The sequence below is a fragment of the Ranitomeya imitator genome, chromosome 3 (assembly GCF_032444005.1).
Source record: "Ranitomeya imitator isolate aRanImi1 chromosome 3, aRanImi1.pri, whole genome shotgun sequence".
In the NCBI taxonomy this organism is placed as follows: Eukaryota; Metazoa; Chordata; class Amphibia; order Anura; family Dendrobatidae; genus Ranitomeya; species Ranitomeya imitator.
Genome location: NC_091284.1, coordinates 192,226,069 through 192,370,247, shown reverse-complemented (window position 1 = coordinate 192,370,247; position 144,179 = coordinate 192,226,069).

The window sequence follows — 144,179 nt, the reverse complement described above, 5'->3', positions numbered from 1 at the left end:
GTCGGCTGAGTCCAATCCTGGATGGCCTGAACCTTAACCGGATCCATCTCGATAGTAGAAGGGGAAAAGATGAACCCCAAAAATGAAACTTTCTGCACACCGAAGAGACACTTTGATCCCTTCACGAACAAGGAATTAGCACGCAGTACCTGGAAAACCATTCTGACTTGCTTCACATGAGACTCCCAATCATCTGAGAAGATCAAAATGTCATCCAAGTAAACAATCAAGAATTTATCCAGATACTCACGGAAAATGTCATGCATAAAAGACTGAAAAACAGATGGAGCATTGGCAAGTCCGAACGGCATCACCAGATACTCAAAATGACCCTCGGGCGTATTAAATGCCGTTTTCCATTCATCTCCCTGCCTGATTCTCACCAGATTATACGCACCACGAAGATCAATCTTAGTAAACCAACTAGCCCCCTTAATCCGAGCAAACAAGTCAGAAATCAATGGCAAGGGATACTGAAACTTAACAGTGATCTTATTAAGAAGGCGGTAATCAATACACGGTCTTAGCGAACCATCCTTCTTGGCTACAAAAAAGAACCCTGCTCCCAATGGTGACGACGATGGGCGAATATGTCCCTTCTCCAGGGACTCCTTCACATAACTGCGCATAGCGGTGTGTTCAGGTACGGACAAATTAAATAAACGACCCTTAGGGAATTTACTACCAGGAATCAAATCGATAGCACAATCACAATTCCTATGCGGAGGTAGGGCATCAGACTTGGACTCTTCAAATACATCCTGAAAGTCCGACAAGAACTCTGGGATTGGCAGAAGGAATGGATGACGAAATAGACAAAAATGGAACATCACCATGTACTCCCTGACAACCCCAGCTGGTTACCGACATAGAGTTCCAATCCAATACTGGATTATGGGTTTGTAGCCATGGCAACCCCAACACGACCACATCATGCAAATTATGCAGTACCAGAAAGCGAATAACTTCCTGATGTGCAGGAGCCATGCACATGGTCAGCTGGGCCCAGTACTGAGGCTTATTCTTGGCCAAAGGTGTAGCATCAATTCCTCTCAACGGAATAGGACACCGCAAAGGCTCCAAGAAAAATCCACAACGTTTAGCATAATCCAAATCCATCAGATTCAGGGCAGCGCCTGAATCCACAAACGCCATGACAGAATACGATGACAAAGAGCACATTAAGGTAATGGACAAAAGGAATTTGGACTGTACAGTACCAATAACGGCAGAGCTATCGAACCGCCTAGTGCGTTTAGGACAATTAGAAATAGCATGAGTAGAATCACCACAATAGAAACACAGTCTGTTCAGACGTCTGTGCTCTTGCCGTTCTACTTTAGTCATAGTCCTGTCGCACTGCATAGGCTCAGGTTTACTCTCAGACAATACCGCCAGATGGTGCACAGATTTACGCTCGCGCAAGCGACGACCGATCTGAATGGCCAAGGACATAGACTCATTCAAACCAGCAGGCATAGGAAATCCCACCATTACATCCTTAAGAGCTTCAGAGAGACCCTTTCTGAACAAAGCCGCTAGTGCAGATTCATTCCACAGAGTGAGTACTGACCACTTCCTAAATTTCTGACAATATACTTCTACATCATCCTGACCCTGGCATAAAGCCAGCAGATTTTTCTCAGCCTGATCCACTGAATTAGGCTCATCGTAAAGCAATCCCAGCGCCTGGAAAAATGCATCAACATTACTCAATGCAGAATCTCCTGGTGCAAGAGAAAACGCCCAGTCCTGTGGGTCGCCGCGCAAAAAAGAAATAATAATCAAAACCTGTTGAATAGGATTACCAGAAGAATGAGGATTCAAGGCCAAAAATAGCTTACAATTATTTCTGAAGCTCAGGAACTTAGTTCTGTCACCAAAAAACAAATCAGGAATCGGAATTCTTGGTTCTAGCATCGATTTCTGATCAATAGTATCTTGAATCTTTTGTACATTTACAACGAGATTATCCATTGAGGAGCACAGAGCCTGAATATCCATGTCCACAGCTGTGTCCTGAAGCACTCTAATGTCTAGGGGAAAAAAAAGACTGAAGACAGAGCTAAGAAAAAAAAATGATGTCAGGATTTCTTTTTTCCCTCTATTGGGAATCATTGGTGTGGCTCCTTGTACTGTTATGGCCGGCAATCAGGCAACACAGCGTGCAGTAATCGGCGCACATACAGAGATCTGGCAATAACCAAAAACAATAGGACGAGCTCTGAGACGTGGAATCTCTGTAGACTGCTGTACCTGATCTATCGTCACACAACTATAAGCAGCAGTGGATTGCGCCTATCACTACCTATGCAACTCGGCACTGCCTGAGGAGCTGACTAGCCTGAAGATAGAAATACAAGCCTGACTTACCTCAGAGAAATACCCCAAAGGAATAGGCAGCCCCCCACATATAATGACTGTTAGCAAGATGAAAAGACAAACGTAGGAATGAAATAGATTCAGCAAAGTGAGGCCCGATATTCTAGACAGAGCGAGGATAGCAAAGAGAACTATGCAGTCTACAAAAAACCCTAAAACGAAAACCACGCAAAGGGGCAAAAAGACCCACCGTGCCGAACTAACAGCACGGCGGTGCACCCCTTTGCTTCTCAGAGCTTCCAGCAAAAGTTAATAGCAAGCTGGACAGAAAAAACAGAAAACAAACTAGAAGCACTTATCTAGCAGAGCAGCAGGCCCAAGGAAAGATGCAGTAGCTCAGATCCAACACTGGAACATTGACAAGGAGCAAGGAAGACAGACTCAGGTGGAGCTAAATAGCAAGGCAGCCAACGAGCTCACCAAAACACCTGAGGGAGGAAGCCCAGAGACTGCAATACCACTTGTGACCACAGAAGTGAACTCAGCCACAGAATTCACAACAGGAACTCTCAGCTTAATATTTTTCGAGGACAACCAAACCCAATCACCCACACACAGGTGGATAAGAAATAACCCAGAAACGGAATCTCTTTGACCGCGAACATGCATTTCTCAAGTTTGGCAAACAGTATATTTCCATGAGTACCTGAAGGACCTGCCGTACATGATCCTGATGAGACTCGAGGTCAGGGGAATAAATTAAGATGTCATCAAGATACACCACCACAAACCTACCTATTAAGTGACTAAGTATATCATTGACAAAGTGTTGAAACACAGCAGGAGCATTACTTAACCTAAAAGGCATAACCAAGTTCTTGTAATGTCCCTCTGGAGTATTAAACGCCGTCTTCCATTCATCCCCCTCCTTCATCCGAATGAGATTATATGCCCCCCTGAGGTCTAATTTGGAGAACCATTTAGCCCCCACAATTTGGTTAAAGAGGTCCGGAATAAGAGGGAGCGGAAAACAATCCCGGACCGTAATCTGATTTAATTCACAGAAGTCTAAGCATGGGCGTAAACCCCCGTCCTTCTTAACAAAAAAGAACCCGGCAGTAATGGGTGATGATGAGGGTCTGATATGACCCTTGGCCAGACTCTCCGTGATATAGTCCTTCATGGCCTGTCTCTCTGGGGCTGAGATTTTGTATCGCCCACTCTTAGGCAGTTTAGCACCAGGAATGAGACGTATGGCGCAATCATAAGGTCGGTGTGGAGGTAGCTCTCGACTCCCCTCCTCAGAGAATACATCCTCAAAATCTGAGATGAACTCTGGCAAAACCTGAGAACTCAATCAGGCCAGCCGAGTACCCAGGCAATGTTCCTGACAAAACTCACTCCATCTAGTAATCTCCCGAGTCTGCCAGTCTAACACTGGGTTGTGTAACGTGAGCCATGGTAAGCTGAGAACTACAGGCGACGGCAAACCCCCAACACATAACAATCTAATGACTCAGAGTGTAACGCCCCTATTTGTAGGCTCACCCCACGGACCATCTGAGTGAAAGTCCCCTGGCTCAAAGGTGCAGAATCAATGGCAATTATAGGTATGGGTCTAGACAACTCTTGAGTCTTAAGCCCATGTAAAACACCAAAAAAGGACACATTCAAGAAAAAACACCAAAAAACAGGCAAAGATGCTTACCTGTCTAAATAGGCCTCAATACAAATGCACAAGCAGGGTGCAGCGGACCCAAACAAAATAGCAAGTGCACAGGTGCAATACCTAATGAAACAGCCAGCCTTCAATAAGGGTTTGGCCATGTGGTACACCAATGCACTAAGATAAAATACTCTGTATGTGGCGTGTTCACACAAGGAATACAAAGCGTCTGGCTACAGCCTATTAATGACACCATATGGCGGGCTGCCCAGTGCTAAAATGCATCCCGTGCGAACAGAGGCCACAGTGCACAGAACAATTTGGGCCCAGCTGCACCCTGCAAAAAATATACGTGCAAAAAAACATATAAATATATGTAAGGTATCGGTTGATATTAGGGCCATAATATGGAAGCTGGCAACCCACGCCAAGGGTCCTTACGTATTGCCAGTCCTACTCTAACATGAAAAACACCAAAAAAGGACACATTCAAGAAAAAACACCAAAAAACAGGCAAAGATGCTTACCTGTCTAAATAGGCCTCAATACAAATGTACAAGCAGGGTGCAGCGGACCCAAACAAAATAGCAAGTGCACAGGTGCAATACCTAATGAAACAGCCAGCCTTCAATAAGGGTTTGGCCGTGTGGTACACCAATGCACTAAGATAAAATACTCTGTATGTGACGTGTTCACACAAGGAATACAGAGCATCTGGCTACAGCCTATTAATGACGCCATATGGCGGGCTGCCCAGTGCTAAAATGCATCCCGTGCGAACAGAGGCCACAGTGTACAGAACAATTTGGGCCCCGCTGCACCCTGCAAAAAATATACGTGCAAAAAAACATATAAATATATGTAAGGTATCGGTTGATATTAGGGCCATAATATGGAAGCTGGCAACCCACGCCAAGGGTCCTTACGTATTGCCAGTCCTACTCTAACATGAAAAACACCAAAAAAGGACACATTCAAGAAAAAACACCAAAAAACAGGCAAAGATGCTTACCTGTCTAAATAGGCCTCAATACAAATGCACAAGCAGGGTGCAGCGGACCCAAACAAAATAGCGAGTGCACAGGTGCAATACCTAATGAAACAGCCAGCCTTCAATAAGGGTTTGGCCGTGTGGTACACCAATGCACTAAGATAAAATACTCTGTATGTGGCGTGTTCACACAAGGAATACAAAGCGTCTGGCTACAGCCTGTTAATGACACCATATGGCGGGCTGCCCAGTGCTAAAATGCATCCCGTGCTTTTCTTAAGCCCATGTGCCTGAACAAACCCAGCATCAATTAAATTATACCCTGCCTCAGAGTCCAGAAAGGCACAGATACTGAACCTATTTTCACCAAGACGAATCTCGGCTGGTAGGAAAAATTGAGGTTTACCTAAAGAGGAAATTCGTACACCCAAGTTGCCAACCTCCCCGCTACCCGGGCTCAATAGTTTTCCGGCGGTTGTCTTCTAGAAGGACACACATTCACATAATGACCCCTCCTGCCACAAAAAAAACATGCACCTTCCTTACGCCATACTACTGCAGCCCCCTTAGAACGGGAAGTGCCACCCAACTGCATAGGTTCTCCTAGAGACTCAGATTCTGGTGGGTCCAAATCTGAATTACCCTTGGATAGCAGCGATTCATTATGTCTCTGGCACAGGCGGCGGTCCACATGGATCGCAAGAGACATAGCTGCCTCCAGTGTGGTTGGTGTCTCCTGTAGGGCGAAGGCATCTTTTATTTTATCAGATAGGCCCTGATAAAATTGACTACGGAGTGCAGGGTCATTCCACAATGTGTCAGTAGCCCATCTCTGAAACTCAGTGCGGTACTCCTCTACTGGCCGATCTCCCTGTGTAAGATGGCGTATTATGGACGAAGTCAGGATCATCATACACCTGACCTAAGGCTCGAAAAAACTCCTCCACAGTCCGTGACGGCAAAGCGTCAGCGGGAAGTGAAAATGCCCAGGCCTGAGGGTCACCTTATAGGAACGATACTATAATTCCAACCCTCTGCTCCTCTGAACCTGAAGTGTGAGGACGCAACCTAAAATACAATTTACAGGCCTCCCTGAATGTAACAAATTTGTCACGCCCCCCTGAGAACCTGTCAGGTAACGCAATCTTCGGCTCCAGCAAAGCTTGTGAAGGTGTAGCAACACCTGCAGTGGCCACTGGAGTGCCCTACACAACCGCCGAGCGGAGGTCAGCCACCTCTAGACTGAGTTGCTGCATTTGTCCAGCTAAAGCAGTAATGGGGTCCATATTGGACCAAGAAAAATTTTTAAGGTCAGTGATACTGTCATGCCGTAGGCAGCGTTAAAGGGGCAGGATGGCGTACTGGGACCCGCACCTGTCCCTACCACTTTAATGGGGCCCTGGCTTTCCCTTATATCGGTGGTACCTATGATGGTTAGGAGGCCCGAGCTGCCAGCATATCCCTGTCTCCTGTGCAGGCCCTATCAGTGGCCCCCTCTCCCCCCAAAGGAAGTGGACTGCACCAGTGTAATAATACAACAAATAACAGGGTATACAGACAAGGTAACAAAAAGTCTCAAACTCACCAAATGCTCATGCAACCACAGAGGAAACACAGAGAAGGGAAGAGAAGGAATAAACTAGGAAGGAAAACAGGTTAAACATGCAACCAAAACCGCAGACACCAATCTCTGTAAATAAACCTCCAACACCAACACTACGCTCCTTCAACCTCCAAGCCAGGCAGTAGAACTGATCACTGACAATAGCTGAAGTCAGGACTGGGTCTATATAGAGGATCAGATTACAAAATCCACTTCAGCTGAGAGAGACGCACCTCTCAGCAACTCAGCAATAAGGTTAACTCCTGCACTGCTGGCACAAAGCAGCCAGGTCAGAATATAGGTGAGGAGCTTCTGTTCACTGTGTGTGAACGAGGCCCAGAGCGCTGCGGTTCTCTGGAACCTCTCTGTCGCGGTAGCCCCGTGACAACACCTTTTCTTCATCTACCATTTAACACCCCTAGCTGGCCATGTGGTGTGTGACACATAAGCAGACCCATCTTGTTTAATTTATGAAGGAGGGACAGAGCCTTTTTTTACTGGTGCCCCATTAGGCCTTGGAACCCACATACTGGATGGTCCCAGGAAAATCCACTTCACAATATGTGATTAACTGCCTCAGAGGCCTGTGGCCCATATACAAATCCTACTTGATCCTAGCGTATAATTTTTGGTAATTTTTTTTTAGTCTATTGGCAATAGTTTTTGAGTATATTTTGATGTCCGAATTTAGTAGTGATATGGGCCGGTAAGTTTTTACTAATGTTTAATCACCTTTTTTTGGTATGACTATTTTACTTGCTTCTACCATTTCTTTTGGATTATTTCCTTCAATTAAAAAGGTGTTGTATACTCTAGTTATAAGGGGGGGGGTTGTTTGTTTCTGTATACTATATAATATTCATTACTGAACCCATCTGGGCTTGGAGCCTTATTGTTTTTTAGTTTACCTATAATTTCTTCTATTTCAGGTTCTGTAAATGGTTTGTTTAGATTATCTAGTTGTTCACAATCTAACTGAAGGTTCTTTAAATAGTTGTTTATGCTTTTTGCTGTTAGTTGAGTTGTTTGTTTGTCATTTTCTAGATTACATAATGCATTATAGTATTCTGCAAATGCTTTTGATATATCTGTTGAGTGTTCTTGTCTTTCTCTTTTATAATTTTGAATTAGTGCAATGCTTGATTTGGCTTTTTGCTCTTTGATTCTCCTTGTCATGAGTTTTGTTGGTTTATTATTAGAAAAATAGTGATTAATTTTTCATATTCCTGATACATGTATCGTATTTGTCTGATAAATGAGCTTTAAGTTATTTTCTTAACATTATGATTTTTTTTTGTGAAGGTCTGTTGAAGGGATAGTAAGTTCTTGATGGACTTTTAATGCGTTTTTTATTTGTTTTGCAATTTCCACAATTTTTTCCCTTTTTTTTTCTCTGCTATCTTGATGAGATCTGAATTAATATCTCTCTCATACTGGCCTTACAGGTACTTCAGATTGTATGTGGTGATAAATTATTTGATGGATTTTCTTTAAAATAATTTTCAAATGCCTCTTCAATTTCCTTTTTATACTGAGGGTGTTGAATTTCATAATTATTGCATTTCCATATTCTAGAATTTTTAATAGCGTTTCTCGATTCGATCTCAAATTTCAGTGGGGCGTGATCCAACCAAGTGATTGCACCAATTTCTACAGATTGGTATTAAGAGGTCAATCCTTGAAAAGCGTTTATGCCTACTAGAATAAAATGTATACTATTCGGACGTTGATCTTAAACACCTAAAGGTGTCATAAAGGTATTTTTTGTGTAGCCATTTATTTAAATTAGATTTTGAGATTCTTATTGTCGAAGATGAGTCTATACTCTCATCTGGAACTCCATTGAAATCTCAAATTATTAATATTTCCTGTTTGGATTTCTTTCAATTTTCCTATTACTTTGTTTAAGAATGTAGTCTGACCTTTGGTGCATAAATATTGGTTATAGTGTACAATGTATTGTCAATTGTACACACCAAAATTATGAACCTGCTTTCATTATCAATTATTTGGTCTATGATTTGAAAATGTATAGTATTTTTTGTAATCATCATGACTCCTGCTTTTTTTTTAGTTGTTACATGTTACAATTACATTTCCCAGGGAATGCATTTGTATTGGTGGAAAGCAATGCTAAGGTTGAAAAATGCATCAAAAATCCTACGTGTGAACATAGCCAAAGTGGTGGAGGTACATTTTGGGGGGTCTTTATTTTGCCTTACATACAAATTATTATCCTAGAAAGGATGTCCCTTAACATATTTCCCAGGAAAATCCATTTTGTTTTTGTATGTTTTAGTGTGCGCTTGTAAGAGTGGCGTCACTCTGACAACATTGGTCACAGCTGTGACCTAGGAGTCAAAAATGCTTCCAGGAGTCTTCCGCTATGATGATACCATGTCATTTGAGCACTGTTCTCATCAATTTCTGACATTTTTACACCCTAAAAGGACCCCCGGGGGATCGCGGCAAAAATGCTCCAGTTTCCCATAGACTTAAATTAGGCTTGTTGCTCGGGTCGAGTACCCGAGTATTCCAATTTGCTTGACCCGAGCATCTGAGCATTTTAGTGCTAGCCATCACTATTCACCACAAGGTTGGGCTTGTGAGACCTCAAATGAATATAAATCCTAAAGATTGGGATTTATGATTCATTCATTATGGGGGAGCAGACTGTTCCTCCGACTTTAAAGTAAGTGGCATAGCTCAGCTCCCTGATAGTACCTTGCTTTTCTTGATTGGTGTGACTGCAGGGATCACAGGTGTCTGGAGAGGTGGGCTCAGACATCTAAGTGCATCTATTCCCCTGTGTTGCAGCATTCTCTTTGAGTGTGGGTGCTTTGATGTCCTATCTTCTCCTTTTTTCAGGCAGCTCTTATTAGGTGTTGGTAGCACTGGAATCAGGTCTTGGACAAGACCCTGGACAGGGCTTTCAGCCTTCCCTTTGTCCTGTAGGTCTCTCATGCCATAATGCACTTTACTCTCAGACAGAGGAAGTTTGCTGTAGGATGCAACTTTCTTGGGGGAATCTCTTTCTCCTTTGGGGTCTTTGGGGCCCATAGGCTGCATCTTTGTAGGCCAAGAGGGTTTATGAACATGGATGACCACTCATTTTCTTCAATAGTCTGCTTTGAAGAAGCTTTTTTAGCTTTTTCTCTGGGAGCTCAGTCTTACTGCTGCTGCATTGACTGAGTACAGACCATGCCCCCATATTCCTCCCTTTTGAGCTGTAGCTGGATACATGTTTTGCTTATACTAATTTTTGTACCTGAGAAACAGCCCAAAGACACTTCCGTGCACCACACCCTTTGAAGATCCTTGCACTGGTGAGCTGATGTGAACTTTTTTCTTTGCTTCTGTTTATGCTCAAATCAACTTGAGCTTAAGTGAATTCACCTCAAATTTTACGAAAGTTTGGATTCTTTTGAATATGATTTCTTGTGATTCACTTAATGTAAATTTAGTATTAGTGTCCACAATATGGTATCTATCTCTCCTAAGCTCCCCTATATGTTTTAAGAATATAGAATTTAGGACATGGTCATGTTGTCATAAAAGTATAAAAGTTCTCACATTAGCAAACAGTTAATGTTGTCGTGTGTGGCGTATGGTGTATTATTGCCCAAACTAATGAATAATTTGCAAGCAATGCACTTACCACAATGCTACATACTCTTGGACTTCTTGAGTTTTTGAAGTCCAAGAGTATGTAGCTCACCAGACATACTCTTGGACTTCAGTCTGTTCAATATATAAAGACAAGATTAAAGAATCTGTTCTAGAGAATAAATTTGGCTACTTCACCACATTCTCCAAATAAATTTTACATACAGTAAATAAATTCATGAACATTTCAATCCTGGAAAGGAGAGTGAAAGAAAATGCTGAAAAGTATGAAGAAGCTTGCTGGGCCATGCAAATGCAAAACAAGAGCATGCTCATTGATGATTCACTAGTTTAGCAAGTCATGCTGCCCTAGTTTACGTTGTATTTTAATAAACCAACAGAAGATTAACCAAAGCAACTTTGCTGTGTCTATCTCTGAGAGCAGCTGAAAGAGCCAATCTGTCCACAATGCATATGGCAGACAGTTATGTCAGCAGCAGGCAAAAAACACATCTCAACTTTGTACTGCCTAGACATTACAAACTCCATTGTGGGGGAAGCAGGAAAGTTAAGGTCTGAATGGATCCAGCTAACAATTATGTAAAACCACACACGCAGTTGATGTAGATGGCAAAAAAACATAATCAGACCGGGTAATGTACAGTAGTAATGAGTGCACAGAGGATTATATTGTATTCAAAAGATAGAATACATTACATGTCAATGCTGGCTGGGCATAGTTATGCTTACTGAACTTCAGCTGAGAGAGACTGCAGTATGCATGATCAACCAGGAGCACTGGAGCCACAGCAGAACAGTTTCAATTGCACCTGGAGGGTAAATTGAACCTGGAGAGGCATCCTTTGGGTGATGAATGATGTGTGCACAACAGGATAGATTTAAGAATAAGTTGTATTGGAACAAATTAATAAATATATGTTTATGTTCTACCAGATTGTGATTTTGGGAACAACTCTTTAATTATTAACTGTCAGCCAGTAGAAGTTGATTTGACTTGTCTTAACCCTCCGTCACATACAACTGATCTGACAGGCGCTTCTCTTTTACTTTCATTTCTCCTTCCTCACCAGATTGTGAGGAAACCCCCTTCCTCCAGGTAGTCTCCTGTCTCTTGAAGGTCTGTGAAACCTGATATCACAGTTGGATTTCAGAGCTTCAGGGGAGAGGAGATAGCTGCACAGATCTCTCAGGCTCATTGTATGTGAATACGTCACATTCAGTAAGGTTGGTATTTTATGTTTTTATTCATCACAATAGTTTATTTAGCTTGTTTTATGAATGTATAGCACAAAATGTGAGGATATTTCATAGAAATAAGGGAGATTTTATAAAAGAAAGTGTGCTGCTCAGGCATATACAGTAGTTCCCTAACATATTCCTTCTCTTGCTTCAGATTATCTGCTGAAATTGAGAGGAAAATGTACAATTTATCCAAACAACTTGATGTTGAGGAAGTAACAAACATGCTGTTAGATGATAGAGACCTCACACTGAATGAGGATTTAGGAGAGGAAAGTGAGATTGATTCTCATGATGAGGTGGAAGAATGTGTCCTGGATTCTGAAACAGAGCAAGATGGTGACAGTGGTGAGGATGAAGAAGTTGGATCATATTATATTGGAAAAGATAAAAATACTAAATGGAACAAGAAGCCATTCCAGAAAAAACGTAGGGAACCTTTAAACATTATTACTCACCTTCCTGCAGTAATAGGAACTGCACGTAATGCAAAAACTGCAGTTGAATGCTGGAACAGTATATTTACAGATGACGTTCTGGACTCTATTGTCACATATACCAACCAATATATAGACATTATAAAGGACAAGTACATCTGCAACAGAACCATCAAGCCCACAGATGAAATAGAACTGCGTGCTTTTTTTGGATTACTGTACCTTGCAGGAGCTTATAGGGCAAATAGACAAAGTTTGGAGGAACTTTGGGGTAAAGATGGGGATGGAGTTGAAAAATTTAGCCTTGTTATGTCCATAAACAGATTCAAGATTCTAATTCGTTGCCTTCGGTTTGACGACAGAACTACCTGAACCGAACGCAAAACACATGACCGACTTGCTCCAATTCGTGATATATTTCAAAGATTTGTTGTAAACTGTAAACAAAGTTATTACCCTGGAGAGAATCTCACTAATGATGAAATGCTCCCTGGTTTTCGTGGTAGATGTGCCTTTCGTCAATATATTCCATCAAAGCCAAACAAATATGGAATAAAAATTTATGCCCTTGTTGATGCCAGTAAGACCTACACTTACAACCTGGAAGTTTATGCAAGAAAACAACCAGAAGGTCCTTACTGTGTGAGCAACAAACCCATTGATGTTGTAAAAAGACTGGCTGAACCCTTATTTGGATCGGGTCGCAATATTAGAGCTGACAATTGGTTTACAAGTTGTGATCTGATTGATTATCTGAAAATTCAGAAGCTGTCATATGTGGGAACTGTAAGAAAAAACAAAAGGGAATTGCCGCCACAGTTTGTAAGTGTGAAAGAGAGACAACAGTACAGCAGTATGTTTGCATTCCATAATGGAAAGGCTTTAGTTTCCTATGTACCACATGCCAAAAAAATCGTACTTCTTCTATCAACACTTCATGATGATGCTGTCATCGATCCTGGGACTGGGGCAGAAAAAAACCCGGAGATAATTACGTTTTACAATGCCACCAAAGGGGGTGTGGATACAGCAGATCAGATGTGCTCCACTTTCAACGTCAGCAGAAACATCAAACGCTGGCCAATGGTCATATTTTTTGCTATGTTGAATTTGGGTGGTATAAATTCACAAGTAATTTATCTTGAAAACAAGCTTGAACCACTCCATAGACGATTGTATCTGAAAAAATTGGCCCATGAACTAGTACTTGGAGAGCTACGCAGGAGAAGCATGAAAACAATCGGTATCCCCTCTCGCCTTCAAGTTCAGCTCAAAAGGTTCCGCCCAGAAGATGATGGTGAAAAGTCACCATCTGCACCACCTCACAAAAGAAGGAGATGCACCACCTGCCAAACGGAAAGCGGAACCAGAAGGCTTTCAAATTATGAATGTCTCAAATGTCATAAAGCAATTTGCCTGACACATGCAAAAATGGTGTGTAATTCTTGCTATTTGCTCTTCAAGTGTGACTTTTCTGGGGAAACCTCAGCATCTACTTCTGACTGAATATGTTTTTAATAGTACTTAAGGTACCTTAAAATTAAGTTTGTGTTCAAAAATTTTCTTTGTACATTTTTTTGAGAGAGTCGAACTGGGGACTATTTGGCGGGAGTTTTGAAAAGTTTGTATTTCATAGTTATTAGTTTTATGTTAAGTAAATGGTTTTTTTTTGCAACTGATTATGTGTAGTCTCTTTTATTACATCCCTATGAAGGTCACTGATCCCTTTTAGAGCACTGAAATTGCAAACATTAGATATTATAGGTATTTTTCCAGCAGGCGCCTATCAGGCACATTGTATGTGAACTCGTTAGTCCGAATATTGTATGTGACGGCGGGTTAAGGTACCTTCACACATAACGATATCGTTAACGATATCGTTGCTTTTTGTGACGTAGCAACGATATCGTTAAGGAAACCGTTATGTGTGACAGCGACCAACGATCAGGCCCCTGCTGGGAGATCGTTGGTCGCTGAACAAAGTCCAGAACTTTATTTCGTCGCTGGATCTCCCGTGGACATCGCTGGATCGGCGTGTGTGACACCGATCCAGCGATGTCTTCACTGGTAACCAGGGTAAACATCGGGTAACTAAGCGCAGGGCCACGCCTCTGCACTCCTCCTGCACTGGCTGTGAGCGTCGGTCAGCCGGAAAGCAGAGCGGTGACGTCACCGCTCTGCTTTCCGGCCGCTGTGCTCACAGCCAGTACAGGAGGAGTGCAGAGAAGCAGAGCGCCGGGAACAGACAGCGGTAGGTAAGTATGTAGTGTTTGTTTTTTTTTACTTTTACGCTGGTAACCAGGGTAAACATCGGGTTACTAAGCGCGGCCCTGCGCTTAGTAACCCGATGTTTACCCTGGTTACCCGGGGACCTCGGGATCGTTGGTCGCTGGAGAGCTGTCTGTGTGACAGCTCTCCAGCGACCAAACAGCGACGCTGCAGCGATCCGGATCGTTGTCGGCATCGCTGCAGCGTCGCTTAATGTGAAGGGGCCTTTAGACTCGAGACACTATCTGTCCAGGGTATTATATGCTGTAGTTGCAAATTACAGAATTTCATTTACTAATATTATGACTAGTGATGAGCGAATATGCTCGTTACTTGAGATTTCCCGAGCACGCTCAGGTGTCTTCCGAGTATTTTTTAGTGCTCAGAGTTTTAGTTTTTATTGCCGCAGCTGAATGATTTACATCTGTTAGCCAGCATAAGTACATGTGGGGGTTGCCTGGTTGCTAGGGAATTTCCACATGTACTTATGCTGTAAATCCTTCAGCTGCGGCAATAAAAACTAAAACTTTGAGCACTAAAAAATACTCCGAGTACACCCGAGCGTGCTCGGGAAATCTCGAGTAACAAGTATATTCGCTCATCACTAATTATGACATGAAATATATGCTTGTAGTTCAAAATAAATCATCAAACTAAGAAGAAAGCTGGTGTTACAGTTCTTTACGGATATTATAATAAGAGCAGTACATGACTTGTATATAGTGTGCAGCCTCGTTCCAGCCTTTTAAACATCATTCAGTGTTTAAGCATTGTCATAATTATCAGAAATCCAACGGGCTGTTATGTTTTCCATTTCGCTGTCACAAGGGATAAGGTTTGGCAAGATCTTTTCAGACTGTTGACTTCCTTATTTCCATTAGGGAAACTCAGGGGAATGGTAATATATGGTTCATGCCAACCACAAAAGTTAAAGATTCTAGTTTTGTAGGTCATGGGAGCTCACTCTCGGATTTGACTTCTGTTACAGTGACAATCTCAGCACTATAGGTATCTTTACAAGAAAAGTTGTAGGACTTTTTTAGTATATTTACAGTTTGTACAGAAAGTTTTCAGATCCCTTTAAATTTTTCACTCTGTTTCATTTTTAATAAATTTGCAAAAATTACTACATTTCTGTTTTTTTTTCAGGCAAGATGGGGTGCAGGGTGTACATTAATGAGAAAAAAATGAACTTTTTTGAATTTACCAAATGGCTGCAATGAAACAAAGAGTGAAAAATTTAAAGGGGTTTGAATAATTTCCCTACCTACTGTACAAATTCTGCAGCTCTCAAAGCTCTGCTGCATGGCAACATTGTCTGTCTGTGAGGTAGAAGCTGAAGATGTGTTTGTTATAACCACCCACAGCTCTGCAGTGAGATTAGTAGAGCAGAAAACGGCCATTACACATCACACTAACTCACCTTTTATTTAAAATAGGCTCTAAAATCAGAATCTAATGCAAATCAGTGTCCAGCCGATAGCCCAAAATAGCTCATTTGCATTAAAAAAATGTGCATTTCTCTGAAACAAAACATCAGATGGCAGATATAAAGGAACCATTTTATTCAGCTTCCTATGACCTACGTTCCTATATAAATGGCTTACGAGTGTTGACCCCACTGACAGATTACCTGCCAGTTATGCTGTTTTTCTCTGCTCTGGTCTAATCTACAGTTATCTTCTATGGTTCAGTCTGATGCATTCTTGGCATCTTCAAATCCTCCGTGCTTAACCAATCATCAAAACGTCATGATGTGGGAATGCAATGATAAACATTGCTCTGGCATCATGTCCGTGCATGAGACCTGGTCACTGGAGTGGAGAGGGGCTGAACAGCTCGACGGGTGAGGGCTGGAACAAGCTGAATATCATTATTATTATTATAATTTTTTTACCTATTTTTATTATGCTCTTGGGTCTGGAAACACTTTAGAGCATGATAAGTCATATTTGATTCACCGCAAATAAATATACAAATTGAATTTCCAGGCCACATTTTAGCAGTTTCATTCATTTTTCAGTAGAAACTATGGCTCATTTATAGAAAGTATACCTGCAAGGAAATATAGTCAGAGTAAATTTTTAAATAATTATTCTTCGTAGTGACTTCCTTCCAGTTTTAGTCTGCACTCTTTTACCTGCATGAGGACCAGTGTATCTACAATGAAGGCATAATAAACTAGCCTGGACATGTTAGAGCTTCTGTTCTAGGCTTTATTCACAGAGGACATAGCATTCTGCGGCCAGCTGCAAAGACTATATTCAGTATTTATTAAAAAGTATTGCAACATCTTAAAGAAACCATCAGTTTATGTAGTAATGGGAAAATGCTTCCTGGTTGGCTGATCTCCCTGCAGTCACTATAATGAATCCCTTTAAACTTAATGACTGGATATTTTTTAGATAATTCCACTCATACTAATAGCTTTATATGAAACAACTATTATAGAAATGAGTTTTGCAAACAAAATACCAAGAATTATATCTCCAAGAGTGAAATTGTGTTTCCTACGAACGAATTTGCTATTGCATATGAGGAAAAGACGTATAATTATTATTATGATCTTTATTGCTATTATTGATTAATATATTTGTTCTTCCCAGAATTCCATTACCACAAACAAGTACCCACATAGTAATTACGACACGTCAGGACCTTGAAAATAATAATAAAACTGAAACGTTCTGATTCAGCCCCGGACAGACCAGATCACTGCGTATTTCTGAGCAAAGGACATGTTTGCAGTGTGTAGGTCACAGCAAATACAAGGATCTCACCTTCTCTAGACAATGCTTTACTGCACGTTTTTGGAAAATAATTACAATTTACAATTTTAACCTTTACGAAATGTCATACAGCTTTGCAGCTCAATACGCTCCAAAGATATGTGTAGGCATCTTTATTTTCTAGCTGAATTGCCCTATGTGAAGACACGGAGCACTGTGACTTTCTCGATTACTTGCTGCACATTTTGATCTCCTTCAGTACGCTAGAGAACACTATTAATAATTTATTGCTATATTTTTGATAAATTACTTACTGTGCTAAGTATCTCAGTACAAGACCCGCCATACTATTTACAGCTTCAACATTATGGGACTCGGTTTCTAGTTTTGCACCCACAGGTTGAAACTTGATTATGATATAATTCTTTATAATGTGTTCTTTATAACCTGGCAATGTACAGTATGTACAGACCAGCAAATTGTGAGACAGACTTGATATATTTCCCACCTGCTTTTTTGAGTGTAATCAGAGTAAATTATTGCATTTTATGCTTAGAGAACTTCCATGGCTCTCACCTTGCTTAACTATCCACGGTACTCATATAGGTAATTTGCTAGTGTTGCATTACCTTTAGAGATGAGCAGATCTTTGGAAATTTGAACTAACTTTGCGGAAATTTCCCCAAAAATTTGCTCAACAGTAAACACATTTGCGCAAATCTTAATACCATAAGCTTGAAATTGCTTGGAAAATTTAGGAAAATTTACGTGGGAGGAGAAGAGAGCAAGAGAACCACGCCAACCATAATAGTTTACACTCTGCAGGGAAAGGAGAGAGGGCCCTGAACACCATAATATCTTACACTCTACAGGATAGAGAGGGAGGGCCCTGCTGAACATAAAAGCTTACACACTACATGAGAAAGAAAGAAAGAAAGAAAGAAAGAAAGAAAGAAAGAAAGAAAGAAAGAAAGAAAGAAAGAAAGAAAGAAAGAAAAAGAAAGAAAAAGAAAGAGAGGACCCTAGGATCATAAGCGCTTACACGTTTCAGGAGAGAGAGAGGAACTTGATGACTATAAAAGCTTACACTCTACAGGAGAAGAAAGAAGGGAACCTGCTGACCATATGAGCTTACACTTTGCAGGTGCACAGTGTCCATTTTAGATCATGATCAGATATCCGAGTCAAACATCGGAATAATGTCAGTTTTAGGCTAAATACCCTGTTTGAGAACTAACTTTGACATCTGAATCTGACATCTGACTTAGACAACTGACTTTGTCATCTGGTTCTGTCATTTGACTTTGACAACCAACTCTAATATGTGAGTTTGACATCTGACTTTGACAATTGACTATCATATGTGACTTTAACATCTGACTCTGACATCTTTCATTGATATCTGACTAATAAAAAGAGTCCAGTGTCTGCTACTAGGACTTGGACCTAAAATTGTATGTCTAGAAGTCAGTATGCTTATCAATGTGCTATCCACTCTGTGAATGAAACATGGGCATTCTATTTGGTTATGTAATTTATAGTGCAAACATGTGTCTGAAACTCATTGTGACTTTCACAAAGACCTCCTCCAAGTCAAACTCAAATCATGTTTGACTCTTACTTCACACATCAGATTGAAAATCAGAAATACTTATGGCTGACGATATTACTGAATGTTTAAAGCTTCAACCTTACATAGTTGAGCCTCTGGGTTCAAATCCCTCAAACAGAAAAACATTCTTTTTTACTTTTCAAAAATATGCTGACTTGCACACAAACTACAGTAGTGTTTTACTTTTAATATCTGACATTTTGATTGTAATCCTGGGACAATCCATGCGAAATCATATAGCCAAAAGAATTTGGGTGGGTGGAGTCACTAATTTACTATACATTGTAAGATGGCCGCCCGACAAGTCCCTGAGGGGAGATATGTGTCATTGCGACAATTAGCTGTGGTGATGTGAGCTCAGAGGTATGCTCCAGCACCTACATTCCTGAGAGAGTTATTTGGCCATTCAAGGGCTGGGTTTTAAGAGCGGTCAGAAGAGATGGGTGTGAATGACCTCTCACATATCCCAACCCAGGGGCATGTTTTGGCAGATAAAATGGAGGCCGAGTCTCTCATTCAGTGCCTGTGGCAGGAGGTGTGAATATCTCCAGTCTGTGTCCTCTAGCCATGTCCTTAGGGCACACATATATGCACTCCCGCCCTCTTAAAGGGCCAGAGCATGCACTTGCTATTTCCTCCCCAGCCAATAGCTGTGGGTCATTATGTATATATTGCTTCCTCCCCAGTTCGGAGGTGCCTGAGCAGCCTTCCTGTTTCACAGTCTAAGTTGTGTAAGGTTGCATACCAGTCCCCGCTGCACTCAACTGCAGACCCTGCTTGCTGCTCTCTAATGCAGATCCTGCCTGCTGCACTCAACTGCAGATCCTGCCTGCTGCACTCTAATGTAGATCCTGTCAGCTGCACTCTGATACCAACAGTGCCTGCTTCACTCTAATACTGACCTTGCCTGCTGCACTCAACTGCAGATCCTGCTGGCTGCACTCAAATACAGACTCTGGCTGCTGTATTCTACTTCTACTGTAGTGCAGACCAAAAACACCTGTTCCTCCTCATCCTTCTCCTTCTGTTCTAATGTTGCTTGAGAATATTGTCTGAGGCTAGGCTGTGTGGTATCAGCCAATGTTAAATCTTGCTCCATTGTCACCTGCTAGGCATTCAAAGCTTCCTCTTTGAGATTCTGCAGCAACTTTTTTAATAGACAGAGCAGCAGGCACATTATGCTGATAATCATCAGAGCTCACTACCTTGGTGCAGTACTCAAAGTTTTGAAGAACCTCATATAGTTTTGTGATCCACAAACACTCGGCAGATGTTGTGTGTGGCACTGTTACTCTGATGGGCATTGAGAAGCTGGAATTCAGACATTGCCCTCTGCTGCACACTAAGCTTTTCCAACATATGAAAAGTCAAATTCCAGTGTGGGGGCATGTCACAAATCAGTTGGTGACGAGGCAAATAAAAATGCTACTGCAGAACAGGGAGACCTGCAAAACCTGAGATGATTTTCAGAAATGGGTGCTGACTTGGCGCACCTTGGCAACTAGGTCCGACAAAAAAAATGTTGTTCAACCAAGTTCAGCACGGGGGTCATGCAAGGATTGTGTATCAATCTTGCCTTGTGCAGCGGTGTACTATGGAGGACAGAGAATGAACTCCAATCCAATATTGCAGCCAGCATGCAGCCAGCTGGTAAGGAAAGGGTGAATCAAACACCCAAAAACCCCGCCTCCATAGCTGAAGATTGTTCACTCCAAATTCAGGTGACAGTGTCCCTTTAAAGCCGCCAACAAGTTACCAAGTAACGCCCATTATCACACACAAGGATGTTCAGCAGGGAGAGCCACTGATTGGTCTGGTCTTTTATCACCTCCAACAACTCTGCTACATTGTGAACTTTATAATCTAAACAAATGAGCTTCAACAGATTGTGCTGCCACTTTGCCAAGGCAGTGCTGCAAAGTTCCAAGCTGGGGTGTGATGGGGAGGCTAGTTCAGCTGATGATGATGATGACTCTGAGGAGAGATAGGAACTTGCAAATGAGGAGACTGAAACCCTGATGGAAGTTGTGCCTATTATTCTTGGTGTGGGTAAGATGTGTGATGTCTCAGCCTCTGACTCTGTCCCAGACTCCACCAGGTTAACACAGTATGCCATCAGGGAAATGTAGCGTCCCTGTCCATAAAAACTTGTACACGTACTGTATCTGTGGTTAGGTGGACATTCCCTGTGACTGCATTGATCAGAGCATGGCTGATATTGTCTAGCACGTGCTTCTGTAATGTGGGGGTCGGCATAATGTGAAAAATAGTGGCAGATGAGAATAGAGGTTGCAGAGAAGACTCAGTTCCCACAAGCCAAAATGGCAATTTTGCCAGGGCTAGCAATATGGATATTTCTGCTTCCTGTTAAACTTCTAGGACAGGGACAACTGAACGCTGCACTGGGACAACCAACTAGATGTGGTTGCTGACGGTTGTGTGCGTGCAACCGCTGGTTCTGGGCAAGAGGTTTCAGTGCCTGCTTCCTGGACAGCACATTAAGAAGGCCATAACACAGGGGATGTGGCATTGGTTACAACCTCAGACACAGATTTTGTACCCAGGCATTCCACCCACCTACTGGGGTGCTCGGCTGCCATAGTGATTCTTCATTCTGGTGATGCTCAGGTTGGCAGTGTTCTTGCCTCTTCTCAGCTTGGTATTGCTCGATGCTGCAAATTACAGTTGTTTTATCTGAATGAATGTCAGAAAAAACTGCCATGCAGGGTAACAACACACCCTTGGCCAGTTATCTAGCCATGTGGGGGCACTCTGTGGAACAGCTAACCAAGTTCTCCCTCTGGTCAAACCACTACCTCTTCTTGCCTGTTTTCGTGATACAGATCAATTCATCTCTGCACTACTGTGCTCGCTTTGCATGCCACTATGCCAGGTTGGATCAGTGGCTTTATCATCGACCACGTTGTCTTCCAATTCCTTAATCTGTTACTCCTGCCGAGTTGCATTTTTAAGCTGATCTTATGGCAACTGTGCTTCTTCATTACCCTGAACCTTTTCGAAAATGAATTGATTTTCCCCAAAGTGGCTTTCTTCTTGCGATGGGTGCTCAAGTGTTTGTGCATCGCTGCACTCCACCTCCTCATTGCCCTCTTTAATGGTGCACAGTAGGAGGCCAAAATAATTACAAGGGAATGTAAACAGTTCCTTGGAGTGGCCTGCTTTAGGGTCAGATGTCTCCTGATACTCTTGATGGGGGGAAGAAAGAGGACCAGGTTGAGGATTGTGAGGCCCAGCCTCTGAGACTGTACCATGTGGAAGACTTGGTGGTGCTGTTTGTCAACACACTGGAGCTTTTGTCTGCTATCCAACCCACAACATCCTCACAATTGTCTTGGTAGGACAGTCTTGTAGCGTGCAGACTGAATTTTTACAGGAAGCTAGAATGCATTAAAGTCACCTTCTGATCTGTCACACGGCCTTGGCAGTCACCACTACATCCATGGCCCCTCTCCTTAACATCGCCCTTTCTCATATTGAATGCGTTATGAAAAAAAATTCCTGCCTTTATTTGTCACAAGTACCCTCAGAGGTTTTATGTACAAATTCATTATATATAGCAATGTGTGGGTAATTTTTGCTTAGCTTTCAGCTTTATTACACATGGCAACAGCAGACTGAGGTAAATTACTGGTAAATAGTAACGTTTGTGCATGTGAGCATGCTTTACGCCAGTTGCACAACTGCTAGATACATGTACTCTTTTTCACCAATAGCAGAGTAATTTTGGGAGGATATCGACTTTATTACATAGGCCAACATCAGACTCAGCTACATTATTGAATAGTGATGTTAGCGTATGTCAACAGGATTTACGCCAGTCACACAACTGCATTGTAGATGTATGCTATTTCACCAATAGCAGAGCAATTTTTTTTATATCTCCTCTATTACACATGTGTTATGAAAGGCAATTCAGTATCACAATGGACATGGAGGTCAGAGCACATACAGTGATCTGACAATAACCCAAATTAATAGAACGAGCTCTGAGACGTGGGAACTCTGCAGACCGCAATCCCTGATCCTCTCCAAACACAACTAGAGGCAGCCGTGGATTGCGCCTAACGCTACCTATGCAACTCGGCACAGCCTGAGAAACTAACTAGCCTGAAGATAGAAAAAATAAGCCTACCTTGCCTCAGAGAAATACCCCAAAGGAAAAGGCAGCCCCCCACATATAATGACTGTGAGTAAGATGAAAAGACAAACGTAGGGATGAAATAGATTCAGCAAAGTGAGGCCCGATATTCTAGACAGAACGAGGATAGGAAAGATAACTTTGCGGTCTACACAAAACCCTAAAGAAAACCACGCAAAGGGGCAAAAAGACCCTCCGTACCGAACTAACGGCACGGAGGTACACCCTTTGCGTCCCAGAGCTTCCAGCAAAACAAATAGACAAGCTGGACAGAAAAAATAGCAACAAATAGCAAAGAAGCACTTAGCTATTCAGAGCAGCAGGCCACAGGAATGATTCAGAGAAACACAAGTCCAACACTGGAACATTGACAGGAAGCATGAATCAAAGCATTAGGTGGGGTTAAGTAGAGAAGCACCTAACGACCTCACCAGATCACCTGAGGGAGGAAACTCAGAAGCAGCAGTACCAGTTTCCTCCACAAACGGAAGCTCCCAGAGAGAATCAGCCGAAGTACCACTTGTGACCACAGGAGGGAGCTCTGCCACAGAATTCACAACAGTACCCCCCCTTGAGGAGGGGTCACCGAACCCTCACCAGAGCCCCCAGGCTGACCAGGATGAGCCACATGAAAGGCACGAACAAGATCGGGAGCATGGACATCAGAGGCAAAAACCCAGGAATTATCCTCCTGAGCATAACCCTTCCATTTAACCAGATACTGGAGTTTCCGTCTTGAAACACGAGAATCCAAAATCTTCTCCACAATATACTCCAATTCCCCCTCCACCAAAACCGAGTGGGTCAACAGATGGAACCATAGGTGCCACGTATCTCCGCAACAATGACCTATGGAAGACGTTATGTATGAAAAAAGAATCTGGGAGGGTCAGACGAAAAGACACAGGATTAATAACCTCAGAAATCCTATAAGGACCAATGAAACGAGGTTTAAACTTCGGAGAGGAAACCTTCATAGGAATATGACGAGAAGATAACCAAACCAGATCCCCAACACGAAGTCGGGGACCCACACGGCGTCTGCGATTAGCGAAACGTTGAGCCTTCTCCTGGGACAAGGTCAAATTGTCCACTACATGAGTCCAAATCTGCTGCAACCTGTCCACCACAGTATCCACACCAGGACAGTCCGAAGACTCAACCTGTCCTGAAGAGAAACGAGGATGGAACCCAGAATTGCAGAAAAATGGCGAAACCAAGGTAGCCGAGCTGGCCCGATTATTAAGGGCGAACTCAGCCAAAGGCAAAAAGGACACCCAGTCATCCTGATCGGCAGAAACAAAGCATCTCAGATAGGTTTCCAAGGTCTGATTGGTTCGTTCGGTCTGGCCATTAGTCTGAGGATGAAAAGCCGAGGAAAAAGACAAGTCAATGACCATCCTACCACAAAAGGCTCGCCAAAACCTCGAAACAAACTGGGAACCTCTGTCAGAAACGATATTCTCTGGAATGCCATGCAAACGAACCACATGCTGGAAGAACAATGGCACCAAATCAGAGGAGGAAGGCAACTTGGACAAGGGTACCAGATGGACCATCTTAGAAAAGCGATCACAGACCACCCAAATGACTGACATCTTTTGAGAGACGGGAAGATCTGAAATAAAATCCATAGAGATATGTGTCCAAGGTCTCTTCGGGACCGGCAAGGGCAAAAGCAACCCACTGGCACGAGAACAGCAGGGCTTAGCCCGAGCACAAATCCCACAGGACTGCACAAAAGAACGCACATCCCGCGACAGAGACAGCCACCAAAAGAATCTAGCCACTAACTCTCTGGTACCAAAGATTCCAGGATGACCAGCCAACACCGAACAATGAACCTCAGAGATCACTTTATTTGTCCACCTATCCGGGACAAACAGTTTCTCCGCTGGACAACGATCAGGTTTATTAGCCTGAAATTTTTGCAGCACCCGCCGCAAATCAGGGGAGATGGCAGACACAATTACTCCTTCCTTGAGGATACCTGCCGGCTCAGATAAACCCGGAGAGTCGGGCACAAAACTCCTAGACAGAGCATCCGCCTTCACAGTTTTAGAGCCCGAAGGTACGAAATCACAAAGTCAAAACGGGCGAAAAACAGCGACCAACGAGCCTGTCTAGGATTTAAACGCTTAGCAGACTCGAGATAAGTCAGGTTCTTATGATCAGTCAATACCACCACGCGATGCTTAGCTCCTTCAAGCCAATGACGCCACTCCTCGAATGCCCACTTCATGGCCAGCAACTCTCGGTTGCCCACATCATAATTCCGCTCAGCAGGCGAAAACTTCCTGGAAAAAAAAGCGCATGGTTTCATCACTGAACAATCAGAACCTCTCTGCGACAAAACAGCCCCTGCTCCAATCTCAGAAGCATCAACCTTGACCTGGAACGGAAGAGAAACATCAGGTTGACACAACACAGGGGCAGAAGAAAAACGACGCTTCAACTCTTGAAAAGCTTCCACAGCAGCAGAAGACCAATTGACCAAATCAGCACCCTTCTTGGTCAAATCGGTCAATGGTTTGGCAATACTAGAAAAATTGCAGATGAAGCGACGATAAAAATTAGCAAAGCCCAGGAACTTTTGCAGACTTTTCAGAGATGTCGGCTGAGTCCAATCATGGATGGCTTGGACCTTAACAGGATCCATCTCGATAGTAGAAGGGGAAAAGATGAACCCCAAAAATGAAACCTTCTGCACACCAAAGAGACACTTTGATCCCTTCACAAACAAAGAGTTAGCACGCAGGACCTGAAAAACCGTTCTGACCTGTTTCACATGAGACTCCCAATCATCCGAGAAGATCAAAATGTCATCCAAGTACACAATCAGGAATTTATCCAGGTACTCTCGGAAGATGTCATGCATAAAGGACTGAAACACTGATGGAGCATTGGCAAGTCCGAATGGCATCACTAGATACTCAAAATGACCCTCGGGCGTATTAAATGCAGTTTTCCATTCATCGCCTCGCCTGATTCGCACCAGATTATACGCACCATGAAAATCAATCTTGGTGAACCAACTAGCCCCCTTAATCCGAGCAAACAAATCAGATAACAAAGGCAAGGGGTACTGAAATTTAACAGTGATCTTATTAAGAAGGCGATAATCTATACAAGGTCTTAGCGAACCATCCTTTTTGGCTACAAAAAAGAACCCTGCTCCTAATGGCGACGATGACGGGCGAATATGCCCCTTCTCCAGGGATTCCTTCACATAACTGCGCATAGCGGTGTGCTCAGGCACGGATAAAATAAACAGTCGACATTTTGGGAATTTACCACCAGGAATCAAATTGATAGCACAATCACAATCCCTATGCGGAGGTAGGGCATCGGACTTGGGCTCATCAAATACATCCCGGTAATCAGACAAGAACTCTGGAACCTCAGAAGGGGTGGATGACGAAATTGACAAAAATGGAACATCACCATGTACCCCCTGACAACCCCAGCTGGACACCGACATGGATTTCCAATCCAATACTGGATTATGGGCTTGTAGCCATGGCAACCCCAACACGACCACATCATGCAGATTATGCAACACCAGAAAGCGAATATCCTCCTGATGTGCAGGAGCCATGCACATGGTCAGCTGGGTCCAGTATTGAGGCTTATTCTTGGCCAAAGGCGTAGCATCAATACCTCTCAATGGAATAGGACACTGCAAGGGCTCCAAGAAAAACCCACAACGCTTAGCATATTCCAAGTCCATCAAATTCAGAGCAGCGCCTGAATCCACAAACGCCATGACAGAATATGATGACAAAGAGCAGATCAAGGTAACGGACAGAAGAAATTTTGACTGTACCGTACCAATGGTGGCAGACCTAGCGAACCGCTTAGTGCGCGTAGGACAATCAGAGATGGCATGAGTGAAATCACCACAGTAGAAACACAGCCCATTCAGACGTCTGTGTTCTTGCCGTTCAACTTTGGTCAAAGTCCTATCGCACTGCATAGGCTCAGGTTTAAGCTCAGGTAATACCGCCAAATCGTGCACAGATTTACGCTCACGCAAGCGTCGACCGATCTGAATAGCCAAAGACATAGACTCATTCAAACCAGCAGGCATAGGAAATCCCACCATGACATCCTTAAGGGCTTCAGAGAGACCCTTTCTGAACATAGCTGCCAGCGCAGATTCATTCCATTGAGTGAGCACTGACCATTTTCTAAATTTCTGGCAATATACCTCTATCTCATCCTGACCCTGACAAAGAGCCAGCAAATTCTTTTCTGCCTGATCCACTGAATTAGGCTCATCGTACAGCAATCCGAGCGCCAGGAAAAACGCATTGATATTACTCAATGCAGGATCTCCTGGCGCAAGAGAAAATGCCCAGTCCTGAGGGTCGCCGCGCAAAAAAGAAATAATAATCAAAACCTGTTGAACTGGATCACCAGAGGAACGAGGTTTCAAGGCCAGAAATAACTTACAATTATTTTTGAAACTCAGAAACTTAGTTCTATCTCCAAAAAACAAATCAGGAATAGGAATTCTTGGTTCTAACATAGATTTCTGATCAATAGTGTCTTGAATCTTTTGTACTCTTGCCGAGAGCTGATCCACAAATGAAGACAGACTTCTAATGTCCATCGCTACACCTGTGTACTGAACCACCCAAATGTCTAGGGGAAAAAAAAAGACAAAACACAAAGCCAAGAAAAAAAAATGGTCTCAGAACTTCTCTTTTCCCTCTATTGAGAATCATTAGTACTTTTGGCTTCCTGTACTGTTATGAAAGGCAATTCAGTATCACAATGGACATGGAGGTCAGAGCACATACAGTGATCTGACAATAACCCAAAATAATAGAACGAGCTCTGAGACGTGGGAACTCTGCAGACCGCAATCCCTGATCCTCTCCAAACACAACTAGAGGCAGCCGTGGATTGCGCCTAACGCTACCTATGCAACTCGGCACAGCCTGAGAAACTAACTAGCCTGAAGATAGAAAAAATAAGCCTACCTTGCCTCAGAGAAATACCCCAAAGGAAAAGGCAGCCCCCCACATATAATGACTGTGAGTAAGATGAAAAGACAAACGTAGGGATGAAATAGATTCAGCAAAGTGAGGCCCGATATTCTAGACAGAACGAGGATAGGAAAGATAACTTTGCGGTCTACACAAAACCCTAAAGAAAACCACGCAAAGGGGCAAAAAGACCCTCCGTACCGAACTAACGGCACGGAGGTACACCCTTTGCGTCCCAGAGCTTCCAGCAAAACAAATAGACAAGCTGGACAGAAAAAATAGCAACAAATAGCAAAGAAGCACTTAGCTATGCAGAGCAGCAGGCCACAGGAATGATCCAGAGAAACACAAGTCCAACACTGGAACATTGACAGGAAGCATGAATCAAAGCATTAGGTGGGGTTAAGTAGAGAGGCACCTAACGACCTCACCAGATCACCTGAGGAAGGAAGCTCAGAAGCAGCAGTACCAGTTTCCTCCACAAACGGAAGCTCCCAGAGAGAATCAGCCGAAGTACCACTTGTGACCACAGGAGGGAGCTCTGCCATAGAATTCACAACACACATGCCAACAGCAGACTCAGGTAAATTACTGGCAAATAGTGACATTTGCGTATGTCAGCAGGCTTTAGCCAGTCACATAACTGCTAGATAAATGTATGCTATTTCACCAATAGCATAGCAATTTATTTTACATCACCTTTATTATACACGCCAACAGCAGAATCAGGTAAATTACTCTTAAATAGTGATGTTTGCATATGTGGGCAGGTTTTTCACCAGTCGCACAAATGCTAGATAAATGTACGCTATTTCAGCAATACGTGAAGAATATTATTTAGCTCTTACAAAAGCTGTTTGTATATGCTGGTACTAAGGAATATTTATTAGTTTTATAAAAGCTCTTTGGTATATGCTGGTACTAAGGAATATTTATTAGCTTTATAAAAGCTCTTTGGTATATGCTGGTACTGAGGAATATTATTTAGCTCTTAAAAAAGCTGTTAGTATATACTGGTACTGAGGAACACTATTTAGCTCTAAAAAAAGTTTTTTCAATATATGCCGGCACTGCAGAATATTATTTAGCTCTAAAATAGCTGATTAATATATGCTGGTACTGATGAAAATTATTTAGCTCTAAAAAAGCTGTTACTGGATAGTCCTCTATCTCCCTACTACAAAATCTGCTCCTACACTATACACAATGCAACTTAGCAGAGATCTGCAGCTTGTACTTGCAATGCTATCACCCTACCTGCCTTTCCCTCTCCCTGGTATTAAAAATATATTCCAATGCTATCTAACCCTAAAAGAGAACTAATCTTCACTCTAAGTATTCTTAAAAGAGTTTTCTGGAATTAGAAACTCTCCATAAGATCCTTTCTCTCTCCCTACGCTGACACTAAGCTCTCACTACGCTGCTTCCACATGCAATGTGTGCAAGATGGCACCGGTAGGGCATAAATATACCCCTATGATGCTATAAGGCCAGCCAATCACAGTAATGCCACATCAAAGATGGCAAAGCCATTACTGTGATTGGAAAGCAAGCCATGTTTGACTCTTTATTCGCAGTCAATTAACATGCTGGGCAGGTCATTCAAATAAACAGAGGTGACTTGCTAATTACTCGCCGAATAACAAATATCCTGAATAGCGTACTATTCGTGCAAGTAACAAGTAGTGCCAAATGTATTCACTCATCACTGATAGATAGATAATGTGTAGATAATAGATAGATAGCTAATGTGTATACAATAGATAAAGAGATAGATAGATAAAAAGCCGGAAATTCAGCAGCTGCATACAGTAAAATCACAGCAGGAACTGGCAAGATATAATAGATGGATTACATACAGTATATACACATAGAATAGATAGTTATACAGATGTACGTGACATATATAATTAGTACAGTGTGTGGGCAGCTTACTGTACATGCATTTAATTATTGAAAGATTATTTTTCTGACAAAATAAATGGCATGGACTTAAAGCTGATGGCTGGGGCAGATGTTTATAGCCTGAGAAGGGGCTAATACCCATGGAGCTTTGCATGCTATTAATGTAAGCTCATAACTGTGCACTAAACCTTTACTGGCTATTAAAATGGAGATGTTCGTGGTGCCATCAGAAAGGTCCTAGGAGTTCACAGCCAATTAGCTCACTTCAACTAATTGACATCAGCGCGAGCGCGGTGAGAGCATTTCTAACAGAGCTCATGCTGACGTCAGTTAGGTGTAGTAAGTTCATTGGAAGTAAACTCCCAGGACCTTTCTGATAGCACTGCGAGCATGAGAACTTTCTCCCACTCACAATGACATTAGACAGATTATAGGAGTTCTCCATGGGACACTGAGCAGTGTGTGTGTCTCCTGCTGTATTATCGCATCATGCAGCCTACCATCTAGATGTAGCAGAGCTAGACCCGTTGTGGGACAAATGGATTATCATCTTCTCTGCGGAAAGTTGAGGAATATTGTTTGTTATGCTATTCCTTTTGCAGCTGACAATGTCATCACTGGAATGGGCGATGTCATAAGCATAGTTTAATCAAGATTTATCAAAGGAGTCAGTGTCATTCTTTCAATTAAAGGACTTTATTCAGGATGTGTGTGTGCTTATACAATATGACTGTATGGGTTAGTAATGGGGGTGTCTTATTGATGCCTCCCCACTACTAACCTCTGGGCTTGATGTCACTTTACAATGCAAAGGTAACATCAACGCCCTCAACTATTACCCCACTTGCCATCGTTACAGAACAAGTGGGAAGAGCAAGGCTAAGTACCAGAATTGGCATATCTTAAAGATGCGCCTTTTCTGGGGTGGCTGAGAGCAGATGCTTTTAGACTGAGGAAAGGGCAATATCCATGGCCCCTTCCTAGGCTAATAATATTAGCCTGCAGCTGTGTGCCTAGCCTTTACTGGATATGAATTATAGGGGGATCCTAAGTCATTTTTTGGGCGTCCCCCATTTTAATAGCCAGTAAGGGCTAAGTATACAGCTGTGAGCTGATATTAATAGCCTGGTAATCTCCATGGGTATTACCCCTTTTCCAGCCTATAAACATCTGGCCTCAGCCATCAGCTTTCCCTCTGGTGGTCAAGAAAATTACGCGGCAGCCCACGCTATTTTTTTCAGAATAATAATCTTTCATTAATTAAATACATGTAGCACAAGCTGCACACACATTGTGCTGAAATCTATCTGAAAGAAATTAAGGAATAACTTAGTTACCAGGCTGTATATAAAAGGTTAGATGGTGATTCAAAATTCAAACTAGTATCCAAAATTAAATTTTTTGCAGGAGGCCCTTAAAAGAGGGATTATAGATCAGAATTTATATGACTATTTACTGGTGGAAAATCCAAGGACACTTGTCCTGTACACTATACCAAAAATACGTAAATCCCTAAAAAATCCACCCGGAAGGCCGATAGTGTCAGGTGTGGGCTTTGTATTTAGTAAAATTGAAATCTTTTTGGATAAATTTCTCCATCCATTGGCAAGGGAAGCAAATTCTTATATACAGGACATTTTTTAAAATAAATGACAAGATATTCATCTTGAGGGAGAGGTAATACATGCCTCCTTCAATGTAAAATCATTATATACAACAATTGATCACAGTAGAGGTATTAGAGCAGTGGAAAGGAAATTATTAAAACATGATATGATTAAGGAAGTTAAACAATTTGTCATCAATTTATTAAATATCATACTGACTATGAATTATTTTTTATTTGGGGATGAATTTAATTTACAATTGCGAGGAACAGCCATTGGGGCTAATATGGCACCGGCTTATGCCAACATTGTTATGGGCACCCTGGAGAAGGACTTTCTTTGTGTCCCACCACATCCACCATGTGCTGGAGTGGTGGCGATACATAGATGATGTCTTCCTCCTGTGGACAGGTACACAAGATGAACTAAACAGCTTTCATGATTTTTTGAATCATATAGATCCAACTATTAAATTTACCTTAGTTGCATCAAAACAGGAAATACAATTTTTGCATGTGAATGTCAAATAACAAGCTGGCACATTGAGTACAACCTTATTCATTAAACAAATGGATAGGAATGACATTCTTTTGTTCAATAGTTATCATCCAAGGAATACAGTTAGAGCAATACCATATAGTCAACTTATAAGAGTCAGAAGAAATGTAGATGAAAGGAAAATCTTGATGTTGTTTTAAATGGATTGGTTGAAAAATTTCAGATGAGAAGTTTTCCTAAAAGTCTCTTGGAGGTGCAAAAAATAAAGCATTGAAACCAAAAAGAAAATCATTGCTGAAAAACAGAAGGGTTAAAAAGCAGATAGATAGGGTGCCGATGGTGACAACGAATTCAGAAAAAAGGGAGGACTTAGCCAGCAAATGTAATAAAATAATTGGAGTACGCTATATAATTGTCTTCCTATTATACAGGAATTTAGGAAGCCTCCCCTTTTTTTCCTATAGGCAAAACAAGAATATTGGGGATCATTTTGTCCATTTGGATATTGGCTCTCTGAAAAAAAAGCACACAAACATACTTAACAGGCGCAATAAGAAAGGGATGTTACCCATGTTTATCATGCATTAATTGTCCCCTAATGTTGAAAGGTTCCACTTTTGTCCATCTCATAACAAATGTAAGCTATAACAGTGAACATTTTCTTACATGTAACTCAGATTTTGTTATATATTTGGTACAATGTCCTTGCTCCTTATGGTATGTCGGTGAGACTACGTGGGACTTTAAGACCAGAATTAACCACCACCGATATGCTATATGGAAAAAAAGACTGGACCTCTCAGTATCAAAGCACTTTGTTGAGAAGGGACAGAGTTCGCCTTTTAAAATGAAGGGAGCTGGAGTGAATTCACAGACTCAATATGCTTAAACCAATGGGGCTGAATGTAGATTTTAAAATAAATTCTATAATGTAGGAGGGATTGGATTTTCTCTGTTCTCTCTACCCACCTGTCAGCGGTATAATAGGGAATACAAGATCCTCAAGACATTTTTTAATACTTTATTCCATTTTTTTTTTACAGATCACTTTATTCACAAGTATCACAGATTAAGTGGACTCGCCTAAACTGTATAAGTGTTGTGGGATGTTATATTTCTTTAAGTTTTTCTGTAGAAAGAGATCTGTTATTTCATTATCATTAGCCAATAGATACAATGTGTGTGAGTTTTGCTTCTTATATTTTATATATAAAACTAGATGGTGGCCCGATTCTAACGCATCGGGTATTCTAGAATATGCATGTCCACTTAGTATATTGCACAGCCCACATAGTATATTGCCCAGCCACGTGGTATATTGCCCAGCCACGTAGTATATTGCCCAGTCACGTAGTATATTGCCCAGCCACGTAGTATATTTCATAGCCCACGTAGTATAATGCACAGCCACGTAGTATATTGCCCAGTCACGTAGTATATTGCCCAGCCACGTAGTATATTGCCCAGCCACGTAGTATATTGCACAGCCACGTAGTATATTGCCCAGTCACGTAGTATATTGCCCAGTGGCGTAGTATATTGCCCAGTGACATAGTATATTGCCCAGTGACGAAGTATATTGCCCAGTGACGTAGTATATTGCCCAGTCACGTAGTATATTGCACAGTCACGTAGTATATTGCCCAGTCACGTAGTATATTGCCCAGTCACATAGTATATTGCCCAGTCACGTAGTATACAGCACAGAGCCACATAGTATATTGCACAGCGACGTAGTATACAGCACAGAGCCACGTAGTATATTGCCCAGTCACGTAGTATATTGGCCAGTCACGTAGTATATTGCCCAGCTACGTAGTATATTTCCCAGCCACGTAAGTCACAGGTTAAAAAATAAAAAATAAACATATACTCACCTTCCGAGGGCCCCTTGTAGTTCGGTCACATGACTGTGACGTCATGGCAGGTCCTTCTCGCGCAGGTGCGTAGTGTTGTGAATTCTGTTGTCAAGCTCCCTCCTGTGGTCATGAATGGTACTTCGGCTGGTTCTGTCCATGGGCTTCCTCTGGTGGTTGTGAGTGGAGCTGCTGCTTCTGAGTTTCCTTCCACAGGTGACGAGGTTAATTCGTTAGCTGGCTGCTCTATTTAACTCCACTTAGATCATTGCTCCATGCCACCTGTCAATGTTCCAGTACTGGTCTTGTTCTCTCCTGGATCGTTCTTGTGACCTGTCTTCCCAGCAGAAGCTAAGTTCCTGCTTGCTTTTCTCTGGTTTGCTATTTTTCTGTCCAGCTTGCGATTTTGATTTTGTCTTGCTTGCTGGAGGCTCTGGGACGCAGAGGGAGCGCCTCCGCACCGTGAGTCGGTGCGGAGGGTCTTTTTGCGCCCTCTGCGTGGTCTTTTTGTAGTTTTTTGTGCTGACCGCAAAGTTACCTTTCCTATCCTTTGTCTGTTCAGTAAGTCGGGCCTCACTTTGCTAAATCTATTTCATCTCTGTGTTTGTAATTTTCATCTTTACTCACTGTTAGGGCTAGCGGAACGCACCAAATAATAAGACAGATAGAGTATGGTGCGTTCGCAGCCCGGGGTCCACCGTGCAGAGATGGAACCTGCTGCCAAGTAATGACGGACTATATGGCGGTACTCATAAGTATACACACGTGGGTTAAACTTCACCCAGCGTGAAGGAAGCGATCCTGTTGCGTCACAGGATCGCGGTACCGCACATAGAGCGCGAGCAAGTAGTCAGCGAACTCAACCCCAACTAGGATTGAAGTCCGATTAGACCCTTGCTGGCACAACACCACAACTGGGTGTGTAAGGAAGCTAAATAACTATATTAGGGCACAAGAGTGCATGTGGTGCCGCACTGACTAACGCCACGAACCACCCAGGCTTGGGTAAGGAAAGCACAGAGGAAGTGCACGGCGCCGTACTGGCGGTCACAGCAACTGGACGCTGTAATGTGTGATTCGTGCTGTAGGATAAGTCGGGCGCTAGATAGCAACGATACACCTTCTGCGAACAGGCATTCAATAGGGAAGGGGTATCCAAGGACGACTTGCACTCACAACAAACACATATATGCAAATGTACACTAGCGCATGGCCGTGCGGTCATGCGCAGTTTATATAGTTGCAGCACAGGAAGTGGCCACAGAAACTTTGCCCTTCCAAGACCTGCCAAGAGGACCAATGGAATGTGCTGCAGGGCCTGAGCACATGACCCTCGATCTCCAACGGGAGATCTTGCCCTGGGCATGCTCAGTGTGTGCAGACAAGGACTTAGTCCCAGAGAAGTCTGCTCGCTGCTGACCAGCACTGGCTTTAATGGCAGAAGCTGAAGAAGCAGCAGTAACTCTCTGTACAGAGTGAGACTGAGCAAGACGCTGGGACCGACGTCCCTGCTGAGCAGACTCCGCTGCGGCTGGATAAGAATGGGAGACCGCAGCGGAGATGGCTAGAGATTCCCCCTGTGCAGAAGCGGGAACTCGAGACCTAACATTACCCCCCCTCCTAGAGCCCCCCCCCCTCCTTGGGCCTCGCTACGCTCGAAGGCAGCAATGAGCTGTGGGGCCCAAATGTTTTCAGCAGGCTCCCATGACCTGTCCTCTGGGCCATAACCCTTCCAATCCACCAGATAGAACTTTTTGCCGCGTACCACCTTGCACCCCAAAATAGCATTCACCTCGTAATCGTCCGTAGACGAACCCGATGTCCCGGCAGATGACTCGGAAAACCGGGACATGTATACGGGTTTCAAGAGGGACACATGAAAGGTGTCGGTGATACCCAAGCGTGGAGGAAGAGCCAAACGGTAGACCACAGGATTAACCTGTTCGAGAACCTTGAAGGGACCCAAGTAGCGAGGAGCAAACTTAGTGGACTCAACTCGCAGCCTGATGTTACGGGCGGAGAGCCACGCCAAGTCGCCAGGAGCAAAGGTCGGAGCGGGGCGCCGATGAACATCGGCGGAGGACCTCATTCTCTCCTTGGAGGCCCGAATGGCATCCTGCGTGCAGTCCCAAATGTCCCGTGCCTCCACAGCCCAGTCTGCCACCCTGGAGTCAGCAGAAGACACAGGCATGGGCACAGGAACACGCGGATGCTGGCCGTAATTTAGGAGGAATGGAGTCTGACCGGTGGAGTCGGCTACGGCATTGTTAAGTGCAAACTCTGCCCACGGTAGCAAGGATGCCCAGTCATCCTGCCTGGCAGAAACAAAATGTCGTAAATATGTGACCAAGGTCTGGTTGGCCCTCTCTACCAACCCATTCGTCTCAGGATGATATGCCGAAGAGAGATTCAACTCAATACTGAGAAGACGACAAAGCTCTCTCCAGAATCGAGACGCAAACTGGGGACCCCGGTCACTAACAATTTTGTCTGGCATACCGTGTAGGCGAAAGATATGCTTGACGAACAAGACAGCCAACGCCCGTGCAGAAGGTAGCCGTGGAAGAGGCACCAAGTGCACCATTTTGGAAAAATGGTCGGTGATCACCCAGATAATGGTGCAGTTACGAGACTTGGGTAAGCCCACCACAAAGTCCATCCCGACCATCTCCCAGGGCCTGTCCGCCACCGGCAGAGGATAAAGCAAACCAGCTGGCCGTTGCCGAGGAGTCTTGTTCTTGGCGCAAGAGACACACGCCCGAACATACTCTGCGACATCACGAGCCATATGCGGCCACCAGTATGTCCTCGCCAGTAACTCAGATGTCCTTTTGGTACCAAAATGTCCACCCACCCTGGACGAGTGTGCCCAAGAGAGAACCTCCGGTCGCAAACTGGATGGTACAAAAGTCTTGCCCGGAGGCACAGACTCTAGCGAAACCGAGGCCACAGTTCTCAAGCTCTCGGTGGGGACAATAAGCCGAGGCTCCTCCTCCGCAGATGACACAACGGAGTGAGAGAGAGCGTCGGCCCGAATGTTCTTCTCCCCAGAAAGAAAATGGAGGGTGAAATGAAACCGGGAGAAGAATAAGGACCATCTAGCCTGGCGAGAATTCAACCGCTGGGCTGTCTGCAGGTACACCAAATTTTTATGGTCTGTGAAGACTTGGAAGGGAAAACGTGCTCCCTCCAAGAGATGTCTCCACTCCGAGAAAGCCAACTTCATGGCTAGCAACTCCCTGTCCCCGATGGAATAATTCCTCTCTGCTGGTGAGAAGGTCTTGGAGAAAAAGAAGCAAGGATGCTTCCGACCTTGAGCATCCTTTTGGAAGAGGACTGCTCCAGCACCAACAGAAGAGGCATCCACCTCCATGATAAATGGCTTATCAACATCGGGGCGATGTAGGATGGGAGCGCTAGCGAAGTGTGACTTTATAGAGTTAAAGGCCTTGGAGACCTCCTCAGACCCCAATTTGGGATTCGCCCCCTTCTTGGTGAGGGCAACCAAGGGAGCTACCAAAGTTGAGAAGTGCGGAATGAACTGGCGATAATAATTAATGAACCCCATAAAGCGCTGCACCGCTTTAAGAGAATGGGGTTCCTGCCAGTCCATCACAGCCTGTAGTTTGGCAGGATCCATAGCCAATCCCTGGGCAGAGATGATGTAGCCTAGGAAAGGTAAGGACTCCTGCTCAAACATACACTTCTCCAACTTGGCATAGAGGGAGTTTGCCCGTAGGAGGTCGAAGACTTTGCAAACATCTCTCCGGTGGGAGTCAATATCTGGAGAGTAGATGAGAATATCATCCAGATAGACTACGACCGAGGTGGAAAGCATATCCCGGAAGATATCGTTCACAAAGTCTTGGAAAACAGCTGGGGCATTACAGAGCCCGAAGGGCATTACCAGATATTCATAGTGCCCATCCCTGGTGTTAAAAGCCGTCTTCCATTCGTCCCCCTCACGGATGCGAATCAGGTTGTAAGCACCCCGCAGATCTAGTTTAGTAAATACCCTTGCTCCCCGAAGCCTATCGAAGAGCTCAGATATCAAGGGCAAAGGATACTTATTTTTAACGGTGATGGCATTAAGACCCCTGTAGTCTATGCATGGACGCAATTCCCCATTCTTCTTCTGCACGAAGAAGAACCCTGCCCCAGCAGGTGACACTGACTTCCTAATGAATCCTCTTGCCAGATTTTCCTGGATGTACTGTGACATTGCCTCTGTCTCCGGGAGAGATAGTGGATAGACTCGACCCCGGGGAGGCTCAGCACCAGGCAAGAGATCAATAGAACAGTCATAGGGGCGATGGGGCGGAAGGATCTCCGCCGCCTTTTTGGAGAACACGTCTGCATAAGACCAATACTGCTTGGGGAGAGAGGAAAGATCTGCGGGTACCTCTGTAGTAGCAACCTGAACGCACTCCCTCTGACACCTACCCACACAAGATTCGCCCCATCCCAGGATTCTGCCAGAGGACCACTCGATATGAGGAGAGTGGTACCGTAGCCAAGGTATTCCCAACAGGACCTCATCAATTCCCTCAAGAATGACGAGCAGAGATATAATCTCCTGATGAGATGGCGACATGGACAGAGTAAAAGGGATGGTCTGGTGTGTTATCTGTGAGGGCAGTGTCGACCCATTCACCACTCGTACCGTTACTGGTTGAGCTAGCATAACCAGGGGTATTGCGTGACGTTGGGCGAAGGCAGAAGACATAAAATTGCCCTCCGCCCCAGAATCCACGCAGAGCTCTACCGAGTGGGAGAATGAGCCTATAGTAATTGTCCCCTTAAAGGACAATTTAGAGGCAAACGTCACCGTGCCTAGTGTACCTCCACCTACTACCACTAGACGCTGACGTTTCCTCGACCGCTGAGGACATCTGGTGGCTAGATGTCCTGACTGCTGGCAAACATGACAGACCTTGAGTGCACAAGCGGTCCGGGACTTAGATCCCGCTTGTGACACTTCCCTGGCCTCATGTGACTCAGGAACCAGGACCGGAGATTCCAGAGGTTTGGCGAAGGTAGGAGCCAGCCGAAACGTCTGCCTACACTGGGCTCGCTCTAACCTCCGCTCGTTAAAACGGAGGTCTATTCGAGTGGAGACAGTTATTAACTCCTCCAGTGTGGCAGGAATCTCCCTAGTGGCCAGAGCGTCCTTAACGTGGTCAGCCAGGCCCCTCCAAAATATGGGGATAAGAGCTTTATACGACCAATCCAGCTCAGAAGCTAAAGTGCGGAATTGGACGGCAAAATGACTGACCAAGGACTCACCCTGAGTTAATGCCAGCAGTTGGAGCGCAGTATCATGAGTGACTTGAGGTCCTAAAAAGACCTGTTTCAGAGTGCTCAGAAACAGCGGAGCACTCTGCACCACATGATCGCCACGTTCCCACAGCGGCGTAGCCCATTCCAACAACCTGTCCGACAAGAGAGACACTATAAATCCCACCTTAGCCCGCTCTGTGGGAAAACGTGCAGCCAGGAGCTCGAGGTGAATAGAGCACTGACTCACAAATCCCCTACAAAATTTGCTATCACCAGAAAATTTTTCTGGCAGCGGGAGGCGAGAAAATGTCGGAGCAGGGGTGGCAATGGACAGGGTTGCTGCAGCCACGCTAGCAGCCTGTACAGCAACTGCGGTAACATCCACAGCTGAGGTTGCGCTCTCAAGAGCCGCCAACCTACCCTCCAGCTGCTGGATATATCGCAAGGATTGCTGTTTGTCCGTCATTACTAGCCAGACCCTGGCGCTAGTGTAATGTTAGGGCTAGCGGAACGCACCAAATACTAAGACAGAGTATGGTGCGTTCGCAGCCCGAGGTCCACCGTGCAGAGATGGAACCTGCTGCCAAGTAATGACGGACTATATGGCGGTACTCATAAGTATACACACGTGGGTTAAACTTCACCCAGCGTGAAGGAAGCGATCCTGTTGCGTCACAGGATCGCGGTACCGCACATAGAGCGCGAGCAAGTAGTCAGCGAACTTAACCCCAACTAGGATTGAAGTCCGATTAGACCCTTGCTGGCACAACATCGCAACTGGGTGTGTAAGGAAGCTAAATAACTATATTAGGGCACAAGAGTGCATGCGGTGCCGCACTGACGAACGCCACTAACCACCCAGGCTTGGGTAAGGAAAGCACAGAGGAAGTGCACGGCGCCGTACTGGCGGTCACAGCAACTGGACGCTGTAATGTGTGATTCGTGCTGTAGGATAAGTCAGGCGCTAGATAGCAACCATACACCTTCCGCGAACAGGCATTCAATAGGGAAGGGGTATCCAAGGACGACTTGCACTCACAACAAACACACATATGCAAATGTACACTAGCGCATGGCCGTGCGGTCATGCGCAGTTTATATAGTTGCAGCACAGGAAGTGGCCACAGAAACTTTGCCCTTCCAAGACCTGCCAAGAGGACCAATGGAATGTGCTGCAGGGCCTGAGCACATGACCCTCGATCTCCAACGGGAGATCTTGCCCTGGGCATGCTCAGTGTGTGCAGACAAGGACTTAGTCCCAGAGAAGTCTGCTCGCTGCTGACCAGCACTGGCTTTAATGGCAGAAGCTGAAGAAGCAGCAGTAACTCTCTGTACAGAGTGAGACTGAGCAAGACGCTGGGACCGACGTCCCTGCTGAGCAGACTCTGCTGCCGTTGGATAAGAATGGGAGACCGCAGCGGAGATGGCTCGAGATTCCCCCTGTGCAGAAGCGGGAACTTGAGACCTAACACTCACAGTCATTATATATGTAGGGAGCTGCCTTTTCCTTTGGGGAATTTCTCTGAGGCAAGGTAGGCTTTATTTTTCTATCTCTAGGGCTAGCTAGTTTCTTAGGCTGTGTCGAGTTGCATAGGGAGCGTTAGGAGCAATCCACGGCTATTTCTAGTGTGTGTGATAGGATTAGGGATTGCGGTCAGCAGAGTTCCCACGTCTCAGAGCTCGTCCTATATTATTGTAACTATCAGGTCTTTCCGTGTGCTCTTAACCACCAGGTCCATAATTGTCCTAACCACCAGGTCATAACAGTACAGGTGGCCCAAAGTACTAATGCATCTCAATAGAGGGATAAGAGAAGTGCTGAGACCATTTTTTTTTCTTTGCAGTGTGTTTTGTCTCTCTTTTCCCCTTTACCTCTGGGTGGTTCAGGATACAGGTGTAGATATGGACATTCAAGGTCTGTCCTCTTGTATGAATAATCTCACTGCAAGGGTACAAAACATTCAAGATTTTGTGGTTCAGAATCCTATGTTAGAGCCTAGGATTCCAATTCCTGATTTGTTTTTTGGAGATAGATCTAAGTTTCTGAATTTCAAAAATAATTGTAAATTGTTTCTTGCTTTGAAACCTCGCTCCTCAGGTGACCCTGTTCAACAAATGAAAATCATTATTTCTTTGTTACGTGGCGATCCTCAAGACTGGGCATTTTCCCATGCGCCAGGAGATCCGGCATTGCGTGATGTTGATGCGTTTTTTCTGGCGCTCGGATTGCTTTATGATGAACCTAATTCAGTGGATCAGGCAGTGAAAATCTTGCTGGCTCTGTGTCAGGGTCAGGATGAAGCGGAGGTGTATTGTCAGAAGTTTAGGAAGTGGTCTGTACTCACTCAGTGGAATGAATGTGCCCTGGCAGCAATTTTCAGAAAGGGTCTCTCTGAAGCCCTTAAGGATGTCATGGTGGGATTTTCCATGCCTGCTGGTCTGAATGAGTCTATGTCTTTGGCCATTCAGATCGATCGACGCTTGCATGAGCTTAAAGCTGTGCACCATTTGGCGGTATTATCTGAGCATAGACCTGAGCCTATGCAATGTGATAGGACTTTGACCAGAGCTGAACGGCAAGAACACAGACGTCGGAATGGGCTGAGTTTTTACTGTGGTGACTCCACTTATGCTATCTCCGATTGTCCTAAGCGCACTAAGCGTTTCGCTAGGTCTGATTTGCTCTCTGTCGTCCTATTCTGTTATGGCATTTGTGGATTCAGGCGCTTCCCTGAATTTGATGGACTTGGAGTTTGCCAGGCGTTGTGGTTTTTTCTTGGAGCCCTTGCAGCATCCTATTCCATTGAGAAGAATTGATGCTACGCCTTTGGCCAAGAATAAGCCTCAGTACTGGACCCAATTGACCATGTGTATGGCTCCTGCACATCAGGAGGATATTCGCTTTTTGGTGTTGCATAATCTACATGATGTGGTCGTTTTGGGGTTGCCATGGCTAAAGGTCCATAATCCAGTATTGGATTGGAAATCTATGTCTGTATCCAGCTGGGATTGTCAGGGGGTACATGGTGATGTTCCATTTTTGTCTATTTCGTCATCCACCCCTTCTGAGGTTCCAGAGTTCTTGTCTGATTACCGGGATGTATTTGATGAGCCCAAATCCAGTGCCCTACCTCCTCATAGGGATTGCGATTGTGCTATCAATTTGATTCCTGGTAGTAAGTTTCCTAAGGGCCGACTGTTCAATTTATCTGTGCCAGAGCACGCCGCTATGCGGAGTTATGTAAAGGAATCCTTGGAGAAGGGTCATATTCGCCCCTCGTCGTCACCATTGGGAGCAGGGTTCTTTTTTGTGGCCAAGAAGGATGGTTCTTTGAGACCTTGTATTGATTACCGCCTTCTTAATAAGATCACAGTCAAATTTGAGTACCCTTTGCCGCTGCTGTCGGATTTATTTGCTCGGATTAAGGGGGCTAGTTGGTTCACCAAGATAGATCTTCGTGGTGCGTATAATCTTGTGCATATTAAACAGGGCGATGAATGGAAAACAGCATTTAATATGCCCGAGGGCCATTTTGAGTACCTGGTTATGCCATTCGGGCTTTCCAATGCTCCATCAGTATTTCAGTCCTTTATGCATGACATCTTCCGTGAGTACCTGGATAAATTCCTGATTGTATATTTGGATGATATTTTGGTCTTCTCGGATGATTGGGAGTCTCACGTGAAGCAGGTCAGAATGGTGTTCCAGGTTCTTCGTGCGAATTCTTTGTTTGTGAAGGGGTCAAAGTGTCTCTTTGGAGTTCAGAAGGTTTCATTTTTGGGTTTCATTTTTTCCCCTTCTACTATCGAGATGGACCCTTTTAAAGTCCAGGCCATTTATGATTGGACTCAGCCGACATCTGTGAAGAGTCTGCAAAAGTTCCTGGGCTTTGCTAATTTTTATCGTCGCTTCATCAGTAATTTTTCTAGTGTTGCTAAACCGTTGACTGATTTGACCAAGAAGGGTGCTGATGTGGTCAATTGGTCTTCTGCGGCTGTGGAGGCTTTTCAGGAGTTGAAGCGTCATTTTTCTTCTGCCCCTGTGTTGTGCCAGCCAGATGTTTCGCATCCATTTCAGGTCGAGGTTGATGCTTCTGAGATTGGAGCAGGGGCTGTTTTGTCTCAAAGAAGTTCTGATGGCTCGGTGATGAAACCGTGTGCCTTCTTTTCTAGAAAGTTCTCGCCTGCTGAGCGTAATTATGATGTTGGCAATCGAGAGTTGTTGGCCATGAAGTGGGCGTTCGAGGAGTGGCGACATTGGCTTGAAGGAGCTAAGCAACGCGTGGTGGTCTTGACGGATCACAAGAATTTGACTTATCTCGAGTCTGCCAAACGGTTGAATCCTAGACAGGCTCGTTGGTCGCTATTTTTCTCCCATTTTGATTTTGTGGTTTCGTACCTTCCAGGTTCTAAGAATGTGAAGGCTGATGCCCTGTCAAGGAGTTTTGTGCTCGACTCTCCGGGTGTTCCTGAGCCGGCGGGTATTCTCAAAGAGGGGGTAATTTTGTCTGCCATCTCCCCTGATTTGCGGCGGGTGCTGCAAAAATTTCAGGCTGATAGACCTGACCGTTGCCCAGCGGAGAAACTGTTTGTCCCTGATAAATGGACTAGTAGAGTTATCTCTGAGGTTCATTGTTCGGTGTTGGCTGGTCATCCTGGAATCTTTGGTACCAGAGATTTGGTGGCTAGATCCTTTTGGTGGCCGTCTTTGTCGCGGGATGTGCGTTCTTTTGTGCAGTCCTGTGGGACTTGTGCTCGGGCTAAGCCCTGCTGTTCTCTTGCCAGTGGGTTGCTTTTGCCCTTGCCGGTCCCGAAGAGGTCCTGGACGCATATCTCTATGGATTTTATTTTGGATCTCCCTGTCTCTCAAAAGATGTCGGTCATTTGGGTGGTTTGTGATCGCTTCTCTAAGATGGTTCATTTGGTACCCTTGTCTAAATTGCCTTCCTCCTCTGATTTGGTGCCATTGTTTTTCCAGCATGTGGTTCGTTTACATGGCATTCCGGAGAACATCGTTTCGGACAGAGTTTCCCAGTTTGTTTCGAGGTTTTGGCGAGCCTTTTGTGCTAGGATGGGCATTGATTTGTCTTTTTCCTCGGCTTTCCATCCTCAGACAAATAGCCAAACCGAACGAACTAATCAGACTTTGGAAACATATCCTAGATGCTTTGTTTCTGCTGATCAGGATGATTGGTTGTCCTTTTTGCCTTTGGCTGCGTTCGCCCTTAATAATTGGGCCAGCTCGGCTACTTTGGTTTCGCCGTTTTTCTGCAATTCTGGTTTCCATCCTCGTTTCTCTTCAGGGCAGGTTGAGTCTTCGGACTGTCCTGGTGTGGATACTGTGGTGGATAGGTTGCAGCAGATTTGGACTCATGTGGTGGACAATTTGACATTGTCCCAGGAGAAGGCTCAACGTTTCGCTAACCGCCGGCGCTGTGTGGGTCCCCGACTTCGTGTTGGGGATTTGGTTTGGTTGTCGTCTCGTTATGTTCCTATGAAGGTTTCCTCTCCTAAGTTTAAGCCTCGTTTCATTGGTCCGTATAAGATTTCTGAGGTTCTCAATCCTGTGTCGTTTCGTTTGACCCTTCCAGCTTCTTTTGCTATCCATAATGTATTCCATAGGTCATTGTTGCGGAGATACGTGGCGCCTGTGGTTCCATCCGTTGATCCTCCTGCCCCGGTGTTGGTTGAGGGGGAGTTGGATTATGTGGTGGAGAAGATTTTGGATTCTCATATTTCGAGACGGAAACTCCAGTACCTGGTCAAGTGGAAGGGTTATGGTAAGGAAGATAATTCCTGGGTCTTTGCCTCCGATGTTCATGCTGCCGATCTGGTTCGTGCCTTTCATTTGGCTCGTCCTGGTCTGCCTGGGGGCTCTGGTGAGGGTTCGGTGACCCCTCCTCAAGGGGGGGTACTGTTGTGAATTCTGTTGTCAAGCTCCCTCCTGTGGTCATGAATGGTACTTCGGCTGGTTCTGTCCATGGGCTTCCTCTGGTGGTTGTGAGTGGAGCTGCTGCTTCTGAGTTTCCTTCCACAGGTGACGAGGTTAATTCGTTAGCTGGCTGCTCTATTTAACTCCACTTAGATCATTGCTCCATGCCACCTGTCAATGTTCCAGTATTGGTCTTGTTCTCTCCTGGATCGTTCTTGTGACCTGTCTTCCCAGCAGAAGCTAAGTTCCTGCTTGCTTTTCTCTGGTTTGCTATTTTTCTGTCCAGCTTGCTATTTTGATTTTGTCTTGCTTGCTGGAAGCTCTGGGACGCAGAGGGAGCGCCTCCGCACCGTGAGTCGGTGCGGAGGGTCTTTTTGCGCCCTCTGCGTGGTCTTTTTGTAGTTTTTTGTGCGGACCGCAAAGTTACCTTTCCTATCCTCTGTCTGTTCAGTAAGTCGGGCCTCACTTTGCTAAATCTATTTCATCTCTGTGTTTGTAATTTTCATCTTTACTCACAGTCATTATATGTGGGGGGCTGCCTTTTCCTTTGGGGAATTTCTCTGAGGCAAGGTAGGCTTTATTTTTCTATCTCTAGGGCTAGCTAGTTTCTTAGGCTGTGTCGAGTTGCATAGGGAGCGTTAGGAGCAATCCACGGCTATTTCTAGTGTGTGTGATAGGATTAGGGATTGCGGTCAGCAGAGTTCCCACGTCTCAGAGCTCGTCCTATATTATTGTAACTATCAGGTCTTTCCGTGTGCTCTTAACCACCAGGACCATAATTGTCCTAACCACCAGGTCATAATAGCGTAGGAGCTGTGATGACATCACGGTCACATGACTGTGACGTCATGGCAGGTCCTTCTCCCATACCATCCTTGGCATCAGAACCTGCCGCTTGCATGGAGCGGTCACCGGAGCATCGCGAAAGGTGAGTATATAATGATTTTTTATTTTTTAAAATTATTTTTAACATTAGATGTTTTACTATTGACGCTGCATAGGCAGCATCAATAGTAAAAACTTGGTCACACAGGGTTAATAGCGGCGGTATTGGAGTGAGTTACCCACCGCATAACGCGGTCCGTTACCGCTGGCATTAACCTTGTGTGAGCGGTCACCGGAGGGGAGCATGGAGCGGGTGCCGGGCGCTGACTGCAGGGGAGGGACTAATTGGACTGTGGCCATCGCTGATTGATCGCGGCAGCCATGACAGGCAGCTGGCAAGACCAATCAGTGACTTGGATTCCATGACAGACAGAGGCCGCGACCAATGAATATCCGTGACAGACAGAAGGACAGACAGACAGAAAGACGGAAGTGACCCTTAGACAATTATATAGTAGATGGAGAACATAGGTCCATATACTGACAGGATGGAAAATACACCCATTATTACCTGGGTTGTCCATAGTCAGGGGTTCCGACCTGTGAGGGTTGGTATCCTTGTCTGGGACACCACTGGTCCCTCAAGGATCTCCCTCCCAAGAGATCTGCTCGGGGTCTGAGGTAAAGGTGATCCTCCTCATATGGATGTTCCTCAATTGAATTACCAAAATGCCCTGGTTTTCATATGAGGCACTTAATAACTATACCAGAGCAATTTTGCAAGGTCCATAATCTGATTTAGCCCAAAAAGAAACATTTTCAGTTGATTAGAACCGAAGGGCCAATGTATACCACATCCAAGATGGCGGCCACGATACTGCATTTGCACTGAGCACGTGCAAGGGCACTTTGACCTCAGAGCCCCCTGATTGGCTAATAGATGATGACACATACAGACATGTGCAGTAAGCATGTCAGAATGCTGAGAATGGCAAGGAAGGAAAGTTTTTTCTTTATCTTTTATCCTACAGCGGTTTGCAGCTGGGTGAGCCCCTTATCTAAATATATAACACATGATGTAATTCTAACAATTAAATATGAATGGCACTGTTATATGACGGATTTTATATGCAACTACTCTTTAATATTGCACTCACTATAAAAATCATGTTTAAAGGATATCACTAAAATGAAATGTTTATATGATGTATTATTATATATTTTTATAGTCTGTAAAATTCGGTAAAAGTTCATGAAAATAAAGTAGATAATAGATAGAGACATAGATAGATAGATAGATAGATAGATAGATAGATAGATAGATAGATAGATAGATAGAGCAAAAATTGGAACAGCACACATATAAAAGTACTATGGGTGCAGGGCCTCTCAGCAAGGAGTCCCCTATGTGCAATAGGATATAAATTCTGAATAAAGAGGCATTTATTCAGACCTTCATGGTTGCAGGAATGTGGCTGTTCTGGACCACAGGCTCTTGCTACCTCTGCTGTCCGTCCAGATTGGTCTGGCTATAATATTACTCCAGTTGCTACTTCATGGGTGTCTCACGAGATTCTGCCAGCTTTGTCGCCTTGTCATCTAATAAGCATGTTATACTGTATTACTAATTCAATACAGAAAAAAAAATGTTACAACACTTTTTTGGAGTGTTGTATACCACCGAAATGTAACAAAGCACGTCATACTCTATGATGACAAATTCAATCCAGAAAAAATTTTGAAAGCTTTTTTTGAGTTTTATATACCGCTGAAATGTAAAGCAAAGCATGTAATAGTCTATGGATGACAAATTGAATTGAAAAAAATTTTGAATGTTGTTTTTGGAGTGTTATATACCACCGAAATGTAACACAAAGCATGTAATACTCCATATGTAACAAATTCAATCCAGAATTCTTTTTTACTTTTTTGGAGTGTTTTATTCCATTGAAATGTAACACAAAGCACGTAATACTCTATAGATGGCTAATTGAATTCAGAAAAAAATTTGAAAGCTTTTTTGGGGTGTTATATACCACCTAAATGTAACACAAAACATGTAATACTCTAAGGATGAGTAGCTGAATCCAGAAAAATTATGGAATTTTTTTTTATACCCCAGTAATTTAACACAAAGCACGTAATACTCTATGAATGACAATATAGACAATTTTTTCACACAAAAAATCACTAAAATGAAATGTTTATATGATGTATTATTATATATTTTTACACTTGATATGTTAATCATGTCTAATTGTATCACCTCTTTAAATATTTGTATGTGCACCCCCAACATTGCTTGGGAAGGCTCATTGTAGCCAAAACGTTGCCGTGCCACCAGGGCTATTAAAGTCCCTATTGTATTTTTGAAAATATTGGAGTGCTGCCTCTTTATTCAGAATTTATATCCTTTTGCACATAGGGGACTCCTTGCTGAGAGGCCCTGCTCCCATAGTACTTTTATATGTGTGCTGTTCCAATTTTTGCTCTATCTACGGTATCTATCTATCTATCTATCTATCTATGGCTCTATCTATTATCTATTTATTATCTACTTTATTTTCATGAACTTTTACCGAATTTTACAGACTATTTCTGATTTTAAGAAAAAATGCTCGTGTTTCCCATCACGAATTCAAATGTGCCATATACGTATTGAGTTTATGTTTGGCAATCATTTTCATTCATTTTCATTCATTTGGCAATATCATTTTCCGAACATATTCGCTCATATCTAATGTTGACCCTCCATTTTTAGAAACGTGACCCTGGTTCCATGCTTCAGCTCTTCCAGCCTTCAAGGTAAGTGTTCCATCTTTACTGCCCGCTGGCTGAACAAGATGTGATGACGGGATCCAAACCTTCTATAGACCCCCATTTCCACTGCCAGGCATAAGAAACAACCTCCCCCTTGGATGCCAACTCCCGGAAACTTGTGGCTAATGAGCCAGCTAACATGTGTCCAGTCCTGGTCCTTGCTCGCCTCCTTCTCTCTTCCAAGCAGCCTATGCCCAGCAGTATGCTCATCATTTGCTGAATCCTGCCTCTCCCATCCGCAGTCCACAAAAACCTCAGCAATGAAGGCTGCAGCCTGGATTCAGACCTTCATGGTTGCAGGAATGTGGCTGTTCAGGACCACAGGCTCTTGCTACCTCTGCTGTCGGTCCAGCTTGGTCTGGCTTTAATATTACTCCAGTTGCTACTTCATGGGTGTCTCACAAGATTCTGCCAGCTTTGTCGCCTTGTCATCTAATAAGCATGTTATACTGTATTACTAATTCAATACAGAAAAAAAATATTACAACACTTATTTGGAGTGTTGTATACCACCGAAATGTAACACAAAGCACGTCATACTCTACGATGACAAATTCAATCCAGAAAAAATTTTGAAAGCTTTTTTTGAGTTTTATATACCGCTGAAATGTAAAGCAAAGCATGTCTATGCTGTCTATTGATGACAAATTGAATTGAAAAAAAAATTAGAATTTTTTTTTGGAGTGTTATATACCACCGAAATGTAACACAAAGCACGTAATACTCCATATGTAACAAATTCAATCCAGAATTATTTTTTACTTTTTTGAAAATGTAACACAAAGCACATAATACTCTATGGATGACTAATTGAATTCAGAAAAATTTTTGAACACTTTTTGGGGGTGTTATATACCACCTAAATGTAACACAAAACATGTAATATTCTAAGGATGACTAACTAGCTGAATCCAGAAAAATTATGGAATTTTTTTTATACCACAGTAATTTAACACAAAGCACATAATACTCTATGGATGACAATATAGCCAATTTTTTCACACAAAAAAATGTGGTCACGTGCAGCAGGTATATATTTAGCAACGGACTGCAAAGCCCTAAGCCCTGCCTAGAGGCTGTACTCTGCCACTCTCCTTGCTCTGGCAACTGTCCCTAGGCTAAATGAAGAATTTATCTGACAGAAACAGCAAAGCAAAAGTTTAGCTCTGAGAAGGACTGTTAGTATGATGGCTCAGCATCAGCATCAATATCAAAACTAGAGGACTCTGATTAGTTAAACTGTGCACTCGCAGACCTTGAATTTCTCTCTCCCTCCAATCAGAACTGTCTCTAAGCTGTTCAATAGGGTCAGTGAGGCTAACATGGTGGCGCCTGTCCTTTTTTATAACTCTTATGAGCTAACGCGGCCATCAATCACAGTAATGCCATTACCAAGATGGCTGCATCATTATAGTGACTAGTAGTAGAAATTCACCGCATACTCTTGTTTGTCAGTTTGCAAGCGTGTTTTCACAATTTTATTCCAAAGATAGTCTCAAACAGATAAATAAACCACAAGCAGTGCAGTGATATACTTGATATAAAACCCAACGTTTCGACCCTCCAGGGTCTTAAGGCCCCGTCACACATAGCGACGCTAAAGCGATCCCGACAACGATACGACCTGTCAGGGATCGTTGCTGCGTCGCTATGTGGTCACTGGTGAGATGTCAAAATTTATCGGTTTGAGACTATCTTTGGAATAAAATTGTGAAAACACGCTTGCAAACTGACAAACAAGAGTGTGCGGTGAATTTCTACTACTATTTACGGGGGCCACCTGGTCCGTTCCGCCTGCACCTCGTACCTTAGACTAGAGTGCACACCATTTTCTCCTTATCATTATAGTGACTGTCAGGAAATCCCCCATGCTTATTGGCTGTATAACAGGTGCCAATCACGTGAAGTGTGGATTGTACTGTGCACATTCGAGTACCCAGATACTCGACTAATATCCGAGTATCACAGAGCACGTTCGCTCATCCCTACTCAGTACACTTCTACTTTTGCAGTCAATTCACACTCTGCGTTGCCGTCTGATTCTTTGAGCGGAACATGAAGCAACTCAACAACAGTTTTCGGATGGTTGCCATCTCTTAGTTGTATGGTTAGGGCTATCTCTGTACCCGCAGGCACCACTAGGGACTGCAGTATCAAGATATCTAGTTTGTACAGTAATAATCAGCATCAATTGTAGTTTTAGTGCATATTCTATTAATACAATGTGAGTTGCAATACAAGCATAACAAACATGCTGCCTCCTACTAACAATATCAGATGGTGGTGCTGGAGAATGTGGAGTAGAAAGGAAGGTTTTCCATATTTTAACCATGACAACCCTCCCTTCCAAATTGGTGCCAGTGCCCCAGCTGCATTGGAAACTTCCTCCTCCTCTATCTTGTTCATCCACTGAGCCCCCTGCTGTTAGGTGGGGATGCCGTCAGTAGTGTGTCTACCAGAATGTATGTTACACCCGATCCGGTCTCTTTACCTTTGCGGGGTCCCCGTCGGGACTCCCGCTCTGTGCTGGCTACAAGCTGCAAGGATGCAGCTACCCCACCTCCTCCCTCTCCTGCTTCCTGGTGTGCTGCCAGCAGGTTTTCGGGCAGAGTGCTTAGGGCACGTGCGCGCTCGTTCTCGGTCTCTTAAAGAGACAGCAGGCATTTTTTAATATGCTTCTAGCCAATGTCGTGATATTCATTGCTATTTCTAGCTCCTCCACCATAGGGAGGGCGCCGGAGCAACAAGTATCCATTGTTGCTTACTTCCGGTTCCTGTCTGCATGTGCTCCTGTTTCTGAAATGCTTTCGCTTGTACTCCGCTTATACTGTCTGTTTCCACAGATCATCACCTACCAGTTACCCGGCTATCCTGGACGATGGCTGTTCAATCTACGCAATCCTGTCTCGTCCCGCCAATCTGCCATCATCATCTCCGGACAACGCAAGTACCATTGGAACCAGCTTCTACACGTACACCTGGTATCACCTGGTTAGCTCCACGTCTCCCGCTAACCCTGCTTGTCCGATTGTCCCACTAGGACAGCTGCCATGTTCGGGGTCTAACTGAAGGTAGCACCAGTGTCCCCCAGGCTTCCCACTCTGTCCCTGTTCAAGGGGACTTATCACGGGTGTCTGGGGCTTACATAGTCACGCCCCCTTCGGCGCCCCCGGACCTTGTTTCCGAGGTTCCACATTAAACCTATATAAAATCGAATGTGAACTTCAACTTCTGTGCCTCCGTTTCCATTTGTTACAATGTACTTGTATTCCCGCATTTTCCGATCACACTCTAGTGACGAAAGTAAGGATGGCAAGTTGTGCTTGTAGCCGGCATCCAGCAGGTTGGCCACCCATTAATCAGTACTTGTAACAATCAGGAATTTTTCCCACAAACAGATGAGTTTTAGAACAGCCTGCTGTTGTTTCCCCCTGGGTGTGTTAAAGTAGGTGGTGCAGATGTTACACTGACCGGATAAGGAGGCATTGGAGGAAGTGGAGAAGGTGGAGGGGGGCAGCATGGACAGAGAAACTTATGAAAAACATTCAGCAATCCTCAGTGGTGATAGAACATCCATCAAGCCACTTTCTGACTCAGACCGAGCCATCACAATATTTATCAAGTGGGCAGTTACAGAGATATAATGTCCCTGCCCATGCTTATTTGTCCATGTATTGGTTTTTATGCAGACATTTACAATGATGGCATTGCGCAGTGCACACCTCATTTTAATTGGAACATATTAGTGCATTGCAGGGACAGCCTGCCTGGAAAAGCTTGGGAGGATCAAGAAGAGGCTGAGACCGCAGCAGTAGAGGAAGAGGCTCAAATTCTTCCTGGTTTTTCATTTGTGTACTCCATTGTAGCTTGCACTTTGCATTGAGATGTGGAAAACAGATGCCCATGGGCTGCAGACAAAGCAAAGGAGCTAAAATCACTCTCAGCCAACCAATCTGAAATCACCTCTACTTGTTCTGGTCTCACCATTCATCCAGCGGTACTCAGGACTGCAAAATTACACAGGAACATCCTGTCACCTGCTTGCACCTGATTAAGGTGATTCATTTGGGCTCTCAGCTGGCACATGTTGAAAACCTCCTCTCTCTCCTTGCAGCTGCTACACCCCCACAGCAGCAACATGGCCACATTGATGTTCTCCTCATTGTTTTCACCAAAAAAAGTGCACAGTATTACAAGGCCTATATCGAGATAGAGAGTGGCCAGCAGATTATTACGCTGCCTGTTTCCCCCCAAAAAAATAAGTAAAACAACCCAAAACACATTAACAGTGTTGGCTATATCCTCTTCCTATGCTTCTTCCAACCACACTGCCACCTCCAGCTCCTCCTCAACCTTCTCCTCCACTGGAACCTCTGATTCTTTGCTTAATATTATAATTTTTTCTTTTTTTAATTCTATGTTATTTTAAGTCATTTACCTATCCATATTTGCAGTAATTTTCCTGCTCTTACTCCCATTTAGCTTCCTTTTACAGCCCCCTTGTCCTTCCTTTGAATATTTTCAGCCATTTTAAAGCACCAAAGTTTAGGTTGACATTGATATCCATGGGTCCGATCATCCCTTACTATAACCTATAAAAAGAATAAACGACTACTTGCTGATTGCTAGTGGTACATCCACAATAACCCACCACTGAAGGGAGTACAATCATAGGGACTCAAAATTGACCAAATCATGGGGCTCTAAACTACTCTGTTTGAATGGAATGATGGCTGAGTGCACAAACAACGCATTCTTTATCTTTGAGATTGCTAGAGATAGCATATGTATCTCCTTTTGTCCCATTGACAATGAATGTGTGACTATTTCCATATTCAACAGGCCATTTTAGAACCCCTACCTAGGAACAGTAGGGGTTCCAGCAGTGCAATACCAGTGATCAGCAAATTATCATCTATCCTTTAAGGAGGCGCTTTTCTAATATATTTTAATTAAAAAATTCCCTACCGTTCCCTCTCTACTCTATCTAAGTGGTTCATTTTTTTCCCAACGTCATGTTTGATGATATTTCATTTCAAAATCCCCTGTGCATGCTGGGATACTTAAACAAGATATTATCAATGAACAGAAGCATCAGTAACCTGTGTTTCAGTGACTGAGCTAGTCCATGCTTTACTGAGCATATGTCAATTCTGATGTATGCTGAGAAGGACCTTGTCACTGTTCAATATCATTTTCAAAGCACAGTGACCATGCGCTCTCTGGCTGGCTATGATGAAAAAGGACAAGCAGGCAAGAGAGTGCACTGTCAGGTGCATTGTAAGTAGATAACACGGCGAGTAGGAAAAAGAGAGGCTAACCTCACCGCTGAAATGAACGTCTGGTGGCAGGGCTGCCTTTAATACCTATTACATTGGATAGCTTGATATTTCTATCAAATCGTATCTGCCAAACCTTCTTAAACATTAGATAATCTTTAGTTCCAAAACTCTAGGTCTTTTCCCCAGCTACATTTCCATAGTTTCTTTAGTTAACAATCTACAGCTAAAAATAGTCAACATATTTCTCTCTTCACCTTTCTTACTATCCAGCAATTGAATTGTTTCAAAAGTTTGCTTAAATTAAATCCTTTTTATTTCTCCCTCAATTCCTAGATCTACCACTTCGTTAGTATATAATAGTTCGCCCACCCAAACTGGCAGATTGTAGCATTTCACAGCGGGTCTGATACGTCATCTACATGACTCATTCATCACTGCATCCCTGTTTATAAAAAGACCTTTTTATCACATCTCATATGAAATCACTCAGCACGAAGCTAATGGGGTTTGAGTGAGCTTTTTAATGTCCAAACACTACTGCTAAAGATTTGTAATTTTTATCTATTAAACATTTATGATATGCTATAGGTGCAAAGGAGTTTTAATAATACACCAATAGCTGGCCTTTTTTCTACATTCTTCTTCCATCAATCTCTAAAGAAGTTTCTTATGATACTTAATCCAGTGGTCTGAATCAGAAGTCATCTTGTTATATTGGGGTCTTAAGTGATAAAAATATAATTGCAGACTATTTCATTTAAATCATTCACCATTACTGAATAGAACTTCACATATAATGCCTTGCACAATGTTTGGCTGCTGACACTTTAATAGGCACAATATTCTTGTTGTGATAAACAATTTGTGACTGGTGCAGAATGAACCAAACCAATAAATCCCAGCAGTTTATCAGTTTATGTAATTTTCTTAGTCTATCTCTATTACTCTTGCATAGGCTATGTCCAGTACTGTGCTACTTCACACATATATCTAGAGATGCTCTTTCCCTTTTATATTTCTCTCTCTTCCTCTCTTGGTGTTTCACCATACAGTATTCACATTGTAGACACTCCTCAACAATGAAATTGTATCATCAAGAAGGAAAACTTTGATCAAGAAGGAAAGATTGATAGAGAAGCTAATCATAAGCAAAGACTGGAAACATGGAAAAAAAATTCAAAGCATCCCTACTTATTCAGTATTGAACATGAGCACCACACGAAGAAATAAATGCACAGTCCTTGGCCTTAAGGAGGTTAGTATTGGTCATCTGCGAAATGTTCTGCTACGATGAATGCATTTCGACACACAAATCATCAAGATCCGCAGCTATTAGCTTTTTTTGCTATTGCCGATTAATGACGTCCCAGATGTTCTTGAAGAAAGACTAGTTGGAAACGCTGTAGGCCCTAGCAGCTTACTTAGGCCATGCAGCCTGTTCACTGTAACACACACACCATGCAGCCTTGCATTATTGTTTAGAAATATACTACAATATACTATAAATATCAATGTCTTTAAACTATTGGTACCATTGATTATAACTTTCCTACTTCATTTTCTTTGTTTATTTGCTTCCTGGTTGTTTTCTTGCTACCACAACTGTGGCCGTGGAATTCTTCATAACTTTAATCTCTAAAGAGATTTCAAAATGGTATAAAAGTCACTTGCTTACTTATTGTACTGTTAGACTACAGTTTTTCTTCTGTGGCTTTAACTGCGCCATTCTAGTTCAGATTGACTGCTGAATGTCAAGTTCAAAACAAAATAACTGTATGGGGAGCTGAATTTTTCTTAAAAATTAATCACAGAATATTAAAAGAAGTTTATTAGATAATGGCCACAAAAAAGTGATCTTTAAGAATCACAGTAAGGTGGAGTGGAGGGGCTAAAGAGCTACTAAAATGGCAAACATGATAAAATGTGTGGCTTTGACTACTCTCAGTTTTCATTTATTAAGAGGTGATGTAAATTAAAGGGAACCTGTCAGCAGGTTTGGCTGATACGAGATATGACCACCCACTTTCAGGGCCTATATACAGCATTCTATAATGCTGTATACAAGTCCCCAATCCACCCTGTAAGAGAAGCAAAATTACTTTAATTATACTCACCTGTGGGGCGGTCTGGTCCGATGTGTGTTACTCTTCTTGGTCTGGCGCCTCCCATCTTCTTATCATCCCTGTACTCCTGTTTGCTTCATGTGGATGATACGTCCCTGCATCATCCACACATGCTACCCGGAATTGCGCTCCTGCACAGGGTTACTTATCTCCCCTGTTTAGGTTAGAGCAAAGTACTGCAGTGCACAGGTGCTGGGAAAGTTCAGAGAGGCAAGGACGCATCATCCACATAAAGCAAGCGGGAAGACGGCATCACAAGATGGGAGGTGCCGGACCAAGACCAGCGAGGCCCTTCGGAATGGACCTCCCCCCAGGTGAGTATAAAAAAAGTTATTTTTGTTCTCTTACAGTTCGGATGGAGGGCTTCTATACAGCATTATACCATGCTGTACATAAGCCCTGAAAGGGGGTGGCCGTAACTCATATCGGCCAAACCTGGTGACCGCTTCCCTTTAAAACAAATTGCTTAAAAAAATAGACTGGCAAAAATTCTGGCCGCCTGATATGTTGGATTTTTAAAAAAAATAATGTTTAGTAGCTAGTATAGTATATAATGCCTCATGCACACCACCATATTAGGACTTTAAGTTGGAAAATGGTTTTCTCTCTGATTCACATCAAGCAGAAAGGATTTTTTATCCCCATAATCCCATATGACATACTATCCCGTCGAGGTGACCTTGTTCTGACTTAATTCCCAGTGACTGGATAGTACATCATATGCGATCAGCTGCGCTCACGGGGGGAGCGCAGCCGATCATGGCCGGGTGTCAGCTGACTATCGCAGCTGACATCCGGCACATTAACCCCTGGAACACTGCGATCAAACATGATCGCAGTGTTCCGGTGGCATAGGGAAGCATCGCGCAGGGAGGGGACTTCCTGCGTGCTTCTCTAAGACCATCGGAGCAGCGCAATGTGATTGCATTGCTCCGAGGGTCTCCTACCTACTCCTCTCTGCAGGCCCTGGATCCAAAATGGCCATGGGGATGCTTCCAGGATCTGCAAGGAGGAGGCTTGCAAGCGCCTGCTCAGAGCAAGCGCTTGCAAGAGTCCCTGCACTGCCTGTCATATCGCTGATTTGACCCAGTGCTCTGCAAAGTGTCAGATCAGCGATCTGACCCTATAACATGATCCTCTCCCTGGGGCAATGTTATAAAGAAAAAAAAATCCTAAATAAAGAGAAAAAAAAATATTGTTCCCATAAATACATTTTCTTTATCTAAAAAAAAGCAAAAAAACAATAAAAGTACACATATTTAGCATCGCTGCGTGCATAAAGACTGGACCTATAAAACTGTCCCACCATTTAACCCCTTCAGTGATTACCATAAAAAAAACCGAGGCAAAAAACAACGCTTTATTATTGTACTGCCGAACAAAAAGTGGAATAACACGCGATCAAAAATACGGATATAAATAACCATGGTACCACTGAAAACGTCATCTTGTCCAGCAAAAAACAACCTGCCATAAATATATGTTATGATTCGGTGACCTTGGAGCTGCATGAGAACTTTCATTGGAGAAAGTGGCCACTATACTGACCGCAAACCTGAACTTAACACAGCAACTAGAAGTAGCCGTGGAGTGTACCTAACACACCTAGACACCTTGTCACAGCCGGAGGACTAAAAACCCTTAAAGATGGAAATCAGAATACTGTCTTGCCTCAGAGAAAATCCCCAAAGGATAGACAGCCCCCCACAAATATTGGTGGTGAGTCGGAGAGGAAAAAACATACACAGGCAGAAAAAACAGGATTTAGCACAGGAGGCCACTCTAGCTAGATAGGACAGGATAGGACAGAGTTCTGTGCGGTCAGTATTAAAACCCTTCAAAAAATCCACAGCAGAATATACAAAAAAACTTCCTACATCTACTAAAAGATGTAGGAGCATAAATCTGCAACTCCAGTGAAACCAACCAGACTGAGAAAACACAGACATAGTCTAATCTGGACAAAAGAAAAACAAACGAACAGTACTGAAAATAAGCACACTGCATGTGTGCCACAGGAAAAGAAACAGACACTTATCTTTGCTGAACTGGCAGATAAGCAGGAGAGGCCAGGCAGAGATCCAACACTTCCAGAGAAACATTGACAACTGGCAGGGGCTAAAGGATCCTGCACACCTAAATATCCCAGTCAGAATTGTAATTATCCGATACACCTGGCCAGGACTGCGAGTCAGAGACAACTGCATTCCCACCAACAACCACTGGAGGGAACCCAAGAGCAGAATTCACAACAAATATATAAATGAGGTATCGCTGTAATCGTACTACCCCAAAGAATAAAACTGCTTTATCAATTTTACCAAATGTGGAACGGTATAAACGCCCCCCCCCCAAAAAAAAAGAAATTCATGAATAGCTGGCTTTTGGTCATTCTGCCTCACAAAAATCGGAATAAATAGTGATTAAAAAAAGGCACATGCCCCATAAAAATGATAAACTCGTCCCGCCAAAAACAAGACCTCACATGACTTTGTGGACCAAAATATGGTAACAATTATAGCTCTCAAAATGTGGAGATGCAAAAACTATTTTTGCAATAAAAAGCGTCTTTTAGTGTGTTACAGCTGCCAATCACAAAATCCGCTAAAAAACCCGCTATAAATAGTAAATCAAACTCGCCTTCATGACCCCTTTAGTTAGGGGAAAATAATGAAATAATTTTTTTTTATTTATTTCCATTTTCCTATTAGGGTTAGGGTTGGGGCTAGGGTTAGGGCTGGGGTTAGGCTTAGGGTTGGGGCTAGGGTTAGGGTTGGGGCTAGGGTTAGGGTTGGGGTTAGGGCTACTGTTAGGGTTGGGGCTAAATAAAATTAGAGTTAGGGTTGGGGCTAAAGTTAGGTTTAAGGTTGGGGACTAAAGTTAGGGTTAGGGTTTGGATTACATTTACAGTTGGGATTAGCATTAGGAGTGTGTCAGGGTTAGGGGTGTGGTTAAGGTTATGGTAGAGTTGGGATTAGGGTTAGGGGTGTGTTTGACTTACGGTTTCAGTTAGAATTGGGGGCTTCTACTGTTTAGGCACATCCAGGGCTCTCCAAACGCAACATGGCGTCCCATCTCAATTCCAGTCAATTTTGCATTGAAAAGTCAAATGGTGCTCCTTCCCTTCCGAGCTCTGCCATGTGCCCAAACAGTGGTTTACCCCCACATATCAGTTATCAGTGTACTCAGGACAAATTGTACAACAACTTTGCGGTCTATTTTCTCCTGTTACCCTTGGTAAAATAAAACAAATTGGAGCTGAAAATAAATTTTTTGTGAAAAAAAGTTAAATGTTCATTTTTATTAAACATTCCAAAAATTCCTGTAAAACACCTGAAGGGTTAATAAACGTCTTGAATGTGGTTTTGAGTACCTTGAGGGGTACAGTTTTTAAAATGGTGTCACACTTGGTTATTTTCTTTCATATAGACCCCTCAAAATGACTTCAAATATGATGTGGTCCCTAAAAAAATTGGTGTTGCAAAAATGAGACATTGCTGGTCAACTTTTAACCCTTATAACTCCCTAACAAAAAAAATTTGATTCCAAAATTGTGCTGATGTAAAATACACATGTGGGAAATGTTACTTATTAAGTATTTTGTGCGACATATCTCTGTGAGTTAAAGGCATAAAAATTCAAATTTGGAAAATTGCGAAATTTTCAAAATTTTCGCCAAATTTCAGTTTTTTTTTTTTTACAAATAAACGCAGGTAATATCAAAGAAATTTTACCATTGTCATGAAGTACAATATGTCATGAGAAAACAATGTCAAAATCATCAGGATCCGTTGAAGCGTTCCAGAGTTATAATCTCATAAAGGGACAGTGGTCAGAATTGTAAAAATTGGCTCGGTCATTAACGTGCAAACCACCCTTGGGGGTAAGGGGTTAACACTTGTACCTAAGTAATCAGAAAATCTTAAAAACCTCATGCTACTTAGATATTTATGTTTTATAGCTTTGTGAACAATGAGATCATCAGTAATCATACTTATCATGAAATTTCAATGCACAATAGTTGGTGGAACATCATCATTATGAGAATTTAGAAAGTAAATGTTCTATTTGGCAATTTGGCACAATATGGTGTTGTGTGATCTCTTTATGGTTCTCTTTAGTTATTGTATGGCTTTGAGAACAAAGCATGCGGGCAAGGTATGACACGTGTGGATACTTTAGTCACATTTCCCAAATCTGACAAAGCAAAGATGATCTCAGTTAACTTTAACAATTTAATTCAGACAAAGTAATAGATGACAGGATCAGGGAAAATTTGAATTGACCTGCTCACGTGGATTTTCTAGGGAAATTTAATGTCCCTTATAATGCTTTGAGATCTCCAGATCTTAGAATATAATAAACTTAACATAAATATTTATACTTATCTCACCTTTCACCTCTCCAGCCTTTCTACTTCTCATCCATCTGATCCTCTTTCCATCTTCTTACCATGCTGAAATCCCCAGGCCTTTCATGCTACGTCAGGACTTCGGGTCTGATGAGGCCAAGGAAGTTTCTCCACAAGTGCACGCAAGGTCTCGATGTCATGACATCACAACATGCTTCATAAACTTGTGAGCGCATACACAAAACCGTCCCAGGCCTCATGAGATCCATATGTCCGTGCATTGCGTTACGAGGCTTAGGTATTTCAATGCTCCTGGCAATCATCAGAAGATGCAAAGAGAACCAAACAGGTAACAGTGAGAAGAGATCAGAAGTGAGTGATATGGTGAGTATAAGTATTTTTGTCATATTCGATTAGAATTCAATTCCACTCAAATATATTCCCTCATCTTTAGAAAAAGTATAGTTAGTGCACAAAAAACTTTAAAATGTTTAACAAAATATTTTTTTAGTTCTCCATTTTTTTGTTCATTTCACTTCAAAATCAAACTTTTTCTAAAATACTTTACTAATCCACAATGTACACATTATAATTCACCAATGTCTAAAGATTAACAGATGATGCATAATATTACATTTTAGATTGTTGCCTATATTATATTTAGTATTTTAAATATGATGCCTTGAACACATTCTTGGAATGTTTAAGCACCATGGAGAGCTTACCATGGATCTCCAGTGTCTTTTGCTGAATATCTGCTGCCGATTTACTAGCAGAATGTAATCTTGTGTAGAAAACTGAATAATAATATGAGGTTAACTTTAGACAGGTGACTTTGTTTTATTCATTCATGCATTATGGAGCAATATGTTACAAAACACTTTTCTACAGTATATCAGCTTCAGACGTGAATTGAAATAGCCTCAGACTACTATTTTTCCTTCTGTGCTGTGTCGGGAACTGCGTATTTGCCATCTAAAAATCCTTACTGTAGTTGTGATTTGGGTGATTTTCCATTTACACATTCATGATGTGGCCAATTATGTATTTTCCAATTTTGACTATTACTCCACCTTCTTCAATGAATAATACACTTTTTAATTTTTTTGTTTTCAATGACAGCATTGATTTTACCACATAAAAATTGGGAAAAATATATAAGTTTTTCGAAATTACAAAAAAAGAATCACAATTCTCACTTTTTTGGGGGGGAATTGCTTTGGCAGCATAAATTAATGTGATACAAACCTTGTCCAAGTGGTGAAAACAAAATCAGGAATGTATAAGCGCAGATTGTCTTCTCATCCATCCTACCACTGTATGGACATGGACCAAGGAGATTGAACAGGATTCTACACGTGAACAATTGGCTAAGTCGATGGTGCCATTAGCAACGTTTTGGGTTTCTTGACCATGGAGTAAATTACCTGTATGACGGACTCCTTGCTAGAGATGGGTTGCATCTTACAAAAACAGGAAAATAAATATTTGGTAGATGCCTTGCTGCACTCATCAGGAGAGCTTTAAACTAGAGCAATATGGAATGGGAAATACTGTATATGGCCAAGAAAAAATATGCATCTGACAAATTCTTTTGAGAACCTTGATATTAGAACCGGAAATAAAGCACAAAAATAACAATTTCTTAATGAAAATACAGGTCCTTCTCAAAAAATTAGCATATAGTGTTAAATTTCATTATTTACCATAATGTAATGATTACAATTAAACTTTCATATATTATAGATTCATTATCCACCAACTGAAATTTGTCAGGTCTTTTATTGTTTTAACCCCTCTGTGACCTTAGACGTACTATCCCGTCGAGGTGCCCTGGGCTTATCTGACCCTGGACGGGATAGTACGTCATAGCCGATCGGCCGCGCTCACGGGGGGAGCGCGGCCGATCGCGGCCGGGTGTCAGCTGCTTATCGCAGCTGACATCCGGCACTATGTGCCAGGAGCGGTCACGGACCGCCCCCGGCACAGTAACCCCTGCACACCGCGATCAAAGATGATCGCGATGTGCCGGCGGTGCAGGGAAGCACCGCGCAGGGAGGGGGCTCCCTGCGGGCTTCCCTGAGCCCCCCGCAGCAACGCGATGTGATCGCGTTGCTGCGAGGGTCTCCTCACCTCCCTCCCTGCTCGAGCCCCGGATCCAAGATGGCCGCGGATCCGGGTCCTGCAGGGAGGGAGGTGGCTTCACAGAGCCTGCTCAGAGCAGGCACTGTGAAGGCTGCAGCGCTGCATGTCAGATCAGTGATCTGACAGAGTGCTGTGCAAACTGTCAGATCACTGATCTGTGATGTCCCCCCCTGGGACAAAGTAAAAAAGTAAAAAAAAAATTTTCCAAATGTGTAAAAAAAATAAAAAAAAATATTCCAAAATAATGAAAAAAAAAAAAAAAAATTATTCCCATAAATACATTTCTTCATCTAAATAAAAAAAAAAAACAATAAAAGTACACATATTTAGTATCGCCGCGTCCGTAACGACCCGACCTATAAAACTGTCCCACTAGTTAACCCCTTCAGTAAACACCGTAAGAAAAAAAAAAAAAACGAGGCAAAAAACAACGCTTTATTATCATACCGCCGAACAAAAAGTGGAATAACACGCGATCAAAAGGACAGATATAAATAACCATGGTACCGCTGAAAGCGTCATATTGTCCCGCAAAAAAAGAGCCGCCATACAGCATCATCAGCAAAAAAATAAAAAAGTTATAGTCCTGAGAATAAAGCGATGCAAAAATAATTATTTTTTCTGTAAAATAGTTTTTATCGTATAAAAGCACCAAACCATAAAAAAATGATATAAATGAGGTATCGCTGTAATCGTACTGACCCGAAGAATAAAACTGATTTATCAATTTTACCAAACGCGGAACGGTATAAACGCCTCCCCCAATAGAAATTCATGAATAGCTGGCTTTTGGTCATTCTTCCTCACAAAAATCGGAATAAAAAGCGATAAAAAAAGTCACGTGCCCAAAAATGTTTTCAATAAAAACGTCAACTCGTCCCGCAAAAAACAAGACCTCACATGACTCTGTGGACCAAAATATGGAAAAATTATAGCTCTCAAAATGTGGTATTGCAAAAAATATTTTTTGCAATAAAAAGGGTCTTTCAGTGTGTGACGGCTGCCAATCATAAAAATCCGCTAAAAAACTCGCTATAAAAGTAAATCAAACCCCCCTTCATCACCCCCTTAGTTAGGGAAAAATAAAAAAAAATGTATTTATTTCCATTTTCCCATTAGGGCTAGGGTTAGGGCTAGGGTTAGGGCTAGGGCTAGGGCTAGGGTTAGGGCTAGGGTTAGGGCTAGGGTTAGGGCTAGGGCTAGGGTTAGGGCTAGGGTTAGGGCTAGGGCTAGGGTTAGGGCTAGGGTTAGGGCTAGGGTTAGGGCTAGGGCTAGGGTTAGGGCTAGGGTTAGGGCTAGGGCTAGGGTTAGGGTTAGGGCTAGGGTTAGGGCTAGGGTTAGGGCTAGGGTTAGCGTTAGGGCTAGGGTTAGGGCTAGGGTTAGGGCTAGGGTTAGGGTTAGGGCTAGGGTTAGGGCTAGGGTTAGGGCTAGGGTTAGGGTTAGGGTTGGGGCTACAGTTAGGGTTGGGGCTAAAGTTAGGGTTAGGGTTTAGATTACATTTACAGTTGGGAATAGGGTTGGGATTAGGGTTAGGGGTGTGTCAGGGTTAGAGGTGTGGTTAGGGTTACCGTTGGAATTAGGGTTAGGGGTGTGTTTAGATTAGGGTTTCAGTTATAATTGGGGGGTTTCCACTGTTTCGGCACATCAGGGGCTCTCCAAACACGACATGGCGTCCGATCTCAATTCCAGCCAATTCTGCGTTGAAAAAGTAAAACAGTGCTCCTTCCCTTCCGAGCTCTCCTGTGTGCCCAAACAGGGGTTTACCCCAACATATGGGGTATCAGCGTACTCAGGACAAATTGGACAACAACTTTTGTGGACCAATTTCTCCTGTTACCCTTGGGAAAATACAAAACTGGGGGCTAAAAATAATTTTTGTGGGAAAACAAAAAGATTTTTTATTTTCACGGCTCTGCGTTATAAACTGTAGTGAAACACTTGGGGGTTCAAAGTTCTCACAACACATCTAGATAAGTTCATTGAGGGGTCTAGTTTCCAATATGGGGTCACTTGTGGGGGGTTTCTACTGTTTAGGTACATTAGGGGCTCTGCAAACGCAATGTGACGCCTGCAGACCAATCCATCTAAGTCTGCATTCCAAATGATGCTCCTTCCCTTCCGAGCCCTCCCATGCGCCCAAACGGTGGTTCCCCCCCACATATCGGGTATCAGCGTACTCAGGACAAATTGGACAACAACATTTAGGGTCCAATTTCTCCTGCTAACCTTGGAAAAATACAAAACTGGGGGCTAAAATATAATTTTTGTGGAAAAAAAAATATTTTTTATTTGCATGGCTCTGCGTTATAAACTGTAGTGAAATACTTGGGGGTTCAAAGCTCTCAAAACACATCAAGATGAGTTCCTTAGGGGGTCTACTTTCCAAAATGGTGTCACTTGTGGGGGGTTTCTACTGTTTAGGTACATTAGGGGCTCTGCAAACGCAATGTGACGCCTGCAGACCATTCCATCTAAGTCTGCATTCCAAATGGCGCTCCTTCCCTTCCGAACCCTCCCATGCGCCCAAACGGTGGTTCCCCCCCACATATGGGGTATCAGCGTACTCAGGACAAATTGGACAACAACTTTTGGGGTCCAATTTCTCCTGTTACCCTAGGGAAAATACAAAACTGGGGGCTAAAAAATAATTTTTGTGGGAAAAAAATTTTGTTTTATTTTTATGGCTCTGCATTATAAACTTCTGTGAAGCCCTTGGTGGGTCAAAGTGCTCACCACACATCCAGATAAGTTCCTTAGGGGGTCTACTTTCCAAAATGGTGTCACTTGTGGGGGGTTTCAATGTTTAGGCACATCAGTGGCTCTCCAAACGCAACATGGCGTCCCATCTCAATTCCTGTCAATTTTGCATTGAAAAGTCAAACGGCGCTCCTTCCCTTCCGAGCTCTCCCATGCGCCCAAACAGTGGTTTACTGCCACATATGGGGTATCAGCGTACTCGGGACAAATTGGACAACAACTTTTGAGGTCCAATTTCTTCTCTTACCCTTGGAAAAATAAAAAATTGGGGGCAAAAATATAATTTTTGTGAAAAAATATGATTTTTTATTTTTACGGTTCTGCATTATAAACTTCTGTGAAGCACTTGGTGGGTCAAAGTGCTCACCACACCTCTAGATAAGTTCCTTAGGGGGTCTACTTTCCAAAATGGTGTCACTTGTGGGGGGTTTCAATGTTTAGGCACATCAGTGGCTCTCCAAACGCAACATGGCGTCCCATCTCAATTTCTGTCAATTTTGCATTGAAAAGTCAAACTGCGCTCCTTCCCTTCCGAGCTCTCCCATGCGCCCAAACAGTGGTTTACTGCCACATATGGGGTATCAGCGTACTCAGGACAAATTGGACAACAACTTTTGAGGTCCAATTTCTTCTCTTACCCTTGGAAAAATAAAAAATTGGGGGCAAAAATATAATTTTTGTGAAAAAATATGATTTTTTATTTTTACGGTTCTGCATTATAAACTTCTGTGAAGCACTTGGTGGGTCAAAGTGCTCACCACACATCCAGATAAGTTCCTTAGGGGGTCTACTTTCCAAAATGGTGTCACTTGTGGGGGGTTTCAATGTTTAGGCACATCAGTGGCTCTCCAAACGCAACATGGCGTCCCATCTCAATTCCTGTCAATTTTGCATTGAAAAGTCAAATAGCGCTCCTTCCCTTCCGAGCTCTCCCATGCGCCCAAACAGTGGTTTACTGCCACATATGGGGTATCAGTGTACTCAGGACAAATTGGACAACAACTTTTTGGGTCCAATTTCTCCTGTTACCCTTGGTAAAATAAAACAAATTGGAGCTGAAGTAAATTTTTTGTGTAAAAAAGTTAAATGTTCATTTTTATTTAAACATTCCAAAAATTCCTATTAAACACCTGAAGGGTTAATAAACTTCTTGAATGTGGTTTTGAGCACCTTGAGGGGTGCAGTTTTTAGAATGGTGTCACACTTGGGCATTTTCTATCATATAGACCCCTCAAAATGACTTCAAATGAGACGTGGTCCCTAAAAAAAAATGGTGTTGTAAAAATGAGAAATTGCTGGTCAACTTTTAACCCTTATAACTCCCTAACAAAAAAAAAATTGGTTCCAAAATTATGCTGATGTAAAGGAGACATGTGGGAAATGTTACTTATTAAGTATTTTGTGTGACATATCTCTGTGATTTAATTGCATAAAAATTCAAAGTTTGAAAATTGCGAAATTTTCAAAATTTTCGCCAAATTTCCGTTTTTTTCACAAATAAACGCAGGTACTATCAAAGAAATTTTACCACTATCATGAAGTACAATATGTCACGAGAAAACAGTGTCAGAATCACCAGGATCCGTTGAAGCGTTTCGGAGTTATAACCTCATAAAGGGACAGTGGTCAGAATTGTAAAAATTGGCCTGGTCATTAACGTGCAAACCACCCTTGGGGGTAAAGGGGTTAATACTGATGATTTTGGCATACAACTCCTGATAACCCAAAAAACCTGTCTCAATAAATTAGCATATTTCACCCATCCAATCAAATAAAAGTGTTTTTTAATAACAAACAAAAAAACCATCAAATAATAATGTTCAGTTATGCACTCAATACTTGGTCGGGAATCCTTTGGCAGAAATGACTGCTTCAATGCGGCGTGGCATGGAGGCAATCAGCCTGTGACACTGCTGAGATGTTATGGAGGCCCAGGATGCTTCAATAGCGGCCTTAAGCTCATCCAGAGTGTTGGGTCTTGCGTCTCTCAACTTTCTCTTCACAATATCCCACAGATTCTCTATGGGGTTCAGGTCAGGAGAGTTGGCAGGCCAATTGAGCACAGTAATACCATGGTCAGTAAACCATTTACCAGTGGTTTTGGCACTGTGAGCAGGTGCCAGGTCGTGCTGAAAAATGAAATCTTCATCTCCATAAAGCATTTCAGCCGATGGAAGCATGAAGTGCTCCAAAATCTCCTGATAGCTAGCTGCATTGACCCTGCCCTTGATGAAACACAGTGGACCAACACCAGCAGCTGACATGGCACCCCACACCATCACTGACTGTGGGTACTTGACACTGGACTTCAGGCATTTTGGCATTTCCTTCTCCCCAGTCTTCCTCCAGACTCTGGCACCTTGATTTCCGAATGACATGCAAAATTTGCTTTCATCAGAAAAAAGTACTTGGGACCACTTAGCAACAGTCCAGTGCTGCTTCTCTGTAGCTCAAAAGTGGCTTTACCTGGGGAATGCGGCACCTGTAGCCCATTTCCTGCACACGCCTGTGCACGGTGGCTCTGGATGTTTCCACACCAGACTCAGTCCACTGCTTCCTCAGGTTCCCCAAGGTCTGGAATCGGTCCTTCTCCACAATCTTCCTCAGGGTCCGGTCTCCTCTTCTCGTTGTACAGCGTTTTCTGCCACATTGTTTCCTTCCAACAGACTTACCATTGAGGTGCCTTGATACAGCACTCTGGGAACAGCCTATTTGTTGAGAAATTTCTTTCTGGGTCTTACCCTCTTGCTTGAGGGTGTCAATGATGGCCTTCTTGACATCTGTCAGGTCGCTAGTCTTACCCATGATGGGGGTTTTGAGTAATGAACCAGGCAGGGAGTTTATAAAAGCCTCAGGTATCTTTTGCATGTGTTTACAGTTAATTAGTTGATTCAGAAGATTAGGGTAATAGGTCGTTTAGAGAACCTTTTCTTGATATGCTAATTTATTGAGACAGGTTTTTTGGGTTATCAGGAGTTGTATGCCAAAATCATCAGTATTAAAACAATAAAAGACCTGACAAATTTCAGTTGGTGGATAATGAATCTATAATATATGAAAGTTTAATTGTAATCATTACATTATGGGAAATAATGAAATTTAACACTATATGCTAATTTTTTGAGAAGGACCTGTAGAGGTGCAATGGAAACCGACAACAAACTAAAATGTGCCTATTAAAATGCACATAGCATTAGAAACAAACCAGAAGAATTGGAGCAGCTATCACAGCAAGAGAGATATGGTGTCATAGGCATCACAGAAACTTGGTGGGATGCAACACATGTTTGGAATATAATTCTTGAAGGCTATTACTTATTTTTTGGAAACAGGATTAACAAGAGGGGAGGAGGCGTTGCATTGTACATTAGAAAAATGTATTTCTCCACAGAGATACAAGCTTCAGAGAATGATTATATTTATCATCTCCTGTTTTTTCTATTTCTTGGGTTCTCAACTATGTCAGTCAGAGTTGCTGTCATTTTTTGCCGTGTTTTTAATTTGTTTTTATTTTCTTTCCCTTTACTACCAGTATATGAATATACGGACCTTGCTCTTACTGGCCCGACCATGTATGGATTTGCATAATTACAAGCAACTGGACCATGATGTGGATGACTACCGCATAGCAGACTTTATATACATTAATATGACAGCGTCTTGTAAATTGCTTCCTGCATGTATGATTACCATGTATTCATTCTTCACGCTGTATTTATATAATGTTGTATGTGTCCATGCTTGCTACCTGCGGTGGGTCTCCTTTTCCGGTGGCCGTGCGCATTGCGCTGTATGTGGCCGGTTCTGACATGGGGGCCGGCATCTCTTTGCCTTGTGCGCCTGCTCTGGGTCTTTTTCCCAGCGCCTGCGCACTTGGGTTGACGCCGGATGTTCATGCCGGGGCCTTGCCGCTGCAGGGCGCATGCGCCGTTTGTGCCACACTGATTGGCCGGTCACAACCATGTGATCGGGGTCGGGGGGTATTTTAAGGTCCTATTCTTCACTATTCCTCATCCCCTTGAGAAAGCGGCATGTAGCGCCGCGAAACGCGCATCGGGGGTCGCTCTCTGGCTGCACCCTTCCCTCTTCATCCCCCTTGCGGTAAGCCACCTGGTCACCTTTATCTTTTTGCCCTATTTGTTTGCTGGGCACACTGCTTTACCCCCAGACATTTGGGATAGATTATTTATGAGATTCAGTGTGTCCCTATTCACATGGGCGTTACCATTTGGTGTTCCTGTTAGGCTCGCATTATACGTTGCCCTCTCTATTTTGTGGCTATATACGATATATGAGGGATTGTTGGGAGAGGGGATTTTCCCCTTCACATCTTTACTGGTTACGTTCTTACTCTGACGTGTTATGGATCGTTTACATTTTAATATTTTGTATTTATCAATAAAGATTTTATATTTTATTCTACGCTTGGCTCCTTGTCCTCCGGATAGTATATGATAGCTTTGGAGCGGATTTAGTTTGTCTGGGTGCCCCTAGAAATTCTTTTTCAGGGTTCTGCTTCCCAGACTGTTGTCATGTTGGTGGGATTTTGTATATTACTAATTATTTCTGTGTGTTTCACAGTTCATCCCAGTACCACTATGGACTTCCGTGCGCACGATCGTACCTGGCGTGCACAACTCAATGACGTTACCCAGGACAATGTTGAGGGGGATAATGGTGGTCCTAATAGAGAATTACAAGAGATCATTTTTCGATTCAAGGAGTTACTACGCAAAAGAACACGTATCTGGTGGAACCATGAGTTCCTAGATAAATATATTTAAAAAGATCTGATCCCCAGGGGCCTTCGGGTCCAGGTCTTTCCCTCCTTCCCAGTTGCTAATGAGGATTTCAAAGCAAAATGGGAGGAGCTCTCTAACACCTGCTCCAAGGTCTTCATGGTACTCCTCAAAGAGACGAACCACGAATCACTGGTCTCCATCGAATCTGAAATTGATGGCCTACAAGCCACCTTACAGAGGGATATGACAGGGGATGCCCTGAAGAAATTAAATGACGAAATCGATGTCGAGCTCCAGAAATGGGCCAGTGACATCCAATCGACAAAAGCCAAAAAATTCCAGCGAGACGTTATGGGCAGACAGCTTTCTAGAGTGTATAGGTGGCACACAGTCATGTTGTATATTGTCCAGCGACACAGTATATAGCATAGAGATGTAGTATATAACAGAGCCCACGCAGTATGTAACACAGCCCACGTAGTATATAGCAATGTGGGCACTATATGCATGGTTACAAAAGGCTTAAAATAAAAAATAAACATATACTTACCTTCCGAGGGCCCCTTGAAGTCCGGGCGCCTGTGTGCGGTGCACGCGGTAGCTTCCGGTCGCAGGGTTGGTATGAGCGCAGGACCTGTGATGACGCCACGGTCACATGACCGTGATGTCAAGGCCGGTCCTTCTCGCATAACATCCTTGGCACCGGAACCGGCTGCTTGCACTACCGAGTACAGCGTGCCACGTCGGAGGATGAGAATAACCTTTTTTTTAATTATTATTATTTTTAACATTAGATCGTTTTACTATTGAGGCTGCATACGCAGCATCAATAGTAAAAAGTTGGTCATACAGAGCTAATAATAGCGTTAACGGAGTGCATTACACCGCGGTCCGTTAACTCTGGCATTAACCCTGTGTGACCGCTCAGCACTGACTGCAGGGCAGTAAAGCAGCGGCCATTTTGCTGCCAGACTCTGGCCGTCGCTGATTGGTTGTGGCAATGGTCGTGGGCATTTTGCCACGACCAATCAGCGACTTGGATTTCCACGACAGACAGAGGCAGCGACCAATGAATATCCGTGACAGACAGACAGACAGAAAGACAGACACACAGACGCAAGTGACCCTTAGACAATTATATAGTAGATTACATGGGGCAAATGTCTGTATGGAGCATCTTATGGGGCCATAATCAGCATTTATGGAGCATTACATGGGGCAAATGTCTGTATGGAGCATCTTATGGGGCCATAATCAGCATTTATGGAGCATTACATGGGGCAAATGACTGTATGGAGCATCTTATGGGGTCATAATCAGCATTTGTGGAGCATTATATGGGGCAAATGTATGTATGGAGCGTCTTATGGGGCCATAATCAGCATTTATGGAGCATTACATGGGGCAAATGACTATATGGAGCATCTTATGGGGCCATAATCAGCATTTGTGGAGCATTACATTGGGCAAATGAATGTATGGAGCATCTTATGGGGCCATAATCAGCATTTATGGAGCATTATATGGGGCAAATGACTGTATGGAGTGTCTTATGGGGCCATAATCAGCATTTGTGGAGCATTACATTGGGCAAATGACTGTATGGAGCATCTTATGGGGCCATAATCAGCATTTATGGAGCATTATATGGGGCAAATGACTGTATGGAGTGTCTTATGGGGCCATAATCAGCATTTGTGGAGCATTACATGGGGCAAATGACTGTATGGAGCATCTTATGGGGCAGTAATCAGCATTTGTGGAGCATTACATGGGGCAAATGACTGTATGGAGCATCTTATGGGGCCATAATCAGCATTTGAGGAGCATTACATGGGGCAAATGACTGTATGGAGCATCTTATGGGGCCATAATCAAATTACATAGTAACATAGTTATTAAGGTTGAAGGAAGACTTTAAGTCCATCTAGTTCAACCCATAGCCTAACCTAACATGCCCTGACATGTTGATCCATTTGTGGAGCATTACATGGGGCAAATGACTGTATGGAGCATCTTATGGGGCCATAATCCGCATTTATGGAGCATTACATGGGGCAAATGACTTTATGGGGCATCTTATGGGTCCATAATCAGCATTTGTGCAGCATTATATGCGGCGCATTTTGTATGGAGCATCTTATGGGGCCCATCATGAACTGTATGGAGCATTATATGGGGCTCCTCATTCAATATGGATATTCAAAAACACTTAACATACTGATGTCTCAATTAATTTTACTTTTATTGGTATCTATTTTTATTTTTGACATTTACCGGTAGCTGCTGCATTTCCCACCCTAGGCTTATACTCAAGTCATTAAGTTTTCCCACTTTTTTGTGGCAAAATTAGGGGGGTCGGCTTATACTCAGGTCAGCTTATACTCGAGTATATACGGTAATAGGGCTTCATTGACCTGTTAGGAAATAGACATTTAAAAACTTTCAATTAAGTGATAAATTATTGTATTCAGCTTATTATTTGATAAATTTAAATTAGTGTGCTTGAATCTCTTTGGTCTCCCCTGCAGCAGCTCTTCTTATTCTTCCGGCCTTATCATGTCATGTCAAATTTAAAGTGACTACCATTAAAGGGGATAGTTCATACTTTATGTATAAGAGAAATAATGTATGCACCTACAGATGCCTTACTTTTCTATTTAACTTGACATATTTAAATACCGTATATACTCGAGTATAAGCCAACCCGAGTATAAGCCGACCCCCCCAATTTTGCCACAAAAACTGGGAAAACTTAATGACTCGAGTATAAGCCTAGGGTGAGAAATGTAGCAGCTACCGGTAAATGTCAAAAGTAAAAATAGATACCAATAAAAGTAAAATTAATTGAGACATCAGTAGGTTAAGTGTTTTTGAATATCCATATTGAATCAGGAGCCCCATATAATGCTCCATAAAGTTCATTATGGCCCCATAAGATGCTCCATATTAAAATATGCCCCATATAATCCTGCATAAAGGTTAATAATGGCCCCATAAGATGCTCCATAGACATATTTGCCCAATATAATGCTGCACAAATGCTGATTATGGACCCATAAGATGCTCCATAAAGATATTTGCCCCATATAGTGCTGCACAAACGTTGATTATGGCCCTATACAGACACTTGCCCTATATAGTGCTGGACAAATGGTATGGCCCCATACAGACACTTGCCCCATACAGTGCTGCACAAACGTTATGGCCCCATATAGACACTTGCCCCATGTAGTGCTGCACAAAAGTTATGGCCCCATATAGTGCTGCACAAATGTTATGGCCCCATAGAGTGCTGCACAAACATTATGGCCCCATATAGTGCTGCACAAACGTTATGGCCCCTATTAGTGCTGCACAAACGTTATGGCCCCATATAGTGCTGCACAAATGTTATGGCCCCTTATAGTGCTGCACAAACGTTGATTATGGCCCCACACAGACACTTGCCCTATATAGTGCTGCACAAATGGTATGGCCCCATACAGACACTTACCCCATACAGTGCTGCACAAACGTTATGGCCCCATATATAACACTTGCCCCATATAGTGCTGCACAAAAGTTATGGCCCCATATAGTGCTGCACAAATGTTATGGCCCCATACAGTGCTGCACAAACGTTATGGCCCCATATAGTGCTGCACAAATGTTATGGCCCCATATAGTGCTGCACAAACGTTATGGCCCCATACAGTGCTGCACAAACGTTATGGCCCCATACAGTGCTGCACAAACATTATGGCCCCATTTAGTGCTGCACAAACGTTATGGCGCCATATAGTGCTGCACAAACGTTATGGCCCCTTATAGTGCTGCACAAACGTTATGGCCCCATATAGTGCTGCACAAACGTATTGGCCCCTTATAGTACTGCACAAACGTTGTGGCCCCATATAGTGCTGCACAAATGTTATGGCCCCATACAGTGCTGCACAAACGTTATGGTCCCTTATAGTGCTGCACAAACGTTATGGCCCCATATAGTGCTGCACAAATGTTATGGCCCCATACATTGCTGCACAAACATTATGGCCCCATATAGTGCTGCACAAACGTTATGGCCCCTTATAGTGCTGCACAAATGTTATGGCCCCATATAGTGCTGCACAAACGTTATGGCCCCTTATAGTGCTGCACAAACGTTATGGCCCCATAGATGCTCCATACAGACACTTGCCCCATTTGCTGTGATAAAAAAAAAAATCACATACTCACCACTCCGTCGCTCAGGCCCCCGGCACTTTCAATATTCATGTGCTCATCGTTTCGGCGCCGCTCCATCTTCAGCACTGACATTCAGGCTGATGGCGCGCACTAACCACGTCACCGCGCCCTCTGACCTGAGCGCCACTGTTGAAGATGGAGCGGCGCTGGAACGGGGAGCAGGTGACTATCGTACAGCGCAGCGCTCCCCTCCCCGTTATACTTACCTGCTCCTGGCGCTGTGCAGTCCCTGCTTCCCCGACGCTGCAGCTTCTTCCTGTAGTGAGCGGTCACCGTAGGTTTATTGCAAGATTACAGTCCTTAAGAAAGAAAAATATATATAATTTTTGCAATATACTGTAAAGAGTTGTTGATGCTATAAAAGTCCATCTATTGATTGTGATATAAATTTTAGCCTGTCGTAATGTACAGAACCAACACTGTTACATTCTCTGTTATTCAGGTCCAGAGTAGTAGTAATGCTCCCGGTAGATGCCCTCTAGTATATGGCCATGATTTTAGCATATATAGAACACCAATGGGATGAATAATAGTTCACAGCCTTGGTACAGTCAAAATGTACTTATTTTTATATGCTGATCTGAGTACAGCTTAAATCGGATAGATTTTTTTTACTGTATTTCTGTAACAGATAAAATCAGCTATTCATTAGCCTAGGCGTTAAAGTAAAAACATAAATATACAGTACTGGTCAAAAAGTTTGAACACATCTGTTCATGTTATGGTTTTTCTTGTTCTTATAGGAATGTGCGCATTATAACTTTAGACTGAAGAAATCAAAACCACAAAGGAACACACTTGGAAACAATGAGTAAAAAAAATATGCGTGAAACACACCAGAATATGTAGTAAAAGTTACATTCCTCAAAGTACTCCCCTTTTATTATGATGACAACTTTACACACCATTGACATTGTCTCAAGCAGCTTCACCAGCCAGTCACATTCTAAAAGCCTTAAGGAGTTCGCAAAGGAGTGGAGAAGTTGTTGATAGATTGGACTTTACTATTTGGTCCAACTCATTGAAAACTATCTAAATTGTGCAAAGGTCAGGTGGTTGTTGAGGCCATGTCATCTGATGCAGCACTTTCCTCCTTGACCCCAAATCCCTTCCATAGCCTTAAGGTTTGGATTGAGTCACTGTTGTGTCACACAAATGAAAGTCCCGCTAAGTGCAAATCAGATGGGATGGCATCTGTGATAGCCTTAATGGTATGCCTTGAATTTGGAATAAATCAATAAATGTGTCACCAGCAAAAACGCCCCATACTGTGACAACACCAACTCTACGCCTACGCTTCACTGTGGGCACCAAACATTTAGATGTCATCCACTCACTTTCTCTGCATCTCACAAAGAAATAAATGTTGATTACAACAATCTCAAATTTTGACTCATTAGACCGTAGGATAGATATTGATTGATATAATGTCCAGTTCTTCGGTTGCTTGGCCTTGACAAGTCTGCTCTCTTTGTTTATTTCTATGCAGCAAGTCAAACATAAAGGCCTGATTCTCCCTGCACATCGGTCTCTTCTGGATGTATCTGTTACTTGAAGTCTGTGCATAATTTATGAGGACCTTTATTTGAAGTGCTGACAATTTGTGGTTTCTGAGGCTAGAAACTCTGTTGGACTTGTTTAACTTTACATTTTAAGAAAAGTTAATGGTGGACATATCTGTCTATTGGAAAATAAATCAGGACAGAATGTTAAACCTTTTCAGTATGTATATATGAAAGAATAAAATGGATATTGACTAAATTCACTGACCGTAAAAGGAGTAATGAGTAGGTCATTTTTTTTAACCTTTGTTCTTCAGATAATTTAACTTGGTCTTTGACTAAATGTTTGTGATACTGTGTTTAGGCAAAATAATACTTTAAAGGGTCCTATTACTAAAGTTATTATATGCAAGCTCTGCTTATAAAAGAACAAAGTTATCCATGCTTATCACATGAATCTGCCAATTGATCAAAAGGTTGCCGTTGGACTGAAAACTTTGAAGTCCCAACCATCATCAATATCTTAATGGCCACGTCATGAATGGTTGTGATGTCACCACAAAAGAGCTCCCGAAATGCGTAGGAGAAGCAATGCGGAAATGTGAGAAAGATTATTATTATTATTATTATTATTATATGGATTTGATGGTCGAACATAGCTTATTTTTCATAAGGATGGCTTCCATATATTATTTTTAGTAAGACAGCTGAAACTCATTTTAAAGTGATCTATTTTGATTTAAAGGGACATTCCCATCTACAAGATCATATCCCGATATGTAGTAGGTGTAATAATAATATTAGCAAATACCTCCAATTAGAAACGTAGTATAGTTTTTTTTTATTCACTATGACTCTTTCCTTATGTGCAGGCATTGCCTTAGGTATCCATGGTTACGACCACTGATATAGTGACAGTTAGTTAGCTGGTTGCTAATAGTCGGAACCATTTATACCTGAGGTCCTGCAATGCCTTCACATGAGAAAAGAGACATAGTGAATCAAAAAAACTATACTACATTTCTAATTGGAGGAATTTGCTAATATCATTATTATTTCTAGTACTACATATTAGGATAGAATATTGGAGATGGGGCTACTGCTTTAACTAAAAATATCATATTAATCTATCAAAAATGGAAAAATGTATTTACTACTCAATTCATTGAGTACATATGTTGTGTTTTTTTTCATGAATTCTTAAAACTATCCCATTTTGCCTGGACCTGTTTTTAGGTTTTTGTGGTTTTAAGGAAAATGTTCATTTCTTTGAAATTTGATGCTGCATAAGACTTGAGAAATTGAACAATTAAATCCTTGACATTCTTCCTATCACTTAAAAATGAGAAAAGTTAATTTGCAGGAAAAAAATGAATTCATTAAAAATATCAATGTGCTTGAATGAGGTATGTGTCACAGATAGAAACAAGTACTGACCAAGTTAGTCACCCTTAGAGCTATGATGCATAAGAGAACTCCTAAAGTCAGATCCATTAACACTATTATCCTGCAGATATAGGGTTAATCTGTAGGTTAATATCATTATGGAGATACACGTTTACTGAATGTGCAGCACATGTGAGAAAATTAATTTCTTTCTTTCAGGGGCCGATGGCTTTCAGTCATGCAGGTATGCCTGAGCAGCATCAGTCACTGCTTACTATACTTTAACCCCTTTCTGACCTCGGACGGGATAGTATGTCCGAGGTCAGAACCCCCGCTTTGATGCAGGCTCCGGCGGTGAGCCCGCATCAAAGCCGGGACATGTCAGCTGTTTTGAACAGCTGACATGTGCCCGCAATAGTGGCGGGTGAAATCGTGATTCACCTATTAACTAGTTAAATGCTGCTGTCAAACGCTGAAAGCGGCATTTTACCGGCGCTTCCGGCAGGGCGGCCGGAAATGAGCACATCGCTGACCACCGTCACATGATCGGGGGTCAGCGATGCTTCTGCATAGTAACCATAGAGGTTCTTGAGACCTCTATGGTTACTGATCCCGGCTAGCTGCTAGCGCCAACCTGTGGTCAGCGCTCATAGCACACCTGCATTTCTGCTGCATAGCAGCGATCTGATGATCGCTGCTACGTAGCAGAGGCGATCAAGTTGTGCCAGATTTTAGCCTCCTATGGAGGCTATTGAAGCATAGCAAAAGTAAAAAAAGTGAAAAAAATAAAAAAATATAAAAGTTTAAATCACCCCCCTTTCACCCCATTCAAAATAAATCAATAAAAAAATCAAACCTACACATATTTGGTATCGCCGCGTTCAGAATCGCCAGATCTATCAATAAAAGAAAAAATGCAAAAAGCCAGAATTACGATCTTGAAAAATGGAGACGCTACGGGTATCGGAAAATGGCGCCATTTTTTTTTTTTTAGCAAAGTTTACTTTTTTTTTTCACCACTTAGCTAAAAAATAACCTAGTCATGTTAGGTGTCTATGAACTTGGAATGACCTGGAGAATCATAATGGCAGGCCAGTTTTAGCATTCAGTGAACCTAGCAAAAAAGCCAAACAAAAACAAGTGTGGGATTGCACTTTTTTTGCAAATTTACCGCACTTGGAATTTTTTTCCCGTTTTCTAGTACACGAAATGCTAAAACCAATGATTTCGTTCAAAAATATAACTTGTTTCACAAAAAATAAGCCCTCACATGGCCATATTGACTGAAAAATAAAAAAAAGTTATGGCTCTGGGAAGGAGGGGGCGAAAAACAAACACGGAAAACGGAAAACCCCAAGGTCATGAAGGGGTTAAGCACACCTCACTTCTTTCAGTGACAGACGGCTATGAACTGATGCACTGCACCGTGAGCTGTCAGTCACAGAGCCAGTGAGTGATTACAGCTGTCTCTTAGTGTTTATATAGTGAGGGATAACAGAGGCAAGTCTGGCATGCCTGTATGGAAGAAGGAGGTTTCCGGGAGAAATATTTTTTTCCCAAGTGGCGCACTTTGGGTATATTGGCAGGGCACCTTCATAACGCTATTAATTTGTAGATTAACCCAATATACTGTATACAGGTTAGTAGTGTTATAAAACATGACCGGCTCCTTTTAAAAAGGATCACATCATTACTGATCATGTATGCATTTAGAATTTCACATATTTTAGTTTAGTGATTCATTGTTTATGTTGCATCATCTCAATCTGTATATCCGTGTATCTATTCTAGCACACAATCTGCTTTATTCAAAAATGTCAAATGAAAAGGGCAAGGAAAAAGTAAGAGTTTATTAAAAGGAAACAAAGAAATAAAGTATAGCAGATATATTTCCAACCAAAGAAAAAAATAATGGGAGAATAGTCAGGGATCTGAATCATAAAAAGATTAATTCCGAGATCGAATAATACTAATCATTTTCATTTAGCCAATAAATTTTGACAGCCTTCTAGTGCTATTAAAGTAATGTCATTAAAGTGTAAAACTACACATACTGTGTTACTAAGAGTATGTATGACTGTTTCGTAATAAAAAAATTGACGTATTCTTTTTTCAATCTTACTTTCTCTGTCAAAAATATTGAAATATTCCAACTTTCACAATAGCCACTTCCACAGATACAACAGGTTCACACTTTCAGTTTCTTTAGCTTAGTTGTCAGCTTTGCTACTCAGAATAAGTCAGATGAACTCACAATCAATAGATGGGGCTTAGTGATTAGCGAGCATGCTCGGGTATTATCCGAGTGACTTTGGCGTGCTCGTATGTTATGTTTGAGTCCCCGTGGCTTCAAGATTGATGGCTGTTAGACAGCCTCAACACATGTGGGGATTACCTGATTGTTAGGAGATCCCCACATGTCTTGCGGCTGTATAACAGCCACAAATCATGCAGCTGGACTATAATATATTAGCACTCCCAAGATACTCGATAACAGAGTATGCTCAGATAAGATATTATCCGAGCATGTTAGCTCATCACGAATGGGGCTATGATCCATAATTTTCTTGTGGATTTAATATTCTAGGACATTTTTCATTATTATACTCATTGCAGCCACCATAAACCATATAGAGTGTGCTGCACTTTCTGAAGAAAAAAAAGCATATGTTCAGTTCTTCTAAAAATGGAATTGTCTTTTAAGTCTTTTGCCTTATGAAGACTTTGGGACATTTCAAAACACATGATATATACATATATATGTATATATTATATATATGTATCCCTTTCCTGTTTTATACAGTTCAACTACCTTTTGCCATAGATCCGTTAACAATTCTTTTGCATTTCCCATGGCTCACACTCCAGAAATGTCAGTGGCTGGATGAAAGATGAAAGACTTAACCCACTGGTGGCCTTAACCCACCAGTATATGCCGGGAACCACGCTGGCCTTAACCCACCACCAAGGGTGGTTAAGGCCAGCGTGGTTCCCGGCATATACTGGTTCCCGGACATAACTGCAAGAGAAGTATGCTGCCTTCCAGGTGCGATGATCAAGGATGTGACCGATAGGATACCAAAGCTCTTCAGCTCCAAGGATGTCCACCCATTTCTTCTGATACATGTTGGCAGTTGGCACCAATGACACGGCAAGGAAGGACCTACCGACAATCTGCAAGGACTTTGAAGAGTTGGGGAAGAAAGTAAAGGAACTGGATGCACAGGTAGTTTTTTCTTCTATCCTTCCAGTAGACGGGCATGGCACCAGGAGATGGAACAGGATCCTTGATGCAAACAACTGGCTAAGACGATGGTGCAGACAACAAGGATTTGGATTCCTGGACCACGGTGTGAATTACTGGTATGATGGACTCCTCGCCAGAGACGGACTACACCTCAACAAACCTGGGAAACACACATTCGCCAGAAGACTCGCTACACTCATCAGGCGGGCGTTAAACTAGAAGAAGAGGGGACGGGAAGAAAAACATTAGACTCGAACAAAGACGACCCAGGAAAACATACTCAGAAGGGAGGTAAGAACATTTCTAAAACAATCCACAGTGAGGAGATTGGAACAAAACAAAATCCTCTAAACTGCATGCTCGCAAACGCCAGAAGCCTGACAAACAAGATGGAAGAACTAGAAGCAGAAATATCTACAGGTAACTTTGACATAGTGGGAATAACCGAGACATGGTTAGATGAAAGCTATGACTGGGCAGTTAACTTACAGGGTTACAGTCTGTTTAGAAACGATCGTAAAAATCGGAGAGGAGGAGGGGTTTGTCTCTATGTAAAGTCTTGTCTAAAGTCCACTTTAAGGGAGGATATTAGCGAAGGGAATGAGGATGTCGAGTCCATATGGGTTGAAATTCATGGAGGGAAAAATGGTAACAAAATTCTCATTGGGGTCTGTTACAAACCCCCAAATATAACAGAAACCATGGAAAGTCTACTTCTAAAGCAGATAGATGAAGCTGCAACCCATAATGAGGTCCTGGTTATGGGGGACTTTAACTACCCGGATATTAACTGGGAAACAGAAACCTGTGAAACCCATAAAGGCAACAGGTTTCTGCTAATAACCAAGAAAAATTATCTTTCACAATTGGTGCAGAATCCAACCAGAGGAGCAGCACTTTTAGACCTAATACTATCTAATAGACCTGACAGAATAACAAATCTGCAGGTGGTTGGGCATTTAGGAAATAGCGACCACAATATTGTGCAGTTTCACCTGTCTTTCACTAGGGGGACTTGTCAGGGAGTCACAAAAACATTGAACTTTAGGAAGGCAAAGTTTGACCAGCTTAGAGATGCCCTTAATCTGGTAGACTGGGACAATATCCTCAGAAATAAGAATACAGATAATAAATGGGAAATGTTTAAGAACATCCTAAATAGGCAGTGTAAGCGGTTTATACCTTGTGGGAATAAAAGGACTAGAAATAGGAAAAACCCAATGTGGCTAAACAAAGAAGTAAGACAGGCAATTAACAGTAAAAAGAAAGCATTTGCACTACTAAAGCAGGATGGCACCATTGAAGCTCTAAAAAACTATAGGGAGAAAAATACTTTATCTAAAAAGCTAATTAAAGCTGCCAAAAAGGAAACAGAGAAGCACATTGCTAAGGAGAGTAAAACTAATCCCAAACTGTTCTTCAACTATATCAATAGTAAAAGAATAAAAACTGAAAATGTAGGCCCCTTAAAAAATAGTGAGGAAAGAATGGTTGTAGATGACGAGGAAAAAGCTAACATATTAAACACCTTCTTCTCCACGGTATTCACGGTGGAAAATGAAATGCTAGGTGAAATCCCAAGAAACAATGAAAACCCTATATTAAGGGTCACCAATCTAACCCAAGAAGAGGTGCGAAACCGGCTAAATAAGATTAAAATAGATAAATCTCCGGGTACGGATGGCATACACCCACGAGTACTAAGAGAACTAAGTAATGTAATAGATAAACCATTATTTCTTATTTTTAGTGACTCTATAGCGACAGGGTCTGTTCCGCAGGACTGGCGCATAGCAAATGTGGTGCCAATATTCAAAAAGGGCTCTAAAAGTGAACCTGGAAATTATAGGCCAGTAAGTCTAACCTCTATTGTTGGTAAAATATTTGAAGGGTTTCTGAGGGATGTTATTCTTGATTATCTCAATGAGAATAACTGTTTAACTCCATATCAGCATGGGTTTATGAGAAATCGCTCCTGTCAAACCAATCTAATCAGTTTTTATGAAGAGGTAAGCTATAGGCTGGACCACGGTGAGTCATTGGACGTGGTATATCTCGATTTTTCCAAAGCGTTTGATACCGTGCCACACAAGAGGTTGGTACACAAAATGAGAATGCTTGGTCTGGGGGAAATTGTGTGTAAATGGGTTAGTAACTGGCTTAGTGATAGAAAGCAGAGGGTGGTTATAAATGGTATAGTCTCTAACTGGGTCGCTGTGACCAGTGGGGTACCGCAGGGGTCGGTATTGGGACCTGTTCTCTTCAACATATTCATTAATGATCTGGTAGAAGGTTTACACAGTAAAATATCGATATTTGCAGATGATACAAAACTATGTAAAGCAGTTAATACAAGAGAAGATAGTATTCTGCTACAGATGGATCTGGATAAGTTGGAAACTTGGGCTGAAAGGTGGCAGATGAGGTTTAACAATGATAAATGTAAGGTTATACACATGGGAAGAGGGAATCAATATCACCATTACACACTGAACGGGAAACCACTGGGTAAATCTGACAGGGAGAAGGACTTGGGGATCCTAGTTAATGATAAACTTATCTGGAGCAGCCAGTGCCAGGCAGCAGCTGCCAAGGCAAACAGGATCATGGGGTGCATTAAAAGAGGTCTGGATACACATGATGAGAGCATTATACTGCCTCTGTACAAATCCCTAGTTAGACCGCACATGGAGTACTGTGTCCAGTTTTGGGCACCGGTGCTCAGGAAGGATATAATGGAACTAGAGAGAGTACAAAGGAGGGCAACAAAATTAATAAAGGGGATGGGAGAACTACAATACCCAGATAGATTAGCGAAATTAGGATTATTTAGTCTAGAAAAAAGACGACTGAGGGGCGATCTAATAACCATGCATAAGTATATAAGAGGACAATACAAATATCTCGCTGAGGATCTGTTTATACCAAGGAAGGTGACGGGCACAAGGGGGCATTCTTTGCGTCTGGAGGAGAGAAGGTTTTTCCACCAACATAGAAGAGGATTCTTTACTGTTAGGGCAGTGAGAATCTGGAATTGCTTGCCTGAGGAGGTGGTGATGGCGAACTCAGTCGAGGGGTTCAAGAGAGGCCTGGATGTCTTCCTGGAGCAGAACAATATTGTATCATACAATTATTAGGTTCTGTAGAAGGACGTAGATCTGGGTATTTATTATGATGGAATATAGGCTGAACTGGATGGACAAATGTCTTTTTTCGGCCTTACTAACTATGTTACTATGTTACTATGTGTATAACGAGTCTCCATACGGCATGCGTCTTATTTATTTGCACTGTCATTTCTACTAGTGTCGATATGGTTTCATATATACTTTTAGCCTGATGTGCTTTACTTAATACATATCCAGATTATGTGTTTGGTTTCCACCTGTCTTATTGCCGTGTGTATGTTGTTTCGTACCCCCCATTTTAAGCCCACATGCTTTGTTGTTTCCTCTTAATAAACTTTTCATTATTTGCATTACTTTGGACTGTGGCACTAATTTTATTTAGTAGTTTTCTTACAAGAAAACAGGTCACAGGTGAGGATGTTACCTTTAGCAGCCATTCAAACCCATTTGTGTCATCTTCTCTGCATGTAATCAGGCCGAAATCCCCAGGGCATGTGAACTTTTAATCAGGGTCATTTCAATGTTTTGGGTTGTCATTATGATTAAGAAAGAGAAAACAGTGGATTGACAATAAATGGCTTCACCCAACCACTAACCATGAGAGGAGAAAAAGTTTTGGTGTTATCCTTCATTCTCTGAAAAAAGGCCAAGAAAGGAAAAATTCTGCTGGGTTATGTAAATTTTTGAGCACAACTGTGTATAAATACAGTATATCCACTGCAACTGCAGAATTCCTTTATCTCACAGCACAGCCTGATCAGGATCTTCATTGTTTTTTTTTTGTATTCTTGCATTTAAGTAATAGCAGAGATTAATGGCAACATTGACTCACTAGAAGTTATAAGAGTGGTGTCTTTACAAACAAAAATTAATCCGGTTACTATTATTTTTTGGGTGCTAGCTTTGCCTCACCTTTGAATGTGTTCACTTAGGCTGGGTCATCAACTGTCCAAAAAATCATGTTTTCTTTTTTCAGCCATCGTTACTATTTGGTAGACAAGTACAGCCTCCATGATATATCTACTGCATTATGCATGTCCCAACTCAAGGCATCTGCAGTGTAAACAGTTTAGGCGGATCAGTGTGTTATCTACTTCAAGTCACATAAAGACAAGAAGACCAGTGATGCGAAATGCCTTCTCTATACAGATCTGTATAAAACCTCTGTATAAGAACAGGCCTTAAATTATAGAACATATTATGCAGGAGTAATCTACTGCAGCTCCTAATATAACAGTTTAAGCTGTAAATATTCTCAAGATCTAATTGACCACAGTGTGATATATTATTACGAATATTCCAGTCATCTGATCGGCTGCAGGATAGTCTGATCCTATGGATATTCTAATCATCTATATAGTCTAGTATGATTAAGGAATATTTGTTTTAACTCTCAATCAGTTCTACTACTAATGGCTTGTTGGTTCTAGGGGGGCGGTTAGTTCTGTGGGGTAATCAGTATGGTGGTCATAACTGTATTATCTGAAGAAGGTAAGAACCATAGCTTGTCGTCTGACCTTACAAGGCCCATGGTCTAAATGCCGGTAGTTTAGAACACTGTACCTCAGTGCCATTAAGGAACTTGACATTTTCTCTTATATGTATAGTGGTCCAGAAATGTAATCAAACCATTGTACACAGAAAGCCCTAATGTTAGTGCTTTATGATGTGTGAGGTTGTAAGCTGTGTGGGCCTTTTCTCCTTGAGTTTTAGCAAAAATTTGCCAAATGTATTTAAAAAGTCGGTCATTCATATATTTCTTGTAATCTGTGAGCATTCAGAGTGGCCTAAAAGAGAAAAACATTTATGTTAATGTTTTGGGCTTTTGTGAGTTTTGCAGTTCTGCTTGAGGATCTCCATCTATCCAAGGTAGCCATACATCTATAAATGGACACACAGTTTGTGAAAAAAACAGGTGCATTTATCTGCCTTCTGTGGTGTCAGGCACAATATATTACATTTGTCAGTTTCTTGACAGACTTTTTAGTGTATAGCTATGTAAATATCTAAGCTATACTCAGACTGACCGCCAGGCAGCCAATGAATGCGTAAAGAGTGACACACATTTACCATCAGGCCAGAGTGAAGGAATTGGAAGAACATACAATCCCCACACGCATATGAAGCAGACATTTCAAAGGAGGCTAAGGGATCTAAGGATGTCGAAACTGGAATCCACCATCCACCAATGACTAGACCTTTGGACCAATAGAGTGAGCGTATGGCAGGAAGATAAAATGGCAGATCAGGAGACCCTGTTCAGCAAAGTGGCAGGAGAAAGAAAAAGAAAAAGGCAATAAAAGTTAAAGAGAAAAAGGGGCAAGACAAAGAGAAGTGCAGAAGGCTCAAAAGAAGAGCAGGCATACCAAAAACAAAAAAGGGGACAGGATTGTAAAGCCACAATGGATGCAACATTTGAAAGAAGAATAATATGACAATCATACTATAAAGATATTTGCTGATTTTCTCTCACTCGAGGGCCGCCTGTAAACTAGGCTCAAGTGTTTTCCATTGATTAACCCTTAAAGAGTGTTGCTACTTTTCCTACCTGGTTCTAGGACCAATGCCTTGGCATGGTAATTGTGCCCTTCCTTGTGCCCTTCCTTGCGCCCTCCACATGAAAATAAGAAAAATGAATTGTCCATAAGACAACAATTGACAAAATTTCACCATTCAAAAATATATATTCCAGAACTTTACTTTTATAACTTACATTTTACATGCTATATGCTGTCTTAAAATAAGGTTATCACTGATTAATAATGACAAATCCGCATTATAATTTAATTAATGCTGTAAATCAGTCCATGTTTCTTTTTCCTACATACAGTAAATGACCATTAACAATTGATAATCCCACTTCTGTGGTGAAACATGATAGAGGTGGGAAGGACTAGCGTGAGGACTGATTTCCAAATTGTTTTATCTTTTGCTTCGATTTTCAATTTGTGATGATGTAGACTGTGAGCACACCATCTGGTTATATCTGTTTGGATCTCAATATCTAAATAGAGGTGATATTCCAATTGTTATATGATTCAGCTAAATAAGCATGAACCTTCAATGTTTAGGATTTCTAACCCTATATAATTTGCTCATCTAAATACTGCATGTGGAGTTTTAGAGTTCAAGTCCTCTTTCTCCCTGAAAAGGCAATTTGCATATTAATTTTGCCAGAGGCTCATTGCACGGCGAATAAGCCTCCTTACCTTGACGTGAACTGGTATATCACTCTTCACAAGGAGAAAATTATCCCATAGAGACCCCAGTCCAGAGCCTCTCACCTAGCCAAATCAGTTCTCATACTTTGCACTGATGAGGATCAATAGCCTGAAACACCATGTCTGCAAATTGAGATTCTGATTTGGCTTTTTTCTTAAGTCATATTACAAGACTCGTTAGTTGTGATTTGTAGGATCACTGCATATAACAGGTGGCACTATAGAGTTCAAGTCCTCTTTCTTTCTGAAGAGGCAATTTGCATGTGGATATACAATAATTAATATTAGAGAATTGACATTCCTAACATTTTTGAGTCACGATATTATTCTAACATCTTTATTGTGTCTATTACAAATAATTGACGCATCTTCTATCTTAAAGCATTCTTAGTTCATTCTTATAATTACTAGAGATGAGCAGATCAGCCAAAATTCTAATTTGGCCCTCCATACAGATTTTCCAATTAAATTCCGTTTGTAGAAAAAGTTATTCATTGCAAAGTTAATGTCCTTTATTATACCCTTGGGTCTCCCAAGACCCAAGATTTAAAAAATGAAAAAAAAAATCCTTAAACTACCTGCACTGCTCACTTCTCCATTCTCTCTGCTCCTCACTGTCACTCATCTGGTCCTTGATGCATCTTCTGATCACTGCTGGCTGCAATGAAATCCCTGGGTGTCTCACACATGCTGTACTATTGAAAGGTCACAACGTCATTACATCATGCTGTGTACTGTGAGCTTACGCATTCATGCATGGTAAAGAGAGTTTAAGATTTTTTTCTAACGTTTTGATGCTATTTTCTGGTTCATAAGAATTTGCAGCCAGTGGCCACCATATAGTTGAATTTGCTTGGAAGCAAATTGCAAAAAATAAGTAAAATTCAATTCCACTTAAATATATGAGCTAATTTCTAGTCATTACCATTGGTATAGGAAAAATAAACCTGAGCTGATTTGCAGCACTAACAAAATAAGGATTTGTCATTATTGATAAGTGGTGTTAGGTGTCGAGTTCCCGCCTCTGCACAGGGGGAATCTCAAACCATCTCTGCTGCAGTCTACCATTCTTCTCCAGCCGCAGTGGAGTCTGCTCAGCGCAGGCGTCAGTCCCAGCATCTTGCTCAGTCTCACTCTGTGCATAGGGTTACTGCTGCTTTTCCAGCTTCTGCCATTGAAGCCAGTGCTGGGCAGCGGCGTGCAGACGCTTCTGGGGCTAAGTCCTACTTTGCGTACACTGAGCATGCCCAGGGCAAGATCTCTCAGTGGAGATCTATGGTCACATGCTCAGGTACTGCAGCAACTTCCATTGGTCCTTCTCACGGGAGGTCCTGCAGGTATTAGGACTAAGTTCTGCTTTGCACACTGAGCATGCCCAGGGCAAGATCTCTCAGTGGAGATCTAGGGTCACATGCTCTGGTACTGCAGCAATTCCATTGGTCCTTCTTTGAAGGATCCTGTACGTGCTGCAGCTATTTAGGGCTCACATGGTCGCACGGCCATGCGCAAGTGTACATTTGTCCTATTGGATGACTGTTCACGGAAGGTGTATGTTTTCTATCTAGCGCCCGACTTATCCAACAGCACGTTACACACTAATACAGGGTCTAGTTGCTGTGTCCACCAGTGCGGCGCCGTGCGCTTTCACAGCACTTTGTTATTGTTTTGGTTACGCTAACACCCCAGTTGCGGTGTCGACCGCAAGTAGTCTTCACAGACTCAGATCCCAAGTCTTTGGACTGAGCTTGGAGACTCCTTGCTTGTGCTCTTGTGTGGTACCACGGCCCTGTGACTTAACAGGGTTTGCTTCTTTCACACAGGGTGAAGTTAACCTGTGTGTATTCACATTGTACCGCCATATAATCCGTTATTACTTGGCAGCAGGTTCCATCTCTGCACGGTGGACCCTGGGCTGCGAACGCACCTTATTCTACCTATCTTATTATTTGGTGCATTCCGCTTGCCCTAACATTACACTAGTGCCAGGGTCTGGCTAGTAATGACGGACAAACAGTAATCCTTGCGGTACATCCAGCAGCTGGAGGGTAGGTTGGTGGCTCTCGAGCGCACAACTTCAGCTGTGGATGTAACCGCAGTTGCTGTTCAAGCTGCTAGCGTGGCTGCAGCAACCTTGTCCACTGCCACCCCTGTACCGACTCTATCACGCCTCCTGCTGCCAGAAAAATTTTCTGGTGATAGTAAGTCCTGTAGGGGTTTCGTGAGTCAGTGCTCTATACATCTCGAGCTTCTGGCCTCTCGTTTCCTTACAGATCGGGCAAAGGTGGGGTTTATAGTGTCTCTCCTTTCCGACAGGGTGTTAGAGTGGGCTATGCTGCTGTGGGAGCGTGGCGATCATGTGGTGCAGAGTAGGGTTGAGCGAAACGGGTCGAAATTGTTCAAAAGTCGCCGACTTTTGGCAAGGTCGGGTTTCATGAAACCCGACCCGACCCCAGTGGGGGGTCGGCCATGAAGTCGGCGATCTTTTGAATCTGGAATCGGAATTCCGATCCCGATTCCCGATATGTTTAAGATATCGGGAATTGGTATCGGAATTCAGATTAAAGTGTACAATATAGAATTAAAATAAAAAATATTGCAATACTTACCCTCTGACGCGCCCTGGTACTAACCGGCAGCCTTCCTCCTTCGAATCCGCGCTTCTAGGACCTTGCCGTGATGTCGCGGTGACGTCGCGGCTTGTGATTGGCCGCGCGGCCGCCCATGTGACCGCTCGCGCGGCCAATCACAAGCCGCGACGTCACCCGCGACGTCACCGAAGGTCCTGGAAGGGCTGATTCTTAGGAAGGAAGGCTGTCGGAAGGAAGCAGGGCGTTTCCGAGGGTGAGTATATACCTAATAGGAATATACTCACCCTTGGAAGCGCCCTGCTTCCTTCCGACAGCCTTCCTTCCTAAGAATCAGCCCTTCCAGGACCTTCGGTGACGTCGCGGGTGACGTCGCGGCTTGTGATTGGCCGCGCGAGCGGTCACATGGGCGGCCGCGCGGCCAATCACAAGCCGCGACGTCACCCGCGACGTCACCGAAGGTCCTGGAAGGCTGATTCTAAGGAAGGAAGGTTCCCGGTTAGTACCAGGGCGCGTCAGAGGGTAAGTATAAGGATATTTTTTATTTTAATTCTATATTTTACACTTTAATATGGATCCCAGGGCCTGAAGAAGAGTTTCCGCTCCTTCAGACCCTGGGAACCATGGAAACCCAATGCACTGCATTGGGGTTCGAGTTTCGGCTGACCCCGACCCCGACTTTTTTATAGGATCGGCCGATTTCACTCGACCCGACTTTTCCAAAAGTCGGGTTTCGTGAAACCCGACCCGATCCTATAAAAGTGAAGGTCGCTCAACCCTAGTGCAGAGTGCTCTGTTTTTCCTGAGCACTCTGAAACAGGTCTTTTTAGGACCTCGTGTCACCCATGATACGGTGCTCCAACTGTTGGCATTGACTCAGGGCTCGTCCTTGGTCAGCCATTTTGCCGTCCACTTCCGCACCCTAGCATCTGAGCTGGAGTGCTCGGATAAAGCCCTAATTCCGATATTTTGGAGGGGGCTGGCTGACCACGTGAAGGACGCCCTGGCCACTAGGGAGATTCCCGCCACACTGGAGGAGTCAATAGCTGTGTCCACTCGTATTGACCTCCGTTTTCACGAGCGGAGGTTAGAGCAACCCCAGTGTAGGTAGAGGTTTCGGCTGGCTCCCACCTTCTCCAAACCTTTGGAATCTCCAGTCCAGGCTCCTGAGTCATATGAGGCCATGGAAGTGTCACGAGCGGGATCTAAGTCCGGACCGCTAGTGCACTCCAGGTTTGTCATGTTTGCCAGCAGTCAGGACATCTTGCCACCAGATGTTCCTAGCGGTTGAGGAAATGTCAGTGTCTAGTGGTAGTAGGTGGAGGTACACTAGACACGGCGACGTTTGCCTCCAAATTGTCCGTTAAGGGGACAATAACAATAGGCTCATTCACTCACTCGGTAGAGCTCTGCATGGATTCTGGGGCGAAGGGCAATTTTATGTCTTCTGCCTTCGCCCAACGTCATGCAATACCCCTGGTTATGCTAGCTCAACCAGTAATGGTACGAGTGGTGAATGGGTCGACACTGCCCTCACAGATAACACACATTAGACCATCCCTTTTACTCTGTCCATGTCACCATCCCATCAGGAGGTTATATCTCTGCTCGTCATTCCTGTGGGAATTGATGAGGTCCTGTTGGGAATACCTTGGCTGCGTTACCACTCTCCTCATATCAAGTGGTCCTCAGGCAGAATTCTGGGATGGGGTGAATCTTGTGGGCGTAGGTGTCAGAGGGAGTGTGTTCAGGTTGCTACTACAGAGGTACCCGCAGATCTATCCTCTCTCCCCAAGCAATATTGGTCTTATGCAGACGTGTTCTCCAAAAAGGCGGTGGAGACCCTTCCGTCCCATCGTCCCTATGACTGTCCTATTGATCTCTTGCCTGGTGCTGAGCCTCCCCGGGGTCGAGTTTATCCATTATCTCTCCCGGAGATGGAGGCAATGTCACAGTACATCCAGGAAAATCTGGCAAGAGGATTCATTAGGAAATCAGTGTCACCTGCTGGGGCAGGGTTCTTCTTCGTGCATAGACTACAGGGGTCTTAACGCCATCACCGTTTAGAATAAGTATGCTTCGCCCTTGATACCTGAGCTCTTTGATAGGCTTCGGGGAGCAAGGGTATTTACTAAATTAGATCTGCGGGGTGCTTACAACCTGATTCGCATCCGTGAGGGGGACGAATGGAAGACGGCTTTTAACACCAGGGATGGGCACTATGAATATCTGGTGATGCCCTTCGGGCTCTGTAATGCCCTTTTTAAAAAGAGCACTTCAAAGAGGGGGCTTCAGACCTGCCTCCCTGGCTAAAGATAGGTATTTGGGGAAAATTATAAAACGCTTTATTGAGGAAATAACAGAAGCAAAAACTAAAAGAGCCACCTTGTTAGAATGCAGCATTACTGCTGCACAAGGTGGCTCTTTTAGTTTATAACGGCTGGAGGGGGTGACAGTGGCCCTTTAACTAGTGTGAAGTTTCCATAATCAGTGATGGTTTCGGGAGCCTTGTCATCTGCTGGTGTAGGTACACTAGGTTTTATCAAGACCAATGTCAGCGCAGCCATCTATCAGGAAATTTTAGAGTACTTCATGCTTCCCTCTGCCAACAAGCTTTTTGGAGATGGAAATTGAATTCTGCTGCAGGACTTGGCACCTGTCCACACTACCAAAGCACCAATACCTGGTTTAAAAACAACAGTATCACTGTGCTTGATTGGTCAGCAAACTTGTTTGACCTTAAGCCCGTAGAGATTCTATGGGGTATTTTTAAGAGGAAGATGAAAGACACCAGAACCAACAATGCAGATTAGCTGAAGGCTGCTATAAAAGCAACCAGGGCTTCCAAAACACCTCAGCAGTGCCACAGGCTGATCGCCTTCATGCCGCACCGCATTGATTTTCAACAACAGAAAAAAAGGCAGCAACACTTACCTGCCCAGATCTTAGAGCAAATGCACTGCAGGGTGCAGCCAGCCCATAAAGCAAACACGTTTGGTTTCGCATGAGGGGTGTTCACACTGGGGATGCATTGAGAGTGTGCTGACCAGCCCTAATCAAAAAGTAGGGGCGTGACTAATAGGCTGTGAACCAGACACTAAGCAGTACCATTGTGTGAAGAACGCCCTATGTGGGCCTTTATTGTGCACTTATACTGGGCAGTCACCCCCTCCAGGAGTGGGTATGTGGAGAGTGGCTGTTGATCTTGTATTTTGCACCTGTGTTGCTAACATCTTGCTTTATGGGCTGGCTGCACCCTGCAGTGCATTTGTTCCAAGATCTGGGCAGGTAAGTGTTGCTGCCTTTTTTTTACTGCTGTTGAAAATTGAATTTTTGTAGACCTTGAGTCTCTTGTGGCTTTGCTATTTAGTTTAGTGTAGGACTCGTAAGCATGGGGACCCTTGGCGTGGGTTACGAACTTGCGTATTTTGGCCAAAATATCAACCAATACCTCACTATTTTTGTATATTTTTGCACTATATTTTTTTGGGTGCAGCCAAGCCCAAACACGTTTGGTCTCGCATGAGGGGTGTTCACACTAGGATGCATTGAGAGTGTGCTGGCCAGCCCGCCTAATCGAAAAGTTGGGGCATGACTAATAGGCTGTGAACCAGACACTAAGCAGTACCATTGTGTGAACAATGCCCTATGTGGGCCTTTATTGTGCACTTATACTGGGCAGTCACCCCCTCCAGGAGTGGGTATGTGGAGAGTGGCTGTTGATCTGGTATTTTGCACCTGTGTTGCTAACATCTTGCTTTATGGGCTGGCTGCACCCTGCAGTGCATTTGTTCCAAGATCTGGGCAGGTAAGTGTTGCTGCCTTTTTTTTCTACTGTTGAAAATTGAATTTTTGTAGACCTTGAGTCTCTAGTGGCTTTGCTATTTAGCACACCGCATTGATGCAGTATTTGATGCAAAAGGAGCCCTGACCAAGTATTGAGTGCATTTACTGAACATACATTTCAGTAGGCCAACATTTTGGATTTTAAAATCATTTTTCAAGCTGGTGTTATAAAGTTTTCTAATTTACTGAGATAATGACTTTTGGGTTTTTATTGGCTGTAAGCCATAATCATCAACGTTAAGAGAAATAAATACTTGAAATAGATCCCTCTGTTTGTATTGACGCTATATAATATATGAGTTTCACTTTTTGTATTGCAGAACTGTAATAAATTTTTGCTTTCTTGGACTTTTTTTCAGAGAGTATGAATGATAACACCAAAAACTTTTTCTCCACTCATGTTAGATGAAGCATTTATTGTCAAACTACTTTGTTTTCTCTTTTTAAATCATAATAACAACCCAAAACATCTAAATGACCCTGATCAAAAGTTCACATACCCTAGTGATTTTGGCCTGATAGCATGCAAAGAAGTTGACACAAATGGGTTGCCAAGGAAATGTTGCCATTTAAGCTTAATAAATCAGAGGATTTCAACTGAGTAATGGTGACTGCTGTACTCGGTCCCCGGCTGCCACTTGTTTTCCCGGTGTGGTGTCCCCGCTTTGTACCTGCATTTGTCCAGGATGATCACCCTTCCCCTTAGCAGTGCTGTTACTGGGATCGTCCACTTAACAACTGACACGTGGACAAGCATTTGTGGCCACTGATGCTACATTTCCTTGAAGGTACACTTGGGTGAACATTGTTGAGGCTGGAGTTGAGTCCCAAACTGGCACGACACTGGACGCAGAGAACTGTTGGCCCTACTTTTATCAGGGTTTCCTCCATGTCAAACATCAGTTAATGCACCCCCTCCTGCTCCTCTTCATCCTCCATCTCTTATCTCACGGCACATTGTCCACATGATCCAGAAGCTGGAAGCTCCGCAGCACTGCCTCAGCAAAGCAGCAACAGACACTACTGAAGCTAATTTGTCTATGAGACAAATCACACACCATGGAATAGTTATTTAAAGGAATACCAGATCCTACAGATTGGTGGCTTTTGAAGCTGAACCTCCAACCAGGCATGGTCGTGTTTGATAATGGGCGTAACCTGGTTGAAGCTGTTGAACCTGTGGTGGAGGCTGCTGTGGAGGGTGTTGAGCTTGGCAAGCTCAGACACGTATCAAGCTTGGCACATGTGCTCAACGTGGTAGTTAAGTGGTTTCTGAAAATATACCCAGATTTGAGAGAGCTTCTGGTCAAGGTATGCCGCATGATCGGCCATTTTCGCACGTCAACTACAGCGGGCTACTCTGGCAGTGCTGTGACAGCACATGCAAGTGCCAGTTCATCGACTGGTATCCAATGTGCCCACACACTGTAACTCCACACTAAATATGCTAGCAAGGCATTGTAAGCAGCAGAGGCCAGTTGTTGATTACCAGCTTCAAAACACCTTTTTGGTCCGTATTCTGGTCAGCCTCTGCATATAAAAAATGAAGAGTGGGCATGGATGTCTGACTTTGATGACTGCATAAAGATGGTGAGTGGTGATGACGCAATAGTTAGTGCAACAATCCAGCAACTGTGCCTACTTACCGTACCTGCTCACAATTAAACATGAAGTTATGCATGCAGACGAGGTTGAGATAAATGAAGAAAAGAGACAAGAAGATACTGCCCAGTTGGCTGATAATGTTGTAATGGTTGTTCACTCTGCTAGACATACGTTACAAGGAGAACCTTGCATATCTCTTTCCTGAAGTGGAAAGGTCTACTAAAATGGTCCTATAGCAGAAAGCTACTGTGGAAATTATGTTGGAAAAATTCTCATCAGAAAATGCTAGCGGTAGCAGGAAAGCTTCCTTGCCCAACCAAAGAAGAGAGGTGAGGGAGACACACAGCAGAGGCAGAAGTCAAAGGCCTGGGCCAGTGTCATGGCGCCATGCCAGCATCTAGGCCCTGATGACCCGGTATATTTGACAATGAATGAAAAGTTTTTATAGATGGTCAAGCAATACCTGGCTGACAAAATGAGCATACTCTCCAATTCCACTGCAAACTTCAGCTACTAGGTTTCAAAGCTGGACACCTGTCATGAGCTTTCCATCAATGGCTTGGGGGCCATTTACTACCATGGTGGGTGAAAACAAAGAGGTGCTTTTGCCTATCAACAGAAAGTGCTGAACTCTGACAAAAATGAACAAAGCTTGGATTAACCCCAATTTTCCACATCACCAGACGACAATAGCACATAGAGTGTGTTTAACCCTTTCACGACATGCGCAGTAATAGTACGGCGCATGTCGTGTCTCCCCCTTTGATGTGGGCTCCGGCGGTGAGCCCACATCAAAGTCGCGACATGTCAGCTGTTTTGTACAGCTGACATGTGCGCGCAATAGCGGCGGGTGAAATCACTATTCACCCGCCGCTATTAACCTGTTAAATGCCGCTGTCAAACGCAGACAGAGGCATTTAACCAGCGCTTCCAGCCGGGCGGCCGGAAATGATGTCATCGCCGACCCCCGTCACATGATCGGGGGTCGGCGATGCATCAGGAAGGTAACCATAGAGGTCCTTGAGACCTCTATGGTTACTGATGCAGGCCTGCTGTGAGCGCCCCCATGTGGTCGGCGCTCACAGCACACCTGCATTTCTGCTACATAGCAGCGATCTGATGATCGCTGCTACGTAGCAGAGCCGATCAGGCTATGCCAGCTTCTAGCCTCCCATGGAGGCTATTGAAGCATGGCACAAGTGTAAAAAAAAAATGTTTTTAAAAATATGAAATATTATTTTTTATAAAAGTTTAAATCACCCCCCTTTCACCCCATCCTAAATAAAACAATTAAAAAAAAACAAACCTACACGTATTTGGTATCGCCACGTTCAGAATCGCCCGATCTATCAATAAAAAAAAGCATTAACCTGATCGCTAAACAGCGTAGCGAGAAAAAAATCCGAAACGCCAGAATTACGTTTTTTGGTCGCCGCGACATTGCATTAAAATGCAATAACGGGCGATCAAAAGAACGTATCTGCACCGAAATGGTGTCATTAAAAACGTCAGCTCGGCATGCAAAAAATAAGCCCCCACCTGACCCCAGATCACGAAAAATGGAGACGCTTCGAGTATCAGAAAATGGCACTTTTTTTTTTTTTTAAAGCAAAGCTTGGAATTTTGTTTCACCACTTGGATAAAAAATAACCTAGACATGTTAGATGTCTATGAACTTGTAATGACCTAGGGAATCACAATGGCAGGTTAGTTTTAGCACCTAGCAAAAAAGCCAAACAAACACTTTTTATGCAATTTCACCGCACTTGGAATTTTTTTCCCGTTTTCTAGTAAAAGACATGGTAAAACCAATGGTGTTCTTAAAAAATACAACTCGTCCCGCAAAAAATAAGCCCTCACATGACCATATTGACGGAAAAATAAAAAAGTTATGACTCTGGGAAGTAAGGAAGTGAAAAATGAAAACGCAAAAACGAAAAAGGGCCGCGAATTGAAGGGGTTAATAAACTAGGTCATAGTGACCCAGGAGCAATACAAGTGTAGAGTACATGGGAACAGAACAGCAGGGTTAATTTTCCATATTTGAATGAAGTATGCCAGTTATTGCCTTCCATGGTCTATGGATTACTCGATGATCCTGCTGATAATTTTCTCCTAGCTTTGCACTTTGTTCAAAGCTTTTATGAGTGTAGGAGTATGTGACACCAGCTAGGGCCATGGGGTACTCAGAACTAGGTTGGAAAATTCTTAAAGGGGTGATCACGGCAGTGGTGACCCGTTCCTTGGCCCTGGGCACACAATAAAAGTATGAGGGAATAGTTGTAGGTGATTTCGCATGATGCCACCTGTGGTGTTCGGCAATGGGTTGCCGACACTGCTTAAAGGGACTGCTGGGGCCGATGGTGTCACAGCTGAGATGGTTCTGCTCCCCACAGGTGGAGCAAGGCCCCAGGGCTACGAATACAGTCTATCAGGGATCATGGATGTTGGGGTGCAGGACTGAGGGTGCGGGAAAGGACTAGAGGACACAAGGGCTGCAGTTTTCTCTACCTTTAAATCCTGGTTGAAGGTGCAGTCTGGAGCTGAGGTAACAGATGGTAGTGGAGATCCAGGCAGCCTGGAAGCAATTCAGAATCCACCTAGCCAGGAGGGGTTTGAGGTCTCCTCACTGCGCTGTTCTCTGGGTTCTTGATGAATTATGCTCTACTCAAGTCTCTCTCCCAGTTTGTCCATTAAATGGAACACTACCTGCATGGCAGGCAGCTTGAGCCTGTTCCAGGTATCACTCCCTCGTGGTGACTCCGGGCTCTTGTATGCTGCTGTACCTCAGGGTGTCAGCTGGGGCCAGGAGACCTGCAATCTCCTGCCCTCCATGTTTCAGTTGCTGAGCCTGCAGTTCTCACACAACCACGGACACCAGTGTCTGGTCTTTGGCACTCAGACCTGGGGTGAGCTCAGTCGCAGCTCCAATCTGCCAGATTTTCCTCACCTGCCTCTTCCTCCTTCACTGTCTCAGACTAACTAACTAACCCCTCCTCCAGGCCAGAGCTTATAGGGAAGCTCCCCTGAAATCAGGTGTTAGAGCTTCCCCTTCTGGTCTGGAGTACGAAAGGTGTTGCATGCTTATGTACCTTGAAAGGGTAACCCTCCTTGCTTCCAGGCATGACATCATCATTTTTATGGCTTAGCATTTTGCTTAGACCCTGTATGAGTGTAGTAACTACCTTCCGATATTCAGAAATATCGGGATCGGATTGGATCGGCCGATATCCAAAAAATATTGGATATCTCCGATACCGTAAACCAATGCATGTCAAAGGGACACAAATATTGGAAGGAAAATAAGCCCTTTCTTTCCTTCCACATCCTGTTCTGGAGGGGGGAAGAGTGTGGGCTGTGCGTGGGTGGAGACTGCATGTCTGTGTGGGACCGTGGGGGGTCTGTGGGGGCCTGCCAGGGGTCTGTACGGGCCTCTCGTGGGTCTGTGTGGGCTGCCGGGGTCTGTGTGGCCTGCCGGGGGACATTACGGCCTGCTGAGGGTCTGTATGGGCCTCTTGGGGGTCTTTGCTGCCTGCCAGGATCTGTGCGGCCTGCTGGGTGTCTGTATGGGCCTTCCGGTGGTCTGTGCGGCCTGCCGGGGGTCTGTACGGGCCTCTCAGGGGTCTGTGTGGCCTGCCGGGGGTCTGTACGGGCCTCTCGGGGGTCTGTGCAGCCTGCCGGGGGTCTGTGCGAGTGTGCAGGCATCGTCCGACTGGACTACAAGTCTTACAGATGCGCCATTCTGGGGCGGCTGCGGACTGGTACTTGTAGCCGGGGGGGCAATATCCATGGCCCCTCTCCAGGCTATGAATATCAGCCCACAGCTGTCTGCATAGCCTTTCTGGCTATGAAATATAGGGGCACCCCACGTCATTTTTTGGGTGGTCCCCCTATTTAATAGCCAAAAAGGCTACGCAGACAGCTGCGGGCTGATATTCATAGCCGGCTACAAATATTGACCCAGGCCATTGGATTTCACCCTCTGGCGCAGAAAATTGCGCGGGAGCCTACGCCATTTTTTTCCGTTATTTTTTAAAAATTAAACGCTCATTAAGGCCTCTTTCATACTTGCGTCGGTACGGGTCGGTCGCTATGCGTCGTACCGACGCACGTTGTGAAATTTGTGCACGACGTGGGCAGCGGATGCAGTTTTTCAATGCATCCGCTGCCCATTCTGAAGTCTGGGGAGGAGGGGTCAGAGTTTCGGCAGCGTATGCGCAGTAGAAAATGGCAGATGCGACGGACAAATAAACGTTCACTTGAACGTTTTTTAGTGCTGACGGTCCACCAAAACAGATGTGTTAAAGCAGCCAGATATATTGATAGATACATCTATGTATCTATAAATATATCTATCTATAAATATATCTATAGATAGACATATCCATAGATATATAATAGAAAGGCCGATGTTTCTAAGGCTACTTTCACACTTGCGTTTTTAGCAATCCGTCGCAATCCGTTGTTCATTTTCATTTTTATTACAGATGACACTGGCTTCAGGGATCAAAATGACAGGTGATGGTGAGTATGTACTCTATGTTATATGTACTGTATGTATGTATTGTATGTAATGTATGTAGTATGTATGTAGTATGTGTGTAGTATGTATGTCGTATGTGTGTAGTATGTATGTATGTAGTATGTATGTATGTAGTATGTATGTAGCATGTATGTATGTAGTATGCATGTAGTAAGTATGTTGTATCTATGTTGGTTGTATGTATGTAGTATGTATGTTGTGTGTAGTATGTATGTTTTCTTGTTTTTTTATACATTCAACACATTAGCCGGATGATGGGACTACTACTGTCCCAACATTGGCTAATGTGTGAATCACTGCCCTTGTAGCAGGCATAGCCCGATGGGACTTGTAGTCCCATCGGACGATGCCTGCACACCCGCACAGACCCCCAAGAGGCCCGTACAGACCCCCGGCAGGCCACACAGACCCCCGAGAGGCCCGTACAGACACCCAACAGGCCGCACAGACCCCCGGCAGGCTGCACAGACCCCCGGCAGGCCGCACAGACCCCCCACAGTCACGAACAGACCCCGCCCGCACACACAGGCATGCAGTCTCTGCCCACGCACCGCCCACGCACTGCCCACACTCCATTATAGTGCATCATTGCACTATAGGAATTTCCGATTCCGGTATCCGATATCTTAAAAGTATGGGAATTTCAATACAGCGAATATCGGCCGATACCCGATATTTGCAGTAACGGAATGCTCATCACTAGTAGTACCACATCAACTACACTTAATATTTTAATGAGAAGCTCCAGTTGTTGTCTATTATGGTCTGTGAATTACCCTGCTAATAGTTTCTTCCTGGCTTTGCACTGAGTGCAGAGACTTTATGAATGTAGGCGTACCAAAACTACACTTTTTTCACAATATTTGAATGAGGTACTACAGTTTGTGTATTCAAGGGTGTATAGATGACCCTGCTTGTAATTTTTGGCAGGCTTTGCACTGTGCGGAACTTTTATGAGTGTAGGATTACCACAACTATACTTTTTTCACAATGCTTTAATGAGATGTTACAGTTTGTGCCTTCAACGGTGTATGGATAAGCCTGCTTGTAATGTTTGGCAGGTCGTGCACTGTGAAGACCTTTCATGAATGTAGGAGTACCACAACTAAACTTTGTTTACAATATTTGAATGAGGTACTACAGTTGGTTCCTTCAAGGGTGTATGGATGACACTGTGTTAGGTGTCAAGTTCCCGATGCTGCAGAAGGGGAATCTCGAACCATGTCCACTGTGGTCTCCCATTCTCCTCCAGCCACAGTGGAGCCTGCTCAGCAGAGATGTTGATCCCAGTGTCTGGCTCAAGCAGATACTGTGCGTTTGGTTACAGCTGCCTTTCCAAGCTCAGCCTTTGTAACCAGCATTTATCAGTGGTGAGAAGACATTCCAGGGACTAAACCCTGCTTTTCTTTTACTGAGCATGCCCATGGGACGACCTCTCATTGGAGGTCGAGGGTCACATGCTCATGTCCTGTAGCATTTTACATTGGATCACTAGGAAGGTCCCGGAAGGCTACAGCTATAAAAAAAAGTTTACATGGCCTCTAGGCCATGCGCTAGTATAAATCTGAAATCATGTGTGTGGATGTATGAATGAAACTGGTGAAAGCTCCTTAATCAATCCCATCCCTAGTGTTGTTGAAAGGACTTGGGTGATTGAGCTACCTTGCGCCAGATTGTGCCATCCAGCACTAGACACGAATTATTGCATCATTTAGCAGCCATCGCCAGTGCGGCGCTGTGCGCAACAGTGCACTTTCCTAGCCCTAGTTAGGGTGGTTAGTGCCATCTGCCAGAGTGGCACTGTACGCACTCTGATGTAAATCTTTAATTAGCCCTGACAACCGGTCAGTGTAGAGTGGGAGCTCCCCCTTGATCTCAGCATCTGACTCCAGTCATCCTCAGGTGTGGGCTCAAAAGCCACCGAGGGTCAGAGCGAAATCAATCACCAGCATAGTGGGGGTGAATTTCAGGGATCCCACTACCATCCATCTGCTGTACCCTGTGACTGCAAACAGGGCACAGCATTTCCTTTGTTTCCCTGCGACCCTGTGAAGCAACAGAGTTTGCATCAGTTCATACCGGATGACGGAACCCGTGTTTATTCTGGCATAGTACCGCCATATAGTGCCACCATTAGCTAGCAGCAGGTTCCATCTCTGCACGGTGGACCTTTGGCTGCGAACGCACCTCATTACTATGCTTACATTTATTCAGTGCATTCTGCCAGCCCTAACACCCTGCTTGTAATTTTTTGGAAGGTTTAGCTCTTAATGCATAGCCTTTATGACTGTTACGCTATCTGAGACGAAAGCGAGAGTGGACCCTCTGGACCGTGGCAGGGTACTACCTCCGGGCGAGCGGACCAGGTGTTAACCAACCCCTATACAGGGATTGGCTGGGGCAGACCCGAAGAAGACCCTACCACGGTAGCAGATACCAGAAGGGACGGCTCAGGGAGAAACAATAAAGGAAGACACTGAACGGAACACAGGAGCGGGATACACGGAGGCAGGGAAGCTGGAGCACAATGGAAGACACGAAGACTGGCAGACAAGCTGAACTGGAGGGAAGCAGGAGACGAAGGCGAAACTGCAAGGAAAAAACGGAAGGGATGACGGGAAAACGTAAAGACACACAGGCGGAAGGAACACAAGAAGTACCGGAAGGTACGAGCACTAGAGCAGAAGAGGCCAGAGACAAAGCAAAAAGCAATTGACACTCAGGCACCTCCTAGCAGGGGAGGTGGCCTGAAATAGTGAGGGTCTCACCGGGATTGGTTGGAGTGCCGGATCCCGGAAGTAGGAGAAACCAGACAGGAGCGCAGGCGCCCTCCAGAGAACCCCGCGCGCCGGCGCAGACACCGAACATCCCCATCAAGACGAGGAGGAGGCGGGGCCAGCAGACGACGAGCACGCCGTCCCCCGGAAGTAACGCGGCGGGGACGAGCAGCGGCGGAAGGAGCCGGCGCCGCAGAAGAAGCAGGAGGAATGACGTGCTGGGACCCGAACGAAGTGCGGCCAGCGCAAGCAGGGGCAGCGCGCCGGCGGCCAGAAGCGGCGCGACGCGGACAAGCAGCGGCGGCCGTAACAGTACCCCCCTCTTTAAGATCCCCTCTCCCAAAACTAGATAGAAATTTGTTTAGAAGACGAGGTGCATTAATATTCTCCAGCGGCTCCCAAGATCTCTCCTCGGGACCGAAACCCATCCAATCCACCAAAAAGAATTTTTTCCCTCGAACCCTCTTCATAGCCAAAATATCTCTCACCTCAAAAACGTTATCAGCACGAGCGGGCTGAGGAGAGATACAGGAAGATGGATGAAAGCGGTTAAAAATAACAGGTTTGAGCAAAGATACGTGAAAGGTATTGGGAATACGGAGCGAGGCGGGCAGCTTCAGCTTGTAGGCGACATCGTTGACTCGACTTAGAATCTCAAAAGGACCGATGTAGCGAGGACCAAGTATACAAGAAGGAATCTTAAGTCTAATGTACCGTGAAGAATGCCAGACCTTGTCACCGGGAGAAAACGGGGAAGAATCTAAACGTCTTTTGTCCGCATGTCTTTTCATCCTCAGAGATGCCATCTCAAGTGCTTCTTTAACCTCTCCCCATATAGAAGAAAAGTCCGAAATTACTGCATCAGCAGCTGGTACTGCAGATGCTGAGGAAACTGGGAGAGGCATATTCGGATGTTGACCAAACACAATGAAAAAAGGAGACTTTGCAGAGGATTCATGGAAGTGATTATTGTATGCAAACTCAGCCCAAGGCAGAAGACTGACACAATCATTCTGGTGGACGTTAGAAAAGTGACGAAGGTAGGCAGCCACAATTTGATTTGTTCGTTCTGCTTGTCCATTAGTCTGAGGATGGTAGGCCGAAGAAAAGTCTAAAGTCACTTTTAAGAGTTTGCATAAAGCCCTCCAAAAATGAGATGTAAATTGTACACCTCTGTCAGACACGATGTTTTGAGGAAAACCGTGAAGTTTGAAGATTTCTGAAACAAAGATTTTCGCCAACTCTGAAGCCGAAGGTAGACCAGACAGAGGAACAAAATGAGCCATCTTGGAAAACTGATCCACCACTGTAAGGATGACTGTACAACCTGAGGAATTCGGTAGATCGGTGATGAAGTCCATGGCTATATGCTGCCACGGACTAGACGGGACGGGATGAGGAAGCAGTCCTCCGTGAGGAGATCGTCTAGGCACTTTATTCTTAGCGCAAGAAGAACAAGAGGCAATAAACTCCTCGATATCTTGACGTAACGCTGGCCACCAGTAGTAGCGGGTAATGAGAAGGTGGGTCTTCTTTATGCCAGCATGGCCTGCTAACTTCGAGGAATGTCCCCAGTGAAGCACCTTCTCTCTGTCCCCCTCGGCCACAAAGGTCTTACCCGGAGGAGGATGGATCATGCTTACAGGTGCCACCGTGACGACTTTGCAAGGATCCAGAATATAAGCTGGTTCTTCATCGACCTCCTCAGGCTGCGAAAGTCTGGAAAGTGCGTCGGCCTTGATATTTTTGTCACCTGGCCGGAAGCGAAGCTCAAAGTCGAAGCGAGCAAAGAACAAAGACCATCGAGCTTGTCGTGGATTTAGTCTCTGTGCAGTTTGAAGATAGGCCAAATTCTTGTGGTCAGAGAGAATAACGAAAGGATGAACTGCTCCCTCTAGAAGATGTCTCCACTCCTCCAGAGCCAAATTGATGGCCAAAAGTTCACGGTCTCCGATGGTATAATTGCGTTCAGAGGCAGAAAATGTTTTAGAGAAGAATCCGCAAGGAACCAGTCGACCCGTAGAGGATTTTTGAGAGAGCACCGCTCCAGCTCCCGTGGAGGAAGCATCCACCTCAAGAACGAATGGCTTGTTAACCTCAGGATGGTGCAATACTGGAGCGGATGAAAAAGACTGCTTCAGAAGAACAAAGGCATTCTCGGCCTCCGGGGTCCAAATCTTCGGGTTGGAACCCTTGTGGGTGAGAGCAGAAAGCGGCTGAATCACAGACGAGAAATGGGATATGAACTGCCTGTAGTAATTAGCGAATCCCAGGAACCGTTGGATAGCCTTTATTCCATAGGGACGTGGCCAATTGAGAATGGCATTCACTTTCTCAGGGTCCATCTTGAGACCGGAATCCGAGATTATGTAACCAAGAAAGGGCAGCGAGGTCTGTTCGAAGAGACACTTCTCATATTTAGCATAAAGACGATTCTCTCTCAATCGTTGCAGGACCAAACGAACACTTCTTCTGTGGGATGGCAGATCCACAGAAAAAACCAGGATGTCATCCAAATACACCACAACACAAGAGTAGAGAAGGTCACGGAAAATATTGTTAACGAACTCCTGGAAGACTGCTGGAGCTTTGCAGAGGCCGAACGGCATGACCAGGTATTCATAATGGCCGTCTCGGGTGTTAAAAGCGGTCTTCCATTCATCGCCGGCACGAATACGGACAAGGTTGTACGCTCCCTGGAGATCTAACTTAGTAAAAATTCGGGCCCCTCTAAGTCGATCAAATGCTCTGGAATGAGGGGTAGAGGGTACTTGTTCTTGACTGTAATGTTGTTCAAGCCTCTGTAGTCGATGCAGGGTCGAAGCGAACCATCCTTTTTCTTGACAAAGAAGAATCCCGCACCTGCAGGGGAAGAGGACTTACGAATGAAACCTTTAGTCAAGTTGTCTTGAATGTATTCAGACATCGCTCTGGTCTCAGTTGAAGAAAGTGGGTAAATTCTTCCTCTAGGTGGGATGGAACCGGGAAGAAGTTCGATCGGGCAATCATAGGAACGATGTGGCGGAAGAGTCTCAGCCTCTTTTTTATCAAAAACATCGGCAAAAGTCCAATAAGGAGAGGGCAATCCGGAGGGAATGGAAACTGTCTGAGGAGGAACTACAGGACTAACGGACAATAGGCATCGCTTTTGACAAGTAGATCCCCAACGGAGCACATCACCCGAATGCCAGTCCAGAGTGGGTTCATGAGTTCGAAGCCACGGCAACCCAAGTAACAAAGCATGGGCAAGGTGAGGCAAGACATAAAAGGTGATCTTCTCCCGATGTAGGGCCCCGATCTGTAGTTCGACCTCCTCCGTAATTAGGGTGATGGCGTCTTGCAAGGGTCTCCCATCCACGGAAGCAACCAGATGAGGGGAATCCAAAGAGATAACTGGTATGCGAAGTCTCCGAACTGCCTCAAGACTGATAAAGTTGCCCGCCGCACCCGAATCCACATACGCAACCTCGGAAAATCGTTTAAGATTAAGAATAATTAAGACAGAGAAAAACAGGGGTAGAGAGGAATCAGAAACACCTAGGGAGGCCTCTCTTACCTGTCCTAGGCGGAGGAGTTTTCCAGACGGTTAGGGCAGGATCGCAACAAGTGAGCAGCGCTACCACAATAAAAGCAGAGCCCTTGGGAATGTCTCTCCCGACGACGCTGCTCTGCCATCTTGACACGATCTACTTGCATGGGCTCAGGTCCAGAGGCAGCAGAGGACGTCACAGGGCGCGGACTCCCCGGCCTACGGACTGGTGGTAGGGAGCGAACAGGTTTCCTCTCCTTGGCGGTTTCACGGGTTCGCTCTTGGAAGCGTAGATCGATGCGCGTAGCGAGGGCTATGAGGTCCTCCAAAGAGGTGGGAGTATCTCGTCCAGCCAATTCATCTTTTATCCGACTGGACAGATCACGCCAAAAAGCTCCGACTAAAGCCTCGTTGTTCCACCCCAGCTCAGAGGCTAAAGTGCGGAAGCGAATAGCATATTGGCCTACCGTTAGAGAGCCTTGCTGGAGACTAAAAAGAGACTCCGTAGTGGAAGCTAATCGCCCGGGCTCATCGAAAACTTTGCGAAAGGTCTCCAGAAAAAATGCTAAATGAGAGACTATGGGGTCGTCCCGCTCCCAGAGGGGATTAATCCAGGCTAAGGCCTCTCCCTCTAAATGGGAAAAAATAAAAGCCACTTTGGCCCGATCAGTCGGGTATTGCTGGGGAAGAAGTTCAAAGTGGAGACGGCACTGGTTTAGGAACCCCCTACAGAGTTTGGGATCACCGCAATACTTGGGAGGTTTGCCGAGACGAGGCGGCGGGTGAGATAAGGAGGAAGAGTTTGGGTCCTGTGACACCACCTGAATAGGGGGCGTAGGGACAGACTGCAGGTTGAATAAACGGTCGTCAATGGAGGCCATATAAGTCAGCATGCGTGCCTGCGTATCACGCTGCTGGGAGAGCTCTTGCTGAAGGCTCGCTAGATGTGAAGCACTAACTGGGTCGGCAGCCTGTAATGAGGTCAAACGGAACTCCATATTTTTCAAAAACGACATGATGCGCTGTTGATTGTCGCGCAAATGTCCCAATTCCTTTTGGGCAGAAAACGCGGCACCTGCGGGGTCCATGGCCTGAGTGTTCTGTTACGCTATCTGAGACGAAAGCGAGAGTGGACCCTCTGGACCGTGGCAAGGTACTACCTCCGGGCGAGCGGACCAGGTGTTAACCAACCCCTATAGAGGGATTGGCTGGGGCAGACCCGAAGAAGACCCTACCACGGTAGCAGATACCAGAAGGGACGGCTCAGGGAGAAACAATAAAGGAAGACACTGAACAGAACACAGGAGCGGGATAAACGGAGGCAGGGAAGCTGGAGCACAATGGAAGACATGAAGACTGGCAGACAAGCTGAACTGGAGGGAAGCAGGAGACGAAGGCGAAACTGCAAGGAAAAAACGGAAGGGATGACGGGAAAACGTAAAGACACACAGGTGGAAGGAACACAAGAAGTACCGGAAGGTACGAGCACTAGAGCAGAAGAGGCCAGAGACAAAGCAAAAAGCAATTGACACTCAGGCACCTCCTAGCAGGGGAGGTGGCCTGAAATAGTGAGGGTCTCACCGGGATTGGTTGGAGTGCCGGATCCCGGAAGTAGGAGAAACCAGACAGGAGCACAGGCGCCCTCCAGAGAACCCCGCGCGCCGGCGCAGACACCGAACATCCCCATCAAGACGAGGAGGAGGCGGGGCCAGCAGACGACGAGCGCGCCGTCCCCCGGAAGTAACGCGGCGGGGACGAGCAGCGGCGGAAGGAGCCGGCGCCGCAGAAGAAGCAGGAGGAATGACGTGCTGGGACCCGAACGAAGTGCGGCCAGCGCAAGCAGGGGCAGCGTGCCGGCGGCCAGAAGCGGCGCGACGCGGACGAGCAGCGGCGGCCGTAACAATGACTCTACAAGCACCCATACATGACAATTTGAACAAAATGTGTATGAGGCCCCCCTTTTTGTCTAATACTGTATCGAAGTCCCCCTCGCATCACATTTTTGTCAGTTCTTCCTTCATAAATTACACTGAACTTTCCAATTATTAGTAAAAAATTCAATTTTGGTTTACCTAAATTATTTTTTTAATCCTTTTAAATTTTGCATTATATACAAATCATTGTACAGGAAAGATTGTTTCTTAAACCCTTAATTCCATATGACGTGCTACCCCGTCGAGGTGACCTGGGACTTAATTCCCAAGGATGGGATAGTACGTCATAGGCGATCGGCCGCGCTCATGGGAGGAGCGCGACCGATGGCCGCCTGGTGTCAGCTGATTATTACAGCTGACATCTGGCACTATGTCCAGGAGTGGTCACGGACAACTCCCGGCACATTAGCCCCCGAAACGCTGAGATCAAACATGATCGCAGCGTTCCGGTGGCATAGGGAAGCATCACGCAGGGAGAGGGCTCCCTGTGTGCTTCCCTGAGACCCTTGGAACAATGCAATGTGATCGCGTAGTTCAGAGGGTCTCCTATGTCCTCCTCCTTGCAGGCCCCAGATCCAAAATGGCCGCGGGGTTCCTTCTGGGTCCTGCAGAGAGGCCGGCAAGCCTCCTGCACTGCCTGTCAGATTGCTGATCTGACACAGTGCTTTGCAACGTGTCAGATCAGCGATCTGACACTATAGCATGGTGTCCCACCCTGGGACAAAGTAAAAAAGTAAAAAAAAAATATATATATTTACATGTGAAAAAAAAATATTCACATGTGTAAAAAGAAAATAATTACTAAATAAAGAAAAAAAATTATTCTAATACATACATTTCTTTATCTAATTAATAAAAACAATAAAAGTACACACTTAGTATTGTCGCTTCCATAACGACCTGACCTATAAAACTGTCCCGCTAGTTAACCCCTTCAATGAGCACTGTAAAAAAAGGCAAAAACAATGCTTTATTATCATGCCTCCGAACAAAAAGTGGAATTACACGCGATCAAAAAGACGGATATAAATAAACATGGTACCGCTGAAAACGTCATCTTGTCCGCAAAAAACGAGCTGCCATATAGCATCATCAAAGACAAAATAAAAAAGTTATAGTCCTCAGATTAAAGCGATGCAAAAAATTATTATTTATATGAAATAGTTTTTATCGCCAAAACATAAAAAAAATATAAATGAGGTAACGCTGTAATCGTACTAACCCGGAGAATAAAACTGCTTTCTCAATACTACCAAACGCGGAATGGTATAAACGCTCCCCCCCCCCCGAAACAAATTCATGAATTGCTGGTTTTTGGTCATTCTGCCTCACAAAAATCGGAATAATAAGCAATCAAAAAATGTAATGTGCCCAGAAAAGGTACAATACAAATGTCAACTCGTCCCACAAAAAACAAGACCTCACATGACTCTGTGGACCAAAATATGGAAAAATTATAGCTCTCAAAATGTGGAGACACAAAAACAATTTTTTGCAATAAAAAGCATCTTTTAGTGTGTGACAGCTGCAATCATAAAAATTCACTAAAAAAAACTGCTATAAATATCACCCCCTGAGGGTGGTTTCACACTTGCGTTTTTGTCTGCAGCGTTTTTTTTTTTTTAAAAATGCATGCGTTTTTTTTCCCTTTATTTAACATTGAAAACGAATGCGTTTTTGTTTGGACGCGTTTGGTCGCGTTTTGCAACGCATGCGTTTTTTTACTGCATGCGTTCATTTTCAGAAATGCAACTTGTAGTATTTTTGAGAGGCGTTTTTTGGACCAAAAAAAAACGCATGCGTTTTCATGCGTTTTTTTGGGGTCAAAAAATACATTGGAGTCAATGGGGACGCATGCGTTTTTTTGTGCATGCGTTTTTGCGTTAAAAACGCATGCGCTTTTATATTAAAAAAACAGAAAACACACTGATATGCCACCCCCCAACATAAAGGTGATAAAGTGATCCTAACCCTAACCCTACCCCTACCCCTAACCCTAAACCTAAAGGATCCTAACCCTAACCCTACCCCTAACCCTAACCCTAACCCTAACCCTAACCCTACCCCTAACCCTAACCCTACCCCTAACCCTAACCCTACCCCTAACCCTAAGGGATCCTACCCCTAACCCTAACCCTACCCCTAACCCTAACCCTAATCCCTTTAGGGTTAGGGGTAGGGGTAGGGTTAGGGTTAGGATCACTTAGGGTTAGAGGTAGGGTTAGGGTTATGATCCCTACCCCTAACCCTACCCCTAACCCTAACCCTAACCCTAACTATTTCTGTTTATAGTGGGTTTTTTACTTTATTTTGATGATTGGCAGCTGTCACACATTTCTCAGCATGCGTTTAAAAAATGCAAACACATGAAAAAATGCATGTAAACGCATCAAAACGCCGCGTTTTTCACCACGTGCATAAACGCATGCATCAAAAAAACGCATTTGCACGCGTTTACATGCGTTTTTTCACCATGCTTTTTTTGCGTTTTTTACCGCAAAAATGCACGCAAAAAAACGCAAATGTGAAACCAACCTTAGATAGGGAAAAATAATACAATTTAAAAAAATGTATTTATTTCCAATGTCCCATTAGGCTTAGGGTTGGGGCTAAAATTAGGGTTACAGTTAGGTTTGGGGCTAAAGTTAGCGTTAGGGCTAAAGTTATTGTCAGGGTTGGGGCTAAAGTTAGGGTTAGCGCTACAGTTAGGGTTGGAGCTAAAGTTAGGGTTGGGGCTAAAGGTAGGGTTATAGTTGGGGCTAAAGTTAGGGTTAGGGGTGCAGTTAGCTTTGGGGCTAAAGTTAGGGATGGGGCTAAAGTTAGGTTTGGGGCTAAAGTTAGGGCTGGGGCTAAAGGTAGGGTTAGAGTTGGGGCTAAAGTTAGGGTTAGGGTTGGGGCTAAAGTTATGGTTAGGGTTTGGATTACATTTATGGTTGGGCTTAGGGATGGGATTAGGGTTAGGGGCGTGTCAGGCTTAGGGGTATGGTTAGGGTTATGGTTGGGATTAGGGGTGTGTTGGAGTTAGGGGTGTGGTTAGAGTTGGGATTAGGGTTAGGGGTGTGTTGGGGTTAAGGGTGTGGTTAGGGCTGTGTTTGGATTAGGAGTGTGGTTAGGGTTATGGTTAGGGTTGGGATTAGGGCTAGAGGTGTGTTCGGGTTAGGGTTGGAGTTAGAATTGAGGGGTTTCCACTATTTAGGCACATCAGGGGCTCTCCAAATGCGACATGGCATACGATCTCAATTCCAGCCAATTCTGCGTTGAAAAAGTAAAACAGTGCTCCTTCCCTTACGAGCTCTCCTGTGCCCTCAAACAGGGTTTTACCCCAACATATCAAGATATGTTCCCTTGGGGGTCTAGTTTCCAGTGTGGGGTCACTTGGGGTTTCTACTGTTTAGGTACATCAGGGGCTCTGCAAATGCAATGTGACGCCTGCAGACCAATCCATCTAAGTCTGCATTACAAACGGCTCTTCTTCTCTTCCGAGCTCTGCAATGCACCCAAACGGTGATTCCCCCCACATATGGGGTATCCGCGTACTCAAGGCAAATTGACAACAACTTTTGGGGTCCAATTTCTGCTGTTACCCTTGGGAAAATGCAAAACTGGGGGATAAAAAATAATTTTTGTGGAAAAAAAATAATTTTTATTTTGACAGCTCTGCGTTATAAACTGTAGTGAAACACTTGGGGGTTCAAAGTTCTCACAACACATCTAGATAAGTTCCATGGTGGGTCTACTTTCCAGTATGGGGTCACTTGTGGGGGGTTTCTACTGTTGAGATACATCAGGGGCTCTGCAAATGTAACGTGACGCTTGTGGACCAATCTGTCATGCCATTCTGTCTGTTTCTGGTTTTTGGCATGACAATGCATATGTTTGCTTTAACCCTTTACTTTTTTCCCCCTAATTTGAGCTAGGATATTGTTGGCTTTTACCTGAATGGAGCCTTCTCAGTTCCCTGCTCTGCTGCGCAGTCGTACATGGGCATTTAGGTATTTGCCTTGCTGCATACCTTCCTCATGTGCGGTCCCTGGTTGCTGCTGTGAAGCTGTCCACAGGTTGTGAGGTCATTTGTGGCTGGTGCATGACTTTCCACGTGGCTCAGTGCATGCAGTTTCAGTCAGGTGCCCTGAGCCTCAAAACCTGCACTGTTTGTGCTGTAATGGTTTCTGTGTGTGCTTAGGGCGTTTGCGTTCCCACACCTCCCCTGCTTTTATCAGTGTTAGGGTGTGTACTTCAAATGCTGTCCCCAGCCAATTGCTGAGGGGCCGCTCATATATAAAGCTCCCCTGCCCTATGGGTGGGGCCTGAGCTACACTCACAAAGCTCTTGAACTTTGCTATGTGTGTTTGTGTTCCTGCACTTCTCCAGTCTATGTTTCAAGTCCTTGCCTTGAATACTGTTTTGTCCTATTCTGGCGCCTGTCCTGGAGGCGGTATATCCAGGCCCGAATCCTTGATTCTGTACCTGAACTTGTCTGAACTATGTTTGCTATGATTATGTTCCTGGAATCCCTCTGCATCTGGAGCCTCACTCCCAGTGATTTTGAGTCTCTTGAAACCGGTGTTTCTGCTGAGCATCTACTACTCTGTGCTCTGACTACCATGAGGTGTTAACCCCATCTGGCTCATGTCCAGTACCGCGGTGTCTGCACCATCATGCTTGAGTTCCTTCCTAGGTCCTATGCCCGGAGCCTGACATCCGCAGTCTAGAACCTGATGACCGCTGTCTGGAGCTTGGAGCCTGATGTCTCTGGTGGTGCCTGTAGGTCGTGTCGGATGTCAGGTACTGAACGACTCCTGTCTGATATCTGCCGGTGACCCTGGTTCCAGATGTCCTGATGTCCTGTCTGTACCCTGATGTCCTGTCTGTGTCTTGATGACCTCATGGACCCTGATGTCCTGATATCCTGTCTGTTCCCTGATGTCCTCCCTGTGTCTCAAATCCTGATGTAGCCTGACTTCCTGGACTGCCACGCCAGTGTCCCAGCTGATGACCTGGGTTGCCAAGCCAGTGTCCCACATATCTAGCCGGTATTGCTGTGTCCTGATGCCCTGCCTATGTGCTGATGTCCTGAGGTCTTTTGACATCGTCAAGTTTTGTTTATGTGCTGTGTGACTTTACTTTAGTAAACTTTACTTTCTCTATACCTGAAGTATCGGTGTAATCATGTCCTATGTGTTTCTTTCTTTGTCCACATGCTCAGCTGCCATAGAACCGTGGTCGCTGCCCTCCTGTAGTTCGGGTAGGCCGGGTCCCCCTCTGCGGTTTAAAGGGTCCATATTGTGTCCCCGGGGGATGCGCGCCCCATGCCTTTTGAGGTTGGATGGCTTGGGGGGTCTATGGGCTGGGCCACATGTGCGGCTGCAGATGATCGTGACAGAAGCTCAGGCCTCAGACTCAGTTGAGCATGTTTGGACTGTAGGACTGTTTCCGAGCCCCGCTTGGCCAGCGGATGATATGGATCGGATCCCAGCTGGTAGTGGAATAGATTGCTCAACCCTGCGCTTGGTAAGCGGTGTGGATTTCTGGAGCAATGAACTCTGCTGCTTGTGAACTGGGACTTACCGCCTTTCCCAAGAAAAGTTTCTGTGTATTTTTTTGGGGAGGGGACTTCAGAAGAGGGGGCTTTAAGAGGGGATAATGTCATGCCATTCTGTCTGTTTCTGGTGTTTGGTGTTGTGAATTCTGTGGCTGAATTCACTCCTGTGGTCACAAGTGGTACTGCAGCTTCTGAGCTTCCTCCCTCAGGTGTTCTGGTGAGCTCGTTAACTGCTTCATTACTTAACTCCGCCTGATGCTGCTATCCTTGCTCCTTGTCAATGTTTCAGTGTTGGATCTGAGCTTCTCCTGATTGTTCCTGTGACCTGCTGCTCTGTATAGCTAAGTGCTTTTTGCTTTTTTGTTGCTTTTTTTCTGTCCAGCTTGTCTTTTGTTTTGCTGGAAGCTCTGAGACGCAAAGGGTGTACCGCCGTGCCGTTAGTTCGGCACGGTGGGTTTTTTTTGCCCCCTTTGCGTGGTTTTGCTTTAGGGTTTTTTGTAGACTGCAAAGTTCGCTTTACTGTCCTCGCTCTGTCCTAGAATATCGGGCCCCACTTTGCTGAATCTATTTCATCCCTACGTTTTGTCTTTTCATCTTACTCACAGTCATTATATGTGGGTGGTTGCCTTTTCCTTTGGGGAATTTCTCTGGGGCAAGTCAGGCCTATTTTTCTATCTTCAGGCTAGCTAGTTTCTTAGGCTGTGCCGAGTTGCCTAGGTAGTTGTTAGGCGCAATCCAGAGCCGCTTTTAGTTGTGTTTAGGATAGGATCAGGTGTGCATTCTACAGAGTTTCCACGTCTCAGAGCTCGTTCTTGTATTTTTGGGTATTTGTCAGATCACTGTGTGCGCTCTGATCGCTAAGCACACTGTGTTCTGGATTGCCTTCATAACACCTGTCATTAGCAAACATAACAGTACAAGGAGCCTAACTAATGATTCTCAATAGAGGGAAAGAAAAAGTTCTGACATCATTTTTTTTTTTTTCTGCTCTGTGTTCACTTTTTTTTTTCCCCTAGACATTTGGGTGATTCTGAACACAGGTGTGGACATGGATATTCAGGGTCTGTGCTCTTCAATGGATAATCTCGTTATAAATGTACAAAAAATTCAAGATACTATTGATCAGAAATCTATGTTAGAACCAAGAATTCCTATTCCTGATTTGTTTTTTGGAGATAGAACTAAGTTTCTAAGTTTCAAAAATAATTGTAAGCTATTTCTCGCCTTGAAACCTCATTCTTCTGGTAATCCTATTCAACAGGTTTTGATTATTATTTCTTTTTTGCGCGGCGACCCTCAAGACTGGGCATTTTCTCTTGCGCCAGGAGACCCTGCATTGAGTAGTGTCGATGTGTTTTTCCTGGCGCTCGGATTGCTGTACGATGAGCCTAATTCAGTGGATCAGGCTGAGAAAAATTTGCTGGCTTTGTGCCAGGGTCAGGATGATATAGAAGTATATTGTCAGAAATTTAGGAAATGGTCAGTACTCACTCAGTGGAATGAATCTGCGCTGGCAGCTTTGTTCAGAAAGGGTCTCTCTGAGGCTCTTAAGGATGTCATGGTGGGATTTTCTATGCCTGCTGTTTTGAATGAGTCTTTGTCTTTGGCCATTCAGATCGGTCGACGCTTGCGCGAGCGTAAATCTGTGCACCATTTAGCGGTACTGCCTGAGGTTAAACCTGAGCCTATGCAGTGCGATAGGACTATGACTAGAGTTGAACGGCAGGAATACAGACGTCTGAATGGTCTGTGTTTCTACTGTGGTGATTCCACTCATGCTATTTCTGATTGTCCTAAGCGCACTAAGCGGTCCGCTAGGTCTGCCGTCATTGGTACTGTACAGTCCAAATTCCTTCTGTCCATTACCTTGATATGCTCTTTGTCGTCGTTTTCTGTCATGGCGTTTGTGGATTCGGGCGCTGCCCTGAATCTGATGGATTTGGATTATGCTAAACGTTGTGGGTTTTTCTTGAAGCCTTTGCGGTGTCCTATTCCATTGAGAGGAATTGATGCTACACCTTTGGCCAAGAATAAACCTCAATACTGGGCCCAGCTGACCATGTGCATGGCTCCTGCACATCAGGAAGTTATTCGCTTTCTGGTGTTGCATAATCTGCATGATGTGGTCGTGTTGGGGTTGCCATGGCTACAAACCCATAATCCAGTATTGGATTGGAATTCCATGTCGGTATCCAGCTGGGGTTGTCAGGGGGTACATGGTGATGTTCCATTTTTGTCGATTTCGTCATCCACCCCTTCTGAGGTCCCAGAGTTCTTGTCTGATTATCAGGATGTATTTGAAGAGCCCAAGTCCGATGCTCTACCTCCGCATAGGGATTGTGATTGTGCTATCAATTTGATTCCTGGTAGTAAATTCCCTAAAGGTCGATTATTTAATTTATCCGTGCCCGAACACGCCGCTATGCGCAGTTATGTGAAGGAATCCCTGGAGAAGGGACATATTCGCCCATCGTCATCACCACTTGGAGCAGGGTTCTTCTTTGTAGCCAAGAAGGATGGTTCGCTGTGACCGTGTATTGATTACCGCCTTCTTAATAAGATCACTGTTAAATTTCAGTATCCCTTGCCATTGTTATCTGACTTGTTTGCTCGGATTAAGGGGGCTAGTTGGTTCACTAAGATAGATCTTCGTGGTGCGTATAATCTGGTGAGAATCAGGCAAGGAGATGAATGGAAAACTGCATTCAATACGCCCGAGGGTCATTTTGAGTATCTAGTGATGCCGTTCGGACTTGCCAATGCTCCATCTGTGTTTCAGTCTTTTATGCATGACATCTTCCGTGAGTATCTGGATAAATTCCTGATTGTTTACTTGGATGACATTTTGATCTTCTCAGATGATTGGGAGTCTCATGTGAAGCAGGTCAGAATGGTTTTTCAGGTCCTGCGTGCTAACTCTTTGTTTGTGAAGGGATCAAAGTGTCTCTTCGGTGTGCAGAAAGTTTCATTTTTGGGGTTCATCTTTACCCCTTCTACTATCGAGATGGATCCAGTTAAGGTCCAAGCCATCCAGGATTGGATTCAGCCGACATCTCTGAAAAGTCTGCAAAAGTTCCTGGGCTTTGCTAATTTTTATCGTCGCTTCATCTGTAATTTTTCTAGCATTGCCAAACCATTGACCGATTTGACCAAGAAGGGTGCTGATTTGGTTAATTGGTCTTCTGCTGCTGTGGAAGCTTTTCAGGAGTTGAAGCGTCGTTTTTGTTCTGCCCCTGTGTTGTGTCGATCAGATGTTTCTCTTCCGTTCCAGGTTGAGGTTGATGCTTCTGAGATTGGAGCAGGGGCGGTTTTGTCACAGAGAGGTTCTGATTGCTCAGTGATGAAACCATGTGCTTTCTTTTCCAGGAAGTTTTCGCCCGCTGAGCGTAATTATGATGTGGGCAATCGAGAGTTGCTGGCCATGAAGTAGGCATTCGAGGAGTGGCGTCATTGGCTTGAAGGAGCTAAGCATCGCGTGGTGGTATTGACTGATCATAAGAACTTGACTTATCTCGAGTCTGCCAAGCGCTTGAATCCTAGACAGGCCCGTTGGTCGTTATTTTTTGCCCGTTTTGATTTTGTGATTTCGTACCTTCCGGGCTCTAAAAATGTGAAGGCCGATGCTCTGTCTAGGAGTTTTGTGCCCAACTCTCCGGGTTTATCTGAGCCAGCGGGTATCCTCAAGGAAGGAGTCATTGTGTCTGCCATCTCCCCTGATTTGCGGCGGGTGCTGCAAAAATTTCAGGCGAATAAACCTGATCGTTGTCCAGCAGAGAAACTGTTCGTCCCTGATAGGTGGACTAATAAATTTATCTCTGAACTTCATTGTTCGGTGTTGGCTGGTCATCCTGGAATCTTTGGTACCAGAGAGTTAGTGGCTAGATCCTTCTGGTGGCCATCTCTGTCACGGGATGTACGTACTTTTGTGCAGTCCTGTGGGATTTGTGCTAGGGCTAAGCCCTGCTGTTCTCGTGCCAGTGGGTTGCTTTTGCCCTTGCCGGTCCCAAAGAGGCCTTGGACACATATTTCGATGGATTTCATTTCTGACCTTCCCGTTTCTCAAAAGATGTCAGTCATTTGGGTGGTCTGTGATCGCTTTTCTAAAATGGTCCATCTGGTGCCCTTGGCTAAATTGCCTTCCTCCTCTGATTTGGTACCTTTGTTCTTTCAGCATGTGGTTCGGTTGCATGGCATTCCTGAGAATATTGTTTCTGACAGAGGTTCCCAGTTTGTTTCAAGGTTTTGGCGAGCCTTTTGTGGTAGGATGGGCATTGACCTATCCTTTTCCTCGGCTTTCCATCCTCAGACTAATGGCCAGACCGAACGAACCAATCAGACCTTGGAAACATATCTGAGATGTTTTGTTTCTGCAGACCAGGATGATTGGGTGTCCTTTTTGCCGTTGGCTGAGTTCGCCCTTAATAATCGGGCCAGCTCGGCTACCTTGGTTTCTCCATTTTTTTGCAATTCTGGGTTCCATCCTCGTTTCTCTTCAGGACAGGTTGAGTCTTCGGACTGTCCTGGTGTGGATTCTGTGGTGGATAGGTTGCAGCAGATCTGGACTCAGGTAGTGGACAATTTGATCTTGTCCCAGGAGAAAGCTCAACTTTTCGCTAATCGCAGACGCCGTGTGGGTCCCCGACTTCGTGTTGGGGATCTGGTTTGGTTATCTTCTCGTCATATTCCTATGAAGGTTTCCTCTCCTAAATTTAAACCTCGTTTTATTGGTCCGTATAGGATTTCTGAGGTTCTCAATCCTGTGTCTTATCGTTTGACCCTCCCAGACTCCTTTTCCATACATAATGTATTCCATAGGTCGTTGTTGCGGAGATACGTGGCACCTATGGTTCCATCTGTTGAGCCTCCTGCCCCGGTTTTGGTGGAGAGGGAATTGGAGTATATTGTGGAGAAGATTTTGGATTCTCGTGTTTCTAGACGGAAACTCCAGTATCTGGTTAAATGGAAGGGTTATGCTCAGGAAGATAATTCCTGGGTTTTTGCCTCTGATGTGCATGCTTCCGATCTTGTTCGTGCCTTTCATGCGGCTCATCCTGGTCGGCCTGGGGGCTCTGGTGAGGGTTCGGTGACCCCTCCTCAAGGGGGGGGTACTGTTGTGAATTCTGTGGCTGAATTCACTCCTGTGGTCACAAGTGGTACTGCAGCTTCTGAGCTTCCTCCCTCAGGTGTTCTGGTGAGCTCGTTAACTGCTTCATTACTTAACTCCGCCTGATGCTGCTATCCTTGCTCCTTGTCAATGTTTCAGTGTTGGATTTGAGCTTCTCCTGATTGTTCCTGTGACCTGCTGCTCTGTATAGCTAAGTGCTTTTTGCTTTTTTGTTGCTTTTTTTCTGTCCAGCTTGTCTTTTGTTTTGCTGGAAGCTCTGAGACGCAAAGGGTGTACCGCCGTGCCGTTAGTTCGGCACGGTGGGTTTTTTTTGCCCCCTTTGCGTGGTTTTGCTTTAGGGTTTTTTGTAGACTGCAAAGTTCGCTTTACTGTCCTCGCTCTGTCCTAGAATATCGGGCCCCACTTTGCTGAATCTATTTCATCCCTACGTTTTGTCTTTTCATTTTACTCACAGTCATTATATGTGGGTGGTTGCCTTTTCCTTTGGGGAATTTCTCTGGGGCAAGTCAGGCCTATTTTTCTATCTTCAGGCTAGCTAGTTTCTTAGGCTGTGCCGAGTTGCCTAGGTAGTTGTTAGGCGCAATCCACAGCCGCTTTTAGTTGTGTTTAGGATAGGATCAGGTGTGCAGTCTACAGAGTTTCCACGTCTCAGAGCTCGTTCTTGTATTTTTGGGTATTTGTCAGATCACTGTGTGCGCTCTGATCGCTAAGCACACTGTGTTCTGGATTGCCTTCATAACACCTGTCATTAGCAAACATAACAGTTTGGCATGACAATTCATATGTTTGCTTTAACCCTTTACTTTTTTCCCCCTAATTTGAGCTAGGATATTGTTGGCTTTTACCTGAATGGAGCCTTCTCATTTCCCTGCTCTGCTGCACAGTCGTACATGGGCATTTAGGTATTTGCCCTGCTGCATACCTTCCTCATGTGCGGTCCCTGGTTGCTGCTGTGAAGCTGTCCACAGGTTGTGAGGTCATTTGTGGCTGGTGCATGACTTTCCACGTGGCTCAGTGCATGCAGTTTCATTCAGGTGCCCTTAGCCTCAGAACCTGCACTGTTGGTGCTGTAATGGTTTCTATGTGTGCTTAGGGCGTGCGCGGCCACACCTCCCCTGCTTTTATCATGGTTAGGGTGTGTACTTCAAATGCTGATCGCCAGCCAATTGCTGAGGGGCAGAACATATATAAAGCTCCCCTTCCCTATGGGCGGGTCCTGAGCTACACTCACAAAGTTCTTGAACTTTGCTATGTGTGTTTGTGTCCCTGCACTTCTCCCGCCTATGTTTTGGTACCAAAGTCCTTGCCTTGTATCCTGTTTTGTTCTGTTCTGGCACCTGTCCTGGAGGTGGTATATCCAGGCCTGAATCATTGATCCTGCACCTGAACCTGTCTGAACTGTGTCTGCTGTGATTATGTGCCTGGAATCCCTCTGCTTCTGGAGCCTCACTCCCAGTGATTTTGAGTCTCTTGAAACCGGTGTTTCTGCTGAGCATCTACTACTCTGTGCTCTGACTACCATGCAGTGTTAACCCCGTCTGGCTCATGTCCAGTACGGCGGTGTCTGCACCATCACGCTTGAGTTCCTTCCTAGGTCCTATGTCCGGAGCCTGACGACCGCCGCCTGGAACCTGATGACTGCTGTCTGGAGCTTGGAGCCTGATGTCTCTGGTGGTGCCTGTAGGTCATGTCGGATGTCCGGAACCGAACGACTCCTGTCTGATGTCTGCCAGTGACCCTGGGTCCAGATATCCTGATGTCCTGTCTGTACCCTGATGTCCTGCCTGTGTCTTGATGACCTCATGGTCCCTGATGTGCTGATATCCTGTCTGTTCCCTGATGTCCTCCCTGTGTCTCATATTCTGATGTAACCTGATTTCCTAGGCTGCCATGCCAGTGTCCCAGCTGATGACCAGGGCTGCCACGCCAGTGTCCCAGATGTCTATCCGGTATTCCTGTTTCCTGATGCCCTGCCTGTGTCCTGTTGTCCTGAGGTCTTTCCTGAGTCCAGATGTCCTGATGTCCTGTTTGTATCCTGATGTCTTGCCTGTACCCTGATGTCCTCGTGTACCCTGATGTCCTGCCTGGGTCCTGATGTCCCCCCTATCTGTGCCTCGGTAATCTGTTGGTGCCTTGGAGTCCACTGAGTGGTACCCTTCTGAGGTGTGGAATCGGGAGCCTGACATTGTCATGTTTTGTTTAAGTACTGTGTGACTTTACTTTAGTAAACTTTACTTTCTCTATACCTGAAGTATCGGTGTAATCATGTCCTACGTGTTTCTTTCTTTGTCCACATGCTCAGCTGCCAAAGAACCCCGGTCGCTGCCCTCCCCTAGTTCGGGTAGGCTGGGTCCCCCTCTGCGGTTTAAAGGGTCCGTATTGCATCCCCGGGGGACATGCGCCCCACGCCTTCTGAGGTTGGACGGCTTGGGGGCGTCTATGGGCTGGGCCGCATCTGCGGCTGCAGCTGATCGTGACACAATCCATCTAAGTCTGGATTCCAAACGGCGCTCCTTCCCTTCCGAGCTCTGCCATGCACCCAAACGGTGATCCCCCCACATAAGGGTTATCAATGTACTCAGGACAAATTGGACAACAACTTTGGGATCCAATTTCTCCTGTTACCCTTGGGAAAATACAAAACTGGGGACTGAAAAATAATTTTTGTGGAAAAAAAAGAATTTTTATTTTCACGGCTCTGCGTTTTAAACTGTAGTGAAACACTTAGGGGGTTCAAAGTTCTCACAACACATCTAGATAAGTTCCGTAGGGGGTTCTCGATCCAAAATAGTGTCATTCATGGGGGTTTCCACTGTTCAGGCTCATCAGGGGCTCTCAAAAAGCGACATCTATCTCAATTCCTGTCAATTTTGCATTGAAAAGTCAAGCTTGCTCTTTCCCTTCCGAGCTCTGCTATGTGCCCAAGCAGTGGTTTACCCCCACATATGGGGTATCAACGTACTCAGGACAAATTGCACAACAACTGTTGGGGTCCAATTTTTTTCTGTTACCCTGGGGAAAATAAAAAATTAGGGGCAAAAATATTATTTTTGTGAAAAAATATGATTTTTTATTTTTACGGATCTACATTATAAACTTCTGGGAAGCACTTGTTGAGTCAAAGTGCTCATCACACATCTAGATAAGTTCCATAGGGGGTCTACTTTCCAAAATGTTGTCACTTGTGGGGGCTTCCACTGTTGGTGTCTTATCTCAATTTCAGTCAATTTTGCATTGAAAAGTCAAATGGCGCTCCTTCCCTTCCGAGCTCTTCCATGTGCCCAAACAGTGGTTTACCCCAACATATGGGTTATCAACGTACTCATGAAAAATTGTACAACAACTTTAGGGGTCCAATTTCTCCTGTTACCCTTGAAAAAAACAAAAAACAAACTGGAGCTGATGTAAATTTTTTTGTGAAAAAAAGTAAATGTTCATTTTTTTTAAATATTTCAAAAATTCCTGTGAAACACCTGAAGGGTTAATAAACTTCTTGAATGTGGTTTTGAGCACCTTGAGGGTGCAGTTTTTAGAAAGGTGTCACACACTTGGGTATTTTCTATCATATAGACCCCTCAAAGTTACTTCAAATTTGATGAAGTCCCTTAAAAAAAATGGTGTTGTAAAAATGAGAAATTGCTGGTCAACTTTTAACTAGTGTTGAGCAATACCGTCCGATACTTGAAAGTATCGGATAGTATCGGCCGATACCCGAAAAGTATCGGATATCGCCGATACCGATACCCGATACCAATACAAGTCAATGGGACACCAAGTATCGGAAGGTATCCTGATGGTTCCCAGGGTCTGAAGGAGAGAAAACTCTCCTTCAGGCCCTGGGATCCATATTAATGTGTAAAATAAAGAATTAAAATAAAAAATATTGATATACTTACCTCTCCGGAGGCCCCTGGACATCACCGCTGGTAACCGGCAGCCTTCTGTGCTTAAAATGCGCGCGTTTAGGGACTTCGATGACGTCACGGCTTCTGATTGGTCGCATGCCGCTCATGTGACCGCCACGCGACCAATCACAAGCCGCGACGTCATTCTCAGGCCCTAAACTCCTCATTCTAGCAATTTAGGACCTGAGAATGACGTCGCGGCTTCTGATTGGACGCGTGGCGGTCACATGAACTTTTTTAACCCTGCTGTTTTGGTCGCATTTACTATACACTTGTAGTGTTCCGGGTCACTATGACCCGGCTTATTAAACCTTGATTTTAGACACTCTAACTCCATTTTTTTTATACTTGTTGCTTACTAGACTGTTTGTGAACATGTTTGGTAGTAAAAAAAAAAAGAAAAATGAACTAGAAATCTTTTTTTTTTTTGTTTTTATTCTGAAAAAACAGATCCATCCAATGAGCAAAACGAAAATAGAAAACTACACATATTTTGTAAAAAAAACAATCAAATCAAACATTTTGTGATAAAAAATTAAAGATAATAAACATTACAATGTGAATATATTTACATGATCATATAAATTTACGGATTCTTGCATGAAAAACAATACACATGATTTTTGCATAGAAATGTTTTACAGCCAGAACATGTTATACTCGTCTTGTTGTCACAATTAGAAGGGCAATAGCTGCATCTTTTTCTTTTGATGCCGGAAGAGGCCATGGGGGTAGAAGCACACAGCTGCTCTCCAAAGAAACTGAAAGGTAACATGTCTGGGCTAGCATATGTGTACTGATAAGAGCAGAGAAGATAAGAACCCTTCTGAAAACAAGCAGATAAGCCAGGAAGACAGACTTACTTAGCAAAAAAAATTATTTGCAAGACTTTACAGCTCAGCTTTACAAAAAAAAAGTCTTAGACAGCGCTGGCTGAGCAGTCCATTCTGCGCATAATATACACGTGTAGTGCACACCTAGTGATCTCTCCGGATGAACTCTACATTTTAGAATAGACTGCGCACCAAAAATAATCAATATAAAGCCATTTTTATGGTGCGCAGATCTCAATGCATACCCCCGGTAGACTGCGTGTACGACCCCATTGAAATAATTTAGGAAATAAATCAATTGATATACATTAGTAGATGCAATAAATAGACCCAACTGAGGTTATAACTCCTTTATTTCACTGAAAATATGGCCTCACAGATGTAAAAAACGATGTCGGGTCACTATGACCCGAACACAACAAGTGTAACTTTTTGCGTGTAGCAAAATGTAAACAAAAAAAAAAGAAAAAAACATAGGTAGGTCCCCCCAAATGAGGAACAGTCAAGGAGTCTCAACAGGGTTAACCCTGATGTTCTGTTCGGGTCATAGTGACCCGAACAGACTTTTTGCGGCCCTGTAGATTTTTTTCTGTAAGTCTCTAAAACTTGAGACTCCTTGACTTTTCCTCATTTGGGGGGACCTACCTATGAGTATTTTTTTTTTTTGTTTACTTTTTGCTACACGCAAAAAGTTACACTTGTTGTGTTCGGGTCATAGTGACCCGACATCGTTTTTATTTTTGGTGCGCAGTCTATTCTAAAATGTAGAGTGCATCCTGAGAGATCACTAGGTGTGCACTACTCGTGTATATTATGCGCAGAACGGACTGCTCAGAACGCGCTGTCTAAGACTTATTTTTTTGTAAAGTAAGTCTGTCTTCCTGGCTTATCTGCTTGTTTTCAGAAGGGTTCTTATCTTCTCTGCTCTTATCAGTACACATATGCTAGCCCAGACATGTTACCTTTCAGTTTCTTTGGAGAGCAGCTGTGTACATACCTCTGTTCCAGGATATCTCTGTTCCAGGCAGTATCTTTGTTTTCTACAGGTATGTGGCTTGTTATGCTTTTACTAATCAATTCTATTGATAGATTGTATATTGTAAAGGAATACTTTTATTTTATTTTATTACATGTAATTAGTGTTATTACTGTGCGATACACTGCTCTACACTTAGCATGATAGATTGCTGGATATTGAGCACTGGTATGCTTTGATGTAGTATAGAAGCTCTTATTGTTTTTTAAGCTGTTTTTTTTTCTCAGACTTTATTATTATTGTTTACTTACAAAGGTTTTTTTTATTACAAAATATGTGTAATTTTCTATTTTCGTTTTGCTCATTGATCTGCTTTTTCAGAATAAAAACACAAAAAAAAGATTTCTAGTTCATTTTTCTTTTTTTTTTACTACCAAACATGTTCACAAACAATCTAGTAAGCAAAAAGTATAAAAACAATGGAGTTAGAGTGTCTAAAATCAAGGTTTAATAAGCCGGGTCATAGTGACCCGGAACACTACAAGTGTATAGTAAATGCGAACAAAACAGCAGGGTTAAAGCACACATAGTAGCAACATTATGGCTATGACATAGATGTTCATGTTTTATCCCAAGTAGGCAATGTGGATTTGTTTGTTAAATTGTTGTTCAACCTATTAATAATCAGTTTGAAAACTGCATGTCTCCATTGTAAAACTGGCTACTACGTGTGAACTCATTTTTCACAGGATATGCCACGAATATTACCTCTGAAATCCTACTACAACCTCTGGCAAAAATTATGGAATCACCGGCTTTGAAGGATGTTCATTCAGTTGTTTAATTTTGTAGTAAAAAAAGCAGATCACAGACATGGCACAAAACTGCAGTCATTTCAAATGACAAATTTCTGGCTTTAATAAACACTTAAAGAAATCAAGAACAAAAAATTTTGTAGTCAGTAATGATTACTTTTTTAGAACAAGCAGAGGGAAAAAAATATGGAATAACTCAATTCTGAGGAAAAAATTATGGAATCATGAAAAACAAGCAAACAAAAAAAAAAACACTCCAAAACATCACTAGTATTTTGTTGCACCACCAATCTGGCTCTAACTTTCTCTGATTGCTGTTGCCAGATCAGCTTTCCAGGTTGAAGCCTTGTCATGGACCATTTTCTTCAACCTCCAGATTGAGATCCGGACTATTTGCAGGCCATGACATTGATCTTATGTGTCTATTTTCTAGGAATGTTTGCACAGTTTTTGCTATATGGCAGGATGCATTACCATCTTGAAAAATGATTTCATAATCCCCAAACATCCTTTCAATTGATGGGATAAGTGTTGTGAATTCTGTTTTTGGGCTCCCTCCTGTGGTCATGAATGGTACTTCGGCTGGTTCTGTCCATGGACTTTTTCTGATGCCTGTGGGTGTTTCTGAGTTTCCTTCCACAGGTGACGAGGCTAATTCGTTAGTGGGCTGCTCTATTTAACTCCACTTGGATCCTTGTCCGATGCCAGCTGTCAATGTTGTTGCATTGGTCTAGTTCGCTCCTGGATCTTCCTGGTTACCTGTTTTCTCCAGCAGAAGCTAAGTTTCGCTTTGCTTTTTTCTTGTTTGCTATTTTTTCTGTCCAGCATGCTTATGTGAATTTTGCCTTGCTTGCTGGAAGCTCTGGGACGCAGAGGGGCGCCTCCGCTCCGTTAGTCGGTGCGGATGGTATTTTTCCCTGCACTCTCTGTGTGGCTTTTTGTAGGGTTTTGTGCTGACTGCAAAGTGACCTTTCCTATCTTCTGTCTGTTTAGTAAGTCGGGCCTCTCTTTGCTAAATCTACTTCATCTCTGTGTTTGTGATTTCATCTTACTCACAGTCAATATATGTGGGGGGCTGCCTTTTCCTTTGGGGAATTTTCTCTGAGGCAAGATAGGCTTATTTTTCCTATCTCTAGGGCTAGCTAGTTCTGAGGCTGTGACGAGGCGCCTAGGTCATGATAGGAGCGCTCCACGGCTATTTCTAGTGTACGTGATAGGATTAGGGATTGCGGTCAGCAGAGGTTCCACTTCCCAGAGCTTGTCCTGTATTAATGTGCTATCAGGTCTTTTCTGGTGCTCTAACTACCAGGTCCACTATTTGTTCTAACCACCAGATCATAACAGTACAGCTGGCCAAAAGTATTGATGCATCTCAATAGAGGGATAAGTGAAGCTCTGAGACCATTTTTTTTCTTTGCAGCGTGTTCTGTCTCACTTTTCCCCTTTACCTCTGGGTGGTTCAGAACACAGGTGTAGACATGGACATTCAAGGTCTGTCCTCTTTGATGGATAATCTCACTATAAGTGTACAAAAAATTCAAGATTCTGTGGTTCAGAATCCGATGTTAGAGCCTAGGATTCCAATTCCTGATTTATTTTTTGGTGATAGATCTAAGTTCTTGAATTTCAAAAATAATTGTAAATTGTTTCTAGCTTTGAAACCTCGCTCCTCAGGTGATCCTGCTCAACAAGTAAGGATCATTGTTTCTTTGTTACGTGGTGACCCTCAAGACTGGGCATTTTCCCTTGCGCCAGGAGATCCGGCATTGCGTGATGTGGATGCGTTTTTCCTGGCGCTCGGATTGCTTTATGACGAACCTAATTCAGTGGGTCAGGCAGAGAAAATCTTGCTGGCTCTGTGTCAGGGTCAGGATGAAGCCGAGATATATTGTCAGAAGTTTAGAAAGTGGTCTGTGCTCACTCAATGGAATGAATGTGCCCTGGCAGCAATCTTCAGAAAGGGTCTCTCTGAAGCCCTTAAAGATGTCATGGTGGGATTTCCCATGCCTGCTGGTCTGAATGAGTCTATGTCCTTGGCCATTCAGATCGATCGGCGATTGCGTGAGCGTAAAACTGTGCACCATTTGGCGGTACTATCTGAGCATGGGCCTGAGCCTATGCAGTGTGATAGGACTTTGACCAGAGCTGAACGGCAGGAACACAGACGTCGGAATGGGCTGTGTTTTTACTGTGGTGATTCCACTCATGCTATCTCCGATTGTCCTAAGCGCACTAAGCGGTTCGCTAGGTCTGCCACCATTGGTACGGTACAGTCAAAATTTCTATTGTCCGTTACACTGATTTGTTCTTTGTCTTCCTACTCTGTTATGGCATTTGTGGATTCAGGCGCTGCCCTGAATTTGATGGACTTGGAGTATGCTAGACGCTGTGGTTTTTTCTTGGAGCCCTTGCAGCATCCTATTCCATTGAGAGGAATTGATGCTACGCCTTTGGCCAAGAATAAGCCTCAGTACTGGGCCCAATTGACCATGTGCATGGCTCCTGCACATCAGGAGGATATCCGTTTTTTGGTGTTACATAATCTGCATGATGTGGTCGTTTTAGGGTTACCATGTTCTCTCCCTCTACTAACCTACCTTTGCCTGACATTGCCATCTCCGTGTGCGGTTCCACCATTACTCCAAAGCAACATGCCCGCTGCCTTGGGGTCATCCTTGATTCTGACCTTTCATTCACCCCCTACATCCGATCACTGGCTCGCTCTTCTTACCTGCATCTCAAAAACATTTCTAGAATTCGTCCTTTTCTTACTTTCGACTCTGCAAAAACTCTGACTGTTTCACTTATTCATTCTCGTCTGGACTATTGTAACTCTCTACTAATCGGCCTCCCTCTTGCAAAACTCTCCCCGCTCCAATCTGTCCTGAATGCTGCAGCCAGGATCATATTCCTCACCAACCGTTACACCGATGCCTCTACCCTGTGCCAGTCATTACACTGGCTACCCATCCACTCCAGAATCCAGTACAAAACTACTACCCTCATCCACAAAGCACTCCATGGCTCAGCACCACCCTATATCTCCTCCCTGGTATCAGTCTACCACCCTACCCGTGCCCTCCGCTCCGCTAATGACCTCAGGTTAGCATCCTCAATAATCAGACACTCCCACTCCCGTCTCCAAGACTTTACACGTGCTGCGCCGATTCTTTGGAATGCACTACCTAGGTTAATACGATTAATCCCCAATCCCCACAGTTTTAAGCGTACCCTAAAAACTCTTTTGTTCAGACTGGCCTACCGCCTCAATGCATTAACCTAACGATCCCTGTGTGGCCTATTTATAATTAAAAAAAAAAAAAAAAAAAAAGGTTCCTCGCATCATGTTCTCATACACTTTATGCAGTATTAGCCCTCTGTGTCTGTACTGCTACATACTGGTTCATGCAGCTTTACATGAACACCTGAGCCTTACACTATAGCTGGTCCAAATAACTAAAGCAATTGTTACCATCCACCTCTCGTGTCTCCCCTTTTCCCCATAGTTTGTAAGCTTGCGAGCAGGGCCCTCACTCCTCCTGGTATCTGTTTTGAACTGTATTTCTGTTATGCTGTAATGTCTATTCTCTGTACAAGTCCCCTCTATTATTTGTAAAGCGCTGCGGAATATGTTGGCGCTATATAAATAAAAATTATTATTATTATTATTATTACCATGGCTACAGGTCCATAATCCAGTATTGGATTGGAAATCTATGCCTGTGTCCAGCTGGGGTTGCCAGGGGGTACATGGTGATGTTCCATTTTTGTCAATTTCGTCTTCTACTCCTTCTGAAGTTCCGGAGTTTTTGTCGGATTATCAGGATGTATTTGATGAGCCCAAAGCCAGTGCCCTACCTCCTCATAGGGATTGCGATTGTGCAATTAATTTGATTCCTGGTAGTAAGTTTCCTAAGGGCCGAGTGTTCAATTTATCTGTGCCAGAACACGCCGCTATGCAGTTATATAAAGGAATCCTTGGAGAAAGGCCATATTCGCACATCGTCATCACCGTTGGGAGCAGGGTTCTTTTTTGTGGCCAAGAAGGATGGTTCTTTGAGACCTTGTATTGATTACCGCCTTCTTAATAAAATTACTGTCAAATTTCAGTATCCTTTGCCGTTGCTGTCCGACTTGTTTGCTCATATTAAAGGGGTTAGTTGGTTTACCAAGATAGACCTTCGAGGGGCATATAATCTTGTGCGTATTAAACGGGGCGATGAATGGAAAACAGCATTTAATACGCCCGAGGGCCATTTTGAGTACCTGGTGATGCCATTCGGGCTTTCCAATGCTCCATGAGTATTTCAGTCCTTTATGCATGACATCTTCCGAGAGTACCTGGATAAATTCCTGATTGTGTATTTGGATGATATTTTGGTCTTTTCGGATGATTGGGAGTCTCATGTGAAGCAGGTCAGAATGGTGTTCCAGGTCCTTCGTGCTAATTCCTTGTTTGTGAAGGGGTCAAAGTGTCTCTTTGGAGTTCAGAAGGTTTCATTTTTGGGGTTCATTTTTTCCCCTTCTACTGTCGAGATGGATCCTGTTAAAGTCCAGGCCATCCATGATTGGACTCAGCCGACATCTGTGAAGAGCCTGCAAAAGTTCCTGGGCTTTGCTAATTTTTATCGTCGCTTCATCGCTAATTTTTCTAGTGTTGCTAAACCGTTGACTGATTTGACCAAGAAGGGTGCTGATGTGGTCAATTAATCTTCTGCGGCCGTGGATGCTTTTCAGGAATTGAAGCGTCGTTTTTCTTCTGCCCCTGTGTTGTGCCAGCCAGATGTTTCGCTCCTATTTCAGGTTGAGGTTGATGCCTCTGAGATTGGAGCAGGGGCTGTTTTGTCGCAAAGAACTTCTGATGGCTCGGGAATGAAGCCATGTGCTTTCTTTTCTAGAAAGTTTTCGCCTGCTGAGCGCAATTATGATGTTGGTAATCGAGAATTGTTGGCCATGAAGTGGGCATTCGAGGAGTGGCGTCATTGGCTTGAAGGAGCCAAGCTGTTGTGAATTCTGTGGCAGAGCTCCCTCCTGTGGTCACAAGTGGTACTTCGGCTGATTCTCTCTGTGAGCTTCCGTTGGTGGAGGAGAGTGGTACTGCGGCTTCTGAGTTTCCTTCCTCAGGTGATGTGGTGAAGTCGTTAGGTGCTGCTCTATTTAACTCCACCTAGTGCTTTGATCCTGGCCTCCAGTCAATGTTCTAGTATTGGACCTGTTTCCTCCTGGATCGTTCCTGTGGCCTGCTGCTCTGCATAGCTAAGTTCAGCTTTTGCTATTTGTTTGCTGTCTTTTTCTGTCCAGCTTGCTATTTGTTTTTTTCTTGCTTGCTGGAAGCTCTGGGAGGCAGAGGGTGTACCTCCGTGCCGTTAGTTCGGTACGGAGGGTCTTTTTGCCCCCTTTGCGTGGTTGTTTGTAGGGTTTTGTGTTGACCGCAAAGTTACCTTTCCTATCCTCGCTCTGTTCAGAAAGTCGGGCCTCACTTTGCTAAATCTATTTCATCTCTACGTTTGTCTTTTCATCTTAACTCACAGTCATTATATGTGGGGGCTGCCTTTTCCTTTGGGGTATTTCTCTGAGGCAAGGTAGGCTTATTTTCTATCTTCAGGCTAGCTAGTTTCTCAGGCTGTGCCGAGTTGCATAGGGAGCATTAGGCGCAATCCACGGCTGCCTCTAGTGTGGTTGGAGAGGATTAGGGATTGCGGTCAGCAGAGTTCCCACGTCTCAGAGCTCGTTCTATGTTTTTGGGTTATTGTCAGGTCACTGTATGTGCTCTGACTTCTATGTCCATTGTGATACTGAATTACCAGATCATAACAGTACTGGAAGCCAAAAGTACTAATGATTCTCAATAGAGGGAAAAAAGAAGTTCTGAGACCATTTTTTTTTCTCTGCACTGTGTTTTGCCTTTTTTTTCCTCTAGACATTTGGGTGGTTCAGGACACAGGTGTAGCGATGGACATTAAAGGTCTGTCTTCATGTGTGGATCAGCTCACGGCAAGAGTACAAAATATTCAAGACTTTGTGGTTCAGAATTCTATGTTAGAACCAAGAATTCCTATTCCTGATTTGTTTTTTGGAGATAGAACTAAATTTCTGAGTTTCAAAAATAATTGTAAACTATTTCTGGCTTTGAAACCCCGCTCCTCTGGTGACACGGTTCAACAAGTTAGGATCATTATTTCTTTTTTACGTGGCGACCCTCAGGACTGGGCATTTTCCCTTGCGCCAGGAGATCCTGCATTAAGTAATATCGATGCGTTTTTCCTGGCGCTCGGATTGCTGTACGATGAACCTAATTCAGTGGATCAGGCAGAGAAAAATTTGCTGGCTCTGTGTCAGGGTCAGGATGAGATAGAGGTATATTGTCAGAAATTTAGAAAGTGGTCCGTACTCACTCAATGGAATGAAGGTGCGCTCGCAGCTATTTTCAGAAAGGGTCTCTCTGAAGCCCTTAAAGATGTCATGGTGGGATTTCCTATGCCTGCTGGTCTGAATGAGTCTATGTCTTTGGCCATTCAGATCGGTCGACGCTTGCGTGAGCGTAAATCTGTGCACCATTTGGCGGTATTATCTGAGCATAAACCTGAGCCTATGCAGTGCGATAGGACTTTGACCAGAGTTGAACGGCAAGAACACAGACGTCTGAATGGGCTGTGTTTCTACTGTGGTGATTCCACTCATGCTATCTCTGATTGTCCTAAGCGCACTAAGCGGTTCGCTAGATCTGCCATCATTGGTACGGTACAGTCAAAATTTCTTTTGTCCGTTACCTTGATCTGCTCTTTGTCATCTTATTCTGTCATGGCATTTGTGGATTCAGGCGCTGCCCTGAATTTGATGGACTTGGAGTATGCTAGGCATTGTGGGTTTTTCTTGGAGCCCTTGCAGTGTCCTATTCCATTGAGAGGAATTGATGCTACACCTTTGGCCAAGAATAAGCCTCAGTACTGGACCCAGCTGACCATGTGCATGGCTCCTGCACATCAGGAGGTTATTCGCTTTCTGGTGTTGCATAATCTGCATAATGTGGTCGTGTTGGGGTTGCCATGGCTACAAGTCCATAATCCAGTATTAGATTGGAAATCCATGTCTGTGTTCAGCTGGGGTTGTCAGGGGGTACATAGTGATGTCCCATTTCTGTCTATTTCATCATCCACCCCTTCTGAGGTTCCAGAGTTCTTGTCTGATTACCGGGATGTATTTGATGAGCCCAAGTCCGATACCCTAACTCCGCATAGGGATTGTGATTGTGCTATCGATTTGATTCCTGGTAGTAAATTCCCAAAGGGTCGACTGTTTAATTTATCTGTGCCTGAGCACGCCGTTATGCGGAGTTACGTGAAGGAGTCCTTGGAGAAGGGGCATATTCGCCCGTCATCGTCGCCATTAGGAGCAGGGTTCTTTTTTGTGGCCAAGAAGGATGGTTCGCTGAGACCTTGTATAGATTACCGCCTTCTAAATAAGATCACGGTTAAATTTCAGTACCCCTTGCCGTTGTTATCTGATTTGTTTGCCCGGATTAAGGGGGCTAGTTGGTTCACCAAGATAGATCTTCATGGTGCGTATAATCTTGTGCGTATTAAGCGAGGCGATGAATGGAAAACTGCATTTAATACGCCCGAGGCCATTTTGAGTATCTTGTAATGCCATTCGGACTTGCCAATGCTCCATCAGTGTTTCAGTCCTTTATGCATGACATCTTCCGAGAGTACCTGGATAAATTCCTGATTGTATACTTGGATGACATTTTGATCTTCTCGGATGATTGAGAGTCTCATGTGAAACAGGTCAGAACGGAGTTTCAGGTCCTGCGTGCTAATTCTTTGTTTGTGAAGGGTTCAAAGTGTCTCTTTGGGGTTCAGAAGGTTTCGTTTTTGGGGTTCACCTTTTCCCCTTCTACTATCGAGATGGACCCTGTCAAGGTCCAAGCCATCCATGATTGGACTCAGCCGACATCTCTGAAAAGTCTGCAAAAGTTCCTGGGATTTGCTAATTTTTATCGTCGCTTTATCTGCAATTTTTCTAGTATTGCTAAACCATTGACCGATTTGACCAAGAAGGGTGCTGATGTGGTCAATTGGTCTTCTGCTGCGGTGGAAGCTTTTCAAGAGTTGAAGCGTCGTTTTTCTTCTGCCCCTGTGTTGTGTCAACCAGATGTTTCGCTTCCATTCCAGGTCGAGGTTGATGCTTCTGAGATTGGAGCAGGGGCTGTTTTGTCGCAGAGAAGTTCTGACTGCTCGGTGATGAAACCTTGCGCCTTCTTTTCCAGGAAGTTTTCGCCTGCTGAGCGTAATTATGATGTAGGCAATCGAGAGTTGCTGGCCATGAAGTGGGCATTCGAGGAGTGGCGTCATTGGCTTGAAGGAGCTAAGCATCGCGTGGTGGTCTTGACTGATCATAAGAACTTGACTTATCTCGAGTCTGCCAAGCGGTTGAATCCTAGACAGGCTCGTTGGTCGCTGTTTTTTTGCCCGTTTTGACTTTGTGATTTCGTACCTTCCGGGCTCTAAAAATGTGAAGGCGGATGCTCTGTCTAGGAGTTTTGTGCCCGACTCTCCGGGTTTGTCTGAGCCGGCGGGTATTCTCAAAGAGGGAGCAATTGTGTCTGCCATCTCCCCTGATTTGCGGTGGGTGCTGCAAAAATTTCAGGCTAATAAACCTGATCGTTGCCCAGCGGAGAAACTGTTTGTCCCTGATAGGTGGACGAATAAAGTTATCTCTGAGGTTCATAGTTCGGTGTTGGCTGGTCATCCTGGAATCTTTGGTACCAGAGAGTTAGTAGCTAGATCCTTTTGGTGGCCATCTCTGTCGCGGGATGTGCATTCTTTTGTGCAGTCCTGTGGGATTTGTGCTCGGGCTAAGCCCTGCTGTTCTCGTGCCAGTGGGTTGCTTTTGCCCTTGCCGGTGCCGAAGAGGCCTTGGACACATATCTCTATGGATTTTATTTCAGATCTTCCCGTCTCTCAAAAAATGTCAGTCATTTGGGTGGTTTGTGATCGCTTCTCTAAGATGGTCCATTTGGTACCCTTGTCTAAAACACCTTCCTCCTCTGATTTGGTGCCATTGTTCTTCCAGCATGTGGTTCGTTTACATGGCATTCCAGAGAATATCGATTCTGACAGAGGTTCCCAGTTTGTTTCGAGGTTTTGGCGAGCCTTTTGTGCTAGGATGGGCATTGACTTGTCTTTTTCCTCGGCTTTCCATCCTCAGACTAATGGCCAGACCGAACGAACCAATCAGACCTTGGAAACATATCTGAGATGCTTTGTTTCTGCTGATCAGGATGACTGGTGTCCTTTTTGCCTTTGGCTGAGTTCGCCCTTAATAATCGGGCCAGCTCGGCTACCTTGGTTTCGCCATTTTTCTGCAACTCTGGGTTCCATCCTCGTTTCTCTTCAGGGCAGTTTGAGTCTTCGGACTGTCCTGGTGTGGATACTGTGGTGGACAGGTTGCAGCAGATTTGGACTCATGTAGTGGACAATTTGACCTTGTCCCAGGAGAAGGCTCAACGTTTCGCTAATCACAGACGCTGTGTGGGTCCCCAACTTCGTGTTGGGGATTTGGTTTGGTTATCTTCTCGTCATATTCCTATGAAGGTTTCCTCTCCTAAGTTTAAACCTCGTTTTATTGGTCCGTATAGGATTTCTGAGGTTCTTAATCCTGTGTCTTTTCGTCTGACCCTTCCAGATTCTTTTTCCATTCATAACGTATGCCATAGGTCATTGTTGCGGAGATACGTGGCACCTATGGTTCCTTCTGTTGACCCTCCTGCCCCGGTTTTGGTGGAGGGGGAGTTGGAGTATATTGTGGAGAAGATTTTGGATTCTCGTGTTTCTAGACGGAAACTCCAGTATCTGGTTAAGTGGAAGGGTTATGCTCAGGAAGATAATTCCTGGGTCTTTGCCTCTGATGTCCATGCTCCCGATCTTGTTCATGCCTTTCATATGGCTCATCCTGGTCGTCCTGGGGGCTCTGGTGAGGGTTCGGTGACCCCTCCTCAAGGGGGGGTACTGTTGTGAATTCTGTGGCAGAGCTCCCTCCTGTGGTCACAAGTGGTACTTCGGCTGATTCTCTCTGTGAGCTTCCGTTGGTGGAGGAGAGTGGTACTGCGGCTTTTGAGTTATCCTTCCTCAGGTGATGTGGTGAAGTCGTTAGGTGCTGCTCTATTTAACTCCACCTTGTGCTTTGATCCTGGCCTCCAGTCAATGTTCTAGTATTGGACCTGTTTCCTCCTGGATCGTTCCTGTGGCCTGCTGCTCTGCATAGCTAAGTTCAGCTTTTGCTATTTGTTTGCTGTCTTTTTCTGTCCAGCTTGCTATTTGTTTTTTTCTTGCTTGCTGGAAGCTCTGGGATGCAGAGGGTGTACCTCTGTGCCGTTAGTTCGGTACGGAGGGTCTTTTTGCCCCCTTTGCGTGGTTGTTTGTAGGGTTTTGTGTTGACCGCAAAGTTACCTTTCCTATCCTCGCTCTGTTCAGAAAGTCGGGCCTCACTTTGCTAAATCTATTTCATCTCTATGTTTGTCTTTTCATCTTAACTCACAGTCATTATATGTGGGGGCTGCCTTTTCCTTTGGGGTATTTCTCTGGGGCAAGGTAGGCTTATTTTCTATCTTCAGGCTAGCTAGTTTCTCAGGCTGTGCCGAGTTGCATAGGGAGCGTTAGGCGCAATCCACGGCTGCCTCTAGTGTGGTTGGAGAGGATTAGGGATTGCGGTCAGCAGAGTTCCGACGTCTCAGAGCTCGTTCTATGTTTTTGGGTTATTGTCAGGTCACTGTATGTGCTCTGACTTCTATGTCCATTGTGATACTGAATTACCAGATCATAACACCAAGCATCGCGTGGTGGTCTTGACAGATCATAAAAATTTGACTTATCTTGAGTCTGCCAAACGGTTGAATCCGAGACAGGCTCGATGGGCGTTATTTTTCTCCCGTTTTGATTTTGTGGTTTCATACCTTCCGGGCTCTAAGAATGTGAAGGCTGATGCCCTGTCAAGGAGTTTTGTGCCTGACTCTCTGGATGTTTTTGAGCCGGCAGGTATTCTCAAAGAGGGGATAATTTTGTCTGCCATCTCCCCTGATTTGCGGCGGGTGCTGCAAAAATTTCAGGCTGATAGACCTGACCGTTGCCCAGCAGAGAAACTGTTTGTCCCTGATAAATGTACTAGCAGAGTTATCTCTGAGCTTCATTGTTCGGTGTTGGCTGGACATCCTGGAATCTTTGGTACCAGATATTTGGTGGCTAGATCCTTTTGGTGGCCTTCTTTGTCACGGGATGTGCGTTCTTTTGTGCAGTCCTGTGGGACTTGTGCTCGGGCTAAGCCCTGCTGCTCTCGTGCTAGTGGGTTGCTTTTGCCCTTGCCGGTCCCGAAGAGGCTCTGGACGCATATTTCTATGGATTTCATTTCGGATCTCCCCGTCTCTCAAAAGATGTCGGTCATTTGGGTGGTTTGTGATCGCTTTTCTAAGATGGTCCATTTGGTACCCTTGTCTAAATTGCCTTCCTCCTCTGATTTGGTGCCATTGTTTTTCCAGCATGTGGTTCGTTTACATGGCATTCCGGAGAACATCGTTTCGGACAGAGGTTCTCAGTTTGTTTCGAGGTTTTGGCGATCCTTTTGTTCTAGGATGGGCATTGATTTGTCTTTTTCCTCGGCTTTCCATCCTCAGACAAATGGCCAAACCGAACGAACTAATCAGACGTTGGAAACATATCTGAGATGCTTTGTTTCTGCTGATCAGGATGATTGGGTGTCCTTTTTGCCGTTGGCTGAGTTCACCCTTAATAATCGGGCCAGCTCGGCTACTTTGGTTTCGCCGTTTTTCTGCAATTCTGGTTTCCATCCTCGTTTCTCTTCAGGGCAGGTTGAGTCTTCGGACTGTCCTGGTGTAGATACTGTGGTGAATAGGTTGCAGCAGATTTGGACTCATGTGGTGGACAATTTGACATTGTCCCAGGAGAAGGCTCAATGTTTTGCTAACCGCCGGCGCTGTGTGGGTCCCCGACTTCGTGTTGGGATTTAGTTTGGTTGTCGTCTCGTTATGTTCCTATGAAGGTTTCCTCTCCTAAGTATAAGCCTCGTTTCATTGGTCCGTATAAAATTTCTGAGGTTATCAATCCTGTGTCACTTCGTTTGGCCCTTCCAGATTCTTTTGTCATCCATAATGTGTTCCATAGGTCGTTGTTGCGGAGATACGTGGCGCCTGTGGTTCCATCCGTTGACCCTCCTGCTCCGGTGTTGGTTGAGGGGGAGTTGGAGTATGTGGAGGAGAAGATTTTGGATTCTCGTATTTCGAGACGGAAACTCCAGTACTTGGTCAAGTGGAAGGGTTATGGTCAGGAGGATAATTCCTGGGTTTTTGCCTCTGATGTTCATGCGGCCGATCTGGTTCGTGCCTTTCATTTGGCTCATCCTGGTCGGCCTGGGGGCTCTCGTGAGGGTTCGGTGACCCCTCCTCAAGGGGGGGTACTGTTGTGAATTCTGTTTTCGGGCTCCCTCCTGTGGTCATGAATGGTACTTCGGCTGGTTCTGTCCATGGACTTTCTCTGATGCCTGTGGGTGTTTCTGAGTTTCCTTCCACAGGTGACGAGGCTAATTTGTTAGTGGGCTGCTCTATTTAACTCCACTTGGATCCTTGTCCGATGCCAGCTGTCAATGTTGTTGCATTGGTCTAGTTCGCTCCTGGATCTTCCTGGTTACCTGTTTTCTCCAGCAGAAGCTAAGTTTCGCTTTGCTTTTTTCTTGTTTGCTATTTTTTCTGTCCAGCATGCTTATGTGAATTTTGCCTTGCTTGCTGGAAGCTCTGGGACGCAGAGGGGCGCCTCCGCTCCGTTAGTCGGTGCGGATGGTATTTTTCCCTGCACTCTCTGTGTGGCTTTTTGTAGGGTTTTGTGCTGACTGCAAAGTGACCTTTCCTATCTTCTGTCTGTTTAGTAAGTCGGGCCTCTCTTTGCTAAATCTATTTCATCTCTGTGTTTGTGATTTCATCTTACTCACAGTCAATATATGTGGGGGGCTGCCTTTTCCTTTGGGGAATTTTCTCTGAGGCAAGATAGGCTTATTTTTCCTATCTCTAGGGCTAGCTAGTTCTGAGGCTGTGACGAGGCGCCTAGGTCATGATAGGAGCGCTCCACGGCTATTTCTAGTGTACGTGATAGGATTAGGGATTGCGGTCAGCAGAGGTTCCACTTCCCAGAGCTTGTCCTGTATTAATGTGCTATCAGGTCTTTTCTGGTGCTCTAACTACCAGGTCCACTATTTGTTCTAACCACCAGATCATAACAGATAAGAAAAGTATCCAAAATCTCAACATAAACTTGTGCATTTATTGAAGATGTAATGACAGCCATCTCCCCAGTGCCTTTACCTGACATGCAGCCCCATATCATCAATGACTGGGGAAATTTGCATGTTCTCTTCAGGCAGTCATCTTTATAAATTTCATTGGAACGGCACCAATCAAAAGTTCCAGCATCATCACCTTGCCCAATGCAGATTTGCGATTCATCACTGAATATTACTTTCATTCAGTCATCCACAGTCCACGATTGCTTTTCCTTAGCCCATTGTAACCTTGTTTTTTTCTGTTTAGGTGTTATAGCTTTCGCTTTGCTCTTCTGTATGTAAATCCCTTATCCTATAGGCGGTTTCTTACAGTTCGGTCACAGACGTTGACTCCAGTTTGCGTCCATTCGTTCCTCATTTCTTTTGTTGTGCATTTCCTGTTTTGGAGACATATTGCTTTAAATTTCCAGTATTGATGCTTTGATGTCTTCCTTGGTCTACTAGTATGTTTGCCTTTAACAACCTTCCCATGTTGTTTGTATTTGGTCCAGATTTTAGACACAGCTGACTGTGAACAACTAACATCATTTGCAACATTGCGTGATGATTTACCCTCATTTAAGAGTTTGATAATCCTTTACTTTGTTTCAATGGACAACTCTCGTGTTGGAGCCATGATTCATGTCAGTGCACTTGGTGCAGCTGCTCTCCAAGGTTTGATTACTCCATTTTAGATGCAGAATAACGAGCAGATCTAATTTGATGCAGGTGTTCGTTTTGGGGATGAAAATTTAGAGGATGACTCCAGAAACAATGTTATTTATCAGGTTACTGGATGTAATTTTTTCTTGTCCTATTGACTAATTCTCATGTTTTTATTTATGTTAGGAGGATTAAATGGGTTGTCCAAATCTGCAGTCATTCTTTTTGACTGCAGACTTCTGAATTCTCACAGTGCGTACTGCTCACTGTCAGGATTCTCTGATGCAGATGACATGTGGTTACGTGCCAAGTAGACATGTGCGGCCTCACTCAACGAAAATTAACTGAGCGAGGCCGAACATGTCTAGTCAGAATGTGGCCAGAAGTTTACAAATCACGTACTTGTGCAAGGTAGAAACCTAAAAGCATGCGCTGTGAAAATTCAGAAGCCTGCAGTCACATAGAGTGATTGCAGACTTTTATCTCAAACTCTTTAATTATAAAACGAAGCCCTGTATCATGCCAATCCCAACAGTGAGTAATATGCTCACAATCAGAATTCAGCTCTCTTGCTAGTTCCATCAGTCATCACTTGCCCATTTCACTCATGCAATTTTCACATTTACAGTCATCTGACAGCTAGATTCCCATATCTATTTAGTAAACCTGATGTGTTCCCTTACCTATGTAATTAGCTTAGTTCTGTTCCAGTATTTATGTAGTAAGCTTATTCATCTTTCTTTATGTAGCGAGGAGGTTTCTGTTTTTGTTCCTGTCTCTATGTAGGAAGCTTGGTTCTATTCCTGTATCTATGCAATAAGCTTGGTTTTGTTTCTATATCTATGTAGTAAGCTCAGTTCTGTTACTGTATATATGTTTATAGACTGTTTCTGTTACCATATCTTTGTAGAAAACATGTTTCTGTTAATGTATCTATGTGGCAAGCTTGGCTTTGTTCCTCTAACTGTGTAGTAAACTTCGTTCTGTTTCTGTATCTATGAAGTGAATTTCAGATCTTTGGTGAAGATATTTCTATACATAGAGTGCAATGTATGAAGTCAACTCAATGGTGACTTTGGTGTAGTGGAGTACTAGATTTGTATTTGGGTTGGTGATTTTCCATGTCTCAGACAGACAAGTAGACAACTAGTTATACTATAACATTATCATGGTGTTATATCACTGTAATACGCTGCACTAACTACATCTGATGCAAAATAAATGAGAATACTAATTCTTAGTCCTTCTAAAGGAACGAGCCGTTACTAACAGCTCAATAATGTATCGGTATATAGAATTAAAAAATGTGTGCATGATCCCAATATGAAAACAGAACCAACCATCATTTTTTAAAGCCTTGCTACCTCTGCTGTTTTATACAGCATAATATGGTAAGCAGGTTAAAGATGGGCTGATGCAACTTTGGGGCCAGTGATATATGCTTGACCCCAAGCTTAAATTTGCCTGCCAGCCCCTGCTTGAGAGGTATAGTTTGCAAAATGGGTCACTTGTGGGGGGTTTCTACTGCTTTGGTACCTTGGGGGCTTTTCAAATGTGATATGGCATTCACAATCTGTTCTATTACAGCCAAATTTACTCTCCAAAAATCAAATAATGCTTTTTCCATTCTAGACCCTGCCATGAGCACAAACAGCAATTTTTGACCACATGTAGGGTATCATTACATTTGGGAAAAATTGCGCAACAAATTATAGGGTTCTTTTTCTCCTATTATCTGTGAAAATTACAAACTTTTGGCTAGAACAATATGTTAGTGTAAAAAAATTAATTTTAATTTTTGCATTCAGACTGTAATACGTTCGGAGAACCACCTATGGGTTCAAAATGTTCAACACACCCCTTGGGAGGTCAAGTTTCCAAAATGTGGTCACTTGTGTCTGCTGTTTTGGTGCCTATGGGGCTCTTCAAATGCAATAAATGTCTACCATTTATTCCATCCAAATTTAGACTCCAAATAAAAATAGTGTTTCTTCCCTTCTGAGCCCTGCCCTGTGCTCAAACAGAAATGTATGACCACATATCGAAAATTGCCTCATTTGGGAGAAATTGTGTAATATCTTTTGGGGTCCATTTTCTGGTATTAGTACTTGTGAAAATGAAACATTTGCAGCTAAAGTAGCATTTTAGAGGAAAACATATAATTTTCCATTTTTTTTATTCTACTTTGCCTTACATACTGTGCAGCACCTGAAAGGTTAACATATTTTCTTGCAGCAAAATAATTTGAGATGAAGAAAGAGCAAGAAAAAGATCATGCCCACATAGACAGGAACACCTCCATATATAATCCAGTATCAAAAATAGTTTTTATTAAATTGGCAAAAAACTCAAGACTGCACATAAGTACACACACAAAACAACAACACAAAAACCATTAAAAACACTTAAAAAATGCAAACATGCAAGAAAACATGCCCATATATATATATATATGTCATATCCTAGAATGAGGAAAATGACAGCCCACAAAACATGTGCTTCCCACAATAATGTTATCACAAGAATCTGACTGCACAAGCGAAGATAATGCAAGGATAAATCACCACTCCATGAAATGGGTGTGAAGATGTTAATATTGCAATACCATACATCCCTATAATAAGGCACATAATATGCGTGCAGGATAATTTGAGAGGCGCAGTTTTTAAACGGTATAACTTCTGGGAGTTTTACAATATATACAAGTAGTTCCCTCAAAGTTTCTTCAAACCTGAATAGGTCTGTAAAAAAATGAATTTGTAAATTTTCTTGAAAAAAATAAAAATATTGTTGCTACATTTTAAGCCTTTTAACATTGTAACAAAAAAGGATGTTTTCAAAATGATGCTGACTTAAGGCAGACATATGAGAAATTTTATTTATTAATTATTTTGAGTGGCATGACTATCTGACTTAAGAATAACATTGAAAATTGAAAGTTTGAAAATCTCAAGATTTCTTCAAAATTTCATCAAATTTCAGATGCCTTCACAAAAAACCCCGAAAAAGGTATCAACCTAACTTTACCGCTAACATAAAGAACAATGTTTCATGAAAGAAAAATCAGAATCACCAGGATATACTGTATAGAAGCATTGCAGCATTATTAGCACATGAAGTGATACTGGTCAGATTTGAACATAGAAAATGGCTCGGTCATTAAGGGGTTAAAGGAAACCTGTCACTATAAAAATACAGTTTAATCTGTATAGCATTATAGAAAAAGAGTTGCTGAACAGATTGATATATAGTTTTGTGAGAAAAGATTCTGTATAATCCCCATTTTCTTTTTTTAATCCTCTGTTACATCTGAGATTGTTGATTCAGTGGTTGGTCCTATCAGTGACTGACAGCTTTATTTGTATGAGTGTGCATTCAGAGATAGCTGTCAGTCACTGATAGGACTGCCCACTGGACCCAAAATCCCAGAAAGAGGTTTAGATAATTAAATCACAGGTCATACTGATTCTTTTCTCACAAAACTATATATTGTAACAATGCGTTTAGCTTCCCTTTGTCATGGTCCTGTCCGGAGTTTACTTTCTTCTTTCCTCTCTTGAGACTGGTCATGCACGTGTTTATCTCCTCAGCCTCGTTCTGGAGCTAGCTGGGCTATTTCAGTCCATCTCAGCCTGCTAACCAGTGTTAGTGATAGTTCTTGCTTCCAGGCTTGAGCCCCTGACCTGTATTGGTGATCCTTATGCCTCTGACTGCCTGTACCCGTGTATGACTCGATCTGATCTCTGGACTTTGCCCCTGGTTTTCCGTTTCTGATACCACGCTCCCCGACTGGCTGTGACTCTGGTTTGTACCCCGACTTCGTCTTGAGTCTCACGTTTTGGTTACCACGTTCCCAGTAGGCTCTGATTTCTTGCTTGTCCCTGACTATTATTCTGACTGCCCCTGAGTGCTGTGCTGACCTCTCTGTGTATAATCTTGGCTTGACTAACTACTCTTTCGTTACCTGTGGCACCTGTGCTGCTATTCAGTGTTGCTACGCTGTGTGTACAACCTCTCTTCCCTCACCAGTACCCTCTGGCGGAGGTTGCACTATACTACACTGCAGCAGCACATTACACCCTTGCTCTACAATGTGAAGCCTGCATAGTGGACTGCATTTTTATGGTGACAGGTTCCCAAACTAAATTTGAAAAAAAGCCAAAATGTGGAACCTTATACGTGCATAGGGGTCATCCTGTTTGCCCCCAATTTCATATAAAATCACGTGGATTTTTTGGTGTCTTGATTTTTTTTCTACTCGTTTTGCCATTTACAAATCAATTTACTTTATTTTACATTTTGATAGACCAGACTTTTGTGAACATAGTGTTACTAAATATGTTTTTTTTATTTCTATTTCAAATTTGTAATGAGGAAAAAGGTGGATGATTAAAAGTTTTATATTTTTTTCATATTTTTTAAACTTTGTTTATTTTTTTGTGCATTTGTTAGTCCCATTCGGGGACTTTAACCTGTGATCATCCAATCGCTTCTGCTTAATACAGCAATACCAAGTATTAAAAAAAATGTAAAAAATATATTTAAAAAATCACAGTCTACCATGAACATCAGCCACAAGCTGTCTTTCATGGAAGTACTTGTAGAAAAGCCGCGGAGACACCATCACGTGTTTCTCAACGCAAGCAATAAATAGCCAGGTCTTTCACCTGGAAGGAACAACCACGAGAAGGGCAGCACCCAAAAAGGAAAACCACCTATGCCAAAACATAGTATCCATCCACAGACAGCTGTTTCGGGGTATTTGCCCCTCATCAGTGTGGAGTAGGAAACTGGCTATTAGGAGCAGTGCCTAGTAAAAGGACTATAAACATAAGGATGAATGACCTCGGGGAGATCAAAACATCCAACACCGCGGAGACACCATCACGTGTTTCTCAGCGCAGTGATCCAGAACACTGGTCCCATCCCTTATGGGAAATATGCAAATGCATGTAGAAAAGCTGCAGAGACACCATCACGTGTTTCTCAACGCAAGCAATAAATAGCCAGGTCTTTCACCTGGAAGGAACAACCGCGAGAAGGGCAGCACCCAAAAAGGAAAACCACCTATGCCAAAACATAGTATCCATCCACAGACAGCTGTTTCGGGGTATTTGCCCCTCATCAGTGTGGAGTAGGAAACTGGCTATTAGGAGCAGTGCCTAGTAAAAGGACTATAAACATAAGGATGATTGACCTCGGGGAGATCAAAACATCCAACACCACGGAGACAACATCACGTGTTTCTCAACCCAGTGTTGGATGTTTTGATCTCCCCGAGGTCATTCATCCTTATGTTTATAGTCCTTTCATGGAAGTACTGTCATGACAGGCATGGAGATCTTCAGCACACTCCTGGCTGTCACGAAGACACATTGACTCCTGGCATTCGAATTATGGGAATGTGGATGGGTGGTAGAAACAGTGTACCTACTCCATGCATTGCTTTCTAATAGTTAGAGAGGAACTGATCGAGGTCAAGCCAAATTTTCTGAAATTTGATGTTTCTCAAACATTTTGAGATCTGATTTATGGGTCTCAAAAATAAAAAAAAACTTACCCTGGAAAATTTTCCACACTGCTGAAGCATCAGAGAGCAGGCAAATATAACATGGACTTCTCCATGATCTCTTATGGTCAGCAATTTTCCCTCTATCTCTTCTCTCCCACGTGTATTTTCTGAGCACTTACTAGCGT